At 51.2% G+C, this 140,410-nt stretch overlaps 4 protein-coding genes across 15 annotated transcripts; 1 reads left to right on the top strand and 3 right to left on the bottom strand.

The window, feature by feature from the left end:
- Positions 1 to 72,359: 72,359 nt before the first annotated feature.
- On the bottom strand, positions 72,360 to 87,585 carry LOC137672294 (post-GPI attachment to proteins factor 2-like). Of its 9 annotated transcripts, none has more exons than XR_011049564.1 (5): positions 87,352 to 87,427; positions 85,650 to 85,824; positions 82,425 to 82,677; positions 73,213 to 75,482; positions 72,360 to 72,521 (listed from the first exon to the last, which is right to left on the bottom strand). XR_011049564.1 is itself a non-coding variant. In XM_068416427.1 (4 exons), the coding sequence occupies exons 2-4, from the start codon at positions 85,812 to 85,814 to the stop codon at positions 75,418 to 75,420; spliced, it is 483 nt and encodes a 160-aa protein (XP_068272528.1). In that variant the 5' UTR covers positions 85,815 to 85,824; positions 87,534 to 87,585; the 3' UTR covers positions 72,360 to 75,417. The 9 variants fall into 9 exon arrangements, 3 of the variants coding, with proteins under 3 accessions (XP_068272528.1, XP_068272526.1, XP_068272529.1); XR_011049561.1 differs by having other exon boundaries at positions 72,360 to 73,305; positions 73,890 to 75,482; XR_011049562.1 differs by having other exon boundaries at positions 72,360 to 74,058; positions 74,896 to 75,482.
- Positions 87,586 to 87,880: 295 nt separating this feature from the next.
- On the top strand, positions 87,881 to 96,654 carry SERINC3 (serine incorporator 3). Its single transcript, XM_068416486.1, has 7 exons — positions 87,881 to 88,028; positions 91,921 to 92,058; positions 92,898 to 93,067; positions 93,694 to 93,784; positions 94,183 to 94,360; positions 94,790 to 95,014; positions 95,741 to 96,654. The coding sequence occupies exons 1-7, from the start codon at positions 87,881 to 87,883 to the stop codon at positions 95,877 to 95,879; spliced, it is 1,089 nt and encodes a 362-aa protein (XP_068272587.1). The 3' UTR covers positions 95,880 to 96,654.
- Positions 96,655 to 97,037: 383 nt separating this feature from the next.
- On the bottom strand, positions 97,038 to 105,422 carry TTPAL (alpha tocopherol transfer protein like). Of its 2 annotated transcripts, XM_068416181.1 has the most exons (6): positions 105,398 to 105,422; positions 104,378 to 104,830; positions 103,471 to 103,664; positions 101,640 to 101,750; positions 100,694 to 100,891; positions 97,038 to 98,976 (listed from the first exon to the last, which is right to left on the bottom strand). In XM_068416181.1, exons 2-6 carry the CDS (start codon positions 104,814 to 104,816, stop codon positions 98,887 to 98,889), a joined length of 1,032 nt encoding a protein of 343 aa, XP_068272282.1. In that variant the 5' UTR covers positions 104,817 to 104,830; positions 105,398 to 105,422; the 3' UTR covers positions 97,038 to 98,886. The 2 variants fall into 2 exon arrangements, with proteins under 2 accessions (XP_068272282.1, XP_068272283.1); XM_068416182.1 differs by lacking the exon at positions 97,038 to 98,976 and having other exon boundaries at positions 99,211 to 100,891.
- Positions 105,423 to 115,584: 10,162 nt separating this feature from the next.
- On the bottom strand, positions 115,585 to 133,101 carry HNF4A (hepatocyte nuclear factor 4 alpha). Of its 3 annotated transcripts, none has more exons than XM_068416215.1 (10): positions 132,981 to 133,101; positions 129,083 to 129,260; positions 127,114 to 127,208; positions 124,481 to 124,587; positions 121,810 to 121,965; positions 118,406 to 118,493; positions 117,730 to 117,885; positions 117,219 to 117,455; positions 116,414 to 116,536; positions 115,585 to 115,727 (listed from the first exon to the last, which is right to left on the bottom strand). In XM_068416215.1, exons 1-10 carry the CDS (start codon positions 133,099 to 133,101, stop codon positions 115,585 to 115,587), a joined length of 1,404 nt encoding a protein of 467 aa, XP_068272316.1. The 3 variants fall into 3 exon arrangements, with proteins under 3 accessions (XP_068272316.1, XP_068272315.1, XP_068272317.1); XM_068416214.1 differs by having other exon boundaries at positions 115,585 to 115,731; positions 116,388 to 116,536; positions 129,083 to 129,257; positions 132,981 to 133,095; XM_068416216.1 differs by having other exon boundaries at positions 129,083 to 129,257; positions 132,981 to 133,095.
- Positions 133,102 to 140,410: the final 7,309 nt, after the last annotated feature.

Genomic DNA, 140,410 nt, shown 5'->3' with positions numbered 1-140,410 from the left:
AGATCAAAACAATAGCTCAAGTGTGACTTCTCCTCTGGCTGTTGCTAAGTGGTGCACTCTAGTCCATGTTTGTTCGAAACAGCCAAGTTAAAGATATTCAGAGAACCATAGAATCGTTTTGGTTGGAAAGGACCTTCAAGGTCATCGAGTCCAACCATTAACCTAACACTACCGAGTCCACCACCATACCATAGCCCTCAGCACCGCATCTACTTGTCTCTTAAACCCCTGCACAGATGGTGACTCCACCACTTCCCCAGGCAGCCTGTTCCAATGCTCGATAACTCTTTCGGTGAAGAAATCTTTTCCTGATATCTAATCTAAACCTCCCCTGGCACAACTTGAGGCCGTTCCCTCTTGTCCTGTGTTGTCATTGCTGACATCTATGTCTTCCATCCCTACCGACTATCCTAGGGAACGTTAGCGTTTTGCGGCTTGCTCCAGTTGCCGTGTTCATCTTCTGCTCTGTTAGTTTCCTCACGGTCACATTGATAGTCGAAAGAACTCTCCTTAGGCTCGATCAACTTGGATGTTTACTGTACTCATTTTCTCGTCCAGGATGATTCCAGCTGCTCATAAATCCTTCTTCTTGCCTACAGGATGGTCCCCACCTCAGCACACTCTGGCCCCAGCCTTGTTTGTCGTTGCCCTTTCCCCAGAAGAAGCCGCGTTTGTTCATCCCCGGGGAAGTCTTTTCTTTATGGAATCACAGACCGGTTTGGGTTGGAAGGGACCTTAAAGACCATCTAGTTCCAACCCCCCTGCCACTGGAAGGGACACTTTCCAATAGACCAGGTTGTTCCAAGCCCCATCCAACTTGGCCTTGAACGCTGCCTGGGAGGGGGCATCCACAGCTTCTCTGGGCAACCTGGGCCAGTGTCTCACCACCCTCACAGCAAAGAATTTCCTCCTAATATCTCATCTCAGTCTCCCCTCTTTCGGTTTAAAACCATTTCCCCTCGTCCTGTCACTCCATGCCCTTGTAAAAAAGTCCCTCTCCCGCTTGCCTGTAGCCCATCCAGGTGCCGGAAGGCTGCTAGAAGGTCTCCCCGGAGCCTTCTCTTCTCCAGGCTGAACAGCCCCAACTCTCTCAGCCTGTCTCCAGAGCAGAGGGGCTCCAGCCCTCTGAGCCTCTTCGTGGCCTCCTCTGGACTCGCTCCAACAGCTCCATGTCCTTCTTCTGTTGGGGCCCCAGAGCTGGATGCAGTACTCCAGGTGGGCTCTCACAGGAGTGGAATAGAGGGGCAGAATCCCCTCCCTCGACCTGCTGGCCATGCTGCTGGGGATGCAGTCCAGGATACCCTTGGCCTTCTGGGCTGCAAACACACATTGCCGGCTCATGGTGAGCTTCTCATCAACCATCACCCCCAAGTCCTTCTCCTCAGGGCTGCTCTCAATCCATTCTCTGCCCAGACTGTGTTTGTGCTTGGGATTTCCCCAACCCACGTGCAGGACCTTGCACTTGGCCTTGTTGAACTTCATGCGGTTCGCATAGGCCCATCTCTCAAGCCTCTGAAGGTCCCTCTGGATGGCATCCCTTCCCTCCAGCGTGTAGGCCACACTGCGCAGCTTGGTGTCGTCAGCAAACTCACTGAGGGCGCACTCAATCCCACTGTCCATGTTGCCGACAAAGGTGTTAAACAGGACCGGTCCCAATCCCGACCCCTGAGGAACGCCACTCGTCACTAGTCTCCACTTGGACATTGAGCCGTTGACCATAACTCTTTGAGTGCGACCATCCAGACACTCTTCCCCTATCCACCAGCGCTGTAACACCGTCGGAGTAGGACACCAAATTTGTCAGGCATGATTTGCCCTTAGTGAAGCCATGTTGGCTGTCACCAATCACCTCCTTCATTTGCGTGTGCCTCAGGATAATTTCCAAGAGGATCTGTTCCATGATCTTGCCAGGCACCGAGGTGAGACCGACAGGCCTGGAGTTCCCCGGGTCTTCCTTTTTCCCCTTCTTGAAGATGGGGGTTATGTTCCCCCTTCTCCACTCAGTGGGAACGTCCCCAGACTGCCACGACTTCTCAAAAATGATGGATAGTGGCTTAGCAACTTCATCCGCCAGTACCTCCATCCCCGGAAAGTTGATGGAACAACTTGTCCTTGGTGCTGTCTCTAGGCACATCAAGGATAGGGGGATCATTAGGGGCACTCAGCATGGCTTCACCAACGGGAAGTCATGCTTAACCAACTTGATAGCCTTTTATGAGGACATAACCCGGTGGATAGATGATGGTAAAGCTGTGGATGTGGTCTATCTTGATTTCAGTAAAGCGTTTGACACGGTCTCCCACAGCATCCTCGCAGCTAAACTGAGGAAGTGTGGTCTGGATGATCGGGTAGTGAGGTGGATTGTGAACTGGCTGAAGGAAAGAAGCCAGAGAGTGGTGGTCAATGGGACAGAGTCCAGTTGGAGGTCTGTGTCTAGCGGAGTCCCTCAAGGGTTGGTACTGGGACCAGTTCTATTCAATATATTCATTAATGACTTGGATGAGGGAATAGAGTGCGCTGTCAGCAAGTTCGCTGATGACACAAAACTGGGAGGAGTGGCTGAGATGCCGGAAGGCTGCGCAGCCATTCAGAGAGACCTGGACAGGCTGGAGAGTTGGGCGGGGAGAAATTTAATGAAATATAACAAGGGCAAGTGTAGAGTCCTGCATCTGGGCAAGAACAACCCCATGTACCAGTACAAGTTGGGGGCAGACCTGTTGGAGAGCAGCATAGGGGAAAGGGACCTGGGGGTCCTAGTGGACAACAGGATGACCATGAGCCAGCAATGTGCCCTTGTGGCCAAGAAGGCCAATGGCATCCTGGGGTGGATTAGAAGGGGTGTGGTTAGCAGGTCGAGAGAGGTTCTCCTCCCCCTCTACTCTGTACTGGTGAGGCCGCATCTGGAATATTGTGTCCAGTTCTGGGCCCCTCAGTTCAAGAAGGACAGGGAACTGCTAGAGAGAGTCCAGCGCAGAGCCACGAAGATGATGAAGGGAGTGGAACATCTCCCTTATGAGGAGAGGCTGAGGGAGCTGGGTCTCTTTAGCTTGGAGAAGAGGAGACTGAGGGGTGACCTCATTAATGTTTATAAATATGTAAAGGGCAAGTGTCATGAGGATGGAGCCAGGCTCTTCTCAGTGACATCCCTTGACAGGACAAGGGGCAATGGGTGCAAGCTGGAACACAGGAGGTTCTGCTTAAATATGAGGAAGAACTTCTTTACAGTGAGGGTGACCGAACACTGGAACAGGCTGCCCAGAGAGGTTGTGGAGTCTCCTTCTCTGGAGACATTCAAAACCCGCCTGGACGCGTTCCTGTGTGATATGGTCTAGGCAATCCTGCTCCGGCAGGGGGATTGGACTAGATGATCTTGCGAGGTCCCTTCCAATCCCTAACATTCTGTGATTCTGTGATTCTGTGATTCCCTCAGGACCCGTGGATGCACCTCATCAGGTCCCATGGACTTGTGCACCTTCAGGTTCCTTAGATGGTCTCGAACCTGATCTTTTCCTACAGTGGGCGGTTCTTCATCCTTCCAGTCCCTGCCTCTGCCTTCTGTGACTTGGGTGGTGAGGCTAGAGCACCTGCCGGTGAAGACTGAGGCAAAGATGTCGTTGAGTACCTCAGCCTTCTCCATATCTCGGGTAACCAGCTCTCCCGTTTCCTTCCGCAGAGGGCCCACATTTTCCCTACTCTTCTTTTTATCACTGACACACCTCTAGAACATTTCTTGATGTCCTTGACATCCCCGGCCAGATTTAAATCTGTCAGGGCTTTACCTTTCCTAACCCAGTCCTTGGCTGCTCGGCCAGTGTCCCAGTATCCTCCCAGGCTCCCTGCCCTTGCCTCCATCCTCTGCAGGCCTCCTTCTTGTGCCTGGGCAACCAGGAGCTCCTTGTTCATCCCTGCCGGCCTCCTGGTGTCTGTGCCTGCCTTCCTCTGTGTCGGGATGCATCGCTCCTGCGCCCTCCCCAGTCCCTAATTGCCCCTGTGGCCCATTTGTGCCTCCCCAGCCCCTAATTGCCCCCCAGCCCCTAATTGCCCCCCAACCCCTAATTGCCCCCCCAGCCTCTAATTGCCCCCCCCTCAAACCCCCTCATCCCTTCAGAACCCACAGGGTCAGGGGGGTCATGGGGACAGGGGGGTCACAGGCTCATGGGGGCGGGGCCATGGCACTGAGGAGGTGACACCCTGGCCCACATGATGCGGTGGGTGTCACCCTGTCCCGCCCCGCCCCAGTGTTCGTCTTCCCCCTCAGGTGCCTTTTGCGCTGGCAGAGGAGGATCAGGCCGGGCTGAGCATGAGGGTCCTGCGGGTACGGAGCGGGGTCGAGGGGGTGTATTGGGGGGGCCATATGGGGAGCATTATGGGGGGGACATTATGGGGAGGACCCTATGGGGGGGCATTATGGGGGGCACTAGGGGGGCCCTATGGGGGGAGCGTTATGGGGCATTCTTATGGGGGGACACTATGGGGGTCACTGGGGGGGCATTCCCTACAGAGGGGGGTTATGGGGGTGCAGGTGACTTGGGGGGTGGCCCTGGGTGGGGGAGGGGGGTCGTGTGTCCGGCCCCTCCCCCCCTCCTAACACCCTCCCCGCCCCGCCCCCAACACCGCCCCCTGGCGGCTGCTGCTCTCGCTGCGTCCCCCCGCCCCCCACGGCACCTCCATAACCACGTGCAGAAGCATCAGAAGCTCTTCCAGGTGAGGGGGGGAAAGGGGCGGGGGGGGAGCGGTGTCCCTTGTGGGGGAGGGGACAACCCCCGATGTCTCTTGTCTGCTCTCCCCCCAGGAGGACAACGGGCTCCCGGTGCATCTCAAGGGGGGCGATGGACTCGATCCTGTATCGCTTCACCACGCTCGTGTGCTCCGTGGGGGCGGGGGGAGGGGCGGGATCCCCCGGGGGAGGGGCTGGATCCCTGGGGTGGGGGAGGGGCGGTCCCTGAGCTTGCCCCTCCCCCCAGGCACCTGCTACTCCCTGTGGTCGCTGGCCCAGGCCTCGAGGACCAAGAAGAACTAAGGGGGGGCCCAGACACACCCCCCCCAATAAAAGGCTCTGGTGATGCTGGTGGCCTCATTGGGGACACTTGGGGACACAGGGGGGTGGCACTTGGGGAAACACACGGAGGGACAAGGCAAAGACCGAAACAACAAATGGGTTTTATTAGGGGGAGCTGGCTGGGGGGGGGCAAGTACTCTGGGGGGTGGTCCCCAAGAGTCCCCAAGTGCCCCCAAGTGCCCCCAAGTGCCCCCTCCCCCTGGGCAGGACCAGCCCCCCCAGGGAATAAATAGTTTTGGGGTTGAAGGCACCAGGAATGGGGCTGTCCCTGGGGGGCTGGGGACAGGGACAGGGCTGGGGACAGAGATGGGGACAGGGGAGGGGACACGGATGGGGACAAGAACAGTGACAGGGTGGGGACAGGGCTGGGATGGGGACAAGGATGGGATGGGGACAAGAACAGGATGGGGACAAAACAGGGACAGGGCTGGGGCCAGGAGGGGACATCAGGGTGGCAGAGGGTCCCCCCCGGGCGTGGCAGCGCGGGTGGCCAGGAGGAGCTGGAGGGGCGGGGGGGGGTCAGTGTCCCCGTCACTGTCCCGGTCAGTGTCACTGTCCCCGTGTGGCCGCAGCACCCAGTTGTGCAGGCGGCTGAAGCGCCGCGCGCGCTGGCTGTGGGGACAGAGGGGACATGGCGGGGGACACCACGCTGGACGGGGGGGTGGACACTGCAGGGGACCAGTATAACCCGGTACGTACCAGTATGGGCAGCGCTGGGTGGGGCTGAGGCTGCGCCAGATCCGGGCCAGCTCCCGCGTGGCCTCCGTGGGGATCAGGCCCGGGTGGGTGCTGCCACGTCACTGTCACTGAGCTGTCACCTCCCTGGGACACCCCCTCCCAGGGCTTGTGTCCCCCCACTGGGGGGGCCTCGTGGTCCCCATCTCCCCCTCATGTCCCCATGTCCCTGTGTCGCTATGTACCCCTTGGTGTCCCCCTGTCCCCTCCAGTGTCCCCATGTCCTCCCATCCCCCCTGTCCCCCTCCCTGTCCCCCATGTCCCCATGTACCCCATGTCCCCGATGTCCCCATATCCCCTCTGTCCCCCCATGTCCCCTATCCCCACCTGAGGAGGGGTCCCCACAGGAGGCAGCAGAACATGAACCCATTGACACATTTCTTCTTGGGCCGGGGGGGCCCTCGCTGTCCCCTCACTGGCCCCTTTGGCCCCCCGGCCCCCCTGGGGGACAGTGCGCTGCCACCGGCTGCTGCCACCTGCAGGGACAGGGAGTGACACTGGGAGGGGGTGTGACGCCAGAGGGGTGGTGACACCTGGGGGGGGTGACACCAAGGGTGGGGGTGACACTTGGGGGGGTGTCACCGGGGTGGGGGTGACACTGGGAGTGACATTGGGGGGGGTGACACGGAGGAGGGATGACACCAAGGGGGCGGTTACAGCAGGGGGGTGTCACCAAGGGGGTTGTGACACTTACAGTGAGGGGGTGACACCGGGAGGACAGGCCAGTACCCACCTGTGGACTGAGACACACGTCATCGACAAAATCTGGGGGGGGGCACAGACCCCGGTGACACTGGGGGGGGGGGCTGCCGGTCCCCACCTCCGGGCCGAGATGCACCTCTGGGAAGAGCTCTGCGGGGGGGGAAACACACCCCACAGTGACACTGGGGGACACACACACAGAGACATTGTCACACCCCCCCACCCCCCCCCCCCACACCCACCTCTTATCACCTCCTCGGGGAGGCCCGGGGGGGGAGGGGATGCCAGCAGGGAGGGGCTGAGCCCCAAGAACCCGCCCCGGGGGGGGGAGCTGGGGGACACAGGGAGCCCCTCAGCCCCGCCCAATGCCTCCCAGTATGGCCCAGTAGGGCACAGCCAGGGGCTCTCGGGCTCCCCCAGCTCCTCCTCCTCATCCTCATAGTGAACCAGCCGCTGCCTGGGGGGGGAGAAGGCGGGGGTCAGCACCTTGAGGTGCAGCCCCCCCCAACTTCTTCCCCCCCTCAATGTCACCTACCCCTCTGTGTCCCCATCGCTTGGTCCGCCCGCAGCGGTGTCACCGTCATCGGGGAGGGGTCTGCAGGGATTGGGGGGGGTTCCTGGGGGGGGGGTGTCCTCAATTTAGGGGCGGTCCCCAGTTGGTGGGGTCCCAGTTGGGGAAGGTCCCCAGTTAGGGGGGGTCCCAGTTTAGGGGGGTGTTGTCCACAGTTTGGGGGGGGGGGGCAGTTTGGCGGGGAATCCCCAGTTTCGGGGGGTTTCTCCAGTTTGGGGGGCGGTCCCAAATTTGAGGAGGGGACTCCAGTGTGTGTGTGGGTCTCCAATTTCAGGGGGGTCCCAGGTGGGGACATCGGGCCAGGGGTGACAATCGCAGGGGGGTGACATTGCGGGGGGGTGACACATAGATATGGGGGGGTGACATGAGGGGGACAGTGACATGGGGGGGGAGAAACATATATCTATGTTGGGGGTGACATGAGGGGGACACTGTGAGGGGGGTGACATGGGGGGGGGCACCAGGGGGGGCACGGGGTGACACGGGGCGGGGAGACACACCAGGGGGACAGTGACATGGGGCGGGGGGAACATATAGCTGTTCTGGGGGTGACATGAGGGGGAAACTGGTGGGGGGGAAGCAACATGGGGGGGGGCACCAGGGGGTACGGGGGAGGTCAGAAGGGACACTGCTGGGGGGGGGACACACTGGGGGGAGGGGTGACTGTCGACAGGACACGGGGGGTGGGGTGGTGTGTGTGTGTGTGTGTCCCCTGACCGGTGTCTGCGGGGCGGCTTCGGGCCCCAGGTGCTGTCCCCTGGCTGTTGCATCTGGGGCGGGGGGACAAGTGCTGGGGGGGGTCCTCGCCCCGGGGGGGTGTCCCAGGCCTGTGGGGTGAAGGGTATCAGCCCTGGGGGGACGTCCCAAGCCTGTGGGGGGAAATATCCTAGGCCCGGGGGGAGTCCCAGGCCCTGGGCTGGGTGCCAGGCCTCAGGGTTGGGTCCCAGTCCCTGAGGGGTCCCAGGCTCAGGGGGGGTCCCACGCCTGTCGGGGGGGGAGCTCCAGGCCTTGGGGAGGGTCCCAGGCTCCGGTGGGGTCCAAGGCCTGTGGGGAGGTCCCAGGCCCCAGGGAGGTCCCAGGACTCGGGCTGGGTTCCTGTCCTCAATGGGGGTCCCAGGCCTCCGGGGGAGTCCCAGACCCCCGGGGGGGTTCCCAGGCCTTTTGGGGGGAGGGGTCCCAGGCCCCGGGGGGGTTCAAGGCCTGTGGGAAGATCCCAGGCCCTGGGCTGGGTCCCAGGCCCCAGGGGGGTGTCCCAGGCCCAGGAGGGGTCCCAGGCCCTAGGGGGGGTATCAGACTTTACTATTCGCACTGTGGACTTTCAGCAGCCCCCAATGCAAGGGGGGGACGCAAGGCTGGACGAGATGACCTTCTGAGGTCCCTTCCAAACTGGGCTGTTGCACAATCCTATGATTATAACCGATTCAGACTGGAATTAATATTTCTATCCTTTTAACTGTTGGTGTTTTGGGGATTCGCCTGTGGTATTGAGGCTCAGCCCATGCTGAGTGAACAACTCGTCTTACTACTAAAGACTGAGGCAAAGAAGTCATTAAGCACCTCAGCCTTTTCCTCATCCTTTGTCACTATGTTTCCTCTCGCATCCAGTAAAGGATGGAGATTCTCCATCCAAGGAGGAGGAAGAGGAGGAGAAAGAATATGAGGTAGAGAGGAAAGAAGAGGAGGTGGAGGAAGAGGAGGAAGAGGAGGATAAGGAGGTGGAGGAGAATAATAAAAGGATGAGGAGGCAGAAAAAAAAGGGGAGGATAAAAAGGAGGTGGAAGAACAGAAGACAGAGGAAGAGCAGGAAGAGGAAGAGGAGAAGAAGGGAGAGAAGGAGAATGAGGGGGGAAAGGAGAAGGAAGAAGAGCAAGAAGAGGAGGAGGAGGGAGTAGGACCAACAAGAGGAGGAGGAGGAAGAACAAGACAAAGAAGAACAGGAGAAGGAGGAGGAGAAGGAAGAACAAGAGGAAGAGGAGGACAATGATGACAAAGAACCAGAGGAGGAAGAGCAGGAGGAGGAGGAAAAGGAGGAGGAAGAAGAGGGAAAAGGAAGAGGCATAGGAGGAGGAGGGGAAGGAGGAGGAAACACCTCCAAATTCACTCCAGAGTGTCACCACATCAACATTCTTGGGTGGAGAACCTGCTACATATGTTTGTCCATGAGGATTCACCAAATCCAAGCCTGCTGCTGATGCCACTACTCACAGGAGTCGTTCCACGTCATGGTCATCAGTCCTCTTGGGAACAGACGGGAAAGCTCTGGGTGACAAAGGCTGTCAGGACCCACTCCAGAAACAGAAGACCGGTGCAGGAAGGTGCCCATCACCTGATCGCATAGAAATAATTCTAGCCCAATTAAATAGTTATTGAAAATGAAACATGCAGAACAGCATCCATCACCAAAACTTTCAGTGGGAATTTTAACTGCTGTAGAGCTGCAGGCTGACGACCTTACCATCGCTGTCACAGGAGCCCTAAAGAGAGAATGACTGGCAAACAGTAACTCTACCCATAGCCCATGTCTGTCTAGCCTTTAGAGGTAGAATAGCTCAGGCTACAGCTCAGGAGGTATAGACCAGCCTCTACTTATATCCTGTGTCTACCTACGCGATCATCTGTCCAGAAAGTCAAACCATAATTACCTTTGAAAGAGAATGGAACTGGAGGGGGGAAGAGGGGAGAAAGAAAGAAATTGCTGGAGAAAAGGGAAAGTGTAGACACACGATTAAAGAAGGAAGGAGCCGAGTTATTCCAAAGGCCAGCTCAGCCCAGCTCACTTTCCCTGGTGAAAAGCTGGGCAGCTTGGAGGGAAAAAAGCCGACTTTGGTGCTGGGATGCACACACATGTCTGGGTTCAGATCTGAAACAGCAGGAAAATCTTGACATGGCTCCTTTTCCCTTTCCTCATACCTGTGTGCATGCTTTGACTTCCTGGTTTCCCTGAAGTCCTCCCAGACTAACAGGGAAGTGGCTTGACCACGAAGGGGTAGCAAATAACTGCATCTGCAGAAGCAAAGGGGCAGCCGCACCTCAGCTTTGGAGATTCCCAAAGCTGCCCTGAGTCCCAGGAGCCTCTGGGGAGGCACCTGGAGACCTCATCACCAACGGGCCCTGCCATGGCCTAGTTCACCAGCCCCGAGCCCAGGTGAGCAGCCCCAGGGACAGCCCCCCAGCAAGGCTCAGAGCAGGTCCTGCTGCTGCCCCGAGGGTCGCCAGTCCCAGCCCTGACACCTGGAGGTCGGTGTTTCATGCCCGCAGGCCAGGGGAAGGTGCAGTGGCCTCCTCTCCAACAGGCAGCTGCAGGCTTTGGAGCAGGCATGCTCTGGTGGGGACAGACCAGGTGCCTTTGCTGTCCGAGGCCTTCATGTGGGTCTCATGCTCGTGGACAGCCCCACCTCTGTTGACAGCCTCCCATAAATGGGGATTTCCACACATGGAAGTTGTTTCTCCCTCCTGCTGAGAGCACGCACCGGGGCTTTGTCGTCAGAGCTGCCAACATCCATCCTGGTTGGATGCAGCTCCCTTGGCAGATGCTTATGCCCCTCTCGTGGCCCCAAGGTCTGATACTTGCCTTTCCCCCACCCAAGCTGTGCTGCTGGCTCTTGGGAAATGGGAGTACAGAGGGTGGGTGGTTTTACCACAGCTGGGAAGTTCCAGACAACCTGTGAGGGATTTTGGTTTATTCCTGGTTCTTGCAGTAACAAGTGGTTTGCTTTTTTGTTTTAAAGTATTTTTCCCAAGGAAACTTCACCAAGGCAAGTGCAGCATTTACCTCTGCTTGCTCCTTGTGTGGATCGTGTCTGTCCTCAGCCAGGTGCACAGGAGCTTTCAGATGAGGAATGGGCCTATTCCAGGCTGAAGTGAGCAATGGGGATCCCAAGCCTGTTTTGTTTAAGGCAGTCATGTGAAAATGTGTGATTAGAGCTGTCTGCGTTGCTTAGCCTTTTGACTGATTTTTTCTTCTCAGAAGGGGTCATTAGGCATTGGAAGGGGCTGCCCAGGGAGGTGGTGGAGTCACCATCTCTGGATGTGTTTAAGAAAAGACTGGACATGCCACTTAGTGCCGTGGTCTAGTTGACATGGTGGTGTCAGGGCAACGGTTGGACTCGATGATCCCTGAGGTCTCTTCCAACCTGGTTGATTCTGTGATTCTGTGATTCTGTGAAATCTTAAACAGAATAATACATACGTTGCGGTAACCGTAACTTCAGCCCTAGCATTTAAAGTGGTTGGACCTAAAGCTCGCTGTTTTTCTACAGACATTTAAACTGTGAAGATAATCTCCTTGTTCAGATTCTTCCAAGTATTCCAAGATTTTACAGTTCAGTAAGCGTTATTTTTCACAATGGAAACCTAGTAATAGAAGCAATGCTAATACAAGCTAAAACTAAACAGGATTTTAAATATCAGTTGAAAAAAGAATGGTATCATGGAATCTTTTGAAGATGCTGTGTGGGGTTCCCACGGGATAATGGTGGGAACGAGGTACTGAATGAGCTATGTCCAGGCATGTCCAGGGGGTGGTAATGGGGTGGTGATGAACTAGCCAATCATAATACAGAACAAGGGCCTTGGCTATGAGACCAACAAGATACGGGGGAAGTTGAGGACCTTGGCTATGAGAAAAATAAGATATGGGGAAGCTGAAAAATAAGAAAGAATGCAGCACCTGCAAGATATAACTTTTTAGCATAAGCCAATCAGAACTAATATAGAGGTGTGTGAACAAAGCATACTAACCAATCATAATAGAAATGACATGTACACAGAGTGTGTACAAAAATAGAATAGTATAAATGTACCCTCAATAGAATAGTATAAATGTACCCTCAGATACGTAAATAAACGAGATCTGCTTAATGATCATATTGGTCTGCGTGCATTTACTCCATGCCCTCTCAACAAGTGGCGCCCGAACAGGGACTTTCCCCTGGACCAGGGGCCTTCGGCCGGAGACTGCGGAGAAGCAGCGGACAATGGCATGAAAGGAAAGGGTGAGAGGAAGCCAGCTGTAGAGTGCTGCCCCGGCACTGGATTTTCGCACTGGCAGGAACGGATGCGGTAAGCCTGAGTTTTGCTAGCAAAGGAAAACCTGGGTAGGGCTTCCCAGGCAGCTGGGGGAGGAATGGGGTCTACCCTGACCAAGACAGAAGTGGCAGTGGTGAAACTCCTCCAACATATACTCTCTGAGAGAGGAATTAAATATGACGAAGCTGCGTTAAAGCAGTTACTGCTTTGGGCAAAAGACAAAGGACATTTTACAACCTTTAATGATGTCTTTGAAGTGCCTTTATGGGAGAAGATTGGTGACTCTCTCTGGAATGCGGTGTCAAGTGGTGATAAGGAAGCCTTTAAATTGTCTGCTACATGGAAGCTGGTTAGTGAAGCATTAAAAGGAATAAAAGCAGAGAGAGAAGTCACACATTCAGCTTTTATGGCTTTAGGACCGCAGACGTCTACTACCCCCTCACTGTTTGCGGGAAAAACACCTCCCACGGCCCCGGTGGCTGTACCGGTGGCAGCTCCTTTATCACCGTGGGTACGGACGGCTCCGAAAAAAGCTGAGGAGCGGGGAGCGAGTAAAATAGATAGAGATCCATCAGAACCGGTAGTGCGCCCTACAGATCCATCAGAACTGGTAGTGCGCCGTAAAACACGAGCTCGATTTGGACTAATTGATTCAGACGCTGAACAGGAGACTTGGCCGAAACCCCCTCCGAAACCCCCTCCCTCTCATTGATCTCTCTACGGATGAGGCTGAGCAGGAACACAAGAAGGAGGGTAAACCTGCTTCGTATCCACCTTTACCGGATGCGCCGTTTCCTGGGTCTGTGGAACAAAGTTTACATTCCGGCGCTAAACGACCACCCTTAAAGTCGCCATTTACGGAGTCACCAATACCAGAGTCACAAGGACTTAAAGGACCGTTACCATCATGAAATGGACACGAAATTGACGTTACAGAGCTTGGTAGACGACTGGAAGGATTAAAGACGGAATTACAGCAACACCGTTCAGCCAACGCCTTGGGACACATGTTTATGTCTCCCCCAAACCCCCCTCTGTGTTCGGGACAAGTATTAGGGTCACCTCAACCTCCTTTGCAATTCCCTACTCCGCCTTTAGATCAGGGCTGGGGGGGAGGTCTGCGTCCATCTGGTAATGTGGGAGGTGAGGGAGAGAATCAGCGTCCGCCTGCGTATACGGGGGAAGGGGGGGAGGAGTAAAATGGAAGGGGATCATCCGAGATGTGTTATTAGGAGTTATAATTCCACAAGCATATCCGGTGATTGTGGGTGCGGGTCCTGAGGGAAGAAATATTTGACAACTGTTAGATTGGAAAATTGTAAAAGAAGCATTACCACTATAGTTAGCGAAAGACAACACAGGTGAGGACTGCAGGAAAGTTGTTGCAGGGATGGCAAATCGTAACCCCACCTTAACTGAACTAATGGATGCTTGCGGGAAAGTAGGAACCACTACATTTCAGATGGAGCATTTAGCAAAAACTTTTGTGGCGACAGTTAAGGTAGTTCATTGTTGTTATACATGCGAACAGGAAGGTCACTTTAAGGAAAACTGCCTTAAGAAGTCGAAGCTGAGTGGGAGAGATAACTCTGTTTTGATGTGTCATTGCTGTGGGAAGCTGGGGCATCTTGTGAAGCTTTACAGGTCTCAGTATAATGCTCAAGGTCAGCTGATAACAACCAGCTGCAGAGTACAGGGAAACTGGAGAAAAAACACAGGGAGAAACTGTATACTGACACAAATGAATCTTCACAACCTGTTCCAGGCCGAAGCAGTTAACTCGCAGCCCGAACCGCAGGGAGCGCAGGACTGGTGTTTCCACGCAGGGTTAACCTGTGCGGCTGCCAAGCCTTGGACCTGTGGCAAACAGGGATAATGCTAATGCTGCTTGTAATGCTGCTTGTCAAAAGATCATTGAAGCTTTACCTGGAAAAACAGATTTGAATGCTATGATAAAGGCATGTGCAAAAGTGGATGCTGTAGAACATAAGGCTCAAGTTATGGCTGTGGCCGTACTTGGGGCTTACGTCGTCACAATTGCAGCCTATATTCCAATTGTTAGCAGGGGACACAACTTTAACAGCGCAGAGGTACAGCAACTGATTACAGAAATAGAAAGCAGGCTACATTCCAAATTTGTACATCGTATTGATTTGAATTAGGAAATACAAATTATCACTTTGTTTGATAGACAAATTCCGTATGCAATAATTGGTCAATGGAATTCAGAATGATCAGATTCGTTACAGAGCTATTGGCACAGATTATTCATCAAAGGACGGATGCGATGTTGGGAGCTTGTGGCCAGAGATCCTGCATCACTAACTGTTCCTATTGCAGCTCAATATTTTGAGTGGTGTATTGCTAATAGCTTTGCTTTACAAACAGCTATGGAGAATTTCTCGGGACAGGTTGTTGAGTGCGGAACTTCCAATTGCCACGGGAGTGTGGTGTACAGACACTCCCGTGGATGGAATTACCATTTTTACAGATGGATCTGGGAAAACAGGCAAGGCGGGCCTTGTCTGGTATTCTGACGGCAAGTGGGAATCTATGGTAGTACAAAAAAAAGGGTTCACCTCAGGTGGTAGAATTACGAGCTGTATTAGAAGTATTTCAGAATTTTCCCATTCCCTTTAATTTGGTTCCTGATTCAGCATACGTAGCTGGCATTGTAAAGCAATTGGATAGATCTGTTATAGAGCATACATGTAATCAGTGTGTTTTTGAATTACTGCGAGCTCTGTGGCAAGAAATTCAAATCTGAACTGCATTGTTTTATGTTTTACATGTAAGAAATCATACTAATTTGCCTGGGTTTATTGCAGAAGGCAATGCTCGACCAGACTAGACATTACCGGACTAGACATTACTGGACTAGACTCAGATGTTATCTATTTACCTATCAAGAAGGAATATCTACAGTGGTTAACAAATCAGTCAACTATTTTTCAAATAGCCTTACAGGACTTTACTGGACAATTGTTAACACATTTACCAAAAGATAAAAAGCTACAGTTTATTTACAAACAGGATTGGGAAGAAAAACCTATCAGATCAGAGATACCTGTGACTGGACTAACTGTTTTTACTGATGCAGGAAAGCGATCACATTCAGCAGTTATTACCTGGCAAGAGGATGGACAATGGAAACATTGCAGATTCTCAGGACAAACTGAGGACTCATTGCAGACACTTGAATTTTTTGCAATATACCAGGTCTTTATAAAATGGAAGGATTCACCTGTAAATATTGTAACAGACTCTCTTTATGCAGCAGGCATTGTAAATCGAATTGAAAGAGCTTTTATACGACCAGTGAAGAATATACGACTTTACACCATTTTGCTACAGTTGCATCAGGCAATAAACCTCAGAGAGGTACCTTATTTTGTTACTCACATTCGTAGTCATCAATTTGATCAAGGTTTGAGCATTGGCAATAATAAAGCAGACACACTTGCGTCCTATACGCAAATATCACCAAATTTATTTGAACAAGCTCGCCTATCTCATCAATTCTTTCATCAATCAGCGAAAATGCTAGCAAAACAATTTCAGCTCACCATGGCACAAGCACGTGAATTAGTTAGTGCTTGTCCTAATTGTCAGAAAATTGGCATGGGAATTGGGATAGGGGTAAATCCTCGAGGATTGAGTGTGTTGCAACTGTGGCAAATGGATGTTACTCACATTACAGAATTTGGAAGACTCAAATATGTTCATGTATCTGTTGATACGTTTGCACATGTAATATGGGCAACAGCACAAACTGGGGAAACAGGTAGTCATGTCAAACGACATTTACTTGCTTACTTTGCAAGTCTTGGGGTTCCACAACAACTTAAGACTGATAATGGACCAGCATATTGTTCACAGATTTTTCGTCAATTTTGTCAACTATGGGGTATTACACATGTCACTGGGATTCCTCATTCGCCTACGGGTCAGGCGATTGTGGAACGTGCTCATGGTACATTGAAACAGCTTCTGCAAAAACAAAAAGGGGGAGAGGTGACTGAACCTTCTGAGAGACTTGCAAAAGCTGTTTATGTACTTAACCATTTAACTTTAGCCGGAGATCCGACAGAGAGTAACAAAAAACAACAGGACAATCAGGGATACAGCAGGAAATAGTTGGCTCAACAAAATCCTGCAAGAATTAGGTGGATTGTCTCTAAAAGGATGGTTAGCCACATAGTTAGAGGGAATAGTTTATGTAGTTGTGATTATAGTTATCATAGGGATCTTCGTGGGTTGTGTTAAGACAATCATTGAGAAGAGTATATGGAAGTAGTGAGATAATAAATCTAACTATTTCCAAAGGGGAAATTGATACCGGATGGTTTAGCAACAGTTTAGCAAGAGTAGGCCTCAGAGTAGGCTCTAAAAGGCCTGCTCTGTGTTACCTTTATACAGAATCAGCTTTCCCGTCAGTAATTTTCCTTTCAGCTAGAATAATAGAGAACAACAGTACGTTCTGAAGCAAACCGCATGTTTTGTAGATAGAGTTTACTTATGGGAATGTTTATAATAGGCATTATTCTACTTGTGTTACCCTGTTTGTTTGCATGTTTGCAGAAAACTGTGCAACGAATGGTCAATACAGCCTTTTTGGCACAACAACAGAGAGCAGGATTTACGGGTAACCAAGGCTGGGATTCTCTGACTGGGCTCTGCGAGACACAGGGAACCAGGTTCAAGTGAGAAACAAAGACAAAAAGGACGAGACAGGACATAGCTCGTTCAAAAACAAAAAGGGGGATTTGTGGGGTTCCCACGGGACAATGGTGGGAACGAGGTACTGAACGAGCTATGTCCAGGCATGTCCAGGGGGTGGTAATGGGGTGGTGATGAACTAGCCAATCATAATACAGAACAAGGGCCTTGGCTATGAGACCAACAAGATATGGGGGAAGTTGAGGACCTTGGCTATGAGAAAAATAAGATATGGGGAAGCTGAAAAATAAGAAAGAATGCAGCACCTGCAAGATATAACTTTTTAGCATAAGCCAATCAGAACTAATATAGAGGTGTGTGAACAAAGCATACTAACCAATCATAATAGAAATGACATGTACACAGAGTGTGTACAAAAATAGAATAGTATAAATGTACCCTCAATAGAATAGTATAAATGTACCCTCAGATACGTAAATAAACGAGATCTGCTTAATGATCATATTGGTCTGCATGCATTTACTCCGTGCCCTCTCAACAATGCTGGGAAGGCAAAACGGAAGGTTGGGACATATTTGAGAAAGCAGGGGTGGGGGCAGGTTGTCCTCTCCCAAGCTTCCCATAAAGGCATGTTGTATAAAGGCAGAATTCCTTTCAAAAAGCTTATACTCAAGAATGATGCATTTAAACTTGCCTCTTTTTAGTTTGATCTGAATTTCTTAACCTGTATTTTATAATAGATGTTCTCGCAATATTGTGGAAGGACTGGAAACTGCAGAACTTGGGTTTCTTAAGTGCTCTTTCCTGCCCTCTAACATTCTCACTCAAAACACTTGGAGAAGGTGCTATTCTGCTTATCGGGCAAAATACAAAGAAATATGAAACTACAAATGGGACTCTGAACTGGTCTTAGATCAATAGTTTTAAGGAAGAATAGTGCTCTTGTAAGACTGTCTCTTCAACTCAGAAGTTGCTTGAGTTCAGTGTTGCAGCCTGCACTGGACACTTTTAGCAATGCCACCATGTGATGTCATCAAAATAAATTTCCTGCTAACTCTGAATTAGTCATTTGGCCTCACAGCCGATGTCTGTCTGTCTCCTGGGATGTCTTCAACACTGTGCAAACATAGCATTTCAGAGAAGACATCAAAGCAACTTTTAAACCTTGCCCTTCACTGTGCCATTCTGTGTTGCAGTGCTAGGATGGGGGATTGCTTTGGTTACACCTCAGAGTGCAATTAATTCTTGGGCTGCCAGGCAGCAGGATTATGTAGAGCTTTCAGAAAGGAGCTGCAGTTCCGCGTTTCCCTGGCTGAGCTGAGGGTAAGTCACGTACCCAGTCAAAACCCATGATGTTACCGTGGAGCTCACGCACTGCCTGTCTGGGAGTCAGCTGCTCTGACTCTGTCACCAGCAGGTTTGGGACCTCCCGGAGGTGTGCTGCCAGCTCGGTTAGTGTCCCTGGGCCAGGTGCTTCGGGCAGGCTCAGTTTGGGTCATTCCCACATTGCCTCCACCATTGCTTTTGCTTTCCCAGTCACACGCTGAAAAGGCAAGCAGTGCCAATGAGGCGTTAAGGCATCGGGCGGTCTTTGTAATCAGATTAATGACTGAAAGTATGTCAGATTTTCTTGACTCTTCCTTTCAAAGCAATAGAGGTGCTCTTGTGGAGCACAGCACTGTATGACAATAATGCAAAGGAAAGTTCCATCAACTGTTGGGCCGACTGAACTAGCTCCTTCGAGAAACAATGATAGAGCAGATGTAGATGAGATCATTGATACCTGTTGTGGTGGAAGCTGAAAATGCAGAAAGAGTAGTCTGGTCTATTAATCGGGATGTTTTGAGGCAGTGCTTTCAGTGCCAGCTACAGAGATGATTTGTTTGTTGCAAAGTGTGCAAGTGGTGTTGATTAGAAGAGAGTTAAAAAAATCACAGAATGAGAAAGTGTATTTTTAAGTGCTAGGGAGCAAACGTGTTCTTGGGAGTTCCCCTGTTTTCTGGTAGAGACAGTCTGGCATGTTAGTAGCCATTTTCATATCTTACTCTGCAAATCCTTCCCCCAGCTGGTTAGCAAGGCATCTAAGCCTAATAAAGGCTTTTCTTTGTTGTTTCCCATATGGCCTTGCCTTCTGATGACTTCTGTTCTGGCGAGCTTCTGTACTTTATCTGGGTGAAAATATTTCTCTAGAGAGTGCTCAGAGGGATGCTTTTGCAATGCTGTCAGACTCAAAATGGTGGATTAAAGCAGGCCCTAAAATAAAGTAGGAACTTTTTCCAGGAACTTGTTTATAGCATACGTATGACACGACTTATTAAAAATAGCAGAGTTTCAGAATTCTAGATGAATTTTAAAATGGGATTTTTAAATTGTGCATTAAATGAAAAGCAGAAGAAACTTCAGAGTGTTTATGTTGCATAAGAAGCAATCTTAACTTTTAAACTACACTCACTTTCACAAATGTTAGAGCCACGCAGTCCTAGTTCAACAGGGAGAGTGGATTCTAAATTCCAGAATCAATTTGCCATGGTGGTCCTGCTGTTTGCCCCGGAGCAGACTGCAGGAGTTTTGTCAGGACCGAGTCCCTGTGTGGGGTATGCAGCACTTTCTGTCCTGTAGGAACCTCAGACAGAGCACGAAGGGAAAAGGGAAAAATAAAGTGAAAAGATGTGGACAGTATAAGCATAACTATCAAAAGCGAATTTAAAGGTGGGGTGAGGGGGGAGGCTACAAGATTAGAAACGTCACTATGTCCAGGCTTATGTACACGCTTCAGTATATTTGTGCTTATGTACATCTCAGGCTTTATTCATTTAAGTAATTTTATCAGCCACACAGCAAGGAATCCTGAATGGAGGGAAGGGTTCTTTTCCAAGGTGAAAAGTTGGGGGAGCGATGACAGGAGCAAGGCCCGTTTTCCAGAGCAGAGCCGTGAGCAGTCGTCTCCCCGGCACGGCTGCTCTCACATGGTTCAGCCCCGCGTCGGCAGTACCACCACAGTTACTCAGCACCCCTCTGCCTGTCCGGGGCACACGCAGCAAGGACGGCAGGATTCGGGCCCACGTGTCCCTCTGAGGTCGTGTCTTTGCAGCTGCCCCACTGTGGCATTCCCTGATGAAGGGTCGGGGAGGTGCCACAGGCTGCCCCACGCTTGTGCTGCGCTGTACGAGCTTGCTCGCTGTAGGGCTGCTTGTGACACCCAGCCCAGGAGCTGGGCACAGCACTAACGGGCAAGCAGGAGCTACCGCAGATGAACAGTGACCGCGGGGTATTTCTGGGCACCAGGGAGGTACTTTCAAAGACCACTTGTCATATTTGGGGCATAGAGGATCTCAAATACAGAGTCAACCTGCAAGCAGGCAGTGGTTTAGGACATCTCTGCCTTTGGCCATCCTCACTGCGTGAGCAGCAGTGGTGGACTGTGTGCAAGTGCCAAAAACGTGCGCTGGCAAGGCTGGCCCTGCAGCCCAGGGTGAGGAAACCCAACATGCTCTCATCTGCTCGCTGTCATGGAGGTGGCAATAAACAATGGTGTGTCGAAGTACAACAGAGACACCCTGGATTTTGTGTCTGCATGAACTTCCACGAGTTCACGCGATGGTGCATCTAACGGGGCTAAATCCACATAGCACAGTGCTTTGGAAAATGCATTTTGGTTTAGGAACAGCTTTATTTCCAAAGGAACCACAGTACACTTATCTCCAGGCATATCAAGGAGACTCATTATCTTGATTCCTTTGGTGAAAGAAGCATTCCTCGAATGGAAACCTGGAAGTTTTGCACAGACGACAGAAGTACAAACAAAATCAGAAACAAATGTGATCTTACTTCTTGAAATCCTATTATTTCATCATCTTTTCAGATTGGCCTAGACTGATTACAAGCACTGCCTAACAACTCACGAGAAACTATGGATTGGCTTCTACCTGTAGTTTGTTTTTTTAAATTGCTTAGTTATCTGCGGACATATTTGCAGACTGGGCATGTTCTTATAACACGATCTGTTAAATTCCTCATGTTTCATCACATCCTGATAGTTTTATGTCTTCAGTTTATGTCTTCAGGCAGCAAAGGACTTCCATCACGTCCTTGGGGGAAGGCCTCCACTATTAGTCTTCTCTTTTTTGACGCCCTGCCCTTACTGGGTGTGGTTGTTTCCTCATGTGTCTGGGCAGGTGTTTGCTCATGACTATCCCTTTCTTCTGTTTTAGCATGTGCAACTCTTCTCGTTCTTCTCCTAGGAGCAGCGAGGATTTCCACTTTCCCACACGAATGTATGTCTTCCTGAGTTGAGAGAGATTCTGTGTCTGCCAAGAGATTTTGTGCCCCCTTCCTAGCACTTCTTCTGGCTGGAGTACCATAGCTGTAGTGGAGATTGCCTGATGGATGTAGTTCACTCCAGAGTGATGCTTCAGGTGCTTCTTCTGAGGTCTGTGCCTTAGCCACACTATCTTCAGTAACCTAAAGTTAAAAAATGCCTGTTAATGCATAAGTACTTACCAAACAGACTAACTTCAAACGGAGCTAGATGAAACTGAGGACAGTGAAATGCTGCTTTTTCTTTCAGTTCACCACTGAATGCAAACTCAGAAACATGCAATGTACTCTCTACTGCAGATAAAAGTTGATGCGTTTAAGGGACAGAGAACAGAGTATTCCGTGTACGCAATCACATGCTCCATTTCTGTGGATCGGCATCCAGACTGCTCTCAGCTAGAAACAGAAAGTTGTGTGCAAGATACAAGCGATGACATACAACATCCTCTTCATTCCACAGAAAGGAGTGACACAAACAACTTTCAATGATCCAAATCATTCATAACAAGCATAGGTGAATAACTGAATGATAAGATCGGCTGACAGAAAAGATATATATTTATTCCTCAGACGCAGACACACTATTGTAAGCGCAGTCAACAATGGTCTGAAACACTTCATTTCTAACTTCACAGAGTAGCTTTGGAGTAGTGACATATTTTGTTCACCTTCTACGTTCAGCTCTAACTTAAGGTGTAGAAACTTATTCCTAGTATTTCAAAGAATGGTATAAAAAGCAAAGCAGGATTTTTATTGAGTACTATAAAAAAATGTTATTCCCTAACAGAAACTTGCGCACTCAACAGAACTTTTATGCTTACCATAAGATTAACCCTCATGGCCTGCTTCAGCTGTAGTGCTGGGACATAGCTGGCACGATGTAGATGGTAGACTAAAAGAAATTCACGCTTCTGAACATCAGCGGTGGCCTGTAAAAACTGCGCCAAACACTCCTAAGAGAAATGACACATTTCAAAAATCTATTACGATTCTGCTTCTTTTCAAAGGGACAATGAAGACTTTTTCTTGTCCACACTTACTTGTTGAGTGTCTGTGAAAGGTAACTTCAGGAAGTCTTCCACTAGTCCCGTTCCTGACGGATTTCATACATGTGTTTTATCATCTCTTCTACGTTTAACTTAGTGGTATGTTGCTGCAAGAGACCCCAAGCCTCCACCATGCACCTGCAATTCATTGTTTTGAGAGGTAAAGAAATATTAATAGTATAACCAAAAAGATGCCCCAGAATTATTGCATTCAAAGTTTAAAGGAAACTTAGGGAATCCTGATTTCTATTGTTGTTCTCCATCTTTCACAATATTTGAATGCCAAAATGGTGGGATATATTTCTTTACCTATTGGACAACACAGTGAGGAAAATCTGCACTTCATTGCTGCCTGATATTGATGGCCTCATCACATGTATGTATCCGAGGGCTCGCCTATGCTCTCCTTGGCACGTGAGGGATTGAATAATTCTCGTATGTTGCCATGACACAGGTTCCATTGTAGCTGGATGAAAGAGCAGGGCCAGTGAATTCTGGAGAAGTCAGAGAACAGGTTTATTATGATATACACATACACACATGCAACAAAAATATTCAGAAGTTTCTTAGTTTAACAAACATTCAGCCTTACTTAACTTATTTAACTTTGTTAAATAAACTTATATGACTAGCTAATGAAATACTTGATACAGGACATGTAACAATTCTTAAGTATTTGCAGAAAAATAATTCAGTGAGTTAGCCATACAGAGCAAAGAGAGTCTTTTAAAAGGAGTAATTCACACTTTTCTAGGTGAATCAAATCTCTGTATACAAACACCACTTTTTCTGAATACATTACTAAATAATAAGTTATTCTTCCGGACAAACAGATTATGTTAACATCGTGACAACCTTCAGCATCAGAAAGGACAGGAATTAGGTTGAAAAGTCCCTCTTGTAGTTTTCCACCTCAAATCTTGCCGCTATGATTATAGTTTTAATATTGAAGGTAACTAAAACACTGTTTTTGAAAACAACCTAAAGGGATGGCTTTGAAAATTCAAATATCAAGCATTATTAAAGTTGATTTCTTCTTTGTTTTAATCAACTTCTTGTCAAAGTAATCGAAACAAATTTTCAAATCATAATTTATTGCTGAAGATCTCGTAGCAGTATTCTAAAAGAATTTTCTAAGGCTTTAGCACCTGTTATTAGCTAAGCACCAGTTTCTTAAATTCATTTTCTAGATTATAGCTTTGTTCTGCAATGTATGTCTAACTAAACTGTAACATACTGACTTCACAATCCTTGTCATCTAGAAGCCAAAAAGCTTGAATAAGCTTAACAAGACCCGCAGGGATAGCAAAGGCAGCTGGGAAGGAGTCGATTGAAGTTTCTGTTCTATTTGGAAAGCAGTGCATGATATCTAGCAGCAAGTAAATTGTCTGATAGCAAGTATCTAATTAAGGCTAATAAATTTGTAAGACCAAAAATTGATCACATTACATTTAGAAAAACACAATGAAATAAGAATATGAAAGTGGCAGGGAACAGAAAAGACTAATGGATTAGCCTTGCCATTTTAAGCTATTCTAACCTAAAGAGAGTCAGGTCCTAACAACAAAATAGCATGCGGAAAAAATAACCAGAAAGAAATACTCTTTGATTTCTGTAAGGCATTCCAAAAGTTTAATTCTAGGTATTTAAATACTTCCGTTACAAACTCAGGCTCCCTCTTTAGTCAGTGGAGCAACCAGTAGGACATTCAAACCATTTGAACGTCCCATGCTGAATTATTAAAGCAAACAACTTCTACAGTTTTTCCCCCTCATTTTCAGAGTATAGAAAACAATGTAAATTATGGTGTCCTCACAATACAACCTAGCTCTGAATGTATAAAACTGGATTCAAAACAGTATGTGGGTCTCTCATTGGGAGCGTCATTTTCTCTTTCTGACATCCGTTTTTAGGGACACATTGTAACAAGACACCTCTGGGGTACAACAGTTTTTAAATCCCTTGCTCTCTAGGCTCCCTTCTCGGGTCAGGCGACAAACAATAAAAGCAATTCTATTTCAGCAGCTTGAAAAGTAAGTTTCGGCCCAATGACTTTTCTCTTCTCTCTGTTTACTATTCTGTGTGCCTGCACTTTTAACAGAACAAAAGGAAGCAGTATTAGCTGTGCTGGAAAAAGGATGATTTCAGCAAAAATCAGGTACTGGGGAACCACTGTTAGAAATCCTTTTGCTCTGAAGCAGCAGGTGTTAGTGCATCATTCTGGTAAGTAGCCATTTGCTACGGATGTGGGTATTTTAAAAAATTTAAAGCTGTGTCGATATGTCCCAACCATCCATTTTGCCTTCCCAGCATCTTCAAAAATTCCATGATACCATTCTTTTTTCAACTGATATTTAAAATCCTGTTTAGTTTTAGCTTGTCTCAGCATTGCTTCTATTACTAGGTTTCCATTGTGAAAAGTAACACTTACTGAACTGTAAAATCTTAGAATACTTGGAAAAATCTGAACAAGGAGACTATCTTCACAGTTTAAATGTCTGCGGCAAACAACTTGGGTGCCAAACCCTCAGACCCAGAACTCCATAGTCTCTATAGATGACATACCAACAGCTGTCCTGGCTGTGTCCCCTCCCAGCTTCCTGCCCACCCCGTCAGTTCGCTGCGACAGCAGAGTGAGGAACAGAGAAGACCTTGGTGCTGTGCAAGCACTGCTCAGCAATAGCTAAACATCGGGGTGCTGTCAACACTCAAAAAAGTACTATGAAGGCTGCGATGAGAAAAAAATATTTGCATCCCAACCAGGCCCAGTACATAAACCATTCTGTGCTCACCCACGATTCTTATTCCTATGAGAAACACATGGAAAACAGGGCGTTGGACTTCTCAGGGAGAAACACGGAAATGCTCCCGATCTGCGGCTGCCATTATTTGAGCCCAACAGTACAAGAACATAAGGCTGCTCGATGAATCGCAAAAATCACATCAGTTTTTCCCTCATTGCATGTTTCTGCCGTGCAGACCTCATGAAGCTCTGGCCCTGCAAGCTGGATGGCCCCAGCTCCCGATCAGCCGTATGATGCAACAGCACATTTGACAGGCACCAGGAGCCTCTTCTTCTCTTCTCTTCTCTTCTCTTCTCTTCTCTTCTCTTCTCTTCTCTTCTCTTCTCTTCTCTTCTCTTCTCTTCTCTTTTCTCTTCTCTTCTCTTTTCTCTTCTCTTCTCTTCTCTTCTCCTCTCCTCTCCTCTCCTCTCCTCTCCTCTCCTCTCCTCTCCTCTCCTCTCCTCCTTCATGCAAACGGATATTCATCAAACTGTTAGGCCAAATGGCCTCACTGAAGACAAGTCTTCTTGAGAATGTGGCACCACAGTCACCTTTTTTTCTTTTCCCTTCTCCCCTTCCAGGTGATGCTGACCAAGCCCCAGGCACCTGCTCCCACTTTTGGACTCTGCCATTCCATCTACACAATTACTTTAATACCTCTGTGATGAGTCAAATAAAACAACATACCCCAAAGATCTTGTCTGTTCAACTTCAGCTGTGGGGAGAGCGGGTGTGCGTGAGTGAGGACGATTGGCTCTCTCCATTTCATGTCTATGCCTCAGCCAAAACATTGCACGATTAGGATGAGGGGAGAGCACCGAGATCAACAGCATAAGCAAGGCAGAAAGCTCTGACAGCACCCTTTCACATGACCACAGCTAAACACTGCCCTGTGAAAGCAGTCCAGCCCTTCCCTACGTGGTCTCACCCCACGGCTGAGCATCCCGCAGGCACAGGCTTGCCCCCAAGGACACAGCCCACCTCCACACTCCCCTTGTCAGTGCACATGGGTGGCTTCTCTCCAGGGTGCAGCTGGAAACACAACCGCTCTACATGACCTCTTGCCATGGGCTGAGCCTCAATACCACAGGAGAGTCCCCAAAACACCAACAGTTAAGGAGAAAGAAACATTAATTCGAGTCTCAAAAGGTTATAATCATAGGATTGTGCAACAGCCCAGTTTGGAAGGGACCTCAGAAGGTCATCTCATCCAGCCTTGCATGGGAAAGCTAGCCTGGAGATTACCTAGCACCTGGCTAACTGCAACTTGAAAGCCTCCAGTGATGAGGACTCTTCATGTCCCTGGGGTGGCTGTTCCTCCCCTCTTGATAACTAGTAACACCAAAAGGAATTTCCCCTGATTTTTAAGGACCGCTCTGTCAGGGAAGTTTGCAGAGATGTTCCTTTCATACCAGTATGCCCTACTGCTGTCTGTAGGGGACATCTGCAGTCCACACATTGAAGCCTTTGCTCCAGCCACAGCCGCTCTGCATGACATCTTGCCGTGGGCTAAGAAGCACAACCAAGTCCCCAAAACATAGACAGTTAAGGAGAAAGAATCCAACAGACATGAGGATGGTTGTGTCCTCCAGGTCACCTTATAAAAGCTAGCTATCCACTAAAGGAATTGAAAATATTGAAGGATGAAGATGGTATAGCCCCTCTGGGCAACCTGCTCCAATGCTGGACTGCCCCACTAGGGAAGAGGTTTTTCCTTCTCTCTAGCCTGAAGCTTTCATATTTCAACATCGTCTAGCTCTCGTCCGTTTTCCTCCTTCCAAGTACCACAGTGATGAATTTGGATCCATTTTCCTGAAAACTTCTCCCTAGGGACTGGCAGGCTGCTCTGAGCTCCCAAAGCCCTCCCATTCTAGAGAATGAAAATGCCCTGTCCTGCAGCTTCTCCTTGCAGGGAAGTGCTCCAGGCCCCGAGCATCTTCGTGGCCCTCTGCTGATCTCGCTCCCAGTTATTCGCATCTTTCTTGTACTGGGAGCCCAAAACTTGACCCTGCATTGTGCACGTGGTCTAATGAGTGATGAGTAGGGGGAGATAACCACTTCCCTCCATCTTTGGGCAGGCTCCTGTTCATACAGCCCAGGACACTTCTTTGCTACCAGGGCACACTACTGGAAGGTGTTTTGCCATCTGTCCCTCCAGAACATCAGGGTATGTTCCACAAAACTGCACGCTGATCAGATGATCCCCACTCCATAGCACTGGAGGGGCCTGGTCTAGTCCACATGCAGGACCCGGTGCTAGTTCTTGTCAAATTTCAGGAGCTTTGTGGCAAAGCATCCCTCCCACTCACCAGGCTTTCACTGAATGGAATCCCTAAGGCACAGGAATGGTCCTCCCAATTTGGTGACATCAACAGACACGATGATGGTTGCGTCCTCCAGGTAATCTTATAAAAGCGCACCTTATAAATTGCACAGGGCCCAGGAAAGAGTCCTGTGCTGCCCCACTTGTCAATGACCTGCGGCGGGGTGCAACATTATAATCAATGGAGATAGAGCAAATAGAGCAGATGGAGAAGATAAAAATCACAAAGGGAGTGGTGGATGTCAGTGGGGCCACATAAGTCCATTTCTGGTAGCAAGGAGGTGTTAGCCACCATGGCCAGGAACCCACTGATCCATGGCCCAGCTTCCAGCTGCAGGCAGGATCTGGCCCTCATCAGGGCTGCATAGTGCAGCAGCCTGCAGACAGGCATGTAGTGATCAGAGGACACCACCATCAGGAGTCAGCACTCTGCTTCTGTGAGAGAAGTAAAGCAGGAGAATTGCCAGATGCAGCAGCAGATAAAAATGGCTCTGTCCTCTGTCAGGAAGTTGGACAGAAGCCTATGTAGAATGGTAACCTGCAGCAGGTGTCCAGGAGGACAAGTGTCCCGGGAAGAGGTATACGGTGGTTGGAAGGTGCTGGGCAACTACCACCAGCACAATACCACTATTGTGAGGTTTGTGGCCAGGGTCATGGTGTGGATCATCAGGAAGAGCAGGAAGAGAAGAAGCTGCAGCCCAAGGTGACTGCTGCATCCCAGGAGCACAGCTGGAGCACATCCAGGCCGAGCAAAGGCATCCTGCACACTGTGGGGGTGTTTCACAAGCATGTGCAGTACTCGCTCGCTCCATAAGCCTGCATGGCAGCCTTGCAATGAAAGCAATGCAGGAAGCAGGAGCCAGGTGGGAAGCTGGAGCTACGTTATCTGATGCTGTGACCACAGCCCTGAGTAGTACAGCAAGGAGTGATAGTTGGTCCTTACACCAATCACTGCTGTACAGTATAGGACCTGCAGCAGGTGACTCTGGGGCCCGGATGGTGTCACCTGTTGTCCTGAGACATATGGGAACACTCTGGTTATGTCCTAAAGAGGATCCCAAGCACCCCTCAGCGCTCTGTAGGTATCCAGAGGAGTGAGAGTGACAGCAATGAGCAGGCCTGAAGCATGTCTTCAGACCTTGGTGCTGTTCCTTTCCAAAGAGAGGCAGGGTGTGAGGAAGAGACTGTTGTGTGTACAAGTGTGCCAGGGAGCACTGCCTCTGCTTAGGAGAGTGGCCTGAATCTCCAGTGCCAGGCAGACTTTGCTCCCCCAGTCCCTGCCTTGAGGTCCATCCACTCGAGAGGTGTGGGAAGAGAGGTTGCCAGCGAAGACTGAGGCAAAATATTGTTGAGTACCTCAGCCTCCTCCTTGTCCACTGTTACCAGTTTGACAGTCAGGTTCATCAGGGGGGTATGCCTTCTTTGACCTTCCTTTTCTGGCTGACACAGCCATAGTAGCCCTTCTTATTATTCTTTGCATCCCTCGACAAGTTCGGGTCCAGCCATGCCTTGGCCTTCCTGACCTCAACCCTACACAACCAGTCAGCATCCCTATACTCATCCCAGGATACCTGTCCCTGCTTCCACTGCCTCTGCATTTCCTTCTCGTCCTTTAGTTTGAATAGCAGGTCTTGACTCAGCCATGCCCAGTCTCCTGCTTTCCTTTCTTATTTCTTACAAATGGGAAGCAAGAGCTCTCACTCTCTAAGGAAAGCATCTTTAAAGATCTGCCAGCTCTGTTCTGCTCCCTTGTCCCTGAGGGCAGTTTCCCAGGGGGTCCTATTGACTACCCCTCTGAACAGGTGCAAGTTTGCCTTCCTAAAATTCAGGGTCCTGACTTTACTGTTCGCCTGTCACATATCCCTCGAGACTGCGAACTCCACCAGTGCGTGAGCACTGCAGCCCAGGCTGCCTCCGATCTTGGCGTCTCTGATTAGCTCACTTGCGTTGGTGACCATCAGGTCCAGTAACGCATCCCCTCTGGTAGGGCTGGCTATTACCTGGCTTGAGAAGTGATCCCTGATGTACTCCAGGAGTCTCCTGGATTGCCTACAGCTCACCGTGCTACTTTTCCAGCAGATGTTGGGGTGGCTGAAGTCCCCCAGCAGTATGAGAGCCTGCAGTGCGGCAGGCGGAAAAGAATGCACGGATTCTGCGATCGAGGATGCAAGGGCCCAAAGCCCAAAGGCCTAAGGCTCCTTTATTGTTATTCTAATACCCTATTTAACTGCTACAGTGCAGGAGCCGGACTGTGCAGTTCACGATGACATCAGCATTCACACGCTAAGCACCCATCACCCATTCCGGGAAGAGCCACAGTGTTCTGGGCTCAAAACATCAACAGTCATTCCTTGGTTTCAGTTCTGTGTTCAGAACTGACCTTCAACACATGTTTACTTCTTTCATGCCTCAAAGGGCCCTGTGAACTGGTCTCGGCTCCTTTATCTTAAAAGCAAGCAAGAACTATTGTCAATGCATCGTTCCCAAGCGAACCCTCTGCTCCCCAAGTAAAGCACAGCTGTTTGCAGGCTGACGGTCTTCCACATTTTCGCACTGGCCATATGGGACTGTCGAAGGGGGAGTGCGTTTTGGTGATCACTCCTTGGTTCTCCAGTTGACGGATCAGCTCGTGGATGGGGATCAGTGAGTCTCTGTTAGTCCGATATTGCCGCCGGTGGACCGTTGTAGTGGCAATAGGCACCTTTTGCTCCTCGACCCTCCGCAGCCCCACAATAGAATGGTCCTCTGACAGACCGGGCAGGGTAGACAGCTGTCTGATTTCTTCCGTCTCCACGGCCGCTACACCAAATGCCCACCGGTACCCCCCCTCGGGTCCTTGAAATACCCTCTCCTCAGGTAACCTACACCAAGAATGCATGGGGCATCTGGGCCAGTCACAATAGCGTGCATCCGCCACTCAGTCCCAGTCAGACTCACTTCAGCTTCCAGTACAGTCAGCTCTTGGGAGCCCCCCGTCACGCCAGAGATAGAAATCGATTCTGTCCCTTTAGAGTTTGATGGTATCATGGTGCATTGTGCACCAGTGTCCACTAAAGCCCTGTACTGCTGCATCTCTGATGTGCCGGGCCATCAACCCCACACAGTCCAAAACACACGGTTGTCCCTCTCCTCCCCCTGGCTGGAGGCAGGGCCCCTCTAACCCTGAACATAGTGTTCGTTATCGACATCTCGGGTCGAGCAGCTCACGGAGATTCGATCCCCATTAGTCACGTTTGGTAGACAGGGATCTGAGGTCCATCTACACTGTCTGCAGAGCTGCCCATTGGAAACTGGAGCAACAAATCTCCTGGAAGAAGCCTCATTCCTTATCGGTTCACCTTGTAACTTACACATCTGTAAAGCCGAGGTAGGTTTTCCATCCCGTTTCCTCGTGTCTTCTCCATGGTCGCGCAGGAAAAAACACAGGGCGCCTCGTGATGTGATACGTCTCTCCCGAGTAGGTCTTGCAGGGGGATGCTGTCTCCTGATGGCTGAGACATTCTTCGGTGCAGGTGGGGAGCGGCGTCTGTCCTCCATCTGGGACAATTTGTCCAGCCCCTCACCGAGCAGTTCTGTGCATTTGTCAGACGGTTTTTCCCCAGCGGAGACGTTGGCCCGTGGGGAGGAAATGAGATTGTCTGTTGGGGTCCCCACAATCTTCTCGGGATCCCCCTTGATCCCCCTCAGGGCCCCCCCAACCCTCTCCTCCACCTCCTGTCTCTGTCCCCAACCCTTCAGGTGAGGATCAACCCCCTCCCCCCTGCCTACTTCTGGGGGGGTCCCTCCAAATATTTCTGTGTCCCCCATAAATATTTCTGTGTCCCCCCCAGGCGCTGTAACACGGTGCTGCAGAACGTGAAGGAGATGTGGACGGAGGTGCCCGAGAGCGGGAAAGGGAAGAAAAAACTCCCAACCTGTCACCAAAGATCGCTGCGTCTGCAAGATATTCCTGCGCAGCGACTCCGTCATCGTCGTCCTCCGGAACCCCCTCATCACCAGGAAGTAGCAGACCCCCCTGTCACCCGGGACCCCCATGTCACCCAGGGACCCCCCCTCACCCAGGACGACCCCCCCACCACGCCCTGAGAGCCTCCTCAGGGGGACAAACTCGGTCCATCGGCGTCACCCCGAGTCTGCATGAGACGTCCTGGGGCAAGGACCATCCACCCAGGGACCTCCCCTGACACCCAGGAATCCCCCATCAGGATTCCCTGGGACCACCCCAACGCTGATTTTTAAGCTCCCTGGGGGCTGCTCATCTCGTGTGAGCATTCCTGCTTTTGCACAGGAAGAGCAATTTCACTGATTATCTGCAGGAGACAGTTCAGGCCTCGTTCAGCCATTCCCACCGGTCCCGACTGATGGGACAACCGGTCGCGCTGCCTGCGCCGGGTCGGGCCCCGCAGCCGTCACACACGGTGTCCGTGGGCAGGCGTCACCTCAGGGCTTGGCTGGCTGGAGGCTGGTTGGGGTGAACAGTTTGGCCCAGGGTTGGCCTCCGTCCTTGGGCAGGTTTCAGCCTTTCTCGAGGGCGCTCCGGGGCTGGGTTAACAGCGGGAGATTACGAGTTAGTCTTGTTGGGGGTGCGCTGTTAGTCGGGGTCCATTAATGCCGGGGCTGTGAGCTTGCGCTGCAGAGGGATGGCCCCGAGTCCCTTATTTCAGCGTTGATTCTCCTGGTGCTCTGGGGTGGCTGTTGGGGCTCAGGGAGTCGCTGTCGGGGGGTTTCTAGGAGTGGAGCTTTGATGCCCTCGCTGTTGGGGGCTGCTGAAAGGCCACAGTGTGAATAGTAAAGTCTGATCCCCCCCCAGGCCTGAGACCCCGCCCTGGGCCGGGGACCCCTCAGGGACTGGGACCCACCCCTGAGGCCTGGCACCCAGCCCAGGGCCTGGGACCCCCCCCAGGCCTAGGACTGCCCCCCCTTCAGGCCTGGGACCCCCCCCCGGGGCTGACAACCTCTACCTCAAAGGCCTGGGACGCCCCCCTCGGGCGAGGACCTCCCCCCCAGCACTTGTCCCCCCACCCCAGATGCAACAGACAGGGGACAGCACCTGGGGCCCGAAGCCGCCCCACAGACACCGGTAAGGGGACACACACACACACACACAGAGACACACACACCCATGTCCTGTCGACAGACACCCCTCCCCCCAGTGTGTCCCCCCTCCGCGGTGTCCCTTCTGACCTCCCCCGTACCCCCTGGTGCCCCCCCTCCATGTTGCTTCCCCCCCCACCAGTTTCCCCCTCATGTCACCCCCCACATAGCTGTATGTTTCCCCCACAATGTCACTGTCCCCCTGGTGTGTCCCCCCGCCCCGTGTCACCCCGTGCCCACCTTGTGCTCCCCCCATGTCACCCCCCCACAGCATCCCCTTCATGTCACCCCCAACATAGCTATATGTTTCCCCCCCCCCATGTCACTGTCCCCCTCATGACACCCCCCCCATATCTATGTGTCACCCCTCACCCGATGTCCCCGCCTGGGACCCCCTCCCTGAAATTGGAGACCCCCCCCCAAATTGGGAGGTTCCCCCAAACTGGAGTCCCCTCCTAAAATTTGGGACCCCCCTCCAAACTGGAGAACCCCCCCGAAATTTGGGATGCCCCCCCAAACTGGGGACCCCCCGCCAAACTGTGGACACCCCTTCCCTAAAGTGGGACCCCCCCCTAACTGGGGACTTCCCCCAACTGGGGACCCCACCAACTGGGGACCGCCCCTAAACTGAGGACCCGCCCCCAAATTGAGGACCCGCCCCCAAATTGAGGACCCGCCCCCCTAGCGACACCCCCCATCCCTGCAGAACCCCTGATGACGGTGACACCGCTGTGGCCAGACCAAGCGATGGGGACACAGAGGGGTAGGTGAGATTGGGGGGGGGGAAGTTCGGGGGGGGCTGCACCCCAAGGTGCTGAACCCCTCTTCTCCCCCCACCAGACAGCAGCTGGTTCACTATGAGGATGAGGAGGAGGAGCTGGGGGAGGCTGAGAGCCCCTGGCTGTGCCCTACTGGGCCGGACTGGGAGGCACTGGGCGGGGCTGAGGGGCTCCCTGTGTCCCCCAGCTCCTCTCCCCGGGGCGGGTTCTTGGGGCTCAGCCCCTCCCTGCTGGTGTCCCCTCCCCCCCCGGGCCCCCCCGAGGAGGTGATAAGAGGTGGGGGCGGGGGGGGGGTGTGGGGAGGTGTGACAATGTCTAAGTGTGTGTGTCCCCCAGTGTCACCGTGGGGTGTCCCCCCCCCAGAGTTCTTCCCAGAGGTGTATCTTGGCCCGGAGGTGGGGACCGGCAGCCCCCTCCCCAGTGTCACCGGGGTCTGTGTTCCCCCCCCAGATTTCGTCGATGACGTGTGTCTCAGTCCACAGGTGGGTACTGGTCCATCCCCCCGGTGTCACCCCCCTACTGCAAGTCTCACGCTCCCCTTGTTGTCACCCCCCTGCTGTCACCCCCTCCTCGGTGTCACCCCCACTCCAGTGTCACCACCCCCTTGGTGTCACACTCCCCCCCAAAGTCTCACACACACCCCCCAGGTGTCACACTCCCCTCCAAGGTGTCACCCCCCCCAGTGTCACCCCCAGTGTCATCCCCACCCCGGTGACACCCCCCCCAGGTGTCACCCCCGCCCCCTCGGTGTCACCCCCACCCTTGGTGTCATCTTCCCCAGGTGTCACCACCCCTCTGGCGTCACACCCCCTCCCAGTGTCACTCCCCATCCTCCCAGGCCCCGGCAGTGTCCCCCGCAGGTGGCAGAAGCCGGTGGCAGCCATGCGGGAGCGGGCCCGGATCTGGCGCAGCCTCAGCCCCGCCCAGCGCTGCCCATACTGGTACGTACCGGGTTATACTGGTCCCCTGCAGTGTCCCCCCCCCGGCCAGTGCGGTGTCCCCCGCCATGTCCCCTCTGTCCCCACAGCCAGCGCGCGCGGCGCTTCAGCTGCCTGCACAACCGGGTGCTGCGGCCACACGGGGACAGTGACACTGACCGGGACAGTGACGGGGACACTGACCCCCCCCCGCCCCTCCAGCTCCTCCTGGCCACCTGCACTGCCACGCCCGGGGGGGACCCTCTGCCACCCTGATGTCCCCTCCTGGCCCCAGCCCTGTCCCAGTTTTGTCCCCATCCTGTTCTTGTCCCCATCCCATCCTTGTCCCCATCCCAGCCCTGTCCCCACACTGTCGCTGTTCTTGTCCCCATCCGTGTCCCCTCTCCTGTCCCCATCTCTGTCCCCAGCCCTGTCCCTGTCCCCAGCCCCCCAGGGACAGCCCCATTCCTGGTGCCTTTAACCCCAAAACTATTTATTCCCCTGGGGGGGCTGGTCCTGCCCAGGGGGAGGGGGCACTTGGGGGCACTTGGGGACACTTGGGGACCACCCCCCAGAGCACTGACCCCCCCCCCAGCCAGCTCCCCCTAATAAAACCCATTTGTTGTTTCGGTCTTTGCCTTGTCCCTCCGTGTGTGTCCCCAAGTGCCACCTGCCCCGTGTCCCCAAGTGTCCCCAACAAGGCCACCAGCATCACCAGAGCCTTTTATTGGGGGGGGTGTGTCTGGGCCCCCCCTTAGTTCTTCTTGGTCCTCGAGGCCTGGGCCAGCGACCACAGGGAGTAGCAGGTGCCTGGGGGGAGGGGCAAGCTCAGGGACCGCCCCTCCCCCACCCCAGGGCTCCAGCCCCTCCCCCGGGGGTTCCCGCCCCTCCCCCCCGCCCCCACGGAGCACACGAGTGTGGTGAAGCGATACAGGATCGAGTCCATCGCCCCCCTTGAGATGCACTGGGAGCCCGTTGTCCTCCTGGGGGGGGAGGGGACAAGGGACATTGGGGGGGTGTCCCCTCCCCCCCCAAGGGACACCCCTCCGCCCCCGCCCCTTTCCCCCCCCACACCTGGAAGAGCTTCTGATGATTCTGCACGTGGTTATGGAGGTGCCGTGGGGGGCGGGGGGACGCAGCGAGTGCAGCAGCCGCCAGGGGGCGGCCTTGGGGGTGGGGCAGGGGGGTGTTAGGAGGGGGGGAGGGGCCGGACACACGACCCCCCCTCCCCCACCCAGGGCCACCCCCCAAGTCACCTGCACCCCCATAACCCCCCTCTGTAGGCAATGCCCCCCCTGTGCCCCCCCATAGTGTCCCCCCATAAGAGCCCCCCATAACGCCCCCTATATTGTCCCCCCCTCATGCTGCCCCCCCCATAGGAACCTCCCTCATAGTACCCCCCTATAATGCCCTCCATAGTGCTCTCCCCCCATAATGCCCCCCCCGCAGCGTCCTCCCCATAATTCCCCACCCATAGTGTCCCCCCATAACGCTGCCCCCATAGGGCCCTCCTATAGGCACCCCCCCATTATGGCCCCCCATAGGGCCTCCATAACGCCCCCTGCATATGCACCCTCCCCATAAGACCCCCCGCATACTGCCCCCCCATAGTGACCCCCAATAGCGCCCCACATAGGACCCCACCATAGGGGCCCCCCCATAGGCGCCCCCCCATAGTGCCCCACCCATAGTGGTCCCCCCATAAGGCCCTCCTATAGGGCGCCCCCCATAATGCCCCCCTAGTGTCCCCCATAGTGCCCCCCACATAGTGTCCTCCCCATAATGTCCCCCCCATAATGATCCCCATATGGCCCCCCCAATACACCCCCTCGACCCCGCTCCGTACCCGCAGGACCCTCATGCTCAGCCCGGCCCGATCGTCCTCTGCCAGCGCAAAAGGCACCTGAGGGGGGAGACGAACACTGGGGCGGGGCGGGACAGGGTGACACCCACCGCATCACGTGGGCCAGGGTGTCACCTCCTCAGTGCCATGGCCCCGCCCCCATGAGCCTGTGACCCCCCTGTCCCCATGACCCCCCTGACCCTGTGGGTTCTGAAGGGCTGGGAGGGTTTGAGGGGGGGGGCAATTAGAGGCTGGGGGGGCAATTAGGGGTTGGGGGGCAATTAGGGGCTGGGGGGCAATTAGGGGCTGGGGGGGCACAAATGGGCCACAGGGGCAATTAGGGACTGGGGAGGGCTCAGGAGCGATGCATCCCGACACAGAGGAAGGCAGGCACACACACCAGGAGGCCGGCAGGGATGAACAAGGAGCTCCTGGGCAACCTCAGGCACAAGAAGGAGGCCTGCAGAGGGTGGAAGCAAGGGCAGGGAGCCTGGGAGGCTACTGGGACATTGTCCGAGCAGGCAGGGACCAGCTTAGGAAAGGTGAAGCCCTGACAGAATTAAATCTGGCCGGGGATGTCAAGGACATCAAGAAATGTTCTAGAGCTGTGTCAGTGATAAAAGGAAGAGTAGGGAAAATGTGGGCCCTCTGCGGAAGGAAGCAGGAGAGCTGGTTACCCGAGATATGGAGAAGGCCGAGGTACTCAATGACTTTTTTGCCTCAGTCTTCACCAGCAGGTGCTCTAGCCTCACCACCCAAGTCGCAGAAGGCAGAGGCAGGGACTGGAAGGATGAAGAACCGCCCACTGTAGGAGAAGATCAGGTTCGAGACCATCTAAGGAACCTGAAGGTGCACAAGTCCATGGGACCTCATGAGTGTCCTGGTTTGGCCTAAACCAGGCCGATTTTCCTTTCAGTGATTTTTGCTTTCAGCTAAGTCTCCTCTAAGTAACTGCATGTTTGCAGACAGTGTCTGCCTCCAAGACTGATAACGCCCGAAGTTTGTAGTTATCGCTGAGGCACCGGTAGGGATGTTGTGCAGTAAGGCTCTTGCTGTACTTATTCTTAGAGAAACCAAGGTCACTGATGAATTCCTCACTGCTTACAAGTGAAGAGCCGAAGGGGGGTTGCAGCTGCAGTGGGGAGCAGACAGGGCAGGTGACCCAAAATTGACCAACGAGGGTATTCCATTCCACACACGTCATTCTCAGTATAAGGGGGGGGATCACGAGGGTCGCTCTCTTTCTGCTATGGCCGGTGTCCAAGGAGGACTCCGTCTGTTTTCCTGCTGCCCCCGATCCCGATCCGTGCATCCCTGAATACAGCTCTCGACCGTTGCTAGGCCCAGCCTGGGCCTTCCCGGAGCCTGCCCTGCAGTGCCGGTGGTGACGTGGCTGACTTCAGGGGAGCTCAATCTTGGTTTTGTATATATATTTGTATATATTTGATTATTTCTATTATTATTATTATATTTTTTTTTTGTCATTATTATAGTTTATTAAAACTGTTTTAACTTTCCAACCCGGAAGCCTCTCTCCCTTTTCCCTTTCCCTTTCCCTTTGGGGGGGGGGGGGGGGGATAACAGAGGGCATCTGCCACAGGTTTAATAACTGGCCCAGCTTTAAACCGTGACAGATTTATTGGCGCCCAACGTGGGGCTCGAAAGAAGCTCCGACAGGTTGCTCTGATAAGTCGAATCCCAGCTCCAGTGGGAGGAGACCCGGAGAGCTCAGCTGAGAGAGTATCGGAGTTCTTCCTTTGAGATTTACGAGGGGTTGGAAATTAAAACAGATAGCGAAGATGGTAATGTCATTTTTGATCGCTGTGCTATCTCGTCTCTTTATTAAGCCTTTTACAGAGTTAAGTGTAATAATACCTTACTTCCCGTTGTTTGTTAGTGTTTATGTGCAGTTTATCATTGCTGGGTACTGGTCAACATGCATTGTTTTGTTATGGCGTTTCGTACGGATTTATGTCGTGATAAACTGGGTTGTTACTGCTCTGACCTCGGTAGCAGAGATTTTATCTGCGCACTCTGGGAGTCATTTAGCTGATTCTGTTAATGATTATACTTCCAATTTTACTTTGGGAAATAGTACCTTCTCCTTTTCTGCCAAGGTGATTCCACTAGATTTTGCGAAATTAGGATGGTGCTGTCTAGGTGGCATGGTTTTATTTTCGTTTGTCCTGAATGTGTTTCTGGTGTGGTATGTGATTAGATGTCAGTGCAGCAACAGCGGTAGGTATCATGCTGCCCCTGTAACCAGGAGAAAACACAGAAAGAAATCAGCTAGTAAAGTGAAGGATGATGACTCAGAGCCTTCTAAGGCAGAGCCAGCACAGGACCCAGGTGAGGGCCCTTCTCAGGCAGAGTCAGGGCCTGACACAGAGGGGGGTTTCCTTGATCGTCTTTTTAAAGCAGACCCATTACACAAGAAGGACAAGAAAGGTCCTTCTAAAGCAGAACAATCACAGGAGGACTCGGACTCGGAAGTAGAAATAACCTACCACTCCTTATCCCTGAAAGAACTGCGAAATATAAGAAAAGATTTTAGTCGTTATGACGGTGAGCCAATTATTACCTGGTTGCTCCGATGCTGGGATAATGGGGCAGATAGCATAGAATTGGATGGTAGAGAAGCCAGACAGTTGGGATCCCTGTCCAGAGATGGTGGTATTGATAAGATGCTTCCAAGAAGGTCGAACACTATCAGCCTCTGGAGGCGACTCTTGTCAGCTGTAAAGAGCAGGTATCCCTATAAAGATGATGTTATGAGCCACCTAAGCAAATGGACCACTATAGAAAAAGGTATTAACTACCTTAGAGAACTGGCTGTGCAAGAGATCATTTATAAACACCCTCAGGACATTGTAGATCCTGTAAATCCTGATGAAGTGGAATGCAACCGATCCATGTTCCGGAAGGTTGTGAAGAGTGCTCCACCAACACATACCCATACATTGTCAATATTAGTCTGGGGAGAAGATCCTATGGCACGACCTAACGTGGGCGAAATGGCTAACTATATGCGACAGTATGAAGATAGTATTTCTTCCCCACTGCAGGCCCGTGTCTCGGCTGTGGAAAAACTGACTAAGGAAAACAAGGACTCATTTAAACAACTGTCAGACAAACTGTCCAGGATCGAGAATAAACTTGACTCTCTACCTACACAGGCCCGTGTTGCAGCCTTTAGGAGGAAACGCCCTCCTACTGGACCAGCTCAAAGGAAACGGGACACGTCACGAGGTATCCTGTGGTTTATCCTGCGTGATTATGGGGAGGACATGAACAGATGGCATGGACAACCTACCAGTACCCTACAGGCGCGAGTACGTGAGTTGCAAGCTAACAGAAATACCAGTGAGAATTTTCCTAGGAGGATGGCTGCTCCAGTTACCAATGAGCAGGACCCCAGTCAGGGTAGATGGGCCTCAAATCCTTTTTTTCCAAGAGTGAATAGGGGAAATGAAGGTCCAGTCCCCGTGAGCTGCACGAATCCAGTCTTTAATTAGAGGGGCCCTGCCTCCAGCCAGGAGGAGGAGAGGGACAACCGAGTTTATTGGACTGTGTGGATTCGATGGCCTGGCACATTAGAACCACAAAAGTATCGAGCCCTGGTAGACACTGGTGCACAGTGCACCCTCATGCCATCGAATCATAAAGGGACAGAATCTGTCAGTATCTCGGGAATAACAGGGGGATCTCAAGAGTTATCTGTATTGGAGGCCGAAGTGAGCCTAACTGAAAATGAATGGAAAAAGCACCCCATTGTGACTGGTCCAGATGCTCCGTGCATCCTTGGCATAGACTACCTTAAGAAAGGGTATTTTAAGGACCCAAAAGGATATAGATGGGCCTTTGGTGTAGCAGCTGTAGAGACTGAGGACATTAAACAGCTGTCTACCTTGCCTGGCCTCTCAGAGGATCCTTCTGTTGTGGGGTTGCTGAAGGTTGAAGAACAACAGGTGCCAATTGCTACTGCCACGGTGCACCGACGACAATATCGCACCAATCGAGACTCCCTGATCCCCATTCATAAACTGATTAGACAATTAGAAAATCAAGGAGTGATTAGCAAGACTCGCTCACCCTTTAATAGTCCTATATGGCCAGTGCAAAAGTCTAATGGAGAATGGAGATTAACTGTGGACTATCGTGGCCTAAATGAAGTTACACCACCTCTGAGTGCTGCTGTGCCAGACATGCTAGAACTTCAATACGAACTGGAGTCAAAGGCAGCCAAGTGGTACGCCACTATAGACATTGCTAATGAATTTTTCTCTATTCCCTTGGCACTAAAGTGCAGGCCACAGTTTGCTTTTACCTGGAGAGGTATCCAGTACACCTGGAATCGACTGCCCCAGGGGTGGAAACACAGTCCTACTATTTGCCATGGACTGATCCAGACTGCACTAGAAAAGGGTGGAGCTCCAGAACATTTGCAATATATTGATGACATCATTGTGTGGGGTGATACAGCAGCAGAAGTTTTTGACAAAGGGGAGAAAATCATCCAAATTCTCCTGCAAGCTGGTTTTGCCATAAAAAGAGGCAAGGTCAAGGGGCCTGCCCGGGAGATCCAGTTTTTAGGGATTAAATGGCAAGATGGGCGTCGCCAGATCCCGATAGAGGTGATCAACAAAATAACAGCTATGTCCCCACCAACTAACAAAAAGGAAACACAAGCCTTCTTAGGCGTTGTGGGTTTCTGGAGAATGCATATTCCAGATTACAGCCAGATTGTACGCCCTCTTTATCAGGTGACCAGAAAGAAAAATGATTTTCAGTGGGGTCCTGAACAACAACAGGCTTTTGAACAGATTAAACAAGAAATTGTGCATGCAGTAGCCCTTGGGCCAGTCCATATGGGACAAGATGTTAAAAATGTGCTCTACACCGCAGCTGGGGACAATGGTCCTACCTGGAGCCTCTGGCAGAAAGTGCCAGGGGAGACTCGAGGTCGACCCCTAGGATTTTGGAGTCGAGGATACAAGGGCTCTGAGGCCAATTACACCCCAACTGAAAAAGAGATACTGGCAGCATATGAAGGAGTTAGAGCTGCCTCAGAGGTAATTGGTACTGAAGCACAGCTTCTCCTGGCACCCCGATTACCAGTACTAGGCTGGATGTTCAAGGGTAAGGTTCCTACTACCCATCATGCAACTGATGCTACATGGAGTAAATGGATTGCATTAATTACACAGAGGGCTCGAATAGGAAACCCTAATCGCCCAGGAATCTTGGAAGTGATTATGGACTGGCCAGAGGGCAGAGACTTCGGAATGCCACCGGAAAGGGAGGTGACGCGTGCTGAGGAGGCCCCACCATATAATGAACTACCAGAGGATGAGAAGCAGTATGTCCTGTTCACCGATGGATCCTGCCGTCTTGTAGGAAAGCATCGGAAGTGGAAAGCTGCTGTATGGAGTCCCATACGACGAATCACAGAAGCCACAGAAGGACAAGGTGAATCAAGTCAATTCGCAGAGGTAAAAGCCATCCAGCTGGCTTTAGACATTGCTGAACGAGAAAAGTGGCCAAGGCTGTATCTTTATACTGACTCATGGATGGTGGCAAATGCCTTGTGGGGGTGGTTAAAACAGTGGAAGCAAAGCAACTGGCAGCGTAAAGGTAAACCTATTTGGGCTGTTGAACTGTGGCAAGATATTGCTGCTCGGCTAGAGAAACTAGTCGTGAAGGTACGTCATGTAGATGCTCACGTACCTAAAAGTCGGGCAACTGAGGAACATCGAAACAACCAACAAGCAGATCAGGCTGCTAAAGTGTTCCAAATAAATTTGGACTGGGAACATAAAGGTGAACTATTTTTAGCTCGGTGGGCTCATGACACTTCAGGTCATCAAGGGAGAGACGCAACATACAGATGGGCTCGTGACCGAGGGGTGGACTTAACTATGGACTCTATTGCACAGGTTATCCATGATTGTGAAACATGCGCCGCAATTAAGCAAGCCAAACGGTTAAAACCTCTGTGGTATGGGGGACGGTGGTTGAAATATAAATATGGGGAGGCCTGGCAAATTGACTACATCACACTCCCTCAAACCCGCCAGGGTAAACGTTATGTGCTTACCATGGTGGAGGCGACCACCGGATGGCTGGAAACATACTCTGTGCCCCATGCCACTGCCCGGAACACTATTCTGGGCCTTGAAAAGCGAATTTTGTGGCGACATGGCACACCAGAGAGAATTGAGTCGGACAATGGGACTCATTTCAAAAACAGTCTCATAGATAACTGGGCCAAAGAGCATGGCATCGAATGGGTATATCACATCCCCTATCATGCACCAGCATCTGGGAAAGTTGAACGATATAATGGGCTGTTAAAAACTACCCTGAAAGCAATGGGGGGTGGAACCTTTAAAAACTGGGATAAGCATTTGGCACAAGCTACCTGGCTAGTCAACACCAGAGGATCTATCAACCGAGCTGGCCCTGCTCAGTCAGACCTTTTACATACAGTAGAAGGGGATAAAGTCCCTGTGGTGCATGAAAGGAATCTGTTGGGAAAAACTGTCTGGGTTCTTCCTGCTACGGGCAAAGGTAAACCCATTCATGGGATTGCTTTTGCTCAAGGACCTGGATGTACTTGGTGGGTGATGCTGCAGGATGGTGGAGTCCGATGTGTCCCTGAAGGTGATCTGATCTTGGGTGAGAATACTTAATTCTGAACTGCATGATGTTAATTGCTGCATAATACTAACAGTGTTCATAAGTGTCTTTCAGGTTGAAGCAGTGGTGATGAGACCGGAGCTAGCTGCAAGTGGCGTCCAGTAACCTCCTAGAGACTGACATCTTTAACCTGCAACCCGTGGGCACGAACTGTGACAAAGCTCATACCATCTTTCCTACCCTGGGAGACTCCTAGCCAGATGGAAACCCACAATCCTGAACTAAATGAACTTGATGAACTTTTTTCTTCTGTATAGAGATGAATCATAAACTAATGTTATCTGTATATATTTTAAAATGAAAAGTTAGTGGTGATCTGAGTATGACGTGAATGGTATGGAATAAGGGGTGGAATGTCCTGGTTTGGCCTAAACCAGGACAATTTTCCTTTCAGTGATTTTTGCTTTCAGCTAAGTCTCCTCTAAGTAACTGCATGTTTGCAGACAGTGTCTGCCTCCAAGACTGATAACGCCCGAAGTTTGTAGTTATCGCTGAGGCACCGGTAGGGATGTTGTGCAGTAAGGCTCTTGCTGTACTTATTCTTAGAGAAACCAAGGTCACTGATGAATTCCTCACTGCTTACAAGTGAAGAGCCGAAGGGGGGTTGCAGCTACAGTGGGGAGCAGACAGGGCAGGTGACCCAAAATTGACCAACGAGGGTATTCCATTCCACACACGTCATTCTCGGTATAAGGGGGGGGATCACGAGGGTCGCGCCCTTTTCTGCTATGGCCGGTGTCCAAGGAGGACTCCGTCTGTTTTCCTGCTGCCCCCGATCCCGATCCGTGCATCCCTGAATACAGCTCTCGACCGTTGCTAGGCCCAGCCTGGGCCTTCCCGGAGCCTGCCCTGCAGTGCCGGTGGTGACGTGGCTGACTTCAGGGGAGCTCAATCTTGGTTTTGTATATATATTTGTATATATTTGATTATTTCTATTATTATTATTATATTTTTTTTTTGTCATTATTATAGTTTATTAAAACTGTTTTAACTTTCCAACACGGAAGCCTCTCTCCCTTTTCCCTTTCCCTTTCCCTTTGGGGTGAGGGGGGGGGGATAACAGAGGGCATCTGCCACAGGTTTAATAACTGGCCCAGCTTTAAACCGTGACAGGTTTAAATTAGGGGCTGGGGGGCAATTAGGGGCTGGGGGGGCACAAATGGGCCGCAGGGGCAATTAGGGACTGGGGAGGGCTCAGGAGCGATGCATCCCGACACAGAGGAAGGCAGGCACACACACCAGGAGGCCAGCAGGGATGAACAAGGAGCTCCTGGGCAACCTCAGGCACAAGAAGGAGGCCTGCAGAGGGTGGAAGCAAGGGCAGGGAGCCTGGGAGGCTACTGGGACATTGTCCGAGCAGGCAGGGACCAGCTTAGGAAAGGTGAAGCCCTGACAGAATTAAATCTGGCCGGGGATGTCAAGGACATCAAGAAATGTTCTAGAGCTGTGTCAGTGATAAAAGGAAGAGTAGGGAAAATGTGGGCCCTCTGCGGAAGGAAGCAGGAGAGCTGGTTACCCGAGATATGGAGAAGGCCGAGGTACTCAATGACTTTTTTGCCTCAGTCTTCACCAGCAGGTGCTCTAGCCTCACCACCCAAGTCGCAGAAGGCAGAGGCAGGGACTGGAAGGATGAAGAACCGCCCACTGTAGGAGAAGATCAGGTTCGAGACCATCTAAGGAACCTGAAGGTGCACAAGTCCATGGGACCTCATGAGGTGCATCCACAGGTCCTGAGGGAACTGCCGGATGAAGTTGCTAAGCCGCTATCTATCATTTTTGAGAAGACGTGGCAGTCTGGTGAAGTTCCCACTGACTGGAAAAGGGGGAACATAACCCCCATCTTCAAGAAGGGGAAAAGGAAGACCCGGGGAACTCCAGGCCAGTCAGTCTCACCTCGGTGCCTGGCAAGATCATGGAACAGATCCTCTTGGAAATTATCCTGAGGCACACGCAAATGAAGGAGGTGATTGGTGACAGCCAACATGGCTTCACTAAGGGCAAATCATGCCTGACAAATTTGGTGGCCTTCTCCGACCGTGTTATAGCGCTGGTGGATAGGGGAAGAGTGTCTGATGTCATCTACCTGGACTTGTGCAAAGCATTTGACACCGTCCTGCATGACATCCTTGCCTCTAAATTGGAGAGACATGGACTTGACGGATGGAGCACTCGCTGGATAAAGAATTGGCTGGATGGTCGCACTCAAAGAGTTATGGTCAACGGCTCAATGTCCAAGTGGAGACTAGTGACGAGTGGCGTTCCTCAGGGGTCGGGATTGGGACCGGTCCTGTTTAACACCTGTGTCAGCAACATGGACAGTGGGATTGAGTGCGCCCTCAGTGAGTTTGCTGACGACACCAAGCTGCGCAGTGTGGCCGACACGCTGGAGGGAAGGGATGCCATCCAGAGGGACCTTCAGAGGCTTGAGAGATGGGCCTATGCGAACCGCATGAAGTTCAACAAGGCCAAGTGCAAGGTCCTGCACGTGGGTCAGGGAAATCCCAAGCACAAACACAGTCTGGGCAGAGAATGGATTGAGAGCAGCCCTGAGGAGAAGGACTTGGGGGTGATGGTTGATGAGAAGCTCACCATGAGCCGGCAACGTGCGCTGGCAGCCCAGAAGGCCAAGGGTATCCTGGGCTGCATCCCCAGCAGCGTGGCCAGCAGGTCGAGGGAGGGGATTCTGCCCCTCTATTCCACTCCTGTGAGAGCCCACCTGGAGTACTGCATCCAGCTCTGGGGTCCCAACAGAAGAAGGACATGGAGCTGTTGGAGCGAGTCCAGAGGAAGCCACGAAGAGGCTCAGAGGGCTGGAGCCCCTCTGCTCTGGAGACAGGCTGAGAGAGTTGGGGCTGTTCAGCCTGGAGAAGAGAAGGCTCCGGGGAGACCTTCTAGCAGCCTTCCGGCACCTGGATGGGCTACAGGCAAGCGGGAGAGGGACTTTTTTACAAGGGCATGGAGTGACAGGACGAGGGGAAATGGTTTTAAACCGAAAGAGGGGAGATTGAGATGAGATATTAGGAGGAAATTCTTTGCTGTGAGGGTGGTGAGACACTGGCCCAGGTTGCCCAGAGAAGCTGTGGATGCCCCCTCCCAGGCAGTGTTCAAGGCCTGGTTGGATGGGGCTTGGAACAACCTGGTCTAGTGAAAGGTATCCCTGCCAGTGGCAGGGGGGTTGGAGCTAGATGGTCTTTAAGGTCCCTTCCAACCCAAACCGGTCTGTGATTCCATAAAGAAAAGACTTCCCCGGGGATGAACAAACGTGGCTTCTTCTGGGGAAGGGGCAACGACAAACAAGGCTGGGGCCGGGGTGTGCTGAGGTGGGGACTGTCCTGCAGGCAGTGGGAGATGCCAGGAGTGACACTGTCTGCTCAGCACGCTCAGGGTGCCACACAGCTGAAGAACACCACGGGTTGGGGCTGCTCTTCCAGCTTTATTAAAATACAGCCATTTCTTTCTGACGAGAGCTGCTCCTCTGCCTGGCTCAGGGGAAACACCTGGAAAACAGCACTCGCAGGGTCCAGCGTGATCTTGGCTGCACCCGTTGAGAGCTCAGGGTGACGATGGTCTGAGAGGCCAGGGAACGGATGGAGAGGTCGATGTCTTCTGTCAAGGGCTTAAGGGCTGTGACAGAAACAAACAGAGCCGAGATGACCCCTCATGTGTGCAGAGACCCCCAGGCATCCCCTCAGCCCATGCCAGCCCCACCGCCTCTCCCTGGACAGGAGAGAGCTGCTGCACAGCAATGCCCCAAATGCCCCTGCCATGTTCCCCTGCCCCTGAAGCTTTTTCCTGGAGCAGGGCAAGGCACGGCAGCACCCTGCCCAGGCTCTGTCCCCTGCCCCACCAGCCCCGGCCAGCACAGCACTGCCGTGACTCACCGCTGATGATCTCAGACAGCTTCTCCTGGTTTTGGTGCCTCAGGGGTCGCGCGGCAAGCCCTAGGCACAGAGCATCGTCAGCCCCCCTGCTCCCCAGCGTGCTCCCCGCAGCACAGCCCCCCAGCTGCAAGCCCTCCTGCCCCTCATCAGGGCTGACCCCAGGGAAGGCCAGTAGCCGCGGTGGCCACCAAGGGGCTCTGGCAGCCCCAGGGCTGCTCCTCGCTGCCAGGACAGCGGCGGGGACTGGGGCCAGGCTGCCAAAGGAGGGACCGCGGGGGCTGTGGCTCACCGATGAACCTGACGGCCGCATCTCGCAAGGTGGCCTGAGCGTCCTTCAGGTACGGCAGGCTCTGATCCAGGTATTCTTCAGCCCTGCCCATGCCCTGTTCCAGCTGGAGAGAGCACAAGGGTATGGGCATGTCACAGTCCCCCCCACAGCTGGCCGAGCCGTCCCTCCTCCCAGCACCCCCCATGCCCCTTCCCCCCCAGGCCATTCCCGTCTCTCAGCCAGGAGCCCTGTGGGACTGAGGTTGAGAGAGAGCCACAGGCAGAGGGGTCCCAGGGGTGCTGAGACCCCTCCATCCCACTGCACGGCCCACATGGGCCAGGGTCTCCAGGCCCTGGGGCTTGTCCTCACCAAGCACTCTCCAATCCTCCATGGCTGCTCTGTCTCCACCAGGTGCTTGAGTTGTTTCCACTTGAGGAGCTTTGCTGCAGCAAGGAGGGCTTCCCTGGAGGCCTGCAGGACAGCAGAAGGTGGGAAGTGGCACCACGGCCTGGGGAAGGAGACCTGGCGTCCCCCTCCTTTGGCTCTTTGTCCACGGGGTGATCCTGCCCTTAGGAAGCTGGGACATGCCCTGTCCCTAATATCTGGGGGTCTCTTCCCTGCATCACTGCTTAGTTTTGAAGTCTGTACCTTGGCCACTCTCTTCTCTTTGTCGCTCATGCGAATCAAGAGCGGGACTAGGCCCATTTGCACCTTTTTCTTCATCTTGATCTTGTCATTCCCCACCGCAGTCTTCATCAGGTCTCCAAAGAGGCTGATGGAGAGCTGTCTCAGCTGGCTGAGCTCCTGGTAGGGAGAAGCAGAGTAGGGCTTGAGCAACAGTAGGTCTCTGCCCACGGTGAGCAGAGCTCCCCACAGACAGGCTGAGGAGGAGACCGGGCTGGTCCTGGGCAACACTTCTGGGGCTCAGCCTCAGCCCCTCTCCACGGTATCTGGGAAGAACATCTGGTTCTGCCTTGCAGTGCAGCTGGGGGAGCCCTCAGGGCTCTGAGAGCAGCTGTCAGGGAGAAGCTGTGCTGGGCTGCAGAACCCAGAAGCTGTCCCACAAGAGGCCGGGGGAGAAAGGAGAGGAACAGACCCTGTTCTGAGTGCTGCTCGCAGGGCTGGGCTGAAGGGCAGCTGGTCCTTGCCCAGTGCCCATCTGCAGGGCTCAGGCTCCCACATCAGCCTTACATTGTCAAAGAGGGGCAGGAGCTCCTCCACCAGCTGCACAGTGATGGGGCTGGCCTCCTTCCTCTTCAGGTGACCGAGCACGTTTTGGAAGACCATCAGGGCCTTGAGCTTGATCTTTTCATTGTCACGCCACAGGGCCATCACCAAGTCTGGCAGGAGGACCAGCATTTTGCTTGCCTGTATCAAAAAGAGAATTCCCATTTTGTGATGCGCTCCATGCCTGGAAAGCTCCCCAGGCAGCCCCCAGGCCTCACCGTGGCAGGGAGGGCGTTTGGAGCAGTCACCCCTCCGCCTGACTCCCAGCCAAGGCCAAGGCACTGCCGTACCCACTGCCCCAGCCCTCGGCTGCCAACATGGCTCCCCTTGACAACGCCCTGCTCACCATGTCATGTCTCTCTGACAGCGTGGTGATGCCTGTGAGCACCAGTGACACCACGTCCGGGCTTGAATGAATCAGAAACCTCCAGACTTTGTACATTGGAACAAATTCCTCCTTGTCCAAATCCATGCCGGTCAGCAGCTGAAAGAAACCCAGCAGTGAGCGACCGGCAGAGCTCCCCTCACCGTGGAGGCCCTGGTTCCTACGGGCAGCTGAGGACAAGGGCACTGGGGATTCTTCTGGTAACTCACAGCCAAGCGAAGGATGCAGGTGTCCTCTGCGTAGGTGCAGAAGAGCCTGTTCTCGTGGTCCTGGAGTTGGATGAACAGCTCCTTCAAAACGTTCTCCAGCGTCTGGGCTGTGGAGAACATCACCTCCCACATGGCCAGGGCAGTGCTGCAATCGGAGCGCTCTGTCAGCAGGGCTGCCTCGGCCACAGCAGCATGACCTGGGACAGCCCTGCAGGACGCAGAGCCTGCCCCTTGGTCGGGATGCCCTGGGCAACAGGAGAGAGCTGAGGTGGTGCTCCCCGTGGGGCTGGGAGGAGCGTGGTGGCGGGGCTGTGGGCTGGCTTGGCCAGCGTTGGCTGGAAAACATGGTGGGAAGGAGGACCCTGCTCTTCAGGGGTGTCCTGCAGTATTCCTTGGGTCTGGCAGCCAGAGAGCCTCCGGGCCTCTCACACCACAGGGAACCAGCCCTCATGGCTTTTGGGGCCAGTACCTGTCTCCTGGTGGCGCGATCTTCAACAGCGTCCTGACCACCTCCTCAGGGCACTTGCTAGCCATCTGGAGGAGCAGTGACTCGATGCTCTGCTGGGCTGGTGCCGTGATGGGTTGTTCCAGGTTTTTCCAGATGCAGCTCATGATCTTTGGCACCTGGAGGGGACACAGGTGAGGATGGTGCTGCCCCTGGAGTGCAGCCTTTTCCTCAGCTGCCCTTCCCATCCCTCTCTGCTGCCTTCAGGTGGCTTCAGGTGCCAGAGACACACGGGTTTGGGAAGGAGGGATGAAGGAACAAGACCTGGGAGGGTTGAAGGGCAGGGCAATCCAGCCACAGGCCACTTACGTCCTTCAGCCTGAAGTCCAGCTCTCTCATGAGCACATCCAGTATGCTGCTGGCCACGTGCTTTTCGTTGATGTTTAAGACTGTCATGGTGTCAAGGACTGTGAGGACAATGTCTGCCCTCTCTGAAGGCTGGAGGTATTTTCCAAATGCCTGTGGGAGGAAGGAAGGGAGTGAAGACATGTCACAGCGAGTGTCCTTATGGTGCTGCTTAGCTGGGCAGTGTGAGCTGCCCTGGCGAGAGATGCGGCGGTGCCGGTGCCCGCAGGAAAGCTGGCAGCAGAGGCTGACATCACTGTACGGGGGAGGATGAGAAGAGAGGGGCCCCAGGGTGAGGGAGCAGGAACCCTCTCACCAGGGACAGCGAGACCACGCCAGCCCCATGGATTCTGGATGCCTTTGCTCACACAAGTCCCCTGCTGATGCCACAGACAAGAGTCACAGCAAGGGGGAGCTCATTACCTCGGCAATGTCTCTGGTGCTGGGCAAACAGCGCAAGGAGGTGGTCTCAGCTTCCCAATCCCCTTGGAGCTGTGCATTCTCCTCCGGCACCGTCGCGCCTAAAGAGTGGGGCAAACACACAAGGGTGGGTAAGACACAGCAGCTTTGCCAGCCAGCTTAGCAAATGCTGAAAAGAGCTTTGAACTAGGAATGGCTGAGGAGGGAGGTTCTGAGCCACAGTCAGGGGAGGAGGTGGTGGACAGCCGCGTCAGTTAAAGGGTGGCCTGCCTCCAGCGCAGGTATGCGAACACTCCTGGCCTGGGAAACTCCAAGGACCTGGAGTTTCCCACAGGCAGTCCCACAACTGAACCATGGTTGGAATAATGGTGACGTGGGGGATGGCTGGTGTGGCTGGAGTGCTGCGGGGCAGGGATACAAGCTGTTCGGGGAGATGGGGAAGATGCGGAGCACGGCTGCCTCCTGTGTGAAGGAGCAGCTCAGCTACACGGGACCATCAACAGTGTGGGAGAGAGCGTGTGGGTCAGGAGCAGAGGACAAGCGGTGCTGCTGACATGGTGCCTCCAGCAAGCACGAGAACGGTCCGTCGCAGCACCCAGGAGGACAAGCAGATGTATGGGGTGATGTCGGTGTGCAGAGGGCTTCAGCCCACTACAGCTTCTCTTACTTTTCTGAACTTTTTGCCGACAATTGAATACAAAGAGGAAACAAAGAGCATCCAAAGCCATCCGTCTGGTCTCTTCTTCTGCAAATGATGCGAGGAGGAGGAGACGTCCTAGCAGCTGTCCAAGGATTGGGATCTGGACCTCTCCGTAGGAGGCACATTTGTCCACACTTAGAGCAACCTGGGCAAGGGAGGCAGAACAACAGAAGGGCTGAGGGCAGGAGGTGGGGCCAAAGCCCTGAACCCAAGAGTGGATGCAGTTGGGTTAGAGCTTTGCAGGGCCCTGTAAGCCCCGTGTCCCAAAGCAGTGAGCTGGGCAGCAGTCCTGCGCTGGGAGAGCTGCGGGCTGCTCTGGTGTGCAGGGAATGGAAGATGGTCTGGCTGGCGGGTGCCTGGTCCTCACCTTCAGTGCAGAATAGTTGGCCAGCAAATAGCTCAGCATCCTAATCCTCCCCACGATCCTCTCACACACATCTGCTCTCTCAGTCTTGCTGAACGTCAACAGCATCTGGGAAGAGAGAAGCTGCTGGTGTGCCCCGGGAGCAGACACCCGCTCCTGCAGAAGCAGCAACTCCTGGGCTGGACTCGCACAGGCCAGCAAGGCTTCCTCTCATCTTGAGCAAAGCCTGTAGTGGGGGGGGTTCCTGCTCCAAGGGTTAGTGAGAAATCCCCCAGGCCAATCCTGTGGCCAGGCAGGAAGGCAGATGCCACCCCCTGCAGCTGCTGTACTCCAGAAGAGCCTGGTGGGCAGCCCCTGGTTCCCCAAGGGAGGTGGGCAGCCTCCCTGCTGTATGCTGTCTCCACATGGCATTGGGGTGCGGACCATCCACTCAAGAGTGGACAATCCCTTCCCTCCAGGGTGAGCAACTGCCTCACTTATTACACATGCCAAACCTGGAAGACGGTCTGCAGCTCCTCGCTGACTCTGGAGGCAGGAGAGCTGAGCACCATCGTCTGGAGCATGATGTCCATGGCATCCAGGATCTGCAAGGGGGCCAAGGAGTTGTGGCAGTGTTTCCTGCTGTCCCTCCCACCCCCACGAGACTGATCTGAATTCGCAGAGACAGGGGAGGACTCCCGCGCTGCCTTGTGGTGTCTGGGAGAGACCCAGGGGCGGACAATCTGCTGCGTGCAGAGCAGCCTGCAGCCCTGGTCATGGCCAGGCTCATGGGAAGTGGGGGAAGGGATGAGGGTGGGACAGCAAAGCCGAGCCCCTGCCCTGCCTTGGATCTCTGGTGATACGGCAGCACGGGGTGGCCAGGGAGCAGCCCACAGGGACGGGGGGCTCCTGCAGCTCACCCAGCACTTACCTTGCAGTAGAGCTCAGAGTCCTTGTTCTGCATTTCCTCTTTTGGAGGAAGCCACAAGACTCTTGTGAAGCAGAGAGGTAGGAGGCTGTTCTTTTTGCCCTCCAGCGCCGTCTCCACTGAGCTGCAAAGAGAGAGAGAGGCCAGTTGGCCACTGGTGCTGGGAGCAGTGCCCCAAGGCCTCGTGCAGGTGGACGTGGAGCTGTGGGGCAGGGGTCTCCAGGAGGGATGGGCAGGTACCTCAAGGCAGCGATGGCAAGCATGGCTTGCTCCCTCAATGCTGTGCACATTTGGTCCTTGGGCTCCTCTTGCAGAAGCACCTTCAGAGCACAATCGGGATGGGACCTGGCAGCTGCCAGCACCCAGTGCCACCAGACCCTCACCCTGCCCAAGCCCTGGCCTCACAGGGTGCCGAGGGGCCTTGCCCCATTGCCCAGAGCTGTTGGGTGTCCCCTCACCTTGATATTGTCTGCCAGCTCGTATATGTGGCAGAAGGCAACCAGGCCTTCTGACAAGTCATGGTGCCTGGCAGTTCTGCACAAGATGCAGATGTTCTCAAGAAACATCCTCTTCTGGCCCTCCTCCTGGCAGCCCGGGGACAGAGAGACAAACAGGGAGTGTGAGAGGGGGGAGCACACGGCCAGCGGGACCGGAGCACTGGGGGTGCAGTGCCGTGTGGGAGAAGCAGCTCTGCCTAGCCAGCACACCTCCAGCAGCCCGGCAGCAGGCAGCAGAGGCTGGCACAGCCGCGCTCGACATGGCCACAGTTACCTTTTCTGGGCTGTTGACAAAGGCCACGATAAAGTCCACGGCGTCCCGCTCCTCTCTGTACACAGGCAACCAGCTGGCATCTACCAAAGGGGGAGAGCAGGGAGGGCTGTAGAGAAGGTCTGGTGGCAGGAGAGCAGAGGAAGAAGCCCTGCCCTCAGCCCAGCCCAGTGCCCGCTGCCCTGGTACAGCCTTCTCGTGTGTGTCAGGGCTGGAGGGTGCCTGGCAGATGGGCTGTGGTGCTGGAGCACAGAGCAAAGGGGAAAGTCCCCCGTGCACCGGGCTGAGGAACTCGCTCGTGGACAGGCAGGAAAGGTCCCCGTCCCTGAGCATCGCTGCCTCCGGCCAGCCCAGCTGCCTCGCACTGCCTGTGCCCTGGAGCAGGAGCCGGGTCCCCTCTGCTCCCTCCCTCCTTGGGAGAGGCTGTGCTGGGGCCACCTGCCAGTCCTGAGCAGCCCCGGCATTCGGGCAGCATCACGCCCACCACCCGCGGGACCCCTGCTGCCAGCGAGCCGGGGAAACGTGACGCTGGCGTCGAGCAGAGTGCGCTCTCTGGCCCCAGCCCTGCCCAGACCAACAGGGCCCCTCACTCACCAATCTGCAGTGGCTGCACCATGGTCACCTCGTAGGGCTTTGATGGAGAGCTGCTCTCCTGGGAAGCCCTGTCCTTCTCCCAGGCCACCCTGGGGCGGCTGGAAGGAGTCCTCTCCATCCCGCTGGATGGAGGAGAGGGCTGCTCTTGGGGGCTCCTTGGCAGCTCCTTGCTCCTGCCCTCTCTCTCTGCCATCCTGCTGGAGGGAGTTAAGGGGTAGCAGTAGGGAAGGGGGAAGCTTTGGCAAAATGCCTCGGCTCTGGGGGGCTGCCGGGGGCAGCGAGGAAAGATGTGGGCTGCGCTCGGGGGCTCCTCGCCAGCTCCTCGCTCCTGTCCTGTCCCGTCACCGTCCTGCCGGACACTGCGGGCTGGGGGCCGCAGCCGTGCTGACCACGTGCAGCGCTGGGGTGTGTCTCCAGGTGAGGTCACAAAGGGCCCCATTGTGATTTTTGTGTGCACGGGCGTGGCCATACCATCCATGGCAACACCAACCAACACTGCCAAGTCCACCAATAAACTATATCACTCAGCACGACATCTACTCACCTTTTAAATCCCTCCAGGGATGGCGACTCCACCGCTGCCCTGGGCAGCCTGTTCCAATGCTTGACAACCCTTTCAGTGATGAAATTGTTCCTGATATCCAACCTAAACCTCTCCTGGCACAACTTGATGCTGTTTCCTCTTGTCCTATTGCTTGTTACCTGGGAGAAGAGACTAGCACCCTCTTCACTACACCCCCCTTTCAGGCAGTTGTAGAGAGCAAGAAGGTCTCCCCTCAGCCTCCTTTCTCCCACCTAAACAACCCCAGTGCCCTGAGCCACTTGTCCTGGTTTGGCCTAAACCAGGACAATTTTCCTTTCAGTGATTTTTACTTTCAGCTAAGTCTCTTCTAAGAAACTGCACTTTCTGAAACTAACTGCATGTTTTGCAGACAGTGTCTGCTTCCAGGACTGATAACGCTCGAAGTTTGTAGTTATCGCTGAGGCACCGGTAGGGATGTTGTGCACAAAGGCTCTTGCTGTGCTCAGTCTTGGAGAAACCAAGGTCACTGCTAATTTCCTCACTGCTTACGGGTGAAGAGCCGAAGGGGGGGTCGCACTCGCAGGGAGGAGCGGACAGGGCAGGTGACCCAAAATTGGCTAACGAAGGTATTCCATCCCATACACCTCATTCTCGGTATAAAGCGGGGGGATCACGAGGGTCTCGGCCTGCCAGCTTGAGCCTGCTTGAGCCTTCGGCGCCTGCTTGAGCCTTCGGCCCTTTCTTCTCCCTTCACGCCCTTCTGGTATGGTTGGTGTCCTAAGAGGACTCTGTCCGTTTTCCTGCTGCCCTCAATCCTGATCCGTGCATCCCTGAATCCAGTTCCCGTCCATCGCTGGGCCCAGCCTGGGCCTTCCCGGAGCCTGCCCTGCAGTGCCAGGTGTGACGTGACCGACATCGGGGGAGCTCGATCTTGGTTTTGTATATATTTGTATATAGTTGATTATTCCAATATTATTATTATACTCTTTTTCATTATTATAGTTTATTAAAACTGTTTTAACTTTCCAACCCGTACGTCTCTCTCCCTTTTCCCTTTCACTTTCTTTTCAGGGGGGGAGGGTTAACAGAGAGCGTCTGCCACAGGTTTAACAGCTGGCCCAGCTTTAAACCGTGACACCGCTCCTCATCAGACTTGTGCGCCAGACCCTTCACCACCTTTGTTGCTCTTCTCTGGACTCGCTCCATCACCTCGACGTGTTTCTTGTAGTGAGGGGCCCAAAACTGAACACAGGATTCAAGGTGCGGCCTCAGCAGTGCCGAGTACAGGGGGACAATCCCTGCCCTAGTCCTGCTGCCCACACTATTTCTGATACAAGCCGGGATGCTGGTGGCCTTCTTGGCCACCTGGGCACACTACTAGTTCCTATTCAGCCGGCCATCAATCAACACCCCCAGGTCCTTTTCCGCCAGGCAGCTTTCCAGACACTCTTCCCCAAGCCTGTAGCAGTGCATGGGCTTGTTGTGACCCCACTGCAGGACCTGACACTTGGCCTTGTTGAACCTCATACGGTTGGCCTTGGCCCATCGATCCAGCCTGTCCAGATCCTTCTGCAGAGCCTTCCTACCCTGCAGCAGATCAACACTCCAACCCAACGTGGTGTCATCTGAAAACTTACTGAGAGTGCACTCGATCCCCTCGTCCAGTTCATTGGTAAAGATATTAAACAGAACTGGCCCCAACACTGAGCCCTGGGGAACACCACTTGTGACCGGCCACCAACTGCATTTAACTCCATTCACCACAACTCTTTGGGCCCAACCATCCAGACAGTTTTTTACCCAGCAAAGCGTACGCCCATCCAAGCCTTGAGCAGTCAGTTTCTGCAGGAGAATGCTGTGGGAGACGGTGTCAAATGCTTTACTAAAGTCTAGGTAGACACATCCACAGCCTTTCCCTCATCCAGTAAGCAGGTCACCTTGTCATAGAAGGAGATCAGGTTAGTCAAGAAGGACCTGCCTTTCATAAGCCCATGCTGACTGGGCCTGATTTCCTGGTTGTCCTGTACGTTCCCCATGATAGCACTCAAGATGACCTGCTCCATAACCTTCCCCACACCGAGGTCAGACTGACAGGCCTGTAGTTCCCAGGATCCTCCTTCTGGCCCTTCTTGCAGATGGACATCACATTGGCTGATTTCCAGTCACCTGGGACCTCCCCAGTTAGCCAGGACTGCTGATAAATGATGGAAAGTGGCTTGGTGAGCACTTCCACCAGCTCTCTCAGATGGCTGGATCCCATCTGGCCCCATAGACTTGTGTGTGTCTAAGTGGCATAACAGGTCGCTAACCATTTCCCCGTGGATTATGGGGGCTTCACTCTGCTCCCCGTCCCTGTCCTCCAGCTGAGGGGGCTGGGTACCTGGAGAACAACTCGTCTTACTACTAAAGACTGAGGCAAAGAAGTCATTAAGCACCTCAGCCTTTTCCTCATCCTTTGTCACTATGTTTCCTCCCGCATCCAGTAAAGGATGGAGATTCTCCATCCAAGGAGGAGGAAGAGGAGGAGAAAGAATATGAGGTAGAGAGGAAAGAAGAGGAGGTGGAGGAAGAGGAGGAAGAGGAGGAGGAGAATAATAAAAGGATGAGGAGGAAAAAAAAAAGGAGGAGGATGAAAAGGAGGTGGAAGAACAGAAGACAGAGGAAGAGCAGGAGGAGGCAGAGGAGAAGAAGGGAGAGAAGGAGAATGAGGGGGAAAAGGAGAAGGAAGGAGAGCAAGAAGAGGAGGAGGAGGGAGTAGGACCAACAAGAGGAGGAGGAGGAAGAACAAGACAAAGAAGAACAGGAGAAGGAGGAGGAGAAGGAAGAACAAGAGGAAGAGGAGGACAATGATGACAAAGAACCAGAGGAGGAAGAGCAGGAGGAGGAGGAAAAGGAGGAGGAAGAAGAGGGAAAAGGAAGAGGCATAGGAGGAGGAGGGGAAGGAGGAGGAAACACCTCCAAATTCACTCCAGAGTGTCACCACATCAACATTCTTGGGTGGAGAACCTGCTACATATGTTTGTCCATGAGGATTCACCAAATCCAAGCCTGCTGCTGATGCCACTACTCACAGGAGTCATTCCACATCATGGCCATCAGTCCTCTTGGGAACAGACGGGAAAGCTCTGGGTGACAAAGGCTGTCAGGACCCACTCCAGAAACAGAAGACCGGTGCAGGAAGGTGCCCATCACCTGATCGCATTGAAATAATTCTAGCCCAATGAAATAGTTATTGAAAATGAAACATGCAGAACAGCATCCATCACCAAAACTTTCAGTGGGAATTTTAACTGCTGTAGAGCTGCAGGCTGACGACATTACCATTGCTGTCACAGGAGCCCAAAAGAAAGAATGACTGGCAAACAGTAACTCTATCCATAGCCCATGTCTATCTAGCCTTTAGAGGTACAATAGTCCAGGAAGGCTGGACATGCTTCAAAAGGGAATTGCTAAATATTCAGGAGCAGGCTGTCCCAGTGTGTAGGAAGACAAGCCATCAGGGAAAAAGACTGGCCTGGTTAAACAGAGAACTTAGGCTAAAACTTAAGGAAAAAAAAGAGAGCCTGTTTGCTCTAGAAGAAGGGTCGGGTAACTTGGGAGGTCTATAGGGATGTTGCCAGGTCGTGTAGGGAGAAGATTAGAAGGGCCAAAGCTCAATTAGAGCTTGATTTGGCTGCTACAGTCAAAGATAACAAAAAAAGCTTTTACAAATACATTAACAATAAAAGGAGGGTCAAGGAGAGCCTCCACCACTTGCTGAATGAGGAGGGTAGTGTAGTGTCAGGGGATGAGGAAAAGGCAGAGGTGCTCAATGCCTTCTTTGCCTCGGTCTTTAATGTCAAGACAGGTTGTCCTCAGGAGACTCGGCCCCCAGAGCCTGAAGTTAGGGACGGGGGGCTGTGTGAACCCCCCGTAATCCAGGAGGAGACGATTAGTGACCTGCTGTGCCAGTTGGACACCCACAAGGCTATGGGCCCGGATGGGATTCACCCCAGAGTAATGAAGGAACTGGCAAATGAACTTGCCAAACCACTCTTGATTATCTACCAGCAGTCCTAGTTACCTGGAGAAGTTCCAGCTGACTGGAAATTAGCAAATGTAACGCCCATCTACAAGAAGGGTCGGAAGGACGATCCAGGGAACTACAGGCCTGTCAGCCTGACCTCGGTGCCAGGCAAGGTGACGGAACAGATCATCCTGAGTGCCATTACACGGCACATGTAGGACAATCGGGGCATCGGGGTCTGCCAACATGGATTCATGAAAGGCAGGTCCTGCTCGACCAACCTGGTCTCCTTCTATGACCAAGTGACCCGCTTAGTAGATGAGGGCAGGGCTGTGGATGTAGTCTATCTAGACTTCAGAAAGGCATTCGACACTGTCTCCCACAGCATCCTCCTAGACAAACTGGCTGCCCGGGGCTAGGATGGGTGGACTCTTCGATGGGTTAAAAACTGGCTGGATGGCCGAGCCCAGAGAGTGGTGGTGAATGGGGCAAAGTCCAACTGGCGGCCGGTCACTAGCGGTGTTCCCCAGGGCTCAGTTCTGGGGCCGGTGCTGTTCAATATCTTTATAGATGATCTAGACGTAGGGATTGAGTGCACCCTCAGTAAATTTGCAGATGACACCAAGCTGGGTGGGAGTGTCGATCTGCTGGACGGTAGGAAGGCCCTACAGAGGGATTTGGACAGGTTAGATAGATGGGCCGAGACCAACGGCATGAGGTTCAACAAGAACAAGTGCCAGGTCTTACACTTCAGCCACAACAACCCCATGCAGCTCTACAGGCTGGGGGAAGAGTGGTTAGAAAGCGGCCCGGTGGAAAGAGACCTGGGGGTGCTGATCGACAGCCGGCTAAACATGAGCCAGCAGTGTGCCCAGGTGGCCAAGAAGGCCAATGGCATCCTGGCCTCTATTAGGAATAGTGTAGCCAGCCGGTCTAGGGAAGGGATCGTCCCTCTCTACTCGGCACTGGTGAGGCCGCACCTTGAATCCTGTGTCCAGTTCTGGGCCCCGCACTTCAAGAAAGATGTTGAGGTGTTGGAGCGAGTCCAGAGGAGGGCGACCAAGCTGGTCAAGGGTCTGGAGGGTCTGACCTATGAGGAACGGCTGAGGGAGCTGGGGTTGTTTAGACTGGAGAAGAGAAGGCTCAGAGGTGACCTTAGTGCAATCTACAACTACCTGAAGGGAGGTTGTAGTGAAGTGGGAGTTGGCCTCTTCTCCCGGGCAACTAGCGATAGGACAACAGGACACAGCCTCAAGCTTCACCAGGGGAGGTTCAGGTTGGACACTAGGAAGAATTTCTTCTCAGCAAGGGTCATGAGACATTGGAAAGGGCTGCCCAGGGAGGTGGTGGAGTCACCATCTCTGGATGTGTTTAAGAAAAGACTGGACATGGCACTTAGTGTCATGGTCTAGTTGACAAGGTGGTGTCAGGGCAACGGTTGGACTCGATGATCCCTGAGGTCTCTTCCAACCTGGTTAATTCTGTGATTCTGTGATTCTGTAATAGCTCAGCCTACAGCTCAGGAGGTATAGACCAGCCTCTACTTATATCCTGTGTCTACCTACTCAATCATCTGTCCAGAAAGTCAAACCATAATTACCTTTGAAAGAGAATGGAACTGGAGGGGGGAAGAGGGGAGAAAGAAAGAAATTGCTGGAGAAAAGGGAAAGTGTAGACACACGATTAAAGAAGGAAGGAGTCGAGATATTCCAAAGGCCAGCTCAGCCCATCTTACTTTCCCTGGTGAAAAGCTGGGCAGCTTGGAGGGAAAAAAGCTGACTTTGGTGCTGGGATGCACACACATGTCTGGGTTCAGATCTGAAACAGCAGGAAAACCTTGACATGGCTCCTTTTCCCTTTCCTCATACCTGTGTGCATGCTTTGACTTCCTGGTTTCCCTGAAGTCCTCCCAGACTAACAGGGAAGTGGCTTGACCATGAAGGGGTAGCAAATAACTGCATCTGCAGAAGCAAAGGGGCAGCCGCACCTCAGCTTTGGAGATTCCCAAAGCTGCCCTGAGTCCCAGGAGCCTCTGGGGAGGCACCTGGAGACCTCATCACCAACGGGTCCTGCCATGGCCCAGTTCACCAGCCCCGAGCCCAGGTGAGCAGCCCCAGGGACAGCCCCCCAGCCAGGCTCAGAGCAGGTCCTGCTGCTGCCCCGAGGGTCGCCAGTCCCAGCCCTGACACCTGGAGGTCGGTGTTTCATGCCCGCAGGCCAGGGGAAGGTGCAGTGGCCTCCTCTCCAACAGGCAGCTGCAGGCTTTGGAGCAGGTGTGCTCTGGTGGGGACAGACCAGGTGCCTTTGCTGTCCGAGGCCTTCATGTGGGTCTCATGCTCGTGGACAGCCCCACCTCTGTTGACAGCCTCCCATAAATGGGGATTTCCACACATGGAAGTTGTTTCTCCCTCCTGCTGAGAGCACGCACCGGGGCTTTGTCGTCAGAGCTGCCAACATCCATCCTGGTTGGATGCAGCTCCCTTGGCAGATGCTTATGCCCCTCTCGTGGCCCCAAGGTCTGATACTTGCCTTTCCCCCACCCAAGCTGTGCTGCTGGCTCTTGGGAAATGGGAGTACAGAGGGTGGGTGGTTTTACCACAGCTGGGAAGTTCCAGACAACCTGTGAGGGATTTTGGTTTATTCCTGGTTCTTGCAGTAACAAGTGGTTTGTTTTTTTGATTTAAAGTATTTTTACCAAGGAAACTTCACCAAGGCAAGTGCAGCATTTACCTCTGCTTGCTCCTTGTGTGGATCGTGTCTGTCCTCAGCCAGGTGCACAGGAGCTTTCAGATGAGGAATGGGCCTATTCCAGGCTGAAGTGAGCAATGGGGATCCCAAGCCTGTTTTGTTTAAGGCAGTCATGTGAAAATGTGTGATTAGAGCTGTCTGCGTTGCTTAGCCTTTTGATTGATTTTTTCTTCTCAGCAAGGGTCATTACGCATTGGAAGGGGCTGCCCAGGGAGGTGGTGGAGTCACCATCTCTGGAGGGGTTTAAGAAAAGACTGGACATGCCACTTAGTGCCATGGTCTAGTTGACATGGTGGTGTCAGGGCAATGGTTGGAATCGATGATCCCAGAGATCTCTTCCAACCTGATTGATTCTGGGATTCTGGGATTCTGGGATTTCAGTGCTCACCTCTAGTTCTCTGTAATACTCGCTTCTACCGCTCGGCTCCACCAGGTTTAAATTTCTGTCAATTGTTGCTACGCTTTGCCACTGTTTCTACTTGATTCTTCACAAATTTGAAAATTCCCTCTTCATGTCTCTCTACTTTCTTCTCCCCCTTGTCCCACAGATCTGTATTGGACTGCAGGGGCTGCAGAGTCTCTGTTTCCTCCCTGTGGTGAGGAAAATATGGACATGAAGAATTAGATATTGATTCTGAAAAGACCCCTTTCTTTGTGCTCGTTTTCACATCCAGTTGCCTGTTGTGTGTTTTTAAGTGATGTGAGTTGCTCTGAGTCTTAGCAATCCCTTGTTTGCACCCTGTGCTCAGGAGGTGCATTAGAAACTCTGGGCATTGCTTATGTCAGACAATTAACCGTAGCCCTTTCTGAAACATGGCTCATGGATGAGTTAGTTCCTAGGCCATAACAGAAGGGTTTCTGTTTGCATCTGCAAGAACTCAGGAGCAAACCCTGCTGACGGAAACCCTCAGAAGAAAGGGAAGACGAGAGAGAGAACAGATCAGTAGAGTTACGGTGCTTTCCCCTGGATGCTTTCTCACCTCCTGGCACAGTAACTCTGGGTAAGGCTGCACTCAGGGTGTTTTCTGACCTTTTCCAGTGCTCACCTGGGGGAAGGGTGGCACCCCCCTTCTTTGTGCACCATACCCCTAGGATCTTGTCACACTGCATAACCTCACGTGCAAAGAGAAGTGGCTGATGGGGGACTTCTTTGAGGAGGCTGGTGTGGGCACAAGGAAGGTCCCAGGAGCAGACGTCATTCAAGTCATCAAAGGGGTATGTAGGGAGCAGAACGGGAGTGAACTGCTGCCACTGCTGTACGTCCTTGTGTGCAGACCCAGGGTGGTTTCAGTGGAGGAAATGGTGGTGGTTCAGCAAGGGGCACTTGCTCTTGTCCTGTCCTCAGGGGACGACTGCCACAGTCTGGAAAGCTGGAGGGCAAAGGGAGGGCAAGGATGTGAGAGGTGGGATGTCATCTAGAGCAGGTTGCAGGAGTGAGGGTACCTGTTGTCTCATGGTCTCCAAAGAGAGTCACTTCTCAGTAGTGTGGCTGCCTGTCTCCTGCTGCAGACACTGAACTGGCGTCACGTTTCCCAGTGTCGATACTCGACCTTTCCCCCACCAGTCTCATGTGTATATTCCCACTGTGCTGCCTTCCAGCACCTCTCTGTGCAGCACTGCTCACCCTGAGCCTCACTTCCCACAGGGTACAGTGGGACGGAGCTGTGAGGAGCACGCTCAGGTCTCCGAGGGTTTGGCAGTGCAGGTGTTAACAGCTACTGTTGTCCAAGCCAAAATACGCCTTCTGGAAGCCCAGGGGGCTGGGAAGTTTGTCATATTAACGGCTGAAAGGTCTGCAGAAGGCAGCGAAAGCCCAGTAAAGCCCAGTAAAGTTGTTAACAGTTAAACCTCAGCAGGTTTTCTTTGTGCTGTGCTTCCCTGCAGAGCAACAGCAAATCTCATCCCACCTACCCCTGGGGCAAGCCTTGATGATTTGTGATAACACTGCCATTTTCTGTTTTGGTTGCCAGACCAAAGTTCCCATAAGACACAAGGATCGGGAGGACGTGGTCAACAACCAGTCTTCACAGAATCACATAATGGTTAAGGGTTGGAAGGGACCTCTGGAGATCATCTAGTCCAACCCCCTGCCAAAGCAGGTTCACCTACAGCATGTTGCACAGGGTTCACAGACTCACAGAATCAATCAGGTTGGAAGAGACCTCTGGGATCATCGAGTCCAACCATTGCCCTGACATCACCATGTCAACTAGACCATGGCACTAAGTGCCATGCCCAGTCTTTTTTTAAACCCCTCCAGAGATGGTGACTCCACCACCTCCCTGGGCAGCACCTTCCAATGCGTAATGACCCTTTCTGAGAAGAAAAGAAATTCTTCCTGATGTCCAACCTGAATCTCCCCTGGCGAAGCTTGAGGAACACTGCTAGTGACCGGCCACCAGTTGGACTTTGCCCCATTCACCACCACTCTCTGGGCTCGGCCATCCAGCCAGTTTTTAACCCATCGAAGAGTCCACCCATCCTAGCCCCGGGCAGCCAGTTTCTCTAGGAGGATGCTGTGGGAGACAGTGTTGAATGCCTTTCTGAAGTCTAGATAGATACATCCACAGCCCTGCCCTCATCTACTAAGCGGGTCACTTGGTCATAGAAGGAGACCAGGTTGGTCAAGCAGGACCTGCCTTTCATGAATCCATGTTGGCTGGCCCCGAAGCCCCCATTGTCCTACATGTGCCGTGTAATGGCACTCAGGATGATCTGTTCCATCACCTTGCCTGGCACTGAGGTCAGGCTGAGGAGGCCTGTAGTTCCCTGGATCGTCCTTCCGGCCCTTCTTGTAGATGGGCGTTACATTTGCTAATTTCCAGTCAGCTGGAACCTCTCCAGTTAACCAGGACTGCTGGTAGATAATCGAGAGTGGTTTGGCAAGTTCATTTGCCAGTTCCTTCATTACTCTGGGGTGAATCCCATCCGGGCCCATAGCCTTGTGGGTGTCCAACTGGCACAGCAGGTCACTAATCGTCTCCTCCTGGATTACGGGGGGTTCACACAGCCCCCCGTCCCTAACTTCAGGCTCTGGGGGCCGAGTCTCCTGAGGACAACCTGTCTTGACATTAAAGACCGAGGCAAAGAAGGCATTGAGCACCTCTGCCTTTTCCTCATCCTCTGACACTACACTACCCTCCTCATTCAGCAAGTGGTGGAGGCTCTCCTTGACCCTCCTTTTGCTGTTAATGTATTTGTAGAAGCTTTTTTTGTTATTTTTGACCGTAGCAGCCAAATCAAGCTCTAATTGAGCTTTGGCCCTTCTAATCTTCTCCCTACACGACCTGGCAACATCCTTATAGACCTCCCAAGTTACCCGACCCCTCTTCCAGAGCAAATAGGCTCTCTTTTTTCCCCTGTTCCTGTTTCCTGGGTTGCGTCCAGGTGGGTTTTGAATATCTCTAGAGAAGGAGACTCCCCACCCTCCCTGGGCAGCCTGTGCCAGGGCTCTGCCACCCTCAAAGTAAAGAAGTTCCTCCTCATATTCAGATGGAACTTCCCATGTTTCAGCTTGTGCCCATTGCCCCTTGTCCTCTCACTAGGCACTACTGAGAAGAGTCTGGTCCCCTCCTCTTGACACCCACACCTAAGGTATTTGTAAGTTTTGACAAGATCCCGTCTCAAGCTTCTCTTCTCCAAGCTGAACAGACCCAGCTCCCTCAGCCTCTCCTCATAAGAAAGGTGCTCCAGTCCTTTGATCATCTTTGTAGCCCTTTGCTGGACTCTCTCCAGTAATTCCTTCTCTTTCTTGAACTGGGGGGCCAAGAACTGCACACAGTTACTCCAGATGTGGCCTCACCAGGGCCGTGTAAGGGGCAGGATAACCTCCCTTGACCTGTTGACCACACTCTTCCTAATGCACCCCAGGACGCCATTTTGGCCTTCCTGCCCACAAGGGCACACTAGTGGCTCATGGTGAACTTGTTGTCCACCAGACCACCCAGGTCCTTCTCTGCAAAGCCGCTCTCCAGTAGATCAGCCCCCAACCTGTACCGGTGTAGGGGCTTATTCCTCCCAAGGTGCAGGACCCTACACTTGCCTTTGTTGAACTTCATGAGGTTCCTCTCCGCCCAGCTCTCCAGCCTGGCCAGGTCTCGCTGAATGGCAGCACAGCCTTCTGGTGTATCGGCCACCCCTCCCAGTTTGGTGTCATCAGCAAGTTTTCTGAGTGTACACTCTGTTCCTTCATTTAGGTCATTGATGAATAAGTTAAACAGGACTGGGCCCAGTACTGACCCCTGGGGAACACCACTAGCCACAGGCCTCCAACTAGACTGAGCACCGGTGATCACAACCCTCTGGGCTCTGTCGTTCAGCCAGTTCTCGATCCACTTCACTGTGCACTCATCTAAGCCACACTTCTTGAGCTTTCCTGTGAGGATGTTATGGGAGATAGTGTCAAAAGCCTTGTTGAAGTCAAGGTAGATAACATCCACTGCTCTCCCCTCATCAACCCGGCCAGTCATGTCGTCATCGAAGGCTATCTGATTGGTCAAGCATGATTTCCCCTTGGTGAATCCATGTTGACTACTTCTGATGACCTTCTCCACATGCTTACAGATGGCATCCAAAATGAGCTGACCGGCCTCTAGTTGCCTGGGTCCTCCTTCTTACCCTTTTTAAAGACTGGAGTGACATTGGCCTTCCTCCAGTCCTCAGGAACCTCTCCTGTTCTCCATGACCTTTCAAAGATGATAGAGAGTGGCTGGGCAATAACATCTGCCAGTTCCCTCAACGCTCGTGGGTGCATCCCATCGGTGCCCATAGATTAGTGGGTGTCCAGTTTGTCTAAGTGATCTCTACTTTGATCCTCCTCAACCAAGGGAAAGTTTTCCTTTCTCCAGACTTTCTCTTGAACCTTCAGGGTCTGGGATTCTTGAGGGCTGGCCTTAGTAGTAAAGACTGTGGCAAAGAAGGCATTCAGTATCTCCGCCTTCTCTGCATCCTCCATCACCAGGGTACCCTCCTCATTCAGCAGCAGGCCCACGTTTTCCCTAGTCTTCCTTTTGCTGCTGATGTACTTGAAGAAGCCCTTCTTGTTGTCTTTGATGTCCTTTGCCAGATTTAATTCCAAGTGGGCCTTGGCCTTCCTTGTCGCCTCCCTGCATACTCTGACAACCTTCCTGCATTCCTCCCAAGTGGCCTGTCCCATTTTCCACATTTTGTAGACTTCCTTCTTCCATTTCAGTTTTGTCAGAAGCTCTTTGTTCATCCATGCAGGTCTCCTGTCCCCTTTGCTTGATTTCTTACTCATAGGGATGCACCGATCTTGAGCTTGGAGGAAGTGATGTCTGAATATTGACCAGCTCTCATGGACCCCCCCTGCCCTCCAGAACCCTAACCCATGGGATACCCCCAAGGAGGTCCTTGAAGAGGCCAAAGTCAGCTCTCCTGAAGTCCAGGGTTGTGGTCCTATTTGTTGCCTTGCTTCCTCCATGCAGGATCCTGAACTCCACAATCTCGTGGTCGCTACAACCCAGGCTACCCCCAACTTTCACATCTCCAACAGACCTTCGTTATTTGTTAACACAAGGTCTAGCAGAGCACCTCTCCGTGTTGGCTCCTCCACCACAATCTTGTTGATTTCCTTGAAACGGGGGAATTTTACAAGCAGTGGAGATCTGAATGAAGGTCAAAAGCAGTGGTTGGAGATGAGGAAAGGCCAATGCAGAGAGCCCAGAACAGGGGAGAGGAGCACAGTATGCTGGGAGAGCATCTCTGTATCTTCATTGATGGGAGATGCCAGAGTGGATCCAGAATATGGTTCCCTGAGACCATATAGCGGCCTGTAGCAGCATGGCCAGGAGGAGAGTGCTGGGGGAGAGCTTGAGAATCACAGAATCACAGAATCAGTCAGGTTGGAAGAGACCTCAGGGATCATTGAGTCCAACCGTTGCCCTGACACCACCCTGTCAACTAGACCATGACACTAAGTGCCATGTCCAGTCTTTTCTTAAACACATCCAGAGATGGTGACTCCACCACCTCCCTGGGCAGCCCATTCCAATGTCTAATAACCCCTTCTGAAAAGAAATTCTTCCTGATGTCCAACCTGAACCTCCCCTGGCGAAGCTTGAGGCTGTGTCCTCTTGTCCTATCGCTAGTTGCCCGGGAGAAGAGGCCAACTCCCACTTCACTACAACCTCCCTTCAGGTAGTTGTAGATTGCACTAAGGTCACCTCTGAGCCTTCTCTTCTCCAGTCTAAACAACCCCAGCTCCCTCAGCCGTTCCTCATAGGTCAGACCCTCCAGACCCTTCACCAGCTTGGTCGCCCTCCTCTGGACTTGCTCCAACACCTCAACATCTTTCTTGAAGTGCGGGGCCCAGAACTGGACACAGGATTCAAGGTGCGGCCTCACCAGTGCCGAGTAGAGAGGGACGATCACTTCCCTAGACCGGCTGGCTACACTATTCCTAATAGAGGCCAGGATGCCATTGGCCTTCTTGGCCACCTGGGCACACTGCTGGCTCATGTTTAGCCGGCTGTCGATCAGCACCCCCAGGTCTCTTTCCACCGGGCCGCTTTCTAACCACTCTTCCCCCAGCCTGTAGCGCTGCATAGGGTTGTTGTGGCCGAAGTGTAAGACCTGGCACTTGTTCTTGTTGAACCTCATGCCGTTGGTCTCGGCCCATCTATCTAACCTGTCCAGATCCCTCTGTAGGGCCTTCCTACCGTCCAGCAGATCGACACTCCCACCCAGCTTGGTGTCATCTGCAAATTTACTGAGGGTGCACTCAATCCCTACGTCTAGATCATCTATAAAGATATTGAACAGCACCGGCCCCAGAACTGAGCCCTGGGGAACACCGCTAGTGACCGGCCGCCAGTTGGACTTTGCCCCATTCACCACCACTCTCTGGGCTCGGCCATCCAGCCAGTTTTTAACCCATCGAAGAGTCCACCCATCCTAGCCCCGGGCAGCCAGTTTCTCTAGGAGGATGCTGTGGGAGACAGTGTTGAATGCCTTTCTGAAGTCTAGATAGACTACATCCACAGCCCTGCCCTCATCTACTAAGCGGGTCACTTGGTCATAGAAGGAGACCAGGTTGGTCGAGCAGGACCTGCCTTTCATGAATCCATGTTGGCTGGCCCCGATGCCCCCATTGTCCTACATGTGCCGTGTAATGGCACTCAGGATGATCTGTTCCATCACCTTGCCTGGCACCGAGGTCAGGCTGACAGGCCTATAGTTCCCTGGATTGTCCTTCCGGCCCTTCTTGTAGATGGGCGTTACATTTGCTAATTTCCAGTCAGCTGGAACCTCTCCAGTTAACCAGGACTGCTGGTAGATAATCGAGAGTGGTTTGGCAAGTTCATTTGCCAGTTCCTTCATTACTCTGGGGTGAATCCCATCCGGGCCCATAGCCTTGTGGGTGTCCAACTGGCACAGCAGGTCACTAATCGTCTCCTCCTGGATTACGGGGGGTTCACACAGCTCCCCTTCCCTAACTTCAGGCTCTGGGGGCCGAGTCTCCTGAGGACAACCTGTCTTGACATTAAAGACCGAGGCAAAGAAGGCATTGAGCACCTCTGCCTTTTCCTCATCCCCTGACACTACACTACCCTCCTCATTCAGCAAGTGGTGGAGGCTCTCCTTGACCCTCCTTTTGCTGTTGATGTATTTGTAAAAGCTTTTTTTGTTATCTTTGACTGTAGCAGCCAAATCGAGCTCTAACTGAGCTTTGGCCCTTCTAATCTTCTCCCTACACAACCTGGCCACGTCCCTATAGACCTCCCAAGTTACCTGACCCTTCTTCCAGAGCAAGTAGGCTCTCTTTTTTTCCTTAAGTTTTAGCCTAAGTTCCCTGTTTAACCAGGCCGGTCTTTTTCCCCGATGGCTTGCCTTCCTACACACTGGGACAGCCTGCTCCTGAATATTTAGCAATTCCCTTTTGAAGCATGTCCAGCCTTCCTGGACTCCTTTGCCCTCCAGGACCGATTCCCAAGGGACTCGGTCTACCAGCCTCTTAAACAGGCTAAAGTCTGCCCGCCGGAAATCTAAGGCAGAAGTTCTGCTCTTGCCCCTCCTTACTTACCCCACTATCGAAAACTCTAACATTTCGTGGTCGCTACTCCCAAGACGGCCACCGACCCTCACATCTCCCACTAGTCCTTCTCTGTTCACAAACAACAGGTCAAGCAGGGCCCCTCCTCTAGTGGGCTCATTTACCACTTGCATGAGGAAGTTGTCCTCCACACATTCGAGGAACCTCCTAGATTGCTTCCTCTCTGCCATGTTGTATTTCCAGCAGACATCTGGCAAGTTGAAGTTGCCCACGAGTACAAGGGCCGGCGACCGGGCGGCTTCTGACAGCCGCTTGTAAAACGCCTCGTCCGCCTGCTCATCCTGGTTGGGTGGTCTATAACAGACTCCCACCGTAATGTCCAGGGATGTGCAATCCTGCAGTCAGTCCAATGGTAGGAGAGAGGTTGTTCAGTCCTTCGGGTTGGGCTCAGAACCTGGAGCCTGAGGTGTAGCATCCTGTACTGGGTTTTGGTAGTATTGATCATGCAGGTGATCAAAACCAGACCCTTTCTCCAGCTGCTGGCAGCAGCTGGAAAACAGAGGTTCAGGAGACCTTGCTTTTTAAAACCTAACCCAGAGAAGAAGGCTTGTTGTGGTACCTTAGTGGTCTTTAACTGCTGTTTCCACATCATTGAGAGAAGGGGCCGTTGGCTGCCCGTTTGTAGTACTGACTGTTTTGCAGATTAACCATACTTTGTAAGCACAGAAGAGAGCTAGACAGGGACAAGCAAACGCTTCAGGCAACTGCAAAGTAGAGCTGGGGGCAGTCTGTAATATTTCTGACAGGATCAAAAGCTAAAGGATGTTTCCATTCAAAGAGCCGAGTCTGCTGGGAGCTCCAGTCTCCAAACTTCCAAACCCCGTGTGTTAAACAGCCATCAGCCCTGATGTTTCCTTCTGCTACTCTCTAACATAGTTTCTCTGGGCTTTTTCTTTCGTTTGTTTTCAGTCCCTGGTAGGCGTACAAGCTCGGTTCCATCAAACCACTTGCAAACCTGCCTCTTGCCCACCTTCTGCAGGGGGCCAAGCCAAAGGGATGAAGCCTTGTACTCGTACCAAGCCTGAAGCAAAGTTAAAGCTCTGAGAAGTTCCCCCAGTCAGCCCTGAGCTGGAGTGCAGGTATCTAAGCTGGGATGAGAAGGAAGAGCCTGGAAAACAATTCCTGGGCAGGAGTCGATGGAAGAAGGTACAGTGCGTGTGGCACCTGGGATTAAGTGATATGCTCAGTTTCGTGCCTGGATCAGTGCATGGACTAAGCCCCAGCTGAGAGCAGAAATTGTTGTTACTCATTGTGGATGCCAGAGTGCTGTTCCTGCTCCATCCTCCCCGGTGCATTAATTTAATCTTCTGTGTATATGCAGGGCCTTGATAATGCTCCTGTGTGGGCACCGTGGATGTGAATGGCAGGTTTTGTGCATATTTGTGACTGATCTTTCTTGTTTCAACAGGAAAACGTTGTTATGGACTCCCCAGGAACTAAAGAAATGCAAAGAGCTGATGAAGGAAGAGGTGCCAATCAAGGAGGGAGCGTAGGTTAGTTCTGGGTTTAAATTTTCTTGACTATGTTGTAGCCAAAAGCCTTGTCTTGAACGATTGAAATGAGCTGAACCATTTTTCATCCCTGCACAATGCTGTGTTGCTCTGGACTTTACCAGCCGTAGCCATGGACTCTGAGCCTGTACTGTAGTGAGGTCAAAGCTATTTAATCAACCAGTCTTTGTAGTATGAAAGTGTATTAACTTTGTTTGTAGGTATATATCTATATATGATGAGCTCACATGATACACTGTAATGAGGTGAGGTAGTGGAGTTTTCCTGGAGAATTTGGTATTGTTCATGCTGAAGTAAAACAAACAAAAGGACAGCCTGGCCCTGGAAAGCAGGACTTTGCTTCTGGGAAGCTTAGAGCTGTCTGTGAAGGAGAAAGGATAGCCCGGGTTAGCCAAGATAACACCAGCACCCTAGCCCCTCTGACACGTCTTTGAAACCCTCCCAGCATCGTCTGGCATCATAGAGCATGAACTCTAGCAAGTCTGACTCCAGGGACATGTGGATCAATAGATAAGCAGCAAGAACGCTGCAAAACTAGAGTTGCTTTGCAAAGTTTGATTATGATTAGTAATCAGTAGTGTGGGTGCTAGTGATTAGTCAAGTCGTTTTGCACCTGAACAACTGAAGGGTGTAAGAACCCTGTGTAAAGGCACATTCAGGATGCCCCAGTGGGGCTGGGACACGGCATGCACATGAAAAAATATTTGCCCCTGTCCTTTGCTTCCTAGCCTCTTGCCTTGCTCCTGCCCTGGCGCTTTGGGAGGTGGGGGGTGAAAAGCAAAGACAGACTCATGTAGTTATGGGGTCACTTGAGGTGTCCTGGGTTTGCTTTGCCAATCACTTCTGTGATGTTTCCTGCATATTCGTGACTGATTTTTTCTGTTTCTTTTCACAGAATCACAGAATCACAGAATGTCAGGGATTGGAAGGGACCTCGAAAGATCATCTAGTCCAACCCCCTGCCGGAGCAGGATTGCCTAGACCATATCACACAGGAACGCGTCCAGGCGGGTTTTGAATGTCTCCAGAGAAGGAGACTCCACAACCTCTCTGGGCAGCCTGTTCCAGTGTTCAGTCACCCTCACCGTAAAGAAGTTTTTCCTCAAATTTAAGTGGAACCTCCTGTGTTCCAGCTTGCACCCATTGCCCCTTGTCCTGTCAAGGGATGTCACTGAGAAGAGCCTGGCTCCATCCTCTTGACACTTGCCCTTTACATATTTATAAACATTAATGAGGTCACCCCTCAGTCTCCTCTTCTCTAAGCTAAAGAGACCCAGCTCCCTCAGCCTCTCCTCATAAGGGAGATGTTCCACTCCCTTCATCATCTTCGTGGCTCTGCACTGGACTCTCTCTAGCAGTTCCCTGTCCTTCTTGAACTGAGGGGCCCAGAACTGGACACAATATTCCAGATGCGGCCTCACCAGGACAGAGTAGAGGGGGAGGAGAACCTCTCTCGACCTGCTGACCACACCCCTTCTAATACACCCCAGGATGCCATTGGCCTTCTTGGCCACAAGGGCACACTGCTGGCTCATGGTCATCCTGTTGTCCACTAGGACCCCCAGGTCCCTTTCCCCTACGCTGCTCTCCAACAGCTCTGTCCCCAACTTGTACTGGTACATGGGGTTGTTCTTGCCCAGATGCAGGACTCTACACTTGCCCTTGTTATATTTCATTAAATTTCTCCCCGCCCAACTCTCCAGCCTGTCCAGGTCTCTCTGAATGGCTGCGCAGCCTTCCGGCATCTCAGCCACTCCTCCCAGTTTTGTGTCATCAGCGAACTTGCTGACAGTGCACTCTATTCCCTCATCCAAGTCATTAATGAATATATTGAATAGTACTGGTCCCAGTAACCGACCCTTGAGGGAACTCCGCTAGACACAGGACCTCCAACTGGACTCTGTCCGCATTGACCACCTACTCTCTGGCTTCTTTCCTTCAGCCAGTTCACAATCCACCTCACTACCCGATCATCCAGACCACACTTCCCCAGTTTAGCTGCAAGGATGCTGTGGGAGACCGTGTCAAACGCTTTACTGAAATCGAGATAGACCACATCCACAGCTTTACCATCATCTATCCACCGGGTAACATCCTCATAAAAGGCTATCAAGTTGGTTGAGCAAGACTTCCCGTTGGTGAAGCCATGCTGAGTGCCCCTAATGATCCCCCTATCCTTGATGTGCCTAGAGACAGCACCAAGAACAAGTGGTGTTTTTTTTTTTCCTTTTAACGAGGAAAATCTTGTTATGTACCACTGAAGTGTCTGATAAGCTCGTGGGTTGAGAGAAGGGCAGGGAGCTCTCTTCCTTGTTAGCATTGCAGGCAAAACAGACTCAAACTCGACTTGGTGAAAATTAATTGAGTTTATTGCCAGATGACACTGACACCTTTCCCCCGTCTTTGAGAGGATCGCCGTGCACCCTGAATCGATACAGGCAGGTGTAGTCTGGGTGGCCCCAGTTGCTCAGTACTTGCAGCTGGACGCAATTCACAAACTCAGAGAGCTCGTTCTGAAAGGAGGAGAAGAAGAAATGAGTTGTCTTTTCCTCTCTGGCATTTGACTACTGACAGAGTAGTGCTGCAACGACAGACTCATCCAACAGCTTTCTTCAGGCTGCCCTGCGAGGTCTTTTGACCTCTTGTGGTCAAGACATTCTTAACCTGCTTTACCTCATTTGGCCATAAGAACAGTAAAGGAAGAAGCAGCTGCCAGAAGCTTCACCAACTAGACTGGCAAGTTCTTCTTGCCTGCTTTGAGGCACATGCTTCCACAGTCAGAAGACCCAGTGGTGTTAGTAGAATGTCTTGTTGCCTTCTCTAGAAGAATGGCCTCCCCTGTCACTACTCGCTACCAGCAACAACAGAATCCTCAGAAAGCCCCGTACTTCTAGTCTGTAACTAGCAGGCCAGTAGTAGTGCCTCCTACGGGATGTGGCCACTTGTACACACTTGGAGTCCAGACAGTGCAAGCTGATTTCAGCTTCAACTGCAGCGGTTGGAAGCACTGAAGCTTAAACCCAAAATGAAAGAGAAGAAGAACGGCAGTCCAGGCATACACTGTTAGGAAGTTAAAGCAGAAGAAAGGCGAGCATGGGACTTGCTCAAGGAGAGGGCTGCCTACAGCCCTGCAGCAGGAAAACTCCCCAGCCAACCGCATTTCTCCTCCTCTCCTACAATTCTCCTCCCTCTTTGTCCCCCTACCTTCAGCTGGAAAGTCTGAGTGGGCTTCAGCGCTGCCAGGAAAATGAACTGTTCCAGGAACATTCCCTGTTCCTCATGTTCTTCCTTCAGGCACTAGAGAAAGACAGGGGTGGAGAAAACAAGAGTGTCTGGTACGTCATGGCAAGACTTAACCTCAGTTGGTGAACTACTGGTTTATTTCAGCTACAAAGTCCAAGGAAGACGAGCACAAGGAAAAGACGAGAAGCTGCAGCTAGGTAGCATGCCACACTTGCCTACTCCACGAGTCCAAGCTGCCAGTCAGAGAAGGAGCAAACGTTCCCAGAGAGAGGGGAGTAACCTGAGGATCACAAATGCCCCCTGGGATTGGAAGCCAAGAAGATCTAGGACCATGCACTCTGGAGCTCCTTTTCCCTGTGGCTCCTGGAGTTCCATCTTGCCCCAGAAGCTTCCTTTCGAGTGGTACATTGGATAAAAGAGGAGTACAATGAAAATGGAGCAACTCCAAGGAAATTGTTTCTTCTGCGAGCCATAGGAGGAAGGAAGGAAGGAAGGAAGGAAGGAAGGAAGGAAGGAAGGAAGGAAGGAAGGAAGGAGGAGGAAGCCACAGGCTGCTGGAGTCTTTGACCCATATTCACCTCCCATTTAGAAATGCTATGCAACTCCCCCCTGCCACCCACTCTAGAGAAATCACTTACAATAGACAGCAAAGTCCTTTGGAGCTCTGGACATACTGTCTCCATGGAACGTTGTTCCTGAGACATGGTCCATGGTGACTGCTCTGGGAATGATTGGCACAGACAGCTTGATGAAGACATGTCCCTGACTCCCTGGGAAGGGCCAGCCGGTTCCTGGATGATTTTCTGGCTGAAAGGAGAGGAAGAAACTATGTTCACATGGAGAAGGGTGCCCTGGCTGTCATTCCTGCCATGAGCACCAGAGGATTAAGAACTGATCTGTGTGATCAGCTCTGCTCTGAACCACAACCAATGCCTTTGGTTGGACCCTGCGGGTAATGAAGAGAGAAGCAGTAGCGAGAATTCCTGCCTCACAAGACCCTTTCAGCAGAGAAGCACTTGATGGCAGGCAGCTGAGTGTGCTACTTGTAGAAGCTCTCTGGCCTCTCCCGGTCCAGAGCTACTCGCCCAGAACAAGCAAGGGATGGTGTGGCTGAAAGGCACCTGCCCGGAGCAGATGAGAACTAAGGGCCCGGCTGGATGAGCCTTTCCTGTAAGGGGAAGCAATCGCTCCCTCTCATCCAGTCCCACCTCCTTCCACTGGCACCAGCCAACTCTTCAACTTGTGGCAGTGCCAGGACGGCTTGCAAACACAATGTGGGGCCCTCCAGCGGTGCAGGCTCTCAGTGCCTGCTTGTGCTCACTAAGAACCCTGGCAAGCTCACACCCCAGACCTCTGCAGGCACCTTCTCCATTCTCCTTCTGTGCCATGCTGAGAGTTTTCACAGTGACTGGGATGACAAAGACTGCAGGACCACGCTAGCCTGTCAGAAGCTTGCACAGACGACCTGGGCCACTCTAGGAGAGGAAATACTCATCAGGGAGACACAGGAGGCAAGTAGGTCCATGCAAGAAGAAGGCAGGAAAAGAAAGCTTCGAGGAGGAAAGACAAGGGTAAAGGCAACTCTCAGCAGCATGTTTGGTTCCTCCCCCCCACCTCTGTTTTTCTGTTTCTTGGTGCTCCTACCTCAAGAATAAACTCAGGAGACCTCACATAATCCGTCACTGGCAGGGAATACAAGAAGACTTTTGCTTTTGTAGTCTGGAAGGATGGAGAAGTCCTTGAATGACTGACAGCAGCTCCTGCAAATTAAAACATGAGCACGATCATTGAGCAATGTCAGGAGGAATATGGCACTGTTGACTTGAAAAAGGCTTCTAAGTAGTCATCCATCTCCTACAGTGGGATTCCCCTCCTACTGGCATGATCCCTCTGGAACACACAGCAGGGACTCAACAAAGTGTTGTAAGGGGGCATGGAAAAAGACAAGAATGTGAACTAGGCTTTGTGGTCTTCAGATGCGGTCTGGCCCGTGACAGACTCTGTCAGTGGGTACATTTTTAGGGCATGAGGTGGCCCTTGACTTCTTGCCACTTCTCTCCTACCCCTGGGCACGTTCAAATGCCCATCTTGTCAAGCTGGACTGGAAGCGCTTTGGAACTGCTTTGTTTGGACAATGTCACAGCATCTGATGATTTGAGCGCATAATCAGGCATCGGGACTTGGTTGTCTCCCAGCTTCTTCAAGACTTGATTGATTATCTCTTGAGCACCCTGCAAAGGAACACAAAAGATAGCACCTGTTAGAAGGAAAAGGAACGGGGCAAGCAGCTCCCCAGAAAGGCCAGCCAAGGTGAACTGGGACAAGGTTCAACTCAGATGGAAGGAAGGCCAGATTTACCCGTAAATGTCCCAAGTTTGCCCTACTCTGATTGATTGTTATCAGAATGGAGGGGCTGCTCACTCCACTGCTCTGAATGGTGAAGTTGTGGGAATGGGATTTTCCTGTGGAGATGCCCCACGCCAGGCAGCACGGACAGACAAGCCTTCTGGGCATGAGAAGGGACTGGGGTAACTATGGCCAGCTAAGAGCATTCTTTCATTGCGGTTCTCCCTTGCAGAGGACCCGAGATCTGGACAGAGAGGAAGCTATGACTAGAGACAACTAGGGGCCAGCCAACATGGATTCATGAAAGGCAGGTGCTGCTTGACCAACCTGATCTTTTTCTATGACAAAGTGACCGGCTTAGTAGGTTAGGGGCAGGGCTGTGGATGTAGTCTATCTAGACTTCAGTAAGGCATTCGACACTGTCTCCCACAGCAACCTCCTAGACAAACTGGCTGCCTGGGGCTTGGATGGGTGGACTCTTCGATGGGTTAAAAACTGGCTGGATGGCCGAGCCCAGAGAGTGGTGGTGAATGGGGCAAAGTCCAACTGGCGGCCGGTCACTAGCGGTGTTCCCCAGGGCTCAGTTCTGGGGCCGGTGCTGTTCAATATCTTTATAGATGATCTAGACGTAGGGATTGAGTGCACCCTCAGCAAATTTGCAGATGACACCAAGCTGGGTGGGAGTGTCAATCTGCTGGAGGGTAAGAAGGCCCTACAGAGGGATCTGGACAGGTTGGATAGATGGGCCGAGACCAACGGCATGAGGTTCAACAAGAACAAGTGCCGGGTCTTACACTTCGGCCACAACAACCCCATGCAGCTCTACAGGCTGGGGGAAGAGTGGTTAGAAAGAGCCCTGGGGGTGCTGATCAACAGCCGGCTAAACATGAGCCAGCAGTGTGCCCAGGTGGCCAAGAAGGCCAATGGCATCCTGGCCTCTATTAGGAATAGTGTAGCCAGCCGGTCTAGGGAAGGGATCGTCCCTCTCTACTCAGCACTGGTGAGGCCGCACCTTGAATCCTGTGTCCAGTTCTGGGCCCCGCACTTCAAGAAAGATGTTGAGGTGTTGGAGAGAGTGCAGAGGAGGGCGACCAAGCTGGTGAAGGGTCTGGAGGGTCTGACCTATGAGGAATGGCTGAGGGAGCTGGGGTTGTTTAGCCTGGAGAAGAGGAGGCTCAGAGGTGACCTTAGTGCAGTCTACAACTACCTGAAGGGAGGTTGGAGTGGAGTGGGAGTCGGCCTCTTCTCCCAGGCAGCTAGCGATAGGACAACAGGACACAGCCTCAAGCTTCGCCAGGGGAGGTTCAGGTTGGACATTAGGAAGAATTTCTTCTCAGCAAGGGTCATGAGACATTGGAAAGGGCTGCCCAGGGAGGTGGTGGAGTCACCATCTCTGGAGGTGTTTAAGAAAAGACTGGACATGGCACTTAGTGCCATGGTCTAGTCGACAGGGTAGTGTCAGGGCAACGGTTGGACTCGATGATCCCAGAGGGCTCTTCCAACCTGATTGATTCCGTGATTCTGTGAAATTGAGTTCATGGGCTAAATCGTTGATTAGCACTGCGTTAGTTTTGCTAATAGTTTTTGTGACGATTTTTCTGATCTATTATTGCCTAAAGAAACAAATAACCAACCAGACTGCCTTTAATGGGGTGATTATCCAAGCAGTGACCAGACCACAACATCAAAGAGAAAGGATTTTAAGGCTCCCACCAGCAAAATTGAATGAAAATGGATGAAGGAACATAGTGGACACTCAGCAAATTTGCTGATGACACCAAACTGGGAGGGGTGGCCGATACACCAGAAGGCTGTGCTGCCATTCAGCGAGATCTGGCCAGGCTGGAGAGCTGGGCAGAGAGAAACCTCAAGAAGTTCAACAAAGGCAAGTGTAGGGTCCTGTACCTTGGGAGGAATAGCCCCTGCACCGGTACAGGTTGGGGGCTGATCTACTGGAGAGCAGCTCTGCAGAGAAGGACCTGGGTGGTCTGGTGGACAACAAGTTCACCATGAGCCACTAGTGTGCCCTTGTGGGCAGGAAGGCCAAAATGGTGTCCTGGGGTGCATTAGGAAGAGTGTGGTCAACAGGTCAAGGGAGGTTATCCTGCCCCTCTACACGGCCCTGGTGAGGCCACATCTGGAGTAACTGTGTGCAGTTCTTGGCCCCCCAGTTCAAGAAAGAGAAGGAATTACTGGAGAGAGTCCAGCAAAGGGCTACAAAGATGATCAAAGGACTGGAGCACCTTTCTTATGAGGAGAGGCTGAGGGAGCTGGGTCTGTTCAGCTTGGAGAAGAGAAGCTTGAGAGGGGATCTTGTCAAAACTTACAAATACCTTAGGTGTGGGTGTCAAGGGGATGGGGCCAGACTCTTCTCAGTGGTGCCCAGCGACAGGACAAGGGGCAACGGGCACAAGCTGAAACATGGGAAGTTCCATCTGAATATGAGGAGGAACTTCTATACTTTGAGGGTGGCAGAGCACTGGAACAGGCTGCCCAGGGAGGGTGGGGAGTCTCCTTCTCTAGAGATATTCAAAACCCGCCTGGACGCAATCCTGTGTAACATGCTGTAGGTGAACCTGCTTTGGCAGGGGGTTGGACTGGATGATCTCCAGAGGTCCCTTCCAACCCTTAACCATTCTGTGATTCTGTGATTCCCATCTTATCCCCTTACCCTTTCCATTCCTGAGGACTGGAGGAAAGCGAATGTCACTCCAGTCTTCAAAAAGGGCAAGAAGGAGGACCCGGGGAACTATAGACCGGTCAGCCTCACCTCCATCCCCGGAACGGTGATGGAACAACTTGTTCTTGGTGCTGTCTCTAGGCACATCAAGGATAGGAGGATCATTAGGGGCAGTCAACTTGGCTTCACCAAGGGGAAGTCATGCTTAACCACCCTGATAGCCTTTTATGAGTACGTAACCCGGTGGATAGATGATGGTAAAGCTGTGGATGTGGTCTATCTCGATTTCAGTAAAGCGTTTGACACGGTCTCCCACAGCATCCTCGCAGCTAAACTGAGGAAGTGTGGTCTGGATGATGGGGTAGTGAGGTGGATTGTGAACTGGCTGAAGGAAAGAAGCCAGAGAGTAGTGGTCAATGGGACAGAGTCCAGTTGGAGGCCTGTGTCTAGCGGAGTCCCTCAAGGGTCGGTACTGGGACCAGTACTATTCAATATATTCATTAATGACTTGGATGAGGGAATAGAGTGCACTGTCAGCAAGTTCGCTGATGACACAAAACTGGGAGGAGTGGCTGACGCGCCGGAAGGCTGCGCAGCCATTCAGAGAGACCTGGACAGGCTGGAGAGTTGGGCGGGGAGAAATTTAATGAAATATAACAAGGGCAAGTGTAGAGTCCTGCATCTGGGCAAGAACAACCCCATGTACCAGTACAAGTTGGGGACAGAGCTGTTGGACACCAGCGTAGGGGAAAGGGACCTGCGGGTCCTAGGGGACAGCAGGATGGCCACGAGCCAGCAGTGTGCCCTTGTGGCCAAGAAGGCCAATGGCATCCTGGGGTGTATTAGAAGGGGTGTGGTCAGCAGGTCGAGAGAGGTTCTCCTCCCCCTCTACTCTGTACTGGTGAGGCCGCATCTGGAATATTGTGTCCAGTTCTGGGCCCCTCAGTTCAAGAAGGACAGGGAACTGCTAGAGAGAGTCCAGTGCAGAGCCACGAAGATGATGAAGGGAGTGGAACATCTCCCTTATGAGGAGAGGCTGAGGGAGCTGGGTCTCTTTAGCTTAGAGAAGAGGAGACTGAGGGGTGACCTCATTAATGTTTATAAATATGTAAAGGGCAAGTGTCATGAGGATGGAGCCAGGCTCTTCTCAGTGACATCCCTTGACAGGACAAGGGGCAACGGGTGCAAGCTGGAACACAGCAAGTTCCACAGAAATATGAGGAGGAACTTCTTTACTTTGAGGGTAACTGAGCACTGGCACAGGCTGCCCAGAGAGTTTGTGGAGTCTCCTTCTCTGGAGATATTCAAAACCCGCCTGGACGCGTTCCTGTGTGATACGATCCAGGTAATCCTGCTCCGGCAGGGGGTTGGACTAGATGATCTTTGGAGGTCCCTTCCAATCCCTAACATTCTGTGAATCTGTGATCTTGATTTAAATATTAAAGATATCGGCCAGTAGAGCTAACCAATGCTTATAATAAAATGAAAATATTGATGTGATCATGTGCTGGAGAGCTGACCAATGATTATAGTAACATTGGAATATTGATGTGATCGTGTGATGGCTGAAACCAATCAATGTAGAGGTTATGTAACTGTCACGGTTTAAAGCTGGGCCGGCTATTAAAGCTGTGGCAAACGCTCTCTGTTAACCCTTCCCCCCACGAAAAGAAAGGGAAAGGGAAAAGAGAGAGAGACTTATGGGTTGAAAAGTTAAAACAGTTTTAATAAACTATAATAATGAAAAAGAGTATAATAATAATATTGGAATAATCAAATATATACAAATATATACAAAACCAAGATCGAGCTCCCCCGATGTCGTCCACGTCACCCCCGGCACTGCAGGGCAGGCTCCGGGAAGGCCCAGGCTGGGCCCAGCGACGGTCAAGAACTGGATTCAGGGATGCACGGAAAGGGATTGAGGGCAGCAGGAAAAAAAGACAGAGTCCTCTTTGGGCACTGGCCAAAGGCTCAAGCCGCAGAATCATCCCGAAGCAGCAGAAACACCCAAACACAGCAGGCGGAAGGGGCAGAAGAAGGGAAGGGGGGGCAGAAGCGGCGAGACCCTCGTGATCCCCCCGCTTTATACTGAGAATGACGTGGATGGGATGGAATACCTTCGCTGGTCAATTTTGGGTCACCTGCCCTGTCCGCTCCTCCCTGCGAGTGCGACCACCCTGCGGCTCTTCACTCGTAAGCAGTGAGGAAATTAGCAGTGACCTTGGTTTCTCCAAGACTAAGTACAGCAAGAGCCTTTCTGCACAACATCCCTACCGGTGCCTCAGTGACAACGACAAACTTCGAGCGTTATCAGTCCTGGAAGCAGACACTGTCTGCAAAACATGCAGTTGATTTCAGAAAGTGCAGTTTCTTAGAAGAGACTTAGCTGAAAGTAAAAATCACTGAAAGGAAAATTGGCCTGGGTTAGGCCAAACCAGGACAGGCAGATAAAATGAGACTAGATGGTCTGTAAAGATAGAACTTCACAGCAGGAGCATGAGCTAGTGGTATTAGAGTACGTGGAACAGATTTACAAGTCAAAATATGGTTACAAACACAAAAGTTTCACTGCTTCCTTCATTGTGCTTTAATGCAGCCAAGGTGTAACTGTTTCCTGGGAACCTTGCAACATTAATAAATTCATTAATATTAAAGTTAGCGAGGGAAGAAAAAAAAAACCCAAGTCTAGATCCTAAATGCTTCCTACAGACCAAATAATATATTTTCAGATGCTTTACACACCAAGAGTTTGGCAAGTTTTTAAGCCATGCTACATTGTTTCTCAGAGGTCTGGGAAATTAAGCAAGATGTTTTCCCTATTTTCAGAAACGAAAACCTCAGTTAATGGTATGCAAGTCAAAGAGGTTATCAAACCCGGACAAGTTTTTGCTGAGTACCTTTGAATCTATAAGACAGGCCTGAATAAATCACACATATTCCCAATATTTTTGGCTGCTTGAAACATCAGCTCTGGGCCCCATTAATCTGAACAAGAAGCAAGAAGGAAAACTGAACAGTGGTACATGCAGGCGAGTCTGTTAGCCAGCCGTGTGTGCATCTCAAAATGCAAATACTTAAGGAATCTCCTTTACAAGAGCAGGATGAACTGCTGCCACCAGACCTCTCGTTCTGGGCTCCTCTAACCTGCGTGGAGACCTAAAGCGGCAGAGCTGGAATGGCTCCAGCGCTTCTACAGAGGTTATAACTAGATCACAGACTACTAAAAGCAATTCCCATATTAAAAGCAATTCCCAGTTGACTTAATGTTTTCCTACCACAAAAGTAATGAAATTGTTCTTTTGCACAAGTAGTGAAGAAGTGTGATGTGTTATATCTGGAGGGCTGGAGCCCCTCTGCTCTGGACAGGCTGAGAGAGCTGGGGCTGTTCAGCCTGGAGAAGAGAAGGCTCCAGGGAGACCTTCTAGCACCTTCCAGTACCCGAAGGGGCTACAGGAAAGCGGAAGAGGGGCTTTTTACAAGGGCATGGAGTGACAGGACGAGGGGGAATGGTTTTAAACTGAAAGAGGGGAGATTTAGATTAGATATGAGGAAGAAATTCTTGGCTGTGAGGGTGGTGAGACCCTGGCCCAGGCTGCCCAGAGAAGCTGTGGATGCCCCCTCCCTGGCAGTGTTCAAGGCCAGGTTGGATGGGGCTTGGAGCAACCTGGTCTGGTGGAAGGTGTCCCTGCCCATGGCAGGGGGTTGGAACTGGATGGACATTAAGGTCCCTTCCAACCCAAACCAGTCTGTGATACTATGAAAATTCAACCTACAGTTTTGGCCAATTATCAGCAACTAAGAATTTTGGGAAGAACATGGCTATTTGCACATGATGGACACAACTTTGCTCTATAAATACTAATTTTAATAGAATTTCTGGTGGTTTTACTGTTTTCTTTCCCTCCAAACTGACTCCTTCCAAACCACCAGCGTGAAGCAGAGCTCTGCAAAGCCTCGGCAGCCCCGAGCAAGCCCACCGGCACGAGGGTCAGCGCAAAGCATGGGAGGATGGCACCTCCCATGTTCTTGAAATGAACAATTTCATTACTTTTGTGGTAGGAAAACATTAAGTCAACTGGGAATTGCTTTTAATATGGGAATTGCTTTTAGTAGTCTGTGATCTAGTTATAACCTAGGCACCTACCATAGTTCTCCGTTGAGGACACGTAGGTGAGAATGAGGAGGGCGAAGTTTTCGAGCAGGTTGAGCAGCAGGTTGAAGTGGCAGAGGCGCAGGTAGCGACAGTGCGAGCAGCGGCAGCTCTGGTAGTGGTTCCAGTAGGCGACTGCCACCAGGAAACGGGGAGCCGAGTGGAGGCCGATGCAGAGGCGCCAGACGTAGCGCTGGGGGGTCTCGCCCCTGATGGCTGCACTGATGGAGGGCAGGTAGTTGGGGACCTGGAAGAGAGACAGTGGCTAGTGGGGAGAGGCACAGGGAGCGTGTCATGTCGTATTTACAGCTCTCCAAGTGCTAAAATTGTGGGGTTTTTTTAAAATAATTTTATTCCTATTTCAAAAGCCAGGGAACGTAACGTGGCAGCAACCCTGGTTCACCCCCCAGGACCAGGCAGTCCCCAGTGCTGGGGTGCCCTGGCTCAGGGTCTAATGACCCATTTCTTCTCAGCAAGGGTCATTAGACATTGGAAGGGGCTGCCTAGAGAGGTGGTGGAGTCACCATCTCTGGAGGTGTTTAAGAAAATACTGGACATGGCACTTAGTGCCATGGTCTAGTTGCCATGGTGGTATGTCCTGGTTTGGCCTAAACCAGGCCAATTTTCCTTTCAGTGATTTTTACTTTCAGCTAAGTCTCCTCTAAGTAACTGCACTTTCTGAAACTAACTGCATGTTTTGCAGACAGTGTCTGCTTCCAGGACTGATAACGCTCGAAGTTTGTAGTTATCGCTGAGGCACCGGTAGGGATGTTGTGCAGAAAGGCTCTTGCTGTACTTAGTCTTAGAGAAACCAAGGTCACTGATGAATTCCTCACTGCTTACGAGTGAAGAGCCAAAGGGGGGGTCGCAGCTGCAGGGGGCAGCAGACAGGGCAGGTGACCCAAAATTGACCAACGAGGGTATTCCATCCCATACACGTCATTCTTGGTATAAAGCGGGGGGATCACGAGGGTCTCGCTCTCTTTCTGCTATGGCCGGTGTCCAAGGAGGACTCCGTCTGTTTTCCTGCTGCCCCCGATCCCGATCTGAGCATCCCTGAATCCAGCTCTCGACCATCGCTAGGCCCAGCCTGGGCCTTCCCGGAGCCTGCCCTGCAGTGCCGGTGGTGACGTGGCTGACTTCAGGGGAGCTCAATCTTGGTTTTGTATATATATTTGTATATATTTGATTATTTCTATTATTATTATTATACTCTTTTCCATTATTATAGTTTATTAAAACTGTTTTAACTTTCCAACCCGTACGTCTCTCTCCCTTTTCCCTTTCCCTTTCCCTTTGGGGGGAGGGGGGATAACAGAGAGCATCTGCCACAGGTTTAATAGCCGGCCCAGCTTTAAACCGTGACATGGTGTCAGGGCAATGGTTGGACTCGATGATCCCAGAGGGCTCTTCCAACCTCATTGATTCTGTGGGGCCCACTCGCTTTTCTTAGCTTTATACTTTTGACCTTTATTCTTTCCCTTTGTTCAGTCGTGGTCCTCCACGTCTTCTCTGCCCCCAAGTTTGGGGAGAGAGGAGAGGAGGGTGCATGGTTTTCTTAGCCCAGCCCTAATGGAGAGAACTAACAGCAACAGAAGGCACAGACAGTGCTCAGGGAGGAACATAAAAGCAGGAAAACCATCAATGTGGCCCTGGAATAAACTCCCAACCTCCAGTTTCACAGCTCGGGGACCTCCCGAGCCAGCCACGGTTGCTACGCTCCAGGTAAGCCACTCCTCCACGATCCCATTCGGTCTCCCCTGGAGCCCACGCAGAACTGTGCCCTGCAGAGAGGTGTTCCCCCAGATCGGCTGCTCTCACAGCCTGATTGGGGTTGGAAGGCACCTCTGGAGATCACCCAGCCCAACCCCTGCCAAAGCATGGTCACCCAGAGCACGTTGCACAGGGTCGTGTCCAGGTGGGTTTGAATATCTCCAGAGAAGGAGACTCCCCCCCTCCCTGGGCAGCCTGTGCCAGGGCTCTGGCACCCTCACAGTAAAGAAGTTTTTCCTCATATTCAGATGACCACCTACTCCTGCCCTCTGTTCCCAGCTTGGAACCAGCTGCTTATCCACGCTTGTGCCGTGGCTGCTTCAAAGCCCTGGGGAGGAACACAACCTCATCCCTTTCGGAAATCCAGGCAGTCCCTCTCAACTCACGCTCCCCAGGCACGTGCTTGTGACTCCTCTGAAGAGCTCCAGCAGATCTGAGGGGCAGCAATTCCTTTTGTAAAGGCTGGGCTAACTCTTCCACAAGACAATATATTTATCTGTTGCTTCACCACTTTTATTCCTCATCATAATCACCACCAACGCGCTCAGCACAGACATCAGCCTGACCAGTCTGTATTTCACAGAACCACAGAACCGTTTGGGTTGGGAAGGACCTTTAAGATCATCGAGCCCAACCCTTAAGCCAGCACTGCCAAGGCCACCACTAACCCATGTCCCTCAGCACCACATCTACACGGGCTTTTGAATCCCTCCAGGGATGGGGACTCCACCACTGCCCTGGGCAGCTTGTGCCAGTGCTTGACAACCCTCTCCATGAAGACATTGTCCCTGCTATCCAATCTAAACCTCCCCTGGCACAACTTGATGCCATTTCCTCTCGTCCCATCGCTTGTTACCTGGGAGAAGAGACCGACCCCACCTCACTACACCCTCCTTTCAGGCAGTTGTAGAGAGCGAGAAGGTCTCCCCTCAGCCTCCTTTTCTCCAGGCTAAACCCCCCAGGTCCCTCAGCCGCTCCCCATCACACTTGTGCTCCAGACCCTTCACCGCCTTCGTTGCCCTTCTCTGGACTTGCTCCAGCACCTCAAGGTCTTTCTTGTCGTGAGGGGCCCAAAACTGCACAAAGGATTCGAGGTGGGGCCTCACCAGTGCCGAGTACAGGGGGACGATCTCTGCCCTAGTACTTCTGGCCACACTAGTGCTGATACAAGCCAGGATGCTGGTGGCCTTCTTGGCCACCTGGGCACACTGCTGGCTCATACTCAGACAGCCATTGATCAATACCCCCAGGTCCTTTTAAAACACCAAACCTTCAGTTGTCAGTCCTGAGGCATCACAATAAAATACAATACAATAAAGCAGCTTGTTCAAGATCCCATAACACTTCTGGGAAAGCCCAGAAGAAGAGAGGAGCCCTGCCATCCGCCGGCTGCTCAGCCGAGCAGCCACGACCTTGGAGGACATTTTGCTGACGAGAGTTGCTTACCCCGCAACGAGTCGCTGTCATCTCCTGGAAATGGAACAGCAGAGACCAGATCACACAGAAAAGGAAACCAAAGAGGGGGCAAAACACAGTCCCGACGGCCAGCGTGGTAAAACGGAGCCAGAAGAGGATCCCATCTCGATCCAAGGGCAGCAGAACCTGCAACATCTTGACGGACCTGAAAACAACACGTGAACGTTTGACAGGGACTCCCTGTCCTCCTGCGAGGCCCAGCTACGAGACTGATGTGGCTGGAAGGGCACGTGAGCTCTTGTCCATCTAGAGCGTTCCCGGGCTGCACTGACGTAGCCGGGGTGCTGCGTGCCGGTGCTGCCGCTCCCCCAGCACATCCCCAACCGCCCCCTGCACCGTCCTCATCCCGCTGCCACCCCGCACTGCTCCAGCCCAGCATCCAGCACTCAGCACCTTCACGGGTAAGCCTCCGGCTGCAGGACCAGGACCCTGCAAGCCCCACACCTTGCACTACGATAAAGCCATCGCTCAGCAGGTTGGGCAAGCAGGACAAGCGGTTTATCAAGCCCGGCAGCCTCAGACTGCCGGGGTCAAAGCCACGTTAAATCAGTCCCGACCTTTGAGCTCTCCTCCTGCCATGCATGGCCCCAATCCCTCCGTGTACCCCCGGCCTGGGGACACGAGCCACTGAGCAGCCCAACTGAGGGGCTGTGACGTTCTGCCCCGAGCGAGCAGCGGGGGATCCCTGCCGCACCCCACACACCGCTCAGGCTCCAGGATAAATCCAATATATAGACAATCCCTGATTACCAGTGAGGGCAGGAGCCTGGGTAGCTGCCCCCGGGCACCGCAGCCGCCCCCCTGCTCCAGCACCATAAGCCCCCCCGGCGCAGGGCCAGTCCCCACCAGCGCTGCGGCCCCCACAGCAGCCCGGGGCAGCAGCAATATGGCCCGAGGAGCACGTGGAGGGGGATCCCCCGGCCAGCCCGGGCTCACCTCCGCAGGGCACCCCCCGGCAGCCACCCCACCCCGGGGGACACCCCTGGAGGGCAGGGCAGGGCTGTCAGAGGTGGGGGGACAACAAGGCTCCCTCGAGGAGGGGCTCAGCTGTGGGGACACACCGCGTCACAGGGACATCCAGGCATGTCCACCCTGTGGGTGGGGGACACGGTGTCCCCAAAAGGGGTCACATGCCCAAAAAGGGAGCCCCCAATTAGCCCCCGTCCCCCTCTCACGAGGGTCTTGCCCAAAGGGGGCAAATAAAACAGCAAATCTCGTGTCACGCGCTGAACGGCCCCAAAACCTGCCCTGCCCCCGAGGGCCCAGCACCCCACACCCCCCAAGACACCCCCCCCGTGCAACCTACACCCCCCTGAGACCCCCCTGGGCACCCTACACCCCCCTGAGATCCCCCCGGGCACCCCAGACTCTCCCTGGGACCCCCTCCCAGCTACCCCACACCCTCTCAGAAGACACCCCCGGGGACCCTACAGTCCTGTGACCCCCCCAGGCACCCCACATCCCCCAGAGACCCCCCCCCTCCGAGCACCCCATATTCCCCCAAGACACCCCCCTTGGTGTGAGGCCCCCCCCCCCCCCAGACCCCTGATAGGGCTGTGACCCCCCCCCCAGGCACCCCACTGCTCCCCAAGACCCCAGAACCGCACCCACTCCCGCCCCTCGCAGCCCCCCCAGCCCCGCACCACTCAGCCCCCGCCGCGCCGCTCCATACCCCGGCTCGGCTCGGCTCGGCTCAGCCCGGCCTGGCCTGGCCTGGCCCGGCCACCACGCCTCCTCCTCCGCCTCCTCCCGCCCCTTCCTGCCACCGCGGCCAGGCCCGCTCCCCCCCGCACTCCGGGGCCTTGCGGCTCTACAGGCCCTGGACACAGGGGCACCCCCTACCGACTAACCCACCTCAACACCTGCTCCTCCTCTACGGTCCCTTTAAGGCTCTCGTCCCCGCCCTCTGCGCCGGTGTACGCAAGCTCCCGAACGCTCTCGGATTGGACTGCTAGGAAGAAGTCCCGCCGTCAACGCCCCGGATGTTGGGCGGGGCTGTTTGTGAGGTGTTCTGGACCCTTCCGTAGCGTTAGCTCCACCCCTTCTGCACATCAGACCAATCGACGCTCAGGACGCGGCAGACGTAAGAGGCCACTTCGCCCAATCAGTGAGAAGCATTCTCAGTTCCCCGGGGGGGAGCTGCCTCGCTTTCAAAGTGCTGCAGCCAATGGGTGGCGGGCGCGCGGGGGCGGAGCTAGCCAATGGGGCGGGCTGCGGGGGCGGCGGGGAGGCGCGCAGAGCGTGCTGTGAAGCAGTTTCCCTCCCCCGGTGAGGCGGCGGCGGCACCGCGGGAGCGGCGCGGCGAGGCCCAGCCCAGCTCAGCCCGACCCCCTTTCCTTTCCCTGGACGGTGAGCACCGGGACGCGCCGGGGATTCCTTCCCTGCCCGCCTAGCCCGGCGCAACCGCCGCGGGGGCCCCTCACGGCCTTTGTTCCATCGCGTTGCTCCGGGATACCGGGCTGGCCTGTGACCGTGGGCCCTGTGTGGGTGGCTGGGCGGGGGGGGGTGGCCCGTAGCGGATAACGGTTCAGCAGGGGGCGAACCGCGGGGAAGGGGGGGGCCGGGGCGGGTGGGAGGCAGCCCGTGGCCGGGCCCTGCTCCTCCTGCCCCTCCTGCAGGGGTCCCCGCTGGGAAGGGGGGTGGGGCTGGCTCCTGCCGCACTCCCCCTCTGTGTTCGGGCGCTTTCGGTTGTTTCGGTTTCTCGTTCCGGGTTGTGACGGAGATGCCGCCTGTTTACCGGGAAGAGAGCGGCGTGGGGGCCGCAGGAGAGCCAGTGACGTTCGGGGGGCTTGGCTGGGGGGCAGACAGGGTACAGCGGGGGGGTGTCCTGGAGACGGTGGCGGGTTGTGTACGTTGGTATCCATGGTAACGGCGAGCCTGTCGCCGGGGCCGCGGCTGTGGTGGATGCCTGGGGACGTAACTGCCGCCGCCGTGGTGTCGGGTGGGGAGTGATTTAAAGTGATGTTAATGAATTCAGTGCGTTTGTTTGGATGTGGCCGGTGTGCAGCGTTGGTGTAAAACTGTCATTAGGGCCCTTTTCCTCAGGAGTGAGGGGGTGGCTCCTCTCCAGCTGGGGATGGTGTCCTGCAAATGGGAGAGGACCGTTGTGTAAAAAAACACGACTTTTATTAATCCTGCTCCAGCTCTTCTTCGATTCCGGGTTGCTGCTGGTTTTCCTGCAGGCGGGGGCTCGGAGTGTGTTTTCATGGGACAGCTCAGAGCGTGTTTGGTTAACACAGAGTTTCACACCTGCAGTCATGAGCCCGTTGCCTGCGTGCGGTGTGATCAGAGGACTGGAGCATCTCTGCTACGAGGAGAGGCTGAGGGAGCTGGGGCTGTTCAGCTTGGAGAAGAGCAGACTGAGGAGGGATCTTATCAATGCTCACAGATACCTCAGGGGGGTGTCAAGGGGATGGGGCCAGACTCTTCTCAGTGGTGCCCAGCGACAGGACAAGGGGCAACGGGCACAAACTGAACCATGGGAAGTTCCATCTGAATATGAGGAGGAACTTCTTTGCTGTGAGGGTGCCAGAGCCCTGGCACAGGCTGCCCAGGGAGGGGGGGAGTCTCCTTCTCTGGAGATATTCAAACCCGCCTGGACACGACCCTGTGCAACGTGCTCTGGGTGACCCTGCTCTGGCAGGGGGTTGGCCTCGATGATCTCCAGAGGGCCCTTCCAACCCTTAACCATTCTGTGATTCTCTGATTCTGTCCACCTGCTGCTCCCTGGTTTAAAGGCGCTATGATGTGCCCACGACATCAATGACCACCAAAAAAAGGAGTTCTGTTTTGGTAGGGACTTGCTGAACCTGAGGGTGGGTAGGCGAGGAAGGGTGGCTGTCAAAGGAAAACAGCTCCAGATCCTGTGGGAGGGTGAAATCTTTTAATAACTTGTTTGCATTCTGGAAAATTATGCTTTGGATTATTTCTTCTGAAAGAGAATTTGGCATTTTAACAATCCTCTGAATAATGACTTTGAAAAACCAGTGTCATAAATAAGGGGAACAGTGAAAGAAGAGGGGGTTTGTGAATTGCGAGTGAAGTTGAGAGTAACAGGATTGAACAACAGCTGAAAACTGCGTGGACCTTTTGTGTCTGGCCATCAGTGAGACTTGCCTAGGGGCAAAGCGAGATGACCAAACAGAGGAGGGGTTGTGATGTGTTGTGGGGCGCAGCGTTACCCTGCACCCCACTGGAGGGTCCTGGTGTGTGGCAGGCAGCGCGCTTTTCATAGAATCATAGAATCATGGAATGGTTTGGGTTGGAAGGGACCTTAAAGCCCATCCAGTTCCAACCCCCCTGCCTCCGTACACAATGGGTATGTGTGTGAGCCAGCTGTCTGGTCTTCCAGCCTGCTTCCTCTCTCTCCTCTAAAGTTTCTTTGCTGAACAGTGGCATTGACAGCCTCGGGTTTCTTCTGAGCTGAATACAGAGTAACGCTTTAGTCTCCTAAAAACCTTCCTGTTTATGTAACATGTTCAGGGTACGGAGAATGGGAAACCAGACATCACTGCTAATGCTCAGAGGTTGGGTAACTGAAAGGGCGGTGCTCTGGGCACCCCTCTCTGTTTCCATGGAGATGCTAGATCTCAAGTATTTTATATCCCCTTCTTTGCGGTGACTCTGGCGCTCACTGGGTCACTCACTAGGCCTGTCTGACCAGTAATTCAGAAGAAACTGGTTTCTGATTTCTGATTCACTTGATTATAATAGAACCATTTAATTTGAATGGGACCTTGGGAGATCATCTGATCCAAACCCCTGGTCAGAGCAGTACCAACATGGAGCAGGTCATTCAGGGTCTTGTCTAGTTGAGTTTTGAATGTCTCCAAGGACGGGGATGCTTTGACCTCTCTGTGCAATCTGTGCAATTTTTTTGCAATATCTAATTATAGTTTCTCTTCTTGCAACTTGCATATGTTGTCTCTTGTCCTTCCGCTGTGCACCTGCAAGAAGAGTTTGGTTTTGTCTTCTTTACACCTTTCTTTTAGGCAGTTGAAGACAGCAGTTAGATATCCCTTTTCCCTTCTCCAAGCTGAACAGTGCAGTTAGCCTTCCTCCCTGCAAGGATGAGCTGCTGAATCGCATTCTGTTTTCTGGAGCAGGAGCTCCTCTTTCAGCAAAGCTTTCTAGCCAGTCGGTCCCCAGTCTGTCCTGTTGCCCGACGTTTTTCTGTCCTGGGTGCAACACTCTGTATTTGCTTTTGTTGAACTTTGATGTTTCTGTCAGTCCATGTCTCCAATGTACTGACCGTTGCGTCACCCTCTCCTCCCGATTTGGTGAACATCTTTATCTGCAATCCCACTGAATACAACTTTTTTTTTTTCTTTACATTTCTGTTACACTCGTGTATGTACAGCAAGCTGCTTGCAGATCATGGAAAACATGACTATTGTGTGCAGAGTAAGACCAGTATTTTCAACTTATATCTTCTTTTAAAGGTTCTGGTTCTTCAAAATAGCTGCTGTTGTGGCTATCATGGTTGGAGCGTTTTACATTCCTGAAGGGCCTTTCACAAGAGGTACAGTTAATACATCATCATGGAATTCTGTTTAATAAACTCAAACCTTTTCACAGGCTTACCAGGCTGTAGTTGTGATAGTGAAAGTTATCTTGTAACCAACACAGATTCTGTCCTACTTCGTTAGAGTATCTTGGTTTATCCAGTATTTTGGTGAGCAGCTGAAGTTATGGCAATAAGCAATCTCTTTTCAAGTGCATAGGTGTTGGGTATTAATAAGTCGTTATCCATGACACGATTGCTACTGGGCTGAGTCTTCTGACACTTCAGATTAGAGGCAGCTCAGAACACCGACAAGTGCTAAAATACTTCCCTAGAGTCTCTGAAAAATCTGCACAAGAAACATTTACTGTCTGGCCACATCACAGGAACTTGAAAGGGTTGCTGATCCTCAAATAAATGTGGCAGGATGGTACTTATGTATGCAAAGATGTCTTGTGTTAGATGCTGCATTCATTCTGAAAAAACATTGGGCTAAACATTCCTGTGCTCAGCTTGACTAGGATAGGCTGCACCCTTGAATAGCTGGGACTCCTTGCATGCTTCTGCAGGATGGGGGCCAAAGTGATTAACAGCATCTGCATTTCTAAATATAGTTTCAGATTTTTTTCATTATTTGTCTGCAGTATAATTAGGAGCTTTTTATTTTTTTTTTTTTTTAAACTGGGGTAACGTGCAAATGATGAAAGCTAACCCCGTTTTTCTCACTCCCTTTTCTAGCTTGGTTTGGTATTGGTACTTCTGGAGCCTTCTGTTTCATTCTTATCCAGCTGGTGCTTCTTGTGGACTTTGCTCACTCCTGGAATGAGAGCTGGGTTGACAGAATGGAGGAGGGAAATTCTAAATGTTGGTATGCAGGTAGGAATTTTAACCTGTAAAGGATTTGTTTCTGCTGGCCAGTACTCTGCAGAGTATCACTTACTAGTTAGCAAACATATCCTAGAATTACACTCCACAGTCTTGAGTCACTAATGTAAACATTTGGAGTTAATAGTTGCAGTGTAGCCTTTCTCTAATTAAATGCAAAATATTCTAGGCTTGCAATTAGCAGATCTGACAGTCATAATAAACGCTTGGCTCATTTGCAGAGCTAGTAGCCTGGATCTCTTCAGCTCTTAACTTTGCCACCTCCCCTGCTGAGGTCCTCAGGAAGTCAGTTATGTGATGACAGTGGCTGCAGTACAACACAAAGCACGCCTCGGCGCACGCTCCCGAGCTGACCGCTAAATTACAAAGTGCTAATTGTTGTGCTGCTTTGCTCATAGCTATGAATGCTGCAACAGCTTTTTGCAGCTTCTTATAAAGAACGTAGCAGAATGGAAATGAAAATGGGTGGCCTCTAGCATAGAAGGGGGAATTCAGGGCTTGTAAATAGCCCATGACAAGTGTGCACAAAGCCCTCCCATTTTGACACTGTGGCTTGACATCAGTTAAACCAATTAAACTCCTGCTGAAGGGCAGGCCTTATTCCCCTGATGGCAGCACTGGATATCCCCTGAGCTACCCTACTTGGTGAGTCGAAGCAGAAACTTAGCCACACCTAATAAAAATGCATTCTGCTAGTCTGGTTTTCTGAACCAGGCTTCCAAGTGAGGAAGAGGGACTGTCTCCTTACTGCAGTAGCTGGTCACTACATCACCTTAGATGTACTGTTAAACAACATGCCTATTGTAACAGTTAATTTCTTTTCCCTTCAGCTCTGCTGTCCTGTACATGCTTGTTCTACGCCTTGTCGCTGCTTTTTATTGTGCTCTTCTACGTTTTCTACACGAAGCCTGATGACTGCACTGAGAACAAGTTCTTCATAAGCATTAATATGTTCCTGTGCATTGCTGTCTCCATCGTTTCTGTCCTTCCAAAAGTTCAGGTATTATTTTTCTCTGCTATTTTCTTCTGACATACAAAGCAGGGAAGTAACAAAGACGTAGTACCAATACAGTCAGACATAAGAACTTTAAAATTTGTCTATCCTAGCTATGGAAGCTAGGAACATTTAAAAAAAAAAAAAATCTTGCTCTGAAACCAAGGCACTATGTAGTGACATATTTCCCGAAGATAGACTTTTTTGGCTAACATAATTTTGGACTTTGTTTCTATGTGGGGCATCGCTGGTGTGGTTTTAGTGGTGAAGATTCTGGCAGAAAGAGAAACCCAGAGAAAGCGTGTTTAATATGAGAGGAGGCTTGCATGTTACTTGGTTCTGAATTGGTATTGCTCAAATAAATCACATGCTAGATTCGTATCTACAGAACTGTTAAGCAAGTTGGGATTAACTCAGTAAGAACACATAATCGAGTCTTGGGCACAGAAAAACTGGATTTGGTTTGCTTAGTCCTTCTGGTCTGTTAAACATAAAACAAAGGCCAATGCATTTCTAAAAAATAAAGTTTTTCATGCTAATAATTGTTGAATCTGTGGCAGTAGGGTAGAACTATCCAACTATAGGTAGAACTTGCCCTTTTGACCTTGGCTTGCTATTCTGTCTTTGAACAGGAACATCAGCCTCGCTCTGGCCTCCTCCAGTCCTCTGCGATCACGCTCTACACCATGTATCTCACTTGGTCAGCCATGTCCAACGAGCCTGGTAAGCAACAGGCTGTCTTGAGTAACATGTTTTGATGTGAAAGCAGAAGCTGTTGATGGGGTTCATAGTTATTGCAGACCACTGTGTGGGGATTGCTGATCTGTCTAGATAAAATCTAGTGAGGTGGTAAAGCCAACTTCACTGACACCATCAAATTGCCTTTTTCCAGAACTAAACTGGGATATTTGAGGGGAAAGAAAACAGTGTCGGGGCATTATTTATTACACCCTTGCTTAGCTCACAGGAAGGAAAAATATTCCATGTTTTTGCTGCCTCTGTGGAATTGAAGATATCAGCAGTTCAAGGGAATGACAAATTGCAAGCTGATCTGTCATCTTTTCTTAGCTAGATGCTGACAAAGCTCATCTCTCTTCAATCTGCCTTGAAATCCCTTTCAGAACGAAACTGTAACCCAAGTTTGCTGAACCTCATTACGCAGATAGCTGCACCCACAGTTGTTCCGGCAAACACCACTGTTGTACCTGCTACTCCAGCTCCGCCCAAGTCCCTGCAGTGGTGGGATGCCCAGAGTGTTGTTGGATTGGTTATCTTTGTCCTTTGCCTCTTGTATTCCAGGTAGGATTTGCACTGCCCTCAAATGATAAACAATTGGGATTTGTCTGCCTCTTTTGTTTGAATCTGGGTCTAGTGAAAAATGTACCTGCATTTATTCATATCCAGCTGCGGTCTCAGGCCTAAGCCCAAATATGACTGATACAGCTGCGTTCTGTTTTGTGGATGAGGATAGGCTTTGTGAGCCCGGTTCAGATAACAGAACAAGGTGCATTATGCGACCAGGAGTAGGAACACTGCTGTTTAACTAGGTTAACAAAAGGTCAGATGAAAACAGATCTCTGAGGAGCTTCCTTGTATTTCCAGATGGGTTTAAAAAGTAGTATTTGCTAGCCCCAGACATTCATTGTGGGCTGTTGCTTGCTTTATTAGCAAACATAGCTAACTGAAATGGGAGGTTTTAACCATGTCTGTCTTTGGGTTACTCTGCAGCATTCGCTCTTCAAGTAATAGCCAGGTGAACAAGCTGACACTGTCTGGGAGTGACAGTGCCATTCTGGAGGAGACAGTGGGAACAGGCAGCGGGGCTGCAGAGGATGAAGTGCGCCGTGTCAGGGATAATGAGAAGGATGGTGTTCAGTACAGCTATGCCTTCTTTCTCTTCATGCTCTGTCTGGCCTCTCTTTACATCATGATGACACTCACTAACTGGTACAGGTAAGAGCATGACAGAAGGTGATGGGTTGTATGTGCCAGCCAGTGTTTCTAGGGGGATAGGAGACTCCTGCCCAGCTGGTTAAGGTGCTGTCCCTATGCCAGCTGCACTGGAGTTGTGCCTTCTCAATTTTGTGTTGCTGAATAAGATGTAAAAAGCCTGTACAAAAAGACAAGATGAGCAGCTGTAGGCCTGGTGGACTGCTTCCCAGCTGCAAGGGCAGAAAGCATGGTTACCATCATTCAGCTATGCAAGCAGCAGGAAGGATACATATGAAAAGGGCTTGAGGTGGCCTCCTGGGAAGTTTGTCAGAGGGCAGCCTAATGTCACTGGCTCTGCACCCTGGGAAGGATGTGCAGGGAGAGCCATACGTGCCACTTAAATGGAGACAGGATTTCTTAGGTCTGTGGGGAGCACTTGGACACAGCCTGTGCTGCTGCTGCTGCTGCAGCTTATAACTACTTTCCCTAGGACTGCCCTATTGTATGAATTAGCAAATATGCTTACAGAGCAGCAGCCATCAGGAATCTATTGCATAGCTCACTGAAAGATTTTCTTTAAGAGTAGCACATCAACATATGCAACCAGGAAATTAGTTGTCTCACCATACTCCTTCCACAAAGGCTGTTGCACGTGCCCCAAATCATTGTTCTAACTTCAGACTCATATTAGAGGTAGCAAGGAATAGTGCCTTTATATCTATTAATTGACTTCTTTTTACTTTTTAGCCCTGATGCAGATTTTAAAACAATGACAAGTAAGTGGCCAGCCGTGTGGGTGAAGATAACCTCCAGCTGGGTTTGTCTCCTTCTCTATCTTTGGACCCTTGTGGCTCCTCTTGTCCTTACTAATAGGGATTTTAGTTAAATTGCTGCACCTGTCTGAGCTTATAAAAGTGGGGATCTTTTTGCTGAAAGCCAAAATGTTCACGTATTGCTTTAGTTATACTGTCTCTGTTACTGTTTCTTATGTTGATATTAATATGCAGGTGGATAGAAAGTTACGTATTGCGTAATGCTTGATGCAGGATCAAAATTATTATCAGTTAGCTTTCATGGTTATCTTAGTACTGCATTTTTTAAATTCACTACAGCTATGCTGTCAAAGCACAAAAGAAAGTATCTGTTCTGTCTAATAGCCACAACCTTTCTGTGGAATAGAAGTAACATTTAGCTAAACGTGAAGTAATATATTTTAAAGAACACTTATATTCAGCATAATGCACTAGTATGCTAATGCTTCTGTTCCTAGAAGTGTAAGCCATGCTGCTTGATTTCTACATTCCACTGCAAAAGTTTATTTAAAGCAAAAGTTTATTTAAATTTATACTTACCTTCTTGTTGTGGCAAACCCCCCCTTACTCCTCACCAAAAGAACAGAACTTTGAGGTTGAAAAACTGGTTAACTCTAATTCCTTTTAAGAACAAACTTGCCCTAAGAGGCAACTTTTATAGTAACTTTTTTTAGTATGTTTGCCAAATATTGAGTGGTAAGTGTATAACTAGCTTAAAAACCTTTATGGTGGAAAAATAGACCTTGTAATTGATTTCACGTGTCTAATATGCTTATAAAAATGATTATTATTGGCACTAAGGCATTTGCACTGTGAACTCATTTAAATAAAGTGGAGTAACTACTGGAACTGTCCCAGCTCTGTTGAGATGTGTTAAGAAGCAGCAGTTTTTCTCCAAGGTGAACTACTACATATAATGATTAAAATGCTAATTAGCTGCTGCAATGTCCAGTTGGATGTCACTGGATGTTTTCTCCATGCAGCAAATAGTAAGTCATAATATATTTCTTTTCAATCAAACAGCATCTTCCATGTAATTCTCAATGTCAAATTCAGTTCCTTGAAGTTGCTCAGGTACAGTTGTTCAAGTAAAATTTAGTTCCACAGTAGAAAGCAACACCTTTGCCTAATGTAACACTATGGCAATTATACTTAGTTGCAACCGTGTGTTTAGTGTGGAACTAAAGTATATGTCACTACTGACCTTTACAATAAAATACCCCAAGACTACACAAGGCCAAACATATTTAAAATATCAAATTAGCAGCTCTTACAATGTGTTTAATCACCCAGTCATGCATCATAAAATTACACATTTTGACCATTCCATTTTATAAAATGCAATATAAAAATAAATCTTGTCAAAATAAGATGTACGCTTAACCACCCAACACCTCTAGGCCCATATACAACAGAAGGCAAAATTATTTGTTTGAATAACACTATGACTAACTCATGCCAAAATGAGATAGAACAACAAAAAAACAACTTCACCCAGTTCCTGAAAATACCTCAGGGTTTCTAACACCTTTGCAAGAGCATAAATTCAAGTACTTTTATGTACTATGCAGCTACCTTTTGTCCCACTTAATGCCAAAAGCCAGGGCTGCCCAATGCAGTTCAAGTATCTTTCCTTATTATGTGCTGGGTTTGGCAGGGATGGCTTATGTACTGGGCAAGGCATGTAACCTCTGGAAACAAAGTTATTTCAAGTGGAGGAAAGAACAGATCAGTTCTAATGCTGTGAAAAAAACAAACAAAACCAACCCTGTAAGTGTAAGCTTTTCCTATCTCTTAACTTGCAGATAAGGAGACTCTATACTTAAAGCAAGTGTTTATTTTCCAAATGCTGACATGAGAAATTTTGGGAACAAACTGATTTCTTTGCTAGTAAGTGCTAAAGCTCAAAGAGCACTCTCAGCCCAGTAGTCAGTCTGTATAAGACAGAGCTGTGCTTTCTATAAGACAAGCCAAGCACTGGTTAAGAACCTAAAAAGGGTTAGACATACAGCTCAATAAAGTTGCAACTCTGAGTTCTAAAGCCAAGAAAGAGCAAATTAGAAGTACCAGTTAGATACCTGACAAAGGATGTTCAAGCATCCTCACATCAACTGCCCAGCAGCCAGCTTTAAGAAAAAGAAGTTCTGGAGGCATAACACAGGCTATTTTCAGCACTGATAATGCAGCCTTATCTATCTATTATGTTTAAATCATATGCTTTAGTCTTAGCTTCTCTGTGAGCAGAGAACGGGAGGGAGAAATGGAGTTTGCCTAGTATTTAAGGCATGCAAGAGAGTATAAAAGCCTGAAAAAGGGGTTGGTTTCTGTAGAGGTTTCTCAGCCTTCTCCTGAACACCACTAGATCTTTTTTTTTTTCCCTTTGAAGGGCACTAAATTGAATTTTGAATATTCAGCCTCCCTCTCTAGTACTTACATAAGTGGATCAGAGTAGCTGTTCTTACAGGTTAACTGTCAAAATACCACCACTTTCAATCCTGCAGCACAATTAAGGAAAGGGTATCAAATGCCAGTCATGCCTTCACCTCTAGGAAAAACAGTCCATTCTAATTTTTTTTTTTAATTGTATATTGTGGCTGGAATTAAGAGGCACTGAAACAACACAAACACCACTCTGTGTTCTGGCAGTTAAAGAGCATGGGCAGCCACTTACCTTTCTAAGTCCTGGTCCTGTGTGCTACTGTCTTGCTAGGTGGCACAAAGAACTGAATTAATCTCTGCAAAACACGCAGCACATTCTGGTCAGAAATGAGGAGGAAGGGGCTAGCAGTACTCTTTTACCTTATTTTAGGTAGCTGAAAACAGTATGGGTTTTTTCCTACTCTAAAGGTAATGGCTGTCAAAGAGGAGTAAGAATTGACTTATAAAGGCAGGAAAAATCAGATGCTTTCAGTGAGGGAAATTCATCTCTTCTCAGCTTTATTCTAAAACGGTTCAAGTGATGAGTTCCCTGCTCCCACAAATTCTGAATTACCACCCAGAAAAAAAGCTTCATGATTTACCCCTTTTCAAAACCCAGTCGCCTTTATAATGCTTGGATGACAGGTATGCATTTGCTACCCCCTAGTTCCAGGATGAGGTCTGCTGCCACACCAGGAAGTCATTGCAGTGGTAGAGAAGTCTCTTTGGCAGTGCCATCACGCTGTAGGGGAACTGAGAGAAAAAAGAGACGATTCAAAACAGAATTTGGCACTTTGAATGTCTGAATCCACAAGATGCTTTAGTTTTATACTTACAGAAACATAACTGGTAGCTATAATCACACTTGGCACTAAATAAATATTTCATCTAGAGAAAGTGCTCTAGAGAGAAGTCTCCAATTAGAAGGGATGTCCTTTTTCACCAAAGAGTGAATATTTCACCTTGAAGTAACTGGTGTGCTTCCTGGTCCTAGTGAGGTTTCCCATGTCCACAGTATTATAGTGCAGAAAAACATGTGCAAAGAGTGTGCAGAGAGTTAAGTTCTAATTCAAGACCATTAAACAGATTGAACATGGGGAGTGGGAACAGCTTATTTAGACATCGGTATCTTACCCTGATTGGACATCAGAGCCTTAGTGCTGTCTCTAGACAAAGACCTAGAAGCACAGGCACATAAGCTACGGGTAAATATTACAGAGATGATCAAAGTCTAACTTCATACAGGAACATGACAACCAAAGACAAAAGAGGTCAACAAAGTTGAAAACAAAGTTGTAACATTTCACAAAAGAGCCGACAAGCACAGTGAACAAAATGCTACAATACCAGGAAATTTAAGAATGTGCTTTCAAATAGCCTGTCTGCATTTGGTTTCACAGACTTAAACTCAAATTCTGCCCAAAGTAACAAGCCAAAGAAGCACCTTGCTGTCTTACATGAAGTATTGCCTTCTACACATCATATGCCAACTGCTACAAAGCCTCTTTACAAGTTCTGTGTAAGAGTTACTTACCCAATTCCTTATCACAACCAGCTGAAGAAAAGAACAACTGACAATGTGGGAAGGTGGCTGACAGAGCTGTTTCTTATTTGGTCCTGAACCTCATTATTTGAGGCTGTATCTAATCAAAAGCCTTAGTACTTGACCTGAAAAACTTCTGGTTTTCTGAAAGTGAAGATTGCATCTGTTTATAGTAAGCGTTGGCATAGATGTTGTAGTAGTTAATCCACCAGTTAGGTATACATGTTCATCCTACTGTGAGGAAGTTTTGGAGATGATCTCCATACTGGTATTCATGGATAAGAAAGTTTTGCTCTGTATTGATTTGAGCCAAATATTCATTGAGATATTCCAGAAATGCCAACTCACAATCTGAACCAACTGCCAAGTTAGACTTTTATGTTTTTAAGCAACCTTCACTGACAGAACTACATTTTGCAGGGTTCAAAAGCAATTTTCTTGTCTTGGATTACTGTTTTTTTTTTTTTCAGAAGGGGAAGGGAATGGATGGTCACAAAGCTAGCAAATCATCATTGTCACTTTTTACCTGGGTGGGAGGGATAAGAAACTATCAAGCTTACCATCCTGCAATATATTTTTTTCTTTATCATTAGAAAGAATAAGCCAGTTTGCATGATTCACACAGAAGTTGATGAGCCTCAGGTATTCTACATAACTTGTGCTCTTTGCCTTTATCCTCCCTGAACTCTGCTCTGCCCCCATTGAGCCCTCTTCAGCTTCCTTTGGTTCTACAGTGTAAAGTGCCTCAGTGGTCTGTTCCTAACCTGCAGGTTTAGGAGTAAGGCAGAGTTCACAACATCACCTATCAGAACAGATCTTAACTGTGCTGGAAAACTTCCCTTCACTGCTTTAATAACAGTAATAGAGCTGAGGTTTCATGCCTCGCAGAGAATCATCGCATTGCTTTTCATCAGCATCCCCACTCACTAGCATGTCATGGGGAGAGCTGTCACATGGGAGAACCAGCTGTGAGAAATCAGGCAGAAAGTCCTCTTCAGAGGCTAGCAGCAGCTCATTCCATGTGGAGATGTCCAGCTTCCCTGAAGTACCACCATACTCTTCAGGAAGGATCACTGGAGGAATGTTTTGATGAAGGGAATTCAGATCACAGCCATGAAGAAAAACCTGAAGAAGAAAGCAAAAGATAGCTTTAGTAGGGCATATCCAACACTTGACAGCAAATTACTGAAAAAGTCAGCTAACAAGCTTATTTTGAGTTAGAGCAAATTTCAGGAGTGGTGTCTGTATGGGCAAGCGGCAGCATACTACATTGGGCAGGTGCAGTTAGACACACTAGTGAGAGAAGTCTTGAGACAATCTAAGTCTAGCGCAGCTTAAATCCCAGCAAGAGAGACTTGACATTTGCTAGTTTGTGCCGAGGTTCGAAATTGAGCTCGTCCCCAAGTTGGTTCATGGGATTGGAAGTACTTATCCTTGTGGAAAAAAAGCATTCCCCTTTGCAACTACATCCAGTCCTATGGAGAGAATACTAGTGCCATGCAGGACACTGCATAAGGGGGAAGAGTAAGGAAAGGGCAACACAGGTTTCCTGGGACACCACCTCATAAACAAAATGTTACTTGCCAAAATAATCCAACCCCCGTGATGGAATTAATGTCCTGAATACATAGCTTATGTTCTAAAGATCCATATTAATGTTATGCCAATATTAAATTCCTCAAAGCTTCTCTCTCATGAAGAATTTTCCTAACAGGTATATTTTTAAAAATTAAAGCAGAAAAGACCAGTTAGCTCAAGCAAATGGCACCAACATTTTTCTAGCTGTGAGGTTTTTCAATGGTTTTTACTTGCAGCAGCCAAGCAAGAAACTTACAAACATTAGCATTAATGTTAAAACAACACAGATCCTTACCCGATTTGCTATCTTTTCCTTCAGAAAAGGCTTGATGATTGCAAAAATGCCTTTGAATATACGAGGCTCATTTATTATGTTAACGGCTTTTATTCGAATGGGGAATCCATCCTAAATGGTAAAGAAGATTTTTATTATGCAGTTTAAAAAACATTTGCCATCTTCCTCTTTTTAAAAATCTCCTGAGACTGACTGCCAGAACAACTTCTATCTGAGGTACCAATGTAAACCAATATGGCAACAGAAATGCACCTTGTGACAGGGAATAGTCTTAAGATGAGATCCGTGGGCATAAAAATGAGACAAGAAAACCTTGCATCAAGAAATATACTGCTGTCAGTACATCTTCATTTCTTATGTTGTTCTTCATCTCCCCTGACAAAGACACTTAGGTAATCGCTGTCCTTCAAGTATTCCCAACCCTGACAAGGATGTGGTTACAAAGTGATGATCCTAGCTTCTGAGGAAGCACCACGCTCAGAGCCAGAGCAGGCTGGTTCTAACGGTGTTTCCAACTACAAGACCTGGTGCCTGAGATAGTCTAAAATGTGTTTTTTATATAAGGCAGGAATCTAATATCACTATTTTTCTGCCATTCCAACTATTTTGTCATGCTAGCTGCAAAAGACAAACAGGCTCCGCTGCCAACAGAACACACAGTGTCTCCTATACATGACGGTTTAAAACAACTGTTAGTTACGGGATTTCTGCTGGAGAAATTTATTTGCAGAAACATTTTTCCAAGGCAAAAGCTCATGATCAGCAATTAAGGTCTCGTGCCACAGTGAGGTTTCTTTCATCAGCAACGCTGATGCAACACATTTATACCCACCCATACCTTCATGTCCTTCCAAGTTCAGCTTTTGTTTTGTGAATTGCTTCCACTAATAGCAGCAGGACAGACATCACTTTATTTGTGCAAATTTAATATGGGCTCAGACAGTTAAATGACACATATTTAGATCATAATTTAAAGGATCGAGTTCTTATACAAGCATTCATAAACTCACTAGTGTCATCTCCATGAACTCCCCTGATTCCCCTTACACTTCCTTATGCCCCCCCAGATACAACACACAGAACCAGCTCAGGCCAGAATAAAAGTAACGAGGGAAATGAACCCATTGAAGAGAAGTTTTCCTCCAGATAATGTGGTAGAACATCAGGTAAAATCATCAAACCTTCCTGCCACTTTGGCTGGGTTATTCCTCACTCCTTTCGCCTCCCTATTTTGTACAACTCCACTTGTGCTTTCATGCTTGCTCTAACTTGCTCTCCATCATTTAATCAGAGATCCTTTTTATTACTGCCTCGTGTTTACTCCTGTGCTGAAGGAGCCTCTCTTCCTTCAGGGAGTAGATGGAAATCCTCCTCAGATCACACCCATTCAAAAGTCCTCTCTGCAAAATTTTTGCAGCAGTACTTGAACTTGCACTCGCCCAGTGGTGACTGAGTAACCTGCTCCATCTTGGCTGACAGGAACCACTTAAATAATGAGCCATTCCTCAGCATTCAGGGAAAATGGTGTCTTCTCTCTAACTGTAATTCACTGCTCGCTCTCTTCCTTACCACTAGCTAGCAGAACTATTTTTTTCTATTCCAACTCAAAGTTTGCATTTCTAATGCAAATTTAGTTTTAGGGATGAAAGAGTCAAAAAAAGGGCGAGGTAAGTTGGCAAGGGTCTGAGAAACTGGTTCGGCAGAGACATGTTTTAACTCTGCTAGTAAAAGCCAAGATGCTTAAGTTTCTGGTGACACAGTCAAGAACTCTAGACACAGAAGCAGTCATTTACAATGCACAAGCTTATTTTCCCACCAGTTCAGGTCTTACCTGAAGAATTCCAATCACTTTTTTGGCTACAAAAGGACCAAAATGAGACGCCTTAGATAAGCTGACTCCTTTGTAGTCTGCCAGGATTACAATTCCATTCACCTGGGTCTCTTCGGACTGAATGAGTTTTTCTAACGTTAAGTATATGGCACGAATGTTCTCAGTAATCGGATAATTACTGGGTGTCCATCTGTCTGAGGTTACAAGACATGGATGGTAAGTTGGAGAGTAAATATAAGCTAACAATACACATTCCAAAAACTGATTTTCTATTTTCCTGGACTCTTAAAAGTTAGTCTTTAATAGCCACAGTCCTAGTTCTGAGCAGCCTTTCTTAAGCAAGAGATAAATGGCAACTCACACTTACTTCAAGGAGCAAAGGCAATGGTTTTAAGAACCCCGTTCTCCACCCAGCACAGCTTATTAGAAGCAGTTTCAGCTCAGAAAGAAAGCAGGTAAATGGAAAAGAGGAGAATGAAGACAAATTTACAGCAAGCCTGGCAGCACCAAAAGCACATGGAAGGCTCTGATTGCATACACGGGAGTCAAAGCCATAGGCTCCTCTCTCCACTTATCGTCAAAGCAAATTACAAGCTTCTAACCGTAGGCCAGCAGCCCTGTTTCAACTGGAGTTACTACACATGAATTTTTCTTGAATCACCTAATATTTCATCAACCCACCTCACTGCATTTTCATTTTGACATAACTGCAGTTATTGCTGACACAGGAAAAGGAACTGGTATAACATTGGCTAATGATAAACGTGTCCCTTCACAAGTTAGCTTTTCAAATTTGAAAGAGAACCCACGTACTCTGTGTAAGTAACCAGTGCTCACAGGAGAGCAGGAAAGAGATTTTTAGCCCAGACACATCGCGAAGAACAAAGACATTGATGAATTTCAGTACCTGGACGGATGCAGACGACGTGGCGTCCCTCTGGGTCCAGACGAGGCAGCACAGTGACAAAACCAGACTCTAGGACAGGCTTTATTGCGGACGGCTTCAAGTTATTGAAGACCTCGGGCCAGCTCCTCCTACAGGTGTAGTAGTTCACCAGAAGCTGAAGCGCTCGATCATAATCAAATTTCCTGGCTCTGAGGAATCTTAGCAAAAAAGCATCGTCCAGGCAGGTCCCCAGGGAGGGATAGTCTTTGCTCACCATATCTCGGAGTGCCTGCACGTCACGGAGCCTCCATTCAGGTTTCTCTTGGAGCTCTTCCCGGGCTTTGATAATGAGATCAGGAGACAGTGAACAAACATACTTTGGCCGATCTGGCAAGAACTCGTTGTCAGATGGAGACCCCGCTGATGGACTTGTCCTGGTGCAATCGCTGTCTCCTGACATAATGTGGCAGGAATCTGGCAAAAACCAAGTGCTACACATGACAAACAATCCCACGAACTAGCAAGGGTATGTACTATTTACATATTTATTATGTCCTGTATCCCTCCGTTTCCCTGCTGACGAGTCTGCCCTTGCAGGAACAGCCACTACAGCCAGAAGTGCGGTTCAGACATTTTAATTCTCTTCCTAGGATTACAGAGTGCAGGTTTCTCTAATCTCTTTATCCTGCATAGCAGGTAGAAAACAACGCCCACACTCACCCCACAGCCCCTCAGCTCCGGTATTACCCCCGTACAACCCCCCCAGCCCCTCAGCTCCGGCATTACCCCCACACATACACCCCACAACGCCTTGGCTCCAGCATTACCCCCGTACAACCCCCACAGCCCCTCAGCTCCAGCATTAACCTCCCCCCCGCCCCAGCCCCGCAGCCCCAGCATTACCCCCCACACACCCCCCCCAACCCCAGCATTACCCCCCACACACCCCCCCCAGCCCCAGCATTACCCCCCCACACTCCCCCCAGCCCCAGCATTACCCCCACACCCCACGCAGCCCCCCCAGGCCTCCCCCCGCCGTACCGGAGCGCTCCCGCCCAGCACCGCCGTCTCCAGGCAGCGGCGCCCCGGAACTCCAGCGGCCGCCCGGAAATGACGGTCCCGCCGCGCGTGCGCGGGGCCGCCATGGCCGCCGCGGTGCGGGCCTGGGGGCTCTCCCCGGCGGCAGCGGCTCCCGCCGGGCCCCCGCCCCCGTAAGCGCCCCCTCGCTGGGCGAGACGCCCGTGGGCGCGCCGGCAGCACGGGTGTGCTTCGGCCTTGGGCCCAAAACGCGGGTTTCCGCCGTCTCCGGTGTCTGCGTGAGGAAGCCCCGGCAGCCCTTCATGGGGGGCACCTCAGCCCTTTAGTGTCACCTCATCCCTGTCCGCAGCGACGTTTCGTTACCTCCAGACATAAGCCACAAAGGCACCATTATATATATTACATATATGTATAAAGGCACCCCGGAGCTGACCCTCGAGGGCAGGAGCACTCAGGTGGTGACTGGCCATGTCCTCAGGGCCTCTCCCTGTGAGGGCCGGGCCTTCCTCCCCCACCTCTGGCCAAGCTGCTCTCTCAGACAGCAGCGACCTCCGAGGCTGCGAAGAGAGGAGAAAGGCAGCTGGGAACCAGGCCGCGGCACCATCCGTGGGCCCTGGAGCCTCTCCTGGCTAGCCAGAGCTCCCCAGGGAGCCGAAAGCCAGTTACAAAATTCCCTGGTCAGAGCAAGGGGAGCCTCAAAGCAGGATCCAGGCAAGCGCAGCTGGCTCCTGTGGTGGGATGGGAGCAGGGCCCAAGAGACTCGCTGGCTGTAGCCAGAATTTAAATGCCAACAGAGGGCCTAAATGCTAATAAAGGGAGCCTTTTATTGTGCTTTTTTTTTTTGTTTTGGTTTGGGTTTTGAGGGGACAGAAAGTTGTAACCCACAGGAGTTCAGATGGTGGTGCCTGACCTCTCTGTGTGGAATTTGTAATAAAAATAAAAAAGATGGTCACTCCCAGGCTTGCTGCATTAAAAAGGGTTCAACAGGGAGCTCTGGGGAAGTGGGAAAAATGACACGTGTTGAACTCCACTGATAACGGACACAGTGAGATTGCAAAACGGGCTCAGCATCCTGCTGGGGACTGTCCCCCGGCTGAGGGTCCCTGGGAGCTCAGTGGTCTCTGTTCTTCCCTCTTGGCTGTAGCCTGTCTTTTCAGCCAGGAGAGGGAGTCAAAGATAGTTAGACAAAGAGCAGGAACCCCAGGAGTCCACAGTAGGAAACAAGGCCTTTCTGCAGCATCCGAGATTCACTTCTTGATTTATTTCCCTTCCAAGGTTTTGTCCTTCCAAAGTGGAAAATATTTGCGTGACACCGTGCCTGGCAAGAGATATGCCAGCGTGGCAGCAAACTGAGCGTGCCACAGGCATTTACCTGCAGGGAGACATTTCAGAGAAGGGGAGTACATTGATTCAACCCAATACTGATGTTCCAGTCCAGCCCTGCTTTGGGTCCAGCCAGCTCAGAGATGGGTGCAACCTGGGAAGCTGGTGCCCTACACTGGAACCAGTCTGGATCTGTGTGAATTAGACCTGTTCATGACATTGCTCCATGCCCTTTCCAGTAGATCATGGGATAAATGAGGTTGGGAGGGACCTCAGGAGGACAAGAGACCTTACATTGCTCTTGTTGCCATTTATGCAGGTCCTGGGCACAGAGACCTGCAGCACAAGCATGAGAAAAGCAGCCAGTCAGGACCTGGAGTCCCAGGGCAGAGGGAAGAGCCTGAAGCTGGCACCTGCGGACACAGTTTGGAGAGAGCTGTCTCTGGGCAAGAGCCATCCCTCAGGAGGGAGGGAGAAGGTGTGTATTGGGGAGACAGGTCTGTGGCCTTCCAGCTGAAGGGATGAAGGAGGTTCCCAGAGGCATATGATCCAGCTAGTTGCTGAAATTAGCAGGGAGGCAGAGCTGATCTGAGAAAAGGCTTAAAAACACCAAACAGCTGCGAAATACTGGAGCTGCAAACAGGAATTTATGCTACAGGTTGCAAAATCTGGTTGGAATTTGTACTCCTCAAACAAGGGAGGAAAATTTAGCAGGGAGGTGGCAGTTCCAGACCTGACTGGTTAATAGGTGCTGCAACAGGGTGTTAGGAGTAAGCAGGGATGTTTGAAAGGAGTGACGTGTGAAGGAAGCTTTGCTTTGAGGGGTGAGAAGGGCAGGAAACAAGTGAGAACCAGTAGCAATCACATTGAGATGTGAAAAAGGGTATGAAAATAAGAGCAAGAGCCTTAGGCAGGTAAGAAAAAATAAGGAAGTAAAGTAGAAGTGAGAACAGTGCATAGTGAAGGAGGACTGGAGGTGAAATATAATTTGGGGATGGTCCCCAAATTAAGTAACTACCTTACCTCAGTTTTCCTTATGTGAGGAATGGTGAACTCGAGGAGGGCAATGGCTGGTGAATGGAAGTGAGGGGTTCAAGCACCAAGCCAAGTTTTAGGGGAATTTTAAAGTACTGGCACGTGAATTCACAGGAACTGTAGCAAGAGTTTCTGTAATTTACTCTACCTGGTGTTGGCATCCTGTGACTAGAAACCAGTAAAGGCAGAACCTGTCTATAAGGAAGTAAAAGCTAAAAACTGAAAACAAACATCCAGGCACTGACAGTCCTTCCCTAGCTGGAGAGTTTTGTCCTTACCCACAGCTGCAGGAGGGAGAAGGACATACTGCACCACATGCATGCAACCCTCCCCAGCTGAGAGGAGATGAACCGCACCAACTCTGCCACGTCATCAGCTCCAAAACTACAGTATTTTGCAGGAGCTTCACTCAGGAGTTGTGTTGCCTGACCTTGGGAGCCGCACTTGGAGCCCGTGGGGAATCTGGCCCTTCTCATGTTCATCTCTTCTATCATATGCAATACATACCTTTCTCAGCTCTTCTCCTGGGTGCTCCTGCGCCCTGCCATTGTGTTATGAATGAATGGCTGTTGGTGTTGGTTGATATTTAATGAAGTCTTCACTCATTTACTTATCCGTACAGTCCTAATACCCAGCCTGGGAAAGTTATCTTGGCTTCTTTAAGCTTTTCCACCATTAGCAATAAACGTTTTACAGTCTTGGCAAGCTGAGGCTGAAAAGAGAGCATGACTTCAAACAGCATTGCTCACAGAGAAGGCTTTAAACTGATATTAAATCACTAAGCTGTGCAAACATAACAGTCCTGTAATAAAGATAATCTGTGTACGGTTGAGGCCAAGAGGGGCTCTGGTCCTTGGGGTGCAGGTGGAACCTCTGGGCCCCACAAATTGCACGACCCTTTTGGGCAACTCAGCATCAGAGCAGAGAGTCACTAGTCCCATAGTGTTGGCCATGGTCTGCCTGTGCGTGGGGCCATGCTGTATCTCAGGCCTGAGCTGCTTCTATCGCACCACTCCAGCAGCACGGGAAGGGCTGTAGGGGAATGGTAGCCCCTACAAATCTTCCTGGGCAGCGCTGGTGTAAACCTGGTCCAGATATGGCGCCTGGCCCATGGCTCCCTTGGCTGTGATACAACGCAACAGCTATTCCTCTGCGCTCAAAGGGTGAAGTGACTGAGAAAATATGCCCTAAATTACCATAAATATTCATGGTCTCAGAGCCTAGAAGTGTACATCCTCCAGGACAGGTTTCCACGCCTGCTCTCACCCTGCATGTCATGGTGTGAGGAGAGGATCTCACAGATGACAACCTCCGTTCTGAGAAGGAGATGCCGTGCTGTGGAGGACTGCCGCTGCTCTGCACATGCTCTCCCCACGCACCTATGGCAGGCCAGAGCCACATGCAAAGCTAAGGAAATGGGCACTAATATGCAAATACACACAAATCTGTAGCATCTGTTGCCGAAGCAGCTGTACGCAGGCAGGTACCCCCCACCCAGGCATATAAAGTCATGCTGACATGCCGTTAGACCACCAGGAAGCCAAGTGTGCAGTGCAACACAGATGCGCAGCCGTACCCAGCCAAGGCTTTGAGAGAAGACTTCCACTCCTCCTTGGCTTCACTAGCTTTGAGACCAGCAATGTTTTTGCAAAAGCTTGGCAAGGAATGTGCTTGGCAGGGCCTCTGAATGTTTTAGATATTACAGGATTTCTGTAGTTTAATTTACTCTGAACTGAAATAGTGTTTTGCCAGTCTTTCATCGTGTTTCACGGTGCCCTTGCACACTGGAACAAAGCAGCTGTCTCCATGGTAGGATGGGTCCCTGGCAGGACTAGCCCTAGCGGGGTGCTGTGAAGGTGCTGCTCAGGGACCTGCGCTCCTTGCTAGCCCCTTCATGGCAATGGCTGCAGTGATGCTGTGTTAGAGCAGTAGAAGCACTCGAGTTTGGTGCTGCAGGAACCCAGTTGGTAAATGGTGTAGGATACTTTCCAGGGGCAGGATGAGGGAAGCACTGCTGCTCCCTGTGTTGGACTGGGTGCTTTTGCTCTTCAGGCTTTGAACTTGGTGCCCATCACAAGCTCTTATGTCAGTGGGAAGGAGTGAAGCAGGGTTGAGTGTTGGAGTAATCCCTAAGTAATATCTCAGGCACTTGCACAGGCTTGGGTTGAAGTGGTGGGCTGTGAGGAGAGGAGTTGCATGCAGGAAATAGTAGGATTTCAATGGAAATGTAAGAGACTGCAATGCTGGAGCTGTCTCCACTGCCCCATCCATGGGCATGCAGCACAGCAGGTCTCCAATGTGCTCTCCCAGGTGAGAAGATGCCACTACCTTAAGGTAATTTTAAGAGAGGGCTAAAAACCACCCAGAAGTGACAATCCCAATGGTTGTCCTTCATCTGTGCCAGAAGTGCTGTAGTTCAGCGTCAGGGATTCTGGGTTTAGCACTAAGATTTCTCTTTGCTGCTTCTGCCTCAAGCTTTTTTCTCAGTTGCTTGCCATCTTAGCTGGTACATGGGCTGGGCACCTCAATGTCTCGTAGATGGACTTTTAAGGCTTTGTATCCTCTGCAAATCAGCTCTGAGTGGATCCTAGGATATGCATGAACCAGTGCGCTCCATGTCAGTGGTTAATGGTAATACTAACCCACAGGCAGGATTAATTAATGGGTGTTTTTAAGGCACAGTGAGGTTTTGGAGAGTCCTGGAGAGGAACAGAGAAGTGTATTATTGAGTTACTTTACTGTAATGATTTTCCCGGTCAGTGAGGAGGAGCAGGTCATGTTCCAGCCAGTGCTAACACCTAGGCTGGCAGCTGCAGTGAGGAATTCCTGTCTGGCTCGCGATGCTTTCTGCTGGGGGTGTCTACACAGACATGTCCCTCAGGCAGCTCCTGCACTGCTTATTGCACCTATGGCAGTTTCTAGGAGGAGGTAGGGAATCATAACAGCTCCCCTAGAGCAGAGTTGTCTGATGTGGGGTCCTCCAGGCTCAGAAGGGCTCCCTGGTCTTCGTGTGTCCATGGGGTCACAAGAGACTGCAGGTCTCAGCCAGGCAGAGCTGCCAGACTTGAGGGACTGAAATGGAGCATGGCCCGCAGAGCCGAGTGGTTTGTGTAACCCATGTCTTCTTCTGTGACTGATCTCCCAAGTTAGGGGTGGCCTCAGGAAAGCTGATGAAGCAGCCACAATCAGGCAATCCTGGCATCACTCCAGGTCCAAAGCCAAAGTAAGCCTTGGAAATACAGTTCCCAAAACACCTTCCTTCCCAAGACCCAGGTTAGACTCAGAGCTCTTCTCCCCCTGGGCTTGAACTGGGAGCGCTCTGTTGAGCCCAGCAGCCTCTTCTGTCTTACACAGGACACTGAACTGAAGGACGTGACTGCAGTCTTGTTTGTGCTGAGCTCTCCTCACTCCACACCTAACGAAGCTGACAGTATATTGCCATTTTTATTGGCCTGGCTGGCAATTTTTCAGGTGCTAGGTGTGTTTATGATTATCAGAGTCACACCTCCATTAGGAATGGGGAGAGGGATTTTAAACATACCCACACCTTACCTTTCCTCATCCAGCCTCTCCGAGTGGAAAGGGATTGTGCAGTGCATGGCCTGAATTCCCAAACTGGTTGGTGGTATTTGCACTCAGCCTTGAGGGAACTGGACAGCCTGGCACACAGAATTGCCTGGCTCAGCAGTGCCACGTTGCTGAGCCCTCCCTGCTGCCTCTTGTTGTTCATGACTATCTGTGCCTGTGTGTGCACTTGCAAGTTTAATAGCAGCAATAGTTGCTTTTGTCAGAGGTGATATGCAGGCCATAAAACTCGTTTGCCATTCTTTTTTTTTCCCCCCCGCTGAGATATGAAAGCGGTGGAAAAGGCTCCAAAGCCTGTTGGCTATTTCAGATGAAGGTTATATAAGGAATATGAAAAGAATGCATTTCATAGTGGCCAGAGGACCTAAAAATACCACTTTCACAGATCTTTGCTTGGACATCATGAAAAGATTTTGCAGCTGGAGATCCTGCTCTCCAGGAAATCATCCTTAGTCTAGGTTGCAAGCACAGAAAAGGACAGTAAAAAGCTCTCATGTCCAAAAACAACATAAGGAAGTTGTGTCTTAAAGGCTGATACTAGCTGTCCTTACGGCAGCCGTCTCCTGTGACATGGGACATTGTCTGTGGGCTCCAGGGAGCCCAGCAGGATAAAACATAGCCCACGAGTGGCAAGACCAGGGTTTCATGGTGATTCCAGGCTGGATTGACAGAAGAGGTGAGGGTTGGATCAAGGATGCCACTTAAGGACAAGGTTGTCTCTGGAGCAGTTTGTGGGTTTTTTTCCAAGTGAGCTGAATCAAGCAATAAGAAACCTCCTGTAGGGACTGCATTGATTTAAGATTAACCAGGTAAAGGGCAACCTTGATAGAGCAGTTCATGGGAAGGAATCCAGGAGAGTTTATTGCCTCAAAGATTTGATATTACATATATGGAGTTTTTAGGGCATATACCCAGGTAAAACCAACGGTGTGTCACAGCATTCCTGTGACAGGCAGAGGAGTCCCGGTTTTTACTCCACATTGAAGAGAAGGAACAAACTCCTTTTCCTTCTCTTGACTGGGCTAACCACTCAGTCGATGTGTGTGTGCTGAGATAATGCATGTCCTGCGACTGCCTTTGCTGACCTTGTTCAGGGATTCAGTGGTGGCATTGGGGCTCTGGATCATCACAGGTACACAAATAGTGAGGGCATGTTATCTGAGGTCTGTCCTATTCCCCTGGGTCCTTGGCCCCAGAGCAGAAGCAGGCTCTAAGTGCTGTCTCCACACAGTCCTCAGACACAGTCTGAATCTCATCCCTGCCTCTCACACCTGCCAACAGTTTTCACCAGCATGACTGTCACTGGGAGGCCACTGGATGTGCAAGGAGGCTCATGATGCAAGTAGTAGCATGGAAAATCAGGCTGCTTCTCATCCTTTGTACGTGGGATGAAACTGCCCACCTCAGTTCACATCGAGGGCGGGAGATGGGGGAACATGAGGGGCATCTCCTGCAGACCAGAGCTGAAAATGCTGGATGCTGTTCCTCCCCAGATACCTAATCTTTACAGCCATCTAGACCTCTCTCCCCTCTTCCCGTTATCTTCCTGGGCATGCTACAGCTGAGAGCAAGCTCCCGTGATCAGAAGAGCAGGTCATTAAGAACCTCCTCTAATTGTGAGTGTATTTCTTCACCTTTACAACCAGTGACAAATTGACTTTCACTTTATCATCTTATTGTGCCCCGTGGGCTCACTCTGCCTTTGGCTGCACCTGCACAGTGGGTTGGCTGTGTGTGAACCAAAGCAGAATCATCACCCCAAAGTGCTCAGAAATTACCTTTGAAATACAAGAGGGACTTAAAAATTAACATGTTCAAAATGCTAATAATATATTTTGGCTTCCTTTGCTTGGCTCTCAGAGTGTGGTTGCTTCAAGTCTTTAATCCCTTTGGAATCATGAGAACAAATATTTATTCTTCATGTTTGTTTTTCTTTTAATGAAAATTGGGATTGTCATTCAATCTTATGACTCCAGCACACGTGGCTTCAGGAACAGACACCAGCTAACGTGAGGCTTGCCAGGAAATAGTGACAGCTGGTGACAGCATCAAACACTTGTTTGGGATTTTTCCTCAATACACATATGCTTTGTGCTCAGACCAACAAGGAGGTGAGCCCCTTGATTCAAAATAAATCCTCCCAGAAGAAAGAAATCCGTCTGTATGGGAAAAGTTAGAAAATATTTTTGCATTTATTTCTTTTTTTTTTTTTTAATGAATACAAACTCTAGTGAAGAAATATTCCTCTGTTTCCATTGGAAGGCAGTAACCAGCAAAAGTTAATGTACAGTATCGAGGAATGCTTGGTGCAAATGGACCAAAAAGGATTCCCCACAAAGTATCTCTACATACAGGAAAAAAGGTTGCTGCAGTTGGAAAAGACAGCCTGGTTATTATGGGGGTTTTTGCATTTAATCTCCCAATTATAAATAATCAATGTGATTTACAAAATAATTTAGAGAAAATGATTGGATTCATCATTGCAATAAATTACTCGGTACGATGCCACCAGCATTGAGAGACGATACAATACTTCTGACACGGTCAGCGCAAGGTGAGGTGTTTCATTTTTGCATTGGAAATGAAGGGACAGGCCTGCAGCTCCTCTGGCTGGGCTGGCTCAGACTCATCCCCGCCAGGGACCTCTCGGCAGCCGTGGTTCCACCAGCTTCATCTTCCCGAGAGGCCAGCACCGCATGTAGTCTATGGTTAGTTAGAGCTGCTGTTGCCTTGTGCTGCCAAAAATGACTCAGGCCTGAAGTCGTGCAGGGCTCTGTGAGCTCCAGCCCCGCCGGCAGCGGGAGAGGCAAGTGCTGGGCGTGGGAGGGCTCCTTTCCTGGTTTCAGCTGTAAACCAAAGGTCAGATCTGTGGGGTTTCGGCACAGGCAGGCACAGAGAAACGGGGACTGTGGCAGGGAGGGAGCAGGGCAGGTGAGTGCAGACCCAAGGCTGGGGCAGACCCAAGAGGCTTGGGCGAGACAAGGTCTTTCCTTGACTTCTGTTGTTCTTTTCTGCATTGTGGTTTTGAGGTTGCTGCCCTCAAACCCTCTGAGGTCTGAAGGAGCCGTAATGAATTCTCATTGTATTATGAAGATCTATAAATCTGTTATCAGCCACTCATGCTAAGATGAGGGAGTGGCACTGGACTGGACAAGTAGATGGTATGGCATATCTGAGCATTAAAGCTGAGATCCTGGGTCACGGCGCTGCCCGCCTTGGGCAGCCCAAGACCTTGGTCCAACCTGTGAGGCTTGGGCTCTACTCGCCCTCGCAGGTCTCTCCTCTTTGTATGTCCTTCTCCCCCTGCTTCCTTCCAAATAGGCATCCAGTGGTCTTCTGACCGCTGAGAAGCAGTAGTGGGGCTGGTGATATTTTGGGCAGTGCTGCTCACAGCCAGCCTGTGCAGGAGTGACCCCAACCCATTAGCTGAAATGTCCTGAATCCCATGTTCCCCCAACTTCCCAGTCCAGGTAGCGAGGAGGCAGTAGCGGTGTAAGGGAAGGATTTGGCAGTGGTTGCCTCTCTGAGCCGTGCGGTGGGAGGGCAATCATGGCATGGAAATAGCAAAACTCCTCAAAAGGCAGAAGGATCCAAATAGTGGAGAATCCTGGTGGCCCCAGTGTCAGCTAAAAAGATTTGTTAGATGTGGCTGGGGAGGTTAGTTTGCTGGAGGGTGACACCGTGCAAAGACCTGGGACTAGCCAAGGCTGAGGAGCGGTTCTGCCAGTGCTGCTTGGGCAAAACCCATGTGCTTCACCTGCTGTGATGCTCCTGAGGGAGCTTCCATCTCCATCAAGTTTTGCTGGACTGGGGACTGTCTGGGGAGCTGGCATGGCTGCGGGAGGGAAGCCCTCCACTCTCACAGCACAGAGAATTGTTTGTTTGCAGGGTCTGATGTGTGCTGAACCAATGCTGAGAGGTGGCAATGGGGGAACAGCCAGCTGCACTGTCCCCAGCCAGTCACCGCAACCTCCCCACAAAGGGAGGCAGAGGTCTGGTCCTTCTTACAAGGACTGAGGGTTTCAGTAAGGCTTCAGCCTTAGTTCTGGGACTCGGGGCTGCCCATGGCACATGCTGTCCATAGCTGCAGGAAGACAGCTTTTGGTGGTGGTGGACTAGTCCAATAAGCAAGTCCGTGTGTTTGTGCCCAAGGACCTCTGGATGGCTTCTCTTTTCACAGTGACAGAGTCAGTTCGGGCTTTTCTCCCACACGGTCTTCTAAATGAGGCCAGCTGGTCTGCAGATTGCTAGATGACCTCCTGTTTCGTGATGGCGGGTTGCGGGATGGAGGTGGGCTGTTTTGCCACAGTTGCAATGGCTCCGGGCAGCAGCTTGTATTGCTCTGGTCCTGAGCCCGCAGGTGGAGATGGCTGTGGAGTTTCTGGAGTAGCTACAGAGAGAGAAAGAAAATTAGAAGAAGGCTTCGTGGACCTGGCAGCACTGGGATCTGTCCTCAGTCGCGTGAGGTTCAGGTGTAAGCAAGGCAGAGGCTCTGTGGCAAAACCACAGGTCCTAATGGCTTGTGTGTTTGCTGCAAGGCAGCCTGGACACACAGGCATGGTTAGATGCCCTGGCAGAGCCACAATAATGAACATCAAATGAGAGGAGCTACTGGCATTTTGACCTGTACTGGCCACTTTTTTTGTCAGCTGATTTTGTCTCAGCCCAAATTCCCAAGTGATGGCCCCATGTGGTGGCCCTGCATGGTGGACTAGATTCTCCTGTGTTTTTGCAGGTGGCAAAGTGAGGTGTGTCTGAACCGTTCAAGGGAATGGGAGCCTATCCACTGATTTCTGTAGGCACTGGATGGGATCATTCATCCCTCAATTTAAGGGCTGTGTAAAAGTTACATTCTGCCAGGGAACATCTTATTGAATCAGTTAGTCTAGCCTAATCTAATCTAACCCACCTCTCTGTTTGTCTTTCCCTCCTTTCTGCATAGGAATTTCTCACACGATCATTATCAGACTCTGTCTTGCATGGAAATTTCCTTGCAAGGTAGAAACTACCTCCAGAGGCATGCTGGAAAGCTCTTGGTTTCTTCTGGGAGCTCTCCGTCTCTCTGGGGATACTCACACATCTGCCCATTGTGCATCTGGGGAGGCATTGTGTTGGCCACAATGACGTTTGTTCCCAGGTTCTCCTGGATCAGATGAGGGTGCAGGGGGTGGTGAGCGTGCGGCGTTTCACTTGATGAGCCTAAAAATGTGCATATGACATTAGTTGCCACAATGACAGAAGGTGACAGTTCAGATGGGCAGACCCACTGCACCAAAATGTCCAAGGCTTTGTGCATGATCAGCTTGTGCATATGTGATTGGAGCACAGCCTTACCATCTTCCTTCATGGATGCCTTGGGCTCACTAAACCCTGCCTGCTGCCTGCATTTCCTCTCATACAGGATTAAGCTCCTTTCCTCCTGAGTCACATCTCCGTGTAAAGAATAGCACAGTGTCAGCTTCTCATTTTCTTTTGTCCTATTGGATGCTCCCAGTAGAAAATCTGGGACGCTCTTTCAACCTGACCTTTCAGGCCCTTGTGTTTTGATGACTCTCTTCTGAGACAGAGGAGGATTAGTGAAACAGCTGGCTGGTAGGATTTTGGGGATTGTGTGGCAAAGCTTGTCTACGTGCAGAGAGCTGGGAATGCCTCTCTGTACATAGATGCACAGCTAATGCATCTCTTTAGGTGAATAGAAATGGAGGACCCTTTGTTATCATTGCCAGTGACAGGCGGAGATGATTTTGTGTGAGTCAATGGCTAACCTGCATACAGGCTGTCTCCCCCTTTTTTGGGTAGGGAACGATGGTTATGGAGGTTCTCAAAGGGATGGTGATCAGGGAACACTGAGAGATCTCTTGTAGGACCCTCAAGTACTCACCTCCCAGCAGCATCTCCTGGAGCAGGTTGTCGATCTTAGCCATGCCAAAGAGCTTGACAAACTGGATCTGTTCTATCATCTGCCAGGTGATGCTCTGCAGCACAGGCAGCAGCAGCAGCAGCTCCCCAAAGCGGCCCCGTGAGTCGTATTGCCGGTCATTGATGTAGTCCTCCAGGCTGACCTGTACCTGGTACCGCATCCGCTTGATCTTGGAGGGGTCACTCAGTCCTTTGGCATCTGAAACAACCCACAGAGCAAACTATCCGGGCTGCTTCCCTAGGAATTGCCCTTCAGTAATAGCGTGAAGTCTGGGCGCGGGCTGAGGTGAGCTGTCTCTGATTCTCTGTTGTCTGCTGTAATGGACGTTTTTTCTTTATTCAGGCTGTCTTCTCCCCTCCCTCTAGGAACAGTTTGGCCCAGGGAGGAGACTAGGCAGCATTTCCACAACTCAGGACCAGTATTAGTCAGCATAACCCAGACTGATGGTAACCCTCACCAAGCTGGAGCATACCTGGGTCGAAGAAGATGATGGCTTTCAAGCAGGCATATTCATTATCGTCTATCTGCAGTTCCTGGAAGGGGAGGACCAGTTCGTCCAGGATGCGGATGGCCACGCGGTTCACCTCTACCAGTTCGGGGCAGTTGCGTGGGATGATGTGGTCGTTTCCTATGGACAAGCGGCACAGAAACCATCGCCTTGTCATTGCCCAAGACTTATCAAGGGTGACAAGGAGTTCAAAACCCAGGTAACCAATGCTGAGATAATTTTGAGGGTGAAGGACTTAAGAAGTTCCTCCTTCTGCCCCTTCCCTGGCTCAGGCTGCCAAAAATGATGATCTGTGTTGCCAAAGCAACCTCTGCTTACTCAGGAGTCACTCAAGCAAGGAAAAGCAGACCAAGGAGCAAGAGCCTTTTTCTCAATCACACCACAGCCTGCTTACACAAACCTGAGGGGTCAATGTGAATGCTCACAGCCCTCCAACTTTGCCACATGTTGTTGCCTTGATGTGAATGTCAGCCAGGCCTAGCTGCACCCAAAGGTTGTGCTAGGCTCGCTGAAATACAGAAGAGATCAAGCCACCACCCTGCAAAAAGGATGCCTGCAAACACTGAACCACCCTCTCCTTCACCCCAGCAGGGAAGCTTCGCAGAAGCAGATGGGCCGGGAGCAGAAGTGCACTCCTTACCTAGCAGCAAGACATCCTTGAACACCATGGACCTCTTGGCAGCTCCCAGTAACAGATGTTCCCCTGCGTGTGCTCGCAGCAGTGCTACCTGCAAGGGCAGGGAAAAATTATTTGGGTGATGCAGAGACAGAGACAAGGCTGTGATTTCACAGAAGCAAGAGAGAAAGCCCAGCACTCCTGTACTGCACTCAAGGATGAGGAGTGAGAGCCCCTCTCCAGTCACAGTGAGAGAAAAAGGTCAAAAAATGGTTTACTCCTGTGCATAAATGGCTATAAATCCAGCAGAATGAGTAGATAATAGACAGCACCCAAAACATCCCATATTCATGGCACATGTCACGAGCGAGACCATGCTAGACTGTCCCAGGACCTCACACCAGCAGTGGGACATGGTCACCGTGGGCCTTTTGCAGACAGGGCAACTCCTACCAAGCGCAGAACCAGGGACCGTGCTCTGGCCTGGGATGTGGGGAGAAGTACAAGTCACTGCTGTGGACAGTTGCTGTCCCTCTGGGCCATGCCCACCTCCCACGGAACTCACGCTAATGGGGACGTACGTCCGCCCGGCTGGTGGGGTCACCTGGTGCGGGTCCCTCCGCAGCGAGGGGCACTTGGGCCAGGGAAGCCAAAGGGATGTTTTTCTGCCCTGACGTTAATGATTGAAGTGTTTCATTTTACACCCTCCAGTGGCTCCTGAGAATGTTCTGAATCTTTTGCCCTCCTTCAGTTAAAAATTTCAGAGATTTCGGCAGAAACAGAAGTTAACGATTGGACAGCCTGACAGAGGCTTCTTAATGTCCAGCCAGGAGCCTCTGCTGGAGAAAACAACCATTAAACATTAATGGAGAGATTCTGAAAAGCGTGTCCTGATGGGAATGGTCCCCTTTTCCAGTGTGTTATCCCTCAGCATCTGGCAAAGCCAAGAGGAGTCCTACCCTACCAGAAATGCCAGGAGAATGTGTCACACATAGAAGAGCGCTCTTGTTGGAAAAGATGCTGATGACTGAGAGAGATATTTTTTTTTTGCAGAGGATGAAAAAGAGTTATGCAAAATAAACAGAGTGAAGGTCCTTGCAAAAAGTCTACATGCACATGATGCTGCAGAGCCTTTATCTATATGCCGAGATCTAGCCCCTCTCTATCGCTATCCAAACAGGGGTGGATATCTTAGCCGAGCTGCTTGTAATTACCAGAGCTGCACAAAACTGATCTTTCCTATCTGATGAAGCTTTGAGGAGGATGGAAAAACTGCGAGTCCCAAGGGGGAGCAGAGCCCTCATGTAGAAATTTCCTGCCTAATGCAAATTCAAGAAATCTCAGTTTGGAAACACCATTTTTGTTTCCATAAAATTTGCTTGTTTGAGCAGGGTTAAAGTAAATTACTTCAACACGACAAATCCATCTCATTCGATATTTGTTCTTGCAGTGATCAGCCTGAGATATATCTTTCCACTGTGAACTAGGATAAATATAAAAGTTGTAACACAACAAAGTAGAACTTTAACTTTGAAATGAAGTGGCTTTGCCCCACCAAACCCAGTACTTTGACATTTTGGTGCGGAGGAAGAATGAGGGGTTAGGTATGACCTTTCCTGTAAAAATGTTGGCAGAGATGATTCGTTCTCAGGCAACATTTTAATGGCAATGTAACAGCATTTCCCAACATTAAATGTTCCCACTGGACATGTCTTGACTGGTTCTCATGCCCCTTGGGAAGCTGGCTTGCATGTAGTTTTGTTCATTCCTGCTCCCTGGCATTTCTGTCCTTCCTCCTGCACTGCTCTGAGTATCTGCTGTCTCTGTTCTCACACCATCCTGCGAAAGCATCGATGCCCTTAATTGATTAGTTTTAATGCAGCACAGTCTTTCCTCTCAAGCCTTTTGTGACAGATTGGGAACTGCTCGTGGTGGGGGATGGCTGGTCCTAGCAGAAGACCTGTTTCAGTCGAGATGAGCCTGTGGAGCATGCTGAGATTAGCCTCTCCCCTGTGGGAAGGCAGGGTTCAGGCAAGGTCATCTTTAGGCTTTGTTTTCTTCTTTGAGAAATTTTGCAGCCCCGCTATTGTAAAATGAGCTCACGTGGAAATTGCTGCAGTTTGCAGTTATTAACCAGGTTTACTGCCTCTGTTCCAAATGGAACAGGGACGCAATGGGTTGTGCAGAGCTGCCCCAAGCCTGCGCTGGGCTGCAGCCTGTTTGCTGTGTAAATGCCATTTACCATTGGAGTCCATTTCAGTTTTCGTAATTTTTGAGTTGCATTTGCCTTAGGAGTTTAACAGATTTCTTACCATTTTAAACAATTTAGCACTTGCACACAATAGAAAAGGGGGAAATGTGCTCCTGTGTTGACAGCACTGAATTCCCTGTGGCTCTGTGCTGCTGGTGATTACTGAAGAGCTCAGATTTAGAGTTTAGGGGGTTTTGATCAGCTGGACACTCTCACTTTCTGGATATCCTTTTTCTTCATGATATAAAAATTGCCTCTAGGTCAATAGGGCTGGAGACTGACTCTAGCTGAAGAGAACACATGCTGGTTTTGTGACTGTACACTGGGCAGATTGGAAATACCTTCCTGCCTGTGCTGAAACCTGTGCTGGCCACTGCCAGAAGTGCTATACCCTGCCAGAAGTGCTCTCCCTTCCCTCCGGAGCCCCCCCACCATCCACACGTGCTGTTCAGGGCTAGGCACGCATCATGTCCTGCAACATCTGCTGCAGACCTCTGAAATTTAGACCTACATGGGACACATCTTGTATCTCTTTGAGGCTGCCTGAGATCCTGCAGTGCAGGTTTATAGAGGATATCCAACCCACTGTGCTTATCTTGGTTAGGGAATCAGCAAATGTCATTTTAGTAATTTGTGTTAAATGCAAATATATGCCTGGTTTTTCACCCTGAAGAGAGATTTTCTTATTGCCTTGGGAGCAAACTACTGTTCAGTTTCAATAATTCCCCACTAGGAGAATGGATACAAACATGTCCCCAGGCAAGCAGCAGAAAGAAAGATAGACAGGCAGATTTGATTTAAGTCTTGAGCAGACCTTAGGCTAGAAATCTGTCCTACTAAGTCTGATTGCCCTAAGCATTTGTAGAGCACTTCAGGTTTTCAAAGTGCTGCGCAAACTATAATTAATAAATAATTGACTGATAGACCCATGCAAAATGCGCACCTGATTATGTACCTAATTTGAGCTCAGTGTTATCATGCCTGTGCTCATCGCCTGATTAGCTGCACACGCAAATGGCCTGCGCTGGCATTGTATGGATGCCGCTCCCAATCAGCTGCAGCAGTCGGGATAACAGGGTGAACAATGCATATTTTCTTTGAAGGTCTCAGCTGCCTGGCTCTCCTTCGGCTCCCCGCTGCCAGGGCAGAGCGAGGTGGGGTGGATGGGGGGACTTGCCTGGTCATCCAGGGGCAGCTCGCAGAAGGCAGGGATGTACTTGGCCCACTCCACCAGCACCAGCAGCTGCTGCTTCATGGACTCGCACACGTCAGAGATGTTGGCAATCGTCTTCCCTCGGATGTCTCCGTTGATTACAGAAACCGGGGATGATATCTGGAAGGAGAGAAGAGATCCTTCAGCTTTCAGTGCCACAGAGGAAACATAGACAGGACAATCCCCAGCCCATGGGTTGTGCTGATGAAGACTCCAGCTTCAATGATTACTTTTTTCTGTGGCACACCCAGCTCCCAGAATATGAGGCCCAGCACAACTCATTTAAATTGAGATTGACTTGGGGATCTGTGAACGTGAAATGCTTCAGAGCTGAGGCTGTGTATCATCTTGGTAAAATGTCATGCCTTGAATAGATTGGAAAGCACAGAAGTGTTTCTAAAGCCAAGATCTTCCTCCCACCGAGCCAAGATCCAAGATTGAACAGAGGGGCCCGTGTAGCAGTCAGCCTCACCAGTAGTAAGGACACATCCACCCAGTGCTGCTGCACAAGCTACTTGGTCCCACCAAAGGGCAGAGGATTGCTTCCCCTTCCACCCTGCTCCAGAGCCAGTGTTGGCCAGACCTGCTTGTCTGCTTTTGACAGGGGACACGCAGGCTTTACTTCTCCTCCTGTCTGAGTCAGCATGAGCACAAGAAGTCTCTGCTGAAGGTAGCTTTCCAGGTCTGATGTTACTTTCTGTGAGCACCAGGTCATTAGTATTTGACATTACCCACTTTGAAATTCTAAAGACAGACTTCAAAGACAACAATCTGCCACCTCCCCCAGCATTTGTGCCCTTTTGGCAGAACTGCATGTGCAAACATGCCCACAACACAGGTCGATTTTTTTTTGCATGGGGAATTATTTGTGATTGCAAAGGCAAATGGGGCCTTTTCATTTGCGAAGGACAAGCCTGACAACTCTGCAGGTACCATCACACAGAGCTGGAAAGAACATCTCCAAACCAGGCACCCAGCTTCCTGCCCAGTTCTCACGCATAGCTGCTCACCCAGCTCATCTAAAAATTTGCCCTTAGTCACTACTTTATCCTCATGCTTCTGTAAGCAATTAACTCAACCCCATCACTGCCCTCCACCTGCCCTCTCTGCTCTTGTACATCATCAGATCTTCCTGCCAGCATTTTCAGCTTGGACCCCACCAGCCTCCCCAAGGAAATGCAGTTCAAATGCCACCTGCATTTTTTTTTTCCAGGTTGCATTGCCTGGAAGCTTTCCAGCTCTCGAGCTATTATTGAATAAATAAGATTGTAAAAATCTCACCATGTATTACCCTAATCAGAGAGCCCGGAAGGCTTAGCAAATAAATAAAGACCTCTGAGTGAGTGACCCGAGATCTTGGAGAAAGCAGCTCCTCAGCAGTATCTTGTTCTAATTAGCTAGGCACATAAAAGTTACCAATTACCGTGCTGGAGCCTGCCTTGTTTAATGAGTCTCTCTGTGCTCTGTGGGAGAGCAGGAGCTCCCCTGGATTTGTCGGTGGTTGTAGTTTTTATCAGCAGACCCTACTCAAGACTTACAGATGATGCCAGTGCAGGACTCAGAGTCACAGAAATGTCCTTCCCTTGTAGATCTGGTGACTTGAGACCCCATTATCTCACTCCTCTGGGAGCATCACCAGTATTATTTTTATAGGGTATATAAATATATTAGGGCCTGTGTAGGACAAGGTGAGAGGTGGGATGAGATTGGATATGCTTCCTGTGTACAGGATTGGCCCGTAGCCCTTCTGGCATATCCCCTCCTCAGGGAAGTGAACCTTACAGCCTGAGCCCTAGCCTGGAGCCCAGAGCATGGCACATCCTGTCCTGGAGCATCTCCCCGGACAGTCTTCAGGGTAATGTGACCCTTGAAGCAAGGAAAAACATGGACTGCCAACTCAAATCCCTCTTCGTTTTTCCCGGGACAAGGAGTGCTGCTCTCCCCAGCTCCCACGCAGAGTGGCAGCTCTTGCCTCCAGCACAGCCCCATCCTCATCACTTTTTCTCGCAGACAAACCCTTCCCGCAGCCTGTGCGCTCCTGTCCTGTCCTGTGTCCTCACAGACAGTGCCGATCTGATGCACACCATTTGCAATATCCAGATGCTTAAATCAGAGTCATCTTTTCAGGTGAACACTCTAGGAAATAAATTCTGGCAGTATGCTTGTGGAAATGGGGAATTTAAGCAAACATTGGACAGAATATCTGCATAAAACAACCATGAAACTGATTCCTTGTGAAACTGCGCAGGAAGCCAGAACCTGAAGTTCCTGACAGCCAATGGAGAAGGGAGGCTGCTTGCGTGAGGCCAGCTCCTCAGCTGGCTTAGGCAGCCACAACTCCTTGGATTTTGGTGATTCTACCCTATTTTCTTCCAGCAGGCTCTCCAGCCTCCATGTGTCCCATCAAAGCAGAACAGATTATTGCATATTATTACAACTGAGTTCTGGACCAAGGAGCATTAAAGGGATGGTGTCAGGTAACAAATGCCTTTGAAAAACAAGTGTTGAGTTGGCAGATAAGTTACTTAGAAAAGAGGTGGTAATTTGAAGACTAAGCTATTAAATACTCAACTGGCTCTCCTGGCCAGATAGTCCATGATGCTTTTATATTTGCCAAAGAAGAAAGAAGAGGTACCTGTTGTGCCAGGACTTCTGCCTGCAGTAAGATGTTGATGGAGGGCAAGCTGCTGTCTTCATAACTTGATCTCCGGGTGCTGATTCGATCCCGTTCGTTTTGTACAGCTGCAAGAGAGCATTTTGGCTGAGCTGCAGGTCGTTCGTGGCAATGCGCACTGAAAGCTAGCACACACTTTTGGCGTTCCCCTTCCTTTAGCTGCAGTTTCCCAGCTTCCCTGCCTGGCAGGGCAGAGGTGCAGCTGTGTCCGGTTTGTGATGGGATGCCTGCGAGAGCTGACTACATCTGCTAGTTCTGTTTTCACATTCGCTTTGTTAGGCTTTCCTGGGAGGGGGTTGTTTCAGAGCCCAGGCACCTGGTTCAAAGCCTGTACAGTTCCATGGGAAAGTTTCCTTTCAAAGGATCTGGCTCTTAAGTTTTTTGATGTCAAGATATGAGGTCTGAAACGGTGGCCATGCTCATGCACACAGCCCAAAGCTTATGTGTGAAATGGAGGAGTCGAGTACCTGCATGTCTGCTTTGTCTGTCCACATGGCTCTGTGAGCTCCATTTGGGAAGTTCTTACACTGGGTAGGTGCAGTTTGGAAAACTTCTATCTAAGCTACAATAAGGAAGGAAGTGCAGAACAGCTCCTGCTTACCTATCCAGAGCAACAGAGCGTGCTCATACCTTGTTGTAAAGAGAGTCCTAGGACGGGTTTGACCCCAACGTGCCTCCCTGCTTGGTCTAGTCTTGAGAAGGACCTGAGCTCTGAGCCTAGAGGTGGCAGCAGCCAGAGCAGAAACAGTAGTGCTGAGGGGGAGGATTTGCCTCTCTGCCTGCCACGAGGCTGCGGGCTGGCCGTAACTCACCACAGCCATGCCAGTCAAAGCCATCTGCTCAAATAAGGTATTGATGGATTGCAGGGGAAACAAAACAGTCCCTGCCTTAGGCTGGTGGCTCTCTGGATTGATACGTTCTCAATGTATAAATCCACCTGATAAAAAGCAATAATGAGGCTGGGCCAGAAGAAAAGCCCTGCAGTCAGCGGCTGTAAATAGGAGCTCTCAAGGTTATGCCGCTTGTTATCAGTAGCAGGCCCCCGAGTTCAGTCACGCCATGATGTTTTCCAAATGTTTGCTCAGTATTAGCTGGTCATGCACCTAATGTAACTTCTATTGAATATTAACAGACAGCAGCAAAGCTCTGGGCATGGGATGAGCGGGCGCTGTGGGGAGAGGAGGATTCCGATGTTCTTCAGGAAAAGTCAAGCCAAGTTCCTTGCAATACCTCGTCCCCTTTAACAGGGAAGAAATGTTCCTGCTCAGAGGTGGTCCCACAGGCCAGTATTCCTGGGGAAGCTGCCCAGGTATGACTGGTACTTCTGTTGTCCTCAAGGACCCCTTTTCTCTTAAGTTTCTCTTTGAGGTGGGGTGAACTGGAGGGGAGGACAGGGTTTAATTTCTCTGCATGGAACAACAGGGCCAAATGCCTCCTGGTTGTCCCTTTGCAGACATCAATGGGGTGAGCTCTGCGAGGTGCCAGGCAGCTCCTCTGGGCTGCTTCTGGCAGTTTTTCCCTCCACCAACAGGGCCACCTGTGCGGCCACCATCAGGGCCACCAACAAGGTTCAACAGTAGGGCCACCACCGGGCCACCAGTGGGGCCACAGCAGCCCCAGGTTTCCTTGCCGCTGTGAGTGCTCCTGAGAACCAAGTAGGGCTAAACAAGAGTGAATACTGTCCTGTCATGTCTGAGTCATGGGGACCTGGAAGGGCTGCAGAGACAGAGAGGCAGGGAAGTGGTGGGGTCAGCCTGGGCCATGCAGGGGGGTGGATATCTTTACTCATTTCATATGGAGTTAACCAGACAAAAGACTCCACCTTGCTCTGGGTACTTTCTGCTGTGGCTGATGTATCAGATAAAACTAAGCTCTCTGCAGAGAGTCAGCAAGCACCTGTATGCACATTAGGGAAAAAAAGGGGCAAGATGACAGCTGGATCTTTGCTGGACTCACCTGACCAGCTGTGGATATCATGGTGTCTCTGGGGCAACAGCACTTACAGCAGTTTTCCCAAAGTGTTTCCAAATTTCCAGGCCTTCTTTGAAGTTTCTGCTTCTCACTGATGTTGGGAAGCATTCCCAAATTGCTCGCACGCCCTGGCTATGTGGGAGCACAGGTGATGTGTGTGTGTCAGTGTGAGCGAGTGTGAGCTGAAGAGCCCCGGGTGTGATTTGTGTGTACAAGCATGGGCAGTTCTGAGACACAAGCATGGCCCTGTGGCACTCTTGTGGGCTTGTCTCTGCTGGCATTTTGAGAGGTGCCCTGAGAAGGGGCCCTGAAATTGGATTTGGGAGCACGCAGGGCCCCCATGCCTTGCCCTCAACTGTTGGGACAAAGGCTGCTTGCAAGGACTTCACATGGGTGGGAGCAGGGCAGGTTGAGCACATGCAGGGCTCATGACTAGAGGCCAAAACTCTCCCTAAACACCCCTGTGATGGGGGTCTGGATCTGTGTGCAGCAGAGCACTGTGAAGGGAAGATGGGGTTAAGCTGGCTGGGCAAGCATGCACATGGCAGGGACTGGTCTTGGGCTGCGAGGGCTTCCTCAAACTGGTGCTGGGGGGAGCACGGGGAAGCCATACTGTCACCCACCTTCCTTCTTCATTCCTGCTCGGAAGCACTTCTTAAGCCTGCAGTATCGGCACTGGTTTCTTTTGTCTTTGTCTACCACGCACTGCCTGCTAAACCTGGGAAGAGAGAGGGGTGTGAGGAGCAGCAAGACTGAGCCTGAGGGCAGGACAAGACAGAGCGCCAAGGTCCAAGATACGCTTACAGCAGGTTCCCAGAGGCTCTCCCTGAGAAAGGAGCCTTGGTTTGTGCCATTTCCACTCTTGCTTTAATCTGAGGTTTCTTCTTTGCGCTGACCATCTCAGGCCCCTGCTCTGCCTCTGGGTGTTCAATAAGGATGGGCTAGAGCTGACAGTTGCATGCAGGAGCTCAGGCTGCCGGTCTTACTCACTAGACACAGGATGCTCGTGATGGACTAACAAGCCCCATTGAAGTTAAAAGTGTGAGCCAGGAGCGTCAGAGCCACCTTGGTAGCTTCTGTTGTAAGTCAGATCCCAGTTAGAAGGGAGGAAGAATGCATTTATTCTGAAGTAAAAAAAAAAAAAGGGTAGAAGGTTGTTCTGGAGCTGGTAGGGTTAAGAAGTGGGTTTAAGTCCCTGCATCTCTCCAGGGCTGTGTTTGGCATCCAGGTGGGTCGCTTCTGACCTCTGGACAGCATCACTGGAGTGCAAACAACTCTGCAGCCACCTGCGCTTCAGAGAGGACTTGGGAAGCAACCAGCTCCTTCCCTCCACACTTGTATCACCAAATCCATTGCACATGGCGGGCCAAACACTGGTGTCCCATGTGTGTGGCTCTTGCATGCAGCACAAACCTCGTAGCCATTTGCAGCATGAATTTCACTTGCAAATTTGCTCTAATTTACTGCTGCTTGATCAAGCTTGCAAAGATAAAGGCGTACAGAGCTGGGAAAGGGCTCCCAGCCATGCCCAGTTCTGTAGCTTTTGAAAAGGCTTGTTTCTACTGTACTTTCTAAAGCCCCCAGCTAAGATTTCCCCAAATGGATGCCTGAAAGCAGCTTTTTAAGCATTTCTGTAGCACTTATATACAAGCCCTAGTCTCCAAAGGACTGGGCACCTCGGCTTTTCCCACTGGAGCTGTGGGGAGGGGACTCCCTGGGCAGCCAGCCTCAATAACCCTGGGGTGCAAGCAATATGTGCTTCATGTGCACTCATAGACCTGGGGCTTCTTTCTGTCACTCAGATTTTAGAGTCACGTTGCTGTTCACGCTCTCCAAGTGGCTGTCAGGCTGTCAGGAGTAACTCACTCAAAAAGCCTGAGTGATTTAGACCGTCTGAGCTCAGGAATCCTCAGTTTCCTCTGCAACTCTCTATGTTTCAGTTGCTCAGAGCAGGGAGCAGGCAGGTCACAGCCACTGCTGGCACAGGAGAGCCAGAGGCTACCACCAGTGACACAAGGTGCAGTGCATGAGTTGCAGGAGCAACGCGCCTGTCTCATCCGCAGAGATGTGCACGCTACGCTGCCCAGCTCGGGTCCTTAGATGTTCTTTTATCATTTAACAGGCAGCGACAGCATTTGAGGTAGATGGCAGACACATTTCCATCGTGTGATGGAGAAGGGCTGGGAGGCCATTGAAGTGCCCCCAGGGAGTGTGCGGGGTTTACGCCGCACTCAGAGCAGAGAGTAGCAAGGTGCTCAGCCCCTCTAATAAGGTTTCTGCCCCCCCGGCACCACCTTGCTTGCTGGTCACATCCACGGTTGGCCACATCCATTTGCAAAGAACCCGTGCTTGGCCCCTAAAGAACAAGGTAAGACCTCTCAGGGTCTTTCCCCAGTGAACACTGGAGGGCAATCCCAGAGTGAGGGCTGTCTCTGGTCCTTCCCAGCTGGGGGGTGAGGTCAGGGAGGGTGATGGAGGATGCAGGGAGGATGAAGAGGATGAAGGACCATGATGCTGCGTTCTGAGGGCTTTGCCATTCGGCTCCTGAGGACTGTTTTGTCTCGGCCACATGACTGTCCCCTCTGTCCTTACCTGCAGGAGTACATGTGGTTCTTCCGGACGCTCCTCCTGAAGAAGCCTTTGCAGCCATCGCAGCTGGAAGCCCCATAATGCTTCCCCGTGGCACGGTCCCCACAGATGGCACACAGCGCGCTCACCCCGATGGTATTGGAAGTGTTGAGGTTGGCTGCTTCTGATGGAGACGTGTCTGCTTGGAGAAGGACACAGGAAGAAGGAGACGGTGAGACAAACAGACAACATTTCCTAACTCAGTTTCCAGTGAGAGACTTGATTTTTGGGGGAACCAGGCAGCTGCAGCCAGGGTGGGCAGCAGGGGCTGGTCCGAAGGTGCGTAAGGAGCGGTGGGTGCTCCAAGTGTCTTAAGTCATTGCATTTGGAGTGTGCAAAAGCTCTCTGTGTGCCAGGGTGAGACAGCTCTTCCCAAAGGCCCGACTCCAGTGACGCCTTCAGACAAAGCGGAAACGCATTTGCAGGAGTCAGAGAGCAGAGCCAAAATTCCTCGGGGATTTGCAGATGCTTTGGGCTGCAGCAGCATGGCCAGAGAAAAAGCTGGTGCAGAGTTAAAGCTGAGGTATTACAGTTCAGGGTGAGCAGCTGATTTATTAGAGAGGTGTTTGTGTTATAGCACTGAAAGAGACCAAGATAGTCCTGAGCAGACGCTATTAGAGAAATGAGGTGACGAGCTCCCTTTGCTGGAGAGCCTCTCTGCCAGGCATGGAGCTCCAGCCTGCGCGGCGGTTCCTCAGGAGAAGACAACTTTAAGTGAATAACAAAATCAAACCTTTTCAGCTGGAAAACTCATATGGGCAAACACTACCCATGCAAGGAAGGACTGACCAAGCTAACCCAGAAAGAAAGGGTGACACTGTAGTATGGAGGAGGCTGTACACTGGGTATCTGCCAGTCTGGTGGCACCACAGCTGAGATTGATGTGTCTGTCCAGATCAAGGAGGGGCTGGCACTTGCAGGGCTCTTTTGGGAGGACAAGGAATTGCAGCAGCCCCTGTAGGAAAGGACATCTGAAAGGCTCGAAACCATACAAGCCCTACACTAAAACCCCTCCAGCAAGCCAAACAAACCTCAAGGCTGAAGGGATCAGCCCTGAATTCAGTTGATCTAATTGTCCCCTCCTATGCACATTTTCCTGTATCAGCGCGGGCGCATTCCCCTGCCTCAGTGGAAATCCCGGTTGCAAATGACACCCAGGATCTTGAAAGCTATAGAAACCTGATGGGATTTTAATACCTGAGTCTATTGGTCCCTGGTCTCTGGGTTTGGCAGGGACACAATTAACTCTCACCCCGGGAGGGCCACAGCTGCTCCCACTTGGCACCCAGCAGAAGGGGCTGGCTGCTATAAAAACCTTGGTCCCAGCAGGGCTCCGTTTGGCAGCTAGAGCACGAGTTCTAGGGGAGGCGAGGGCAATGCTGCCTGGGACAGGGCTACAGTTTTAGCATTTATTTTGGAGAGAAAGGGATAATGCAGCCGGTGCTGCACAGCCTCCTTGTGCCATCCCTTGGCACGAGTAACCTGGAGCGGATCCTGTGATCCCTGGCAGTGAGCTGGCACGGGGAAATCTCACACCAGCTCCTTCCCTGGCTCTGGCAGCAGCTTTCATTTCCCTGCCTGCTTTCTATCTTTCTAATTCCTCGTGTCCCTCCTATATTTCTTTCCTGAGGCAGTTTACTGCCTCTCTGTGTCCTTGGCTGGCACACCCCATCACGTAGCCGCCCTTCCGTGCGGGCAGCACTGCCCGTGCAAAGCGCCTCTCTCTGCTCCCAAAGCCCTCAGCTCCTCCCAAGCCAGCTCTGGCTCTCTCTCATCCCTGCGAGCAACTTGCCTCCAAAAACAGCCTTCCTCCAAACACATCCCGAGGGCTTGGCTGGATGAAGGTCGTTCCAGAAGGAAAGTTAGATTTCCAGTTCCAGGTAAAGACAGGACCAGAGAGGAAGGAAGAGCCGATCAGCCTATAATTATGTTACCTCTATATCTGTCACAGCCCAGATAAATCCCTTTTTAGGAGTGTATCATGCTGTAATCAGATGGACATAGAACAGGAAAAACTGGCACCATGATCAAAGAAATTACAACATCTTAGTCTAATAGCCAAGTAACAATGAAATTATTGCCTAATGGGTAATTTTCCAATTAAGTTTATTTTGTAGTGCCAGAGACGTGGGCTTCTGGCTGCTGCAGTGAAGTGGGTTTAATGGGATTGATCTGGAGTTAAGGTAAATAGAGGGAAGAAGAAATCCCACTTAAAATTTGAGATCTCGCAGTAGGGACTCGTGTTAGGAGGACAGGAGCTCCTCGAGATGTCCCCAAGCCTGTCTGAACGTGGGATGCATTTAGTCTGTGACAGTGGAAAATGTGGTCACCGCTGAGCAGACACCTCTGGGCTGGAGCTGTGGCAGGGGCCGAGCTCTCCCGCAGTCCTTGGCCAGACAAGGAGGTGGAGGTTTTGCGGGCAGAGGCGCAGGCAGTTGCTGGAGTGCCAAAGCAGCTCTCGATGAGACGTGCCCCTGGGCTGGAGCTGGGCAGAGGAGGAGGAGAGGTGTTGGTGCCGCCTGACCCAGCTGACTCACCCACCTCTGGGGCGTATTTTGTATCACGCCTGATCTCAACATATAAAATTATCATGTCCTTCTGCCCTGTGGAGCCCATGGTCCCATGGGGGCAAGTCACAGACCCCTGTGCAGGAGCATCTGCATGGGAGAGGGGCATGGTGGGAGCAAGACCTGGGCTTGCCCCGGAGGGTCCAGACAGGCATTGGCAGAGCCAAAGGGGGCTGCTCTTGGCCCTGAGACCCCTGGGTGGGCAGGACCAGCCTGGGGAGCAGAGAAGGGGCTGAGACACGGTGTGGCAGGGGGTTATTGCACAGGGGAGCTGCTTTGGCACCGCAGTGTCACGTCCATGACAAAGCAGAGCCGTGATCCGGGGAAGACGCGCACATGGTGTGAGGGGAGAGCCCACGCCGCCGACACAGCCCAACCGGGACAGGGGTGCCCCGGCAGCCTCAGTGATGCAGCAGGAAAGGGCTTGGGGGGTCATTTCTGCCACGTGCTTCGTTTAGTCATTAACCTCGTATTTAGAGAGACTTTAGGGGTGACTTGGAGAGGAATCTCCTATTATCTCTGAGCATTTAATCACCAGGACTGCTTGGTCCCCAAATGGGTGGCCAGCATTGCAAATCCTGGTGGGTTAAGTGTTATCCCATCCTCCTGAGGGGACGGGAACACTTGTCCCCCTGCCACGTCCCCTCGTCCCTCTTCCTGGGGGCTGAGCCTCCTGGCCCCGCCACACTCCCAGGGAAGGGGGTCCCACCCTGCACCCCAGCACTGCACGGGAAGGGCTGTGACCTGGGGGCAGCTGTGCGGGCAGCATTTGAATCGTTTTTCATGGTCATTTCCACCCTTGCCAGGCGCAAATGGCTTTCTGCTCTGGGAAAATCTACCACCAGCTGCTGCTGGGGTGGGACTGGCTCTCTGCTCTGGAGCCACGGGCTCGGTCGTCTCGGCAGCGTTCCACACAGAAACTTTTGGCTGGTCTTTTCTCTTAGTTGGGGTCTGGGGGTGGTGAGACCCACCCTGTGCTCAGCCCCAGCCCCAGTCCCTGGGCTGAACATCCAGTGGAGACCTCTCATTGCACCCAGCTCCTGGTGTGTGCCCGTCCCAGAGGCATCTGGGCTGCAGGGCACCATCCCGCCTGCGCCAAGCACAGCATTGCTCCGCCACCTCTATTTCTCCCTGGGGGAAGCAGAAACCCCCCAGTGAGCTGCTAGGAGCCCCCTACTGACACCCTGCCATGCCCCAGCCCTCCCTGGGAGCATTTTGGTGGCCGCCCCAGGGACTTCTCCTGCAGCCCCAGCTCATCCCACCACAGCAGAGGGGAGAAGACGGAGGGGACTTACCGTTGCCCATAGCCAGCACCTGCATGTTCTCGAACTCCAGAGTGGTGTACGCTGGGTCTAGCGCCGCGCTATAATCTGCCATCTCCATGTCTATTAGGGCTTTGGAAAGGCGCATTATCATCAGCAAACACGGGCCAGATTGTACCGATTCCCTTGTCCGAGGCTATTGGCCCTTCTGCCTCCCTCTGCCTTCGCTGCGTCCCCTGTCTGTTGTCTTTTATTTCAAATATTTCTCTGAAAGGATTTGCTGAGCCCAAGGCCTATACTCCCCAGAGGGGTGGAGGCAGGAGGCAGGGGGTTAATCTTTAATCATCTCACCCACTGCCGAGCGCTGCTAAGCTGTTTTTTTTTTTTTTTTGGTGGAGCAGCAGTGATTCTTGTTGACTGTTTATTATTGAATCTCGAGGTGCTTTGCTAATCATGGCTCCCGGGTGCAGGCAGGACCACGGCAGCAGGCGCTTGCCGATGAGTGAACACCTTCCTGGGCTATTGACCTTGATGTTGGGCTGCTGGTGTCGGTCTTAATTGTACCTGTGCTGGAAAACTTGGAAAAAACCCTGCCAGGAGAACAAGGTTGCTCTTTACTTCTGTCATTGCCTTCCGCTCTCCACCGTTGGTTGCCTTCACCCCCGTTTTTCCCTTCTCTTGCTCCTTCCATCCCTCCCTTCCCTTCTCCTTTTCTCTCCCTCCCCATCAGAGAAGGTCAGCGCCTGCCTGGCAATTTACACGTTGCTATGCAAAATAACGACGCACGACTCCTTTTACTTCCCTATAAACCGGGTTTTACAGGGGCTGGATGCCCTATAAACAGATCCCACTCTGCAGCCGTGCCCAAACGGCGAGCGGGGCCAGGGGGTGGCATGGGCACTCTGGGCATCGCCAGGGCTGCTCCTGCCCCGCTGCAGGAGCCCCCTGTGCCGGACACCCCCCGGCCTTGGGTTTTGACTGACACGTCTTAAAATGTTCATTGGGTGTTTTACAACATAGCAGAGCTTTACTCTGCAGCGGGATTTTTCCGTCTGCGGGTGCAGCTGCCGCTAGCTCTCTGCCACTGGCACCAACGGTGGTTCTGCCGCCTCGCCCAGCCCTGGGGTCCGACCCCGATGGTGCTGGGCGGGAGGGGCTGGAGTGAGCGGCACAGCTGCCTGTGCCCTCTGTGCTAACCTGGGTGCGCTCCTCCCCAGCTGACCCCGGGCACGTCACCCCTCCGCTTTAGACAGGACCAAGATGTTTCAGTGTAACTGCAAGATCAATGAGTGGGAATTTAATCGATCGCTGAACGGCATCGTCTGGGTGGCGCGGGAGAACCAGCAGTTAATGGTTCAGTATCAGCTCGCTCTGCATTGAAAACATCCCCATGATTTCGCAGCCAGCAGTGAGTGACTGAATCCACACGCTGCTGATGTGGGCTCCCAACTGGCTCGTGTTTGTGCTTCTCAGGCACCCCAGTGCAGCCCCGGCCCCGCTGGCACCCTGAGCCACCCTGGCCGTGGTGGCATCGCTGCCACAACGTGACACCAAGGTCTCTGACTCCACAACAGCACATGCCTTTGGGCAGCGATGCTAGCGATGATTTGTTATTCATATTTTAGGAGCACAAGGGATTGTTCAAGCAGCCCTTGCCCCCCGAAACAATGCCCTATGTAGCACTTCCAACCAGCTCTTCTACCCTAAGGCTACAGGTCTGCAGGAGCAAAGCTGAGCACAAGGGAGAGCCCCTGCTTTCTCACTTGGGACTGGAATAAAGGATCTTTTGCTGCAGGGAAAACAAGTCATCAGGTCTGTGCTCCCAAGAGAGAGGCCAGAGCTCTCCACACTCACGTGCCGGTGACTCTTCCCTTTGGCAGGAGCACTCTTGAGCCAAAAATTGCTTTAACAATGTGCACACTGGGGTGGAGGTGCTCAGGTAGAGCATTGCCCCCTCTGTGGCCTCATCCCAGGGACCTCCATCCCAATCCTGGCTGGGCCACGGTGATCCCTTTGATTAGATAAATGCTACAGACACTAGCTCAAATATGTGCAGGATTTTCCACAGCGTCTAGTACAATATCGTAAAAGCCTGTCCCGTTCTGCTCTGCTCAGCAAAACAAACCTTTTGCTTAAATAGCCTGCTGAGCAAGGAAGGCTGCAAAGGCCATTTGCTTCCTGGGCAGGAAGGATTAAGAGGGCCAGGAATAGACATCGGGGAGGCAGCGTGTGCAGGAGAGCGGCAGATAAGGAACGGGGAAGTTTGGAGAGCATTAAGTGGCTCACGAGGCCGGGACTGTCAATGGGACGTGGCGCTTTCCTCCCCGGGGTCGTGTTGACTGTCATTTTCTCACTACCGGTGTCCTCTATCACCGGTGCCCCCTCCCAAATCCTTGTCTCAGCGTGGATGTTGAGGACCAAACCAGCAAAGGACACCCTGCGCTTCCTTTGCCCCGGAGATGGGCTCGTGGTAGAAATGCATTGTCTGCTCCCCGGGCACGGTCTGCTGCAGGAGACGGGTGTCTCCCCGGGGATGCTCTGCCTGCGGAGTCCTCATCTCCCTCAGGCATCCCTGAGTGGTGGGTTTTGAGACAGATTCCCAGTGTAGCCATGGCCTGTCCTAGCTAACAGGATCCTGCAGCTGGTCTAGGTTGGAGATGTTCAAGTCAGCAGCTGGTTGTGGGGCTGATTCAAACACTTCTGTCCTACAGAAGATGTTTTGTCATTTTTATTACAGAGAGAGACAACTCGAAGCTGGCAAACCCCCACTGGTAGGCAAAGGCTGTTCCCAGCCCAGATGCTCAGGGAAAGTTCAGCTTTCAGGCCCTCTCCTCTCTCCTCCTGTCCCCATTTTCTGTGCCCTCCACCCACCATTTCCTACACCAGGAGATGGCTGCAAAGGAGACCATAACACCTCCAGGGCATGAAGTGTTCTGCGCCAAGTGATTATTTCATTTTTATCTGTTGAGCAGTAAATCCTTTCCCACACTGGCACACCATCACACTAATTCTGCCTTATCTATATATCCCTGAGTGGCAAATTAATCCAAAGCAAAAGGGGATTCCCTGAAAATAAGATCCATGCTTCTCAGTAAATGAGGATCAGGAATAGGCTATTTAGTAGAATGTTTATGATAAGGATGCCATCAGCTACCGTGCTTCCTAGCTCTTCATGTCAAGTGGGTTGAACAGGGTTTTGTAGGATCAAAGGATAACTGAGGTTGGAAGGGACCTCGGGGTCTCTACTCCAACCTCCTGCTGGAAGCAGGGCCAGCTGTGAGAGCAGCATGGGTTGCTCACGGCTTTATCTTGTCGGGTCTTGAACACCTCCAAGCATGGAGACAGCACAACCCCTCTAGGCAACTGATGCTTGACTGTCCTCATGGTGAGTAAATTTCTCCTTAAACACTGTCTGAACCTCTCTCCAATTTTTATGCCCCTTGATCCCCTCCCGCCATACACCATGTGAGGAGCCTGGCCCCATCTTCTTGATGCCCTCTGGGTTATGCTGCTGTGGTTCCTGCTGGCCCATTTCTCCAGCCTGCCGCAGGACAGCAGACCTGCCCCTCCAGTGTATTGGCCAAAACCCCTAGTTTGGGGTTGCCTGTGGACTTCCTGAGCAGGGACAGTGGCTGGCTGCAGCTGGGAGCCTGGGGCCCTCCTGCTCTTTGCTTTTCCCTCTTACAGCTCTGCACTCTAAAGAAACCCCCAGCAGAAACGCCAGTGCCCAGAGCCAGCAGGACCAACCTCGTCTTACATCAGTGATGCCACTGCTGCCCCTTGCAGCCCCAACTCCAGGTCACTCCTACCATGTCACTCACAGCTCCAAGGCCACTGCAGGGTTGGAGTAGCTTTTCCTTGGCGTGCAAGTGAAGCAGAGATGGGCTCGGCTCTGACACCCAGAGCAGGAAAGCCCTGAACCAGGTCGGGGCCCCTGCTCAGCCCACCACTGTTTGGCCGAGCGAGCTGTTGGGGAAGCATGAAGCCGAGCTACAAGACAAAGAACAAAAGTCCCAGGGGAACATCGCCAGTGTAGTCATCTCCACACATGCAAAGGTCCCTTCTGCCTTTTTTTTTTTCCCCTTTGAAATTTCAAATTCCAGTTTGTGGACAAAGTCCTGCCTATCTGAGAATATAGATCTCCGACCACTGACCAAACTCCACTCCAAGCTGTCCCGAGGGCTGCTCTTCCCCTTGCCCACGGATGCCTCCGCTCAGTCCCCACGTCTGCCAGGATCGCGCCGAAACTTTTGCACCAGAGCAGAGCGTTTGTACGGGCACAAAGGGGATTTTGTGCATTTCAACCTTAATGTCAGCAGCTCACTTTCTCCACGCGGAATGGGAAGGACCATCGTGAATAACCAGGTAGGAGCCTTATCACCTGCAATTCATTTGGGCAGCCGTTGCAGATAGGAAACAAGAAGGAGAAACAAGGGATTCCATTGTGCTTATACCAGCAATTTTAGCTCATCATTTAAATTAGGGAAGGGGGAAAAAAAAGTCAGCTTTAGAGGGGATGGAAAACGAGAGGGAACACGAGCTCGTGAAGGCAGAGCCACTCCGTATGGTTAACTGATAACTCCAATTTGCCTCTTCCCTCTCATCTTTTCTCATTCTCCCGATTAAGCTCGACTTATTCTCATGCTAATCATTTCTTGACCTGTTTATTCTGCATTAAAAAATTAACAGAGAGCAGTTTACTGCATGACTTGCTCACACAGAACTGCTACAGATTAGCAGGCAGGCTTTAAGCCTCTGCGCAAGACTTTCTGGTCTATCAGCCGGTCTGCACAGCTCGAGGGTGAGCTTTTTTTTCCTGTTTTTGAAGAACAGCTTTTTCTAAAGTCAATATAGATCCCCCTCCCTTCATACCTTAAGTATATTTGCTCTGTGGCTATTTCCAAACGGGAAAGATAAAGCCAAGGGCTTGTGTTTTGTCATACTTTTTGTAAACAGGGATATTTAGGCCACACTGTCAAACCCCTCTGCCTTCTGCCTCAGCGTGCCGTGACTCCAGAGCAGAGTTGTCAGTGTGTTAATAAGCAGCTCCAAGGAATTTGGCAGGGGCTGGGGGGGCTGCAGCTGAAACAACCCCCTGGTTCAAGCGGCGGATCTTTGCCTCTGCTCTGAGCAATCATATGATGGACACACGGAGGGGGATCTGCTCCTGTGCCTGTCCCCAGAACGTCCCAGCAGCAGTGAGAAGTCTCCAGGAGAACCAATGATTCAGCAGAAGTCATTTAGGGTCTGTTTGCCCCAAGCCAACCGCACACATCGCGTCCCTGCCCCAGCAAAACACTTTGTGGACGTGAACCAGAAAGATCCACCACCTCCATCCAGGGAGGGTGGGTCAGGAAGATCCAGCCCCGAAAGGCAGGAGGTGACCGCAGCCACGTGTCAGGCCCGTGCCCGGGCGAAGACACAGTCATTTTATTCATCCTGTTCAACAACAAATCACTCTGGGTGATTTATTTTCCCCAGCGCCGAAGTGCCTGTCACTGTGATTTGGACAGATGATGTTTGGAGCTGGGGGCAATGCCCAGGACAGGCGATGCCTGAGCAGACCCCGGACATGCTGTCACTGCTGAGCTTGTGACATGCCAGTGGCACCCCCGGGCTCCCCCGGCACGGCTCAGGGTGACAGAGGCAGCTTCACCGCCAGCCCCAGGCTATTTCTCACCAATGCCAAAGTTATCATAAAAGTGGCCAAACCAACCAGAACTGTCCAGGTCCCCAGGCCATAAAATCACCGTATGGAGAAACAAGGCACTTTTTGGACATGGGGAAAAGACACTTCAAAGGAGGCAGAAGACTCTGCTTGAACTCCTCTCCAAAAGCAACATGTGCATTTCAGCCGAAGCTGGGATGGATGTTGGAGCTGGAGGCAATTATTGGAGCTAAAATAAATAGCTGCTATGCAAAAGCGGTAGGGAAAGAACTGCAAACATGGGGACAGACAGAGCATGTCAGCATATACTGCTCTAGCGATAACGCTGTGCATGCCTTTCGTCCCAGGACCAGGAAGGGGTTTATTATCCTGCCTAACAGAGGCTCTGGACACTTGAGGAAGTCATTATTAGTACTCTTGGGAGCTGTTGTTTTGCAAGGACAGTAAGTTTGAGCTGTTCTCAGAAGGGCAGCTGTGCTCAGAAATGCCCGTGCGTTTGCTGGTGTGTATTTGCAGTCACTCTGCCTCCATTGCACCCCTCGAAAACAGCATCTATCCTCTGGGACCTGCAAGTTGTCACTTGTGACTCTGGAAATCTGTGTTTTTTACGCAAAATCACGCAATGAGCCCAAGGCCAAGCGAGGAAGAGGAACTGTTAAATTCATCTTCTTCCATTACACCACAGGCTGCAACTTGGCCCAGCTACAGCTCCCACTGCTGATCCCGCCCTGCCTCATCCAAACCCTACACTGCGAGCATTGCATCCATCCAAACCCCAACACAATGGAGACCCGGACACCTTCCAGAAAAACACTCTCCTGCCTATTTGGGAGGAAATCCAGAATAGCTCTGACTTTGCCACGTGCTGTTCCAGATTCACTGCCTATGATGGGAGATGCTCAGCTCGAATCCATCAGTTTAAGCCCCATTTAAATGGGGGAGCAGAAACCACGGGGAAGCACCAGTCCTGGAAAGAGAGTTTGCTGCCAGCAATGAGCACCTATTGCCTTCCATGCCTCGCCAGCTCACGCGTTTACTATGGCAGGGATCTCAGCAGCCCACATCTGGACCTGGAGAGAACTTGTTCAGCAGGTGAATATGATCCCTTTGGAACTGAAGTAATCTTGCAGCTTCCCAGGAAAAAAATCCCTACTGAGCTCACAGTCTGGCAGGGAAGTGAACCTCTGCCTTCACCCTTGCCAGCTGTTTGCAGGGCTTTTAGGTTTCATCGACTTTATACGTTCAGTATATACACAAGAAGCAGCCCCTGAATCGTTCCAGCTGATGGAGCAATAGGTGGAGGAGGAGAACAGCCAAAATCAACAAAGGTTACAAAGCAAGTTTGACTTTTTTTTTAATTTATTTTATCTTTTCGCAAAGGTGGATGCATCAGCACACCACGCCTGCTGGGAGGGACCTGCAGTCACTGCTGGGGCTCTCTGGATCAGCCCTTTCTAGAAATTAAGGCAAAAGGCTGCAAAGCTGCTGGGGGTGTGGAGGGAGAGCTGCAGTGGGGCGAGGGTGGCAGGGGATGGTCTGAGCCCCTGTCCTCTGAGGAGGGCAAGTCAGGGGCCCTTCAAGGGCAAAAAGCATCTTCTGGAATCTGACAGCCATGGGCTGCTCCAGCTGCCCTCCTCCTGTCCCTGGCTGGCTGGCAAGGTCAGCCCTGGCTGGGGAGCTGGACTTTAGGGTAGCTGAACTTCAGGGGAGCATGTCAGGACAGGGCCACATGTGTGTCTGACAGGAGGCAGCACGAGGAAGGCAGAAGGCTGCTCTAGGTGGGAGCACTGGTCAG

The sequence above is a fragment of the Nyctibius grandis genome, chromosome 19, assembly GCF_013368605.1.
Source record: "Nyctibius grandis isolate bNycGra1 chromosome 19, bNycGra1.pri, whole genome shotgun sequence".
In the NCBI taxonomy this organism is placed as follows: Eukaryota; Metazoa; Chordata; class Aves; order Nyctibiiformes; family Nyctibiidae; genus Nyctibius; species Nyctibius grandis.
This window is presented reverse-complemented; position numbering and strand designations above follow the sequence as displayed.

Excerpts from the sequence above, each read along its gene's own strand:
- LOC137672294 (XM_068416427.1), bottom strand. The coding sequence starts at position 85,814 with ATGTTGCAGGTTCTGCTGCCCTTGGATCGAGATGGGATCCTCTTCTGG. Across the intron at positions 82,678-85,649 it reads TGACAGCGACTCGTTGCGGG|GTCCCCAACTACCTGCCCTC; the intron begins GTAAGCAACTCT and ends TCTCTCTTCCAG. Across the intron at positions 75,483-82,424 it reads GTCCTCAACGGAGAACTATG|GGTGCTCAAGAGATAATCAA; the intron begins GTAGGTGCCTAG and ends GTTCCTTTGCAG.
- SERINC3 (XM_068416486.1), top strand. The coding sequence starts at position 87,881 with ATGGGGCGGGCTGCGGGGGCGGCGGGGAGGCGCGCAGAGCGTGCTGTG. Across the intron at positions 88,029-91,920 it reads CCCTTTCCTTTCCCTGGACG|CTTGGTTTGGTATTGGTACT; the intron begins GTGAGCACCGGG and ends TCCCTTTTCTAG. Across the intron at positions 94,361-94,789 it reads CTTTGCCTCTTGTATTCCAG|CATTCGCTCTTCAAGTAATA; the intron begins GTAGGATTTGCA and ends GTTACTCTGCAG.
- TTPAL (XM_068416181.1), bottom strand. The coding sequence starts at position 104,816 with ATGTCAGGAGACAGCGATTGCACCAGGACAAGTCCATCAGCGGGGTCT. Across the intron at positions 103,665-104,377 it reads CGTCGTCTGCATCCGTCCAG|ACAGATGGACACCCAGTAAT; the intron begins GTACTGAAATTC and ends TTGTAACCTCAG. Across the intron at positions 98,977-100,693 it reads GCTCTCCCCATGACATGCTA|TTCCCCTACAGCGTGATGGC; the intron begins GTGAGTGGGGAT and ends TTTTTCTCTCAG.
- HNF4A (XM_068416214.1), bottom strand. The coding sequence starts at position 133,095 with ATGCGCCTTTCCAAAGCCCTAATAGACATGGAGATGGCAGATTATAGC. Across the intron at positions 121,966-124,480 it reads CAGAAGTCCTGGCACAACAG|ATATCATCCCCGGTTTCTGT; the intron begins GTACCTCTTCTT and ends CTCTCCTTCCAG. Across the intron at positions 117,456-117,729 it reads CATCATCTTCTTCGACCCAG|ATGCCAAAGGACTGAGTGAC; the intron begins GTATGCTCCAGC and ends GGGTTGTTTCAG.